We start from the raw sequence: 111,185 nt of genomic DNA on the forward strand, positions 1-111,185 counted from the left end.
TATGACAGGACCATTCCCCTTTCCAAAGAGATGGCATAGAAATCAGTGCCAATGTGTGGGCCCAAGGTAAGTGTGCACATGCTTTTGACAGATGCCACCTCTTTTTCCTCAAAGCCAACTCAAGAGTTGGTAGGAGCAAAGCCAGAGTCAGGCAGATCGCTCATTTGTTAACTTATGTGTTTATTCTTTCTTTCAACAGATACCTGTTGAGTGTCTGCATTGTTCTAGATGATGGAAATACACCAAAACTCCCTTTCATTCTAGTGAGGAGAGCTACAGTGAACAGGATAAATCACTATGCTATTTAGTATACAAGATGGAGAAAAGTGCTCAAGAGAAGAGTGGTGTGTGTGTGTGTGTGTGTGTGTGTGTGTGCACATGCGTGTGCATGAGCACGTGTACATCTTGTAAAGTAGCAAGGTTAAGTTGGAATTGAACTTAAGGAGCCCAGCCTCAAAGTTCCAGACCTTGAGTCACTCAGTATGCTCTGTGGCCATGCTAGCTAAGCAGACATGAAGCGGCTGGAAAGACGTGAGCTCAGAGCTGGGGCTTCATGGGATTTTGTTCTTCCACCAACGCTCCTGACAAAGTGGCGTTGGGAAAGTCATTAGCCTTTTTAAGCTGAAATTCATCTGCAGTAGGATGAGAATTCACTGTCTGTGTCCTAGAGATGAGAGGATGTGAAGTGCCGCCTGGGGACCTCATTCCGAGGACCCTCCACTTGCTCTTTCCTGCCCTACTCAGAACCGCAAGGATGAATGGCACCTGGATAAAATCCAGAATAAATGATGTGTGTTCTGTTTCTCTCTTCTCACACCTTCACAGTGTGAATACCCAGAGAATGGGGGGAGCTGTATTACTAGCTCCCACTCCTTTGTTAGGGTTTCAGCCAGGTCACTTTTCCACTCGGCCACTTTAGGCCTGGATTTATGTAGGGCCAGGAAAACTTAGGCTTGTGACCCATTTTCTCAGTATTTTGCACTCTGGGCTTCACTATATCCAGCATAATGACCCAGCAGCAAAAGGGCCTAGACTTGAGTGCAGTCTGAGCCATGTCCACCAAGCCATCCCCAGCCTTGCGGCAGAGAAACACAATGTTTGTTCATCCCTGAGATTTCATGAATGATGTAGCTGGCGAGTGCAAGCAGTGACTATACAATCCATATGCTTAATGCTCACACTCAACCAGGGAACGAGTGGTCCACTCTGATGACATCCTGCTAACACACAACTTTCAAAACAAAAGTGAGGGTCGGCAAGCTAAAGGGACATGTCCGAGGTCGGGGCTCATAGACAAAAGCATAGATTGAGTGCAGGCTTGCTCATCAGCAAAGCCACGATGTCATGCTCATGTGCTTCCTTGCAGAGTACTGGGGACAGAGCCGGGAGCAGCCCTGTTCCCTGAGCCATGAGTCCCACTATCCCATGAGTGAAGCTATCACTTTAATGCATGACTAAACACATCATGCATTAAGCACATCACAAGGGCTGGGGCACCTGACAAATTATAACTGAGCAGTTCATGTCTGGAAAGCAAAAGGAACAACCTTGAAGAAGTCTATGACAACCTTCTCAGCAAAGGCCGGGAGTCACCTGTGCCTCACCACCGTGCACTGGACACTATGGCCATCGGTTTCCTCTGTAGCCACCTGCTAACTATGTGAAGCCATATGCCTGGACAGATGGTGGCGCTCCCGGAAGTACTCGTGGCAAACGGGGCAAGTGAGAACTTCCTCTCTTCGTTTCTTAGAATGTGGGTCAGGGCCCACGTGCTCCCTTTTGTGATGTGACCGCATGTGGAAGACCAGGTCAGCTGTCAGGCGAAAGGCTAGGTTGCACTTCGCACACCAGTTCTGAGTAGACAAGCCCAAGGAAGAGAGTGTGGGCGGCAAGAGAGCCCGGGAGGCTGTGGAGGAAGATGCTGAGGATGTGGGGGCTTGTACCTGGGTATGCTCCAGCCATGGAGTGGGAGCCCCCTGGAAAGCGTTGCAGAGGAGAATGTTCTGTGACAACGTGTGCAATTTCCAGAAATCACCCATGAACTTGAAAGTTGACAGATGAGCCCAGTATGGGATGTCCACAGTGGTGATGAGTCCTGAGAGCTCCCATGAGCCCTCTGCACTTCCACCAGCCAGAAGCATGGGAGAGCGCTTAGGTTTCTCTGCTGGGCGCTTGGCTGGCTTGCTGAAAGCACTTTTCTGCTCCCTCCGGGGGGCACCTGGCCATGCTGAACACACGGTGCCATCACCTGAGGCTCTGGGGAGAGTCGAGGGCAGCTGCTGAGTGCCAAGCTGGCCTTCTGGGTTCTCCGGCTTCCTCGTCTGGGCCTGGATGTCCCCTGGCCTCTCCTGGAGACATGATAGCTCTATGAAGGTATTCTGCCTCTGCTCTGTGTATGCCTTGCAGGCCAGAGGCCTGTCCAGTTGAGGCTTGTTCAGTGCTGTTGGCAGGTTCAGTTCAGTATAGGCCTCATCTTGGCCACCCTTACCTGCAGCAGTGTCAGAGTCCACAAGGCTCATTTTCTTAAACATCCCTGGCTGGGTCTGCTTGGGGTCCGTGAGCTTCCATCTCTTCTCAACTGAAGGCCTCAGAGGAGCCCCTTTACCCTCAGCCATGTGATCAGCAGGGCCTGACAGGCTAAGCAAGGTGGATGTTCCAGCAGCCATTAGTCTACAGGGCTTTGGGGTTCCCCAGAACTGGTCCCTACCCCCAGGAGGAGCTATGAGATAGGAAAGTTTCCAGTGAAGCCTGGACTGGATGCACTTGCCTTCTGGTCCCTGCAGGAAAGGAAAATAACAGACAGTGAGGCAGGCACTGGTTATTCCGTGTCCCATATAGGGTGACACCAGACAAGCCCACTTTCTCTAGCCTTACTTCGATGTTTGTGAACCAGGAGCAACGTCATCCAAAGAGAAAGAAAGAAAAGCTGAATGAGCTCAAATAGACCCCAGCAGCCAGAAAGACCCCTGGAGCAATGGCACCAGAAGAATATGCCATGGTCTCATTCAGGAAAAGGCAGGGAAGGCACAGAAACAGCTACCGTGATTAACCAGGCCTGGCTCAGAATCACGGAGACTGGAGGAATAGGAAAGGGAGCCTGCTCCGAGACAGGAAACGAGGCATCCTGGACACCTACCAACAAGTTGGCCCTGCAGGGAGGGAGCTGTGCACCCCCAGCTCCAGCTCCAGCATCTCCATCTGGCTCTGGCTCTGGCTCTGGCTCTGGCTCAGTGTCCAGAGACTAAGGAAGACACAGCATCAGGAAGTGATGGTGTGGAAGGTTCATGCATTCATGATCTCAGCTCCTTATGGCATTCTTTCTCTTCCCTGCCTCCTAAACTAGCCTTTCTCCACATTACATCTCCCACTGGCTTCCACTTGTCCCTTTGATCTCTCTGGACCAATCTTCTTAGATTCTTTGTCCTGGCTTTTCCCCCATTCCCTTCCAAGCTGTATATGATCAGGTTGCTTTTCACTAAAAGGACTAAAGAAAGCTCTAGAATCCTAAAGTATCCTACCGCAAGATCCTATGGACGTTCTTCCCACACCGCGGGAGCTAATCACCAAACTGGGATATGGAAGTGATTTTATTCCCAATGGAGATTATCACTCACTGCCATTTCCTTTGAAAGCTGCAGATCTCCCCTAGTGTACAGACCTGAGGACCCCCCAGGAGACTGTCCATCAAGCAAAGGAATGGCCTCTGTCAGCACCTTCCCTCCTCTACCTTAGTCATCATATTGTCCAGCTGTGGCTCTGGGTACAGCCTTCCCTGGGCTGGATGAATGTCACTCCTCCTAGCCTGCCGATCTCTCAGGCCCGGAGAAAGGGACTATGCCAGTGTAGCCCCCAGAAGGCACCCAGGTGGGGCATACAGCAAGCCCTCAGGACCAAAAGTTTCCTAAGCCAGCCAAAAGGAGGGGAAGATTATTGCCTCTTAGGGCAATAGAACAAATGTCTGACAGTCTGCAGTCCAGCATCTTCCCTCCCAGCCAAGTCATTTCCAACTTGCTTCTGTTACTGGGGTTCTATACTGCTACTTAGTTCCCGTCTTTCTCCAGTTCATATCTCCAGCCATCCCCACTGATGGTGGGACCTACCTTGCCCCATAACCTAGTAAGTCCCCTCTCTGCTGTGTTGGCCAAAGCAGATGTTTGCTACTTGTACCCAAAGTACAGTATGGTAACTGTTCAAGAAGTGACAGCCCCACCCAGCTCTGAGAGCTGTGCCTCCAGGGCTCTATCAGGGAGAATGTCAACACAACACACACTCACATGTGCACACGTGTGAGCAAACACACATGCAGAGGCTTCCACCCAGTGGCAGCAGTAGCTCAGCACCACGCCTTCGAGTGTCAGCATTGGGCAGCCACTGCTGTGTGAGCAGTGTCAACAGCGTCACCTGCCAGCTTGACTTCTCTCTGGCAATCCTAATGTGTTTTCACCCTGGCTGAGGACAGTTTTCCCTGCTGGTTGGCATGCTGATTTTAATTCTCATTGTCAGGTATGTTAGGCCACTTCCAGTACAGAGGGACAGGAGCTTCTATAGGCACAAGTGGCCAGAGGGCTGGAGGAACACTTGGCAGGGTGGAGGTGGGTGTCCGGCCCTTATAGCACCACACTGAGGTACAGTCTGCTCTCCACCTGGGCTAGTTTATGTCTAGAGCTCGAGTCTCCCTGGCCTCTACTCAGCAGATCTGCCCACTCTTAACTCATTCCACAACTACCCACTCGTTCTTCCTCTACCCATGTCAACCCCCTGAGCATCTACATGTGAACTGGATTCTGACCATGCCCTGGAGGTACCACGGTCTAGAAGAAACAACATTCTATGAGGGAGGCACATAGAAAACAAAGCTCTCTGAGGTGGGGGGTGCAGGTCTTGAACACTACCCAACCTCCATTGGCCTAGCCATCTTGTTCTAAAACTAAGAATCAGAACCTAGTCCTCTCCTTGTAGAATACTGGCAGTACCACAAGGCTAACTGGACTGGCATTCTACAGTTTTCATCACTGGAAAAGCTACCCTGAGCCGAGTGACCCAGAAGTAGCTAGGCTCCTTACTCCCTGTCACTCCAGGGCTTGTTGGGCAACCACCTCATCTGGCTGCCTTCTGCCTCCCTGTGCAGGGAGCACACAGCACACACACACACACACACACACACACACACACACACACACACACACACACCAGACCCTTTATTTCAGACGTTCCCAGAGAGATTAAACCAGCATCAGCTTTTTGAGGGAGTTCAAACACAAAAGTTGCCCAAAGTGCAGGAAAAGGAAAGCCCAACAAACTATCCTTTGACAAACGCTTTTGCACAGTTGCTGTGACAAAAATAAAGAAAGAAAATGCAAGCACAGTCCCCTCCTGTGTGATTGCGGGTTCCCAAGTCCCTCATCATGCTGGGTGCTGCCAGGACAAACTGGATCACCTCCTTTGACAAACGCTTTTGCACAGTTGCTGCGACAAAAATAAAGAAAATGCAAGCACAGTCCCCTCCTGTGTGATTGCGGATTCCCAAGTCCCTCATCATGCTGGGTGCTGCCAGGACAAACTGGATCACCTCTAGTAACTAAGTAGAGGAAGACATGAAGAGGAGCTTGTGTATATACGTGTAAGACTTCTGTATGTGTGTCCATATGAGAGTGTGCGAGTATTAGCATGTGCATCTGCTGTGTATGATTTGTGTGTAGTGTGGTTGTGTGCACATGGCTATTCATCAGCATTGCTTGGGATTAATCATGCAGGATTCCCTGGGGCAAAGCCCCCCTCAGGCTGTGCTCCCACTTACATCCCCCATGAAAACTGCCCGATGGAAGCCCTAGTGTGAGTCTGATGAAACTTGGTCCTGCAGAAACCTCGCTGCCTCCATGTGCTTACCTCTCCTGAATGGACTCCTGCACCCTTCCTTGGATGCTAGTATCTTACCCAAAGTCACAGTTAGATTTTCTTTTTTAATTTCTGCTCACCTATACCTTTAACTTATTTTATTCTTTCTTTTTGTTTGAGACAGGGTTTCCTATAATCCAGGCTGATTTAAACTTACTGCGTAGGCTGGGATGGTCTTGAATTCCCACTAATCTTGCCTCCATGTCCCAGTTGCTGGCATGGACTACCGTCGCTAGTGACTTACTTCCATCTACCCCACAGGAAAGCTAACTGCCACCCAGGCACAGCAGTATCAGTGCCTAGAGCACTTAGGAGCATATTGGTGAAAGATGTCTGGATCGAAGGGGGGCGGGGAATCACCATTATGAAAGTGATTTTTACACAGTTAGACATCTAAGTGTCATCCGTCACCAGCAGCACCTATATTTCCTCGATCCCTACACCTCTCAGATGGCCACCACACCCATGGGAGTTCATCCCCAAGTCGTTTCACATCCCAGACACAGACATCTGACCTCACACGGTGCTCGGCGCTTCTCCCTTCTCACCTGCACCTCCACCACCCTGCGCACCTGTGGGGCACCCTCTGCCCAGCTGTTATCTGGGCACAGTGGAGCTGCCCCTCCCCCTTTCTCCTCCCACAGACACCAGCTGCCCTAGGCAGTGATGAATCTATGCAGTCCTTGTTCCTTGCTCTGAACCTACTATGAAAAGGCTCTTTGTCATCCTCGGCTGTCCTCAATGGCTTTGGTTCATCCTGGGCTCTCTGTCCTGACCTTCTATGGGCCCTCGTCGCCCCATCATTGTGTGTGTTCCACTAAAGGGCTTTTCTTGTCATCCTTGTTTCTTTTCACTATGGTGTCCACAAGACAGCCTCTGAATTGTACAAACATGGTTCAGAGCCACTCCATGTTCTTCTATCTGGGAAAATAAAAAGATGGAACTCTAACACCCTCCCACTATTCTTCCAGATCTCAGATTCTATGATGATTCTGTGCTCCTGAGTGCTTCCCGACACCAGGATCTCCAAATCAGCAGCCTAGAAGTCTTACCATGGCCAATCTTTTCTGCCACTGGAGCTACCAACCAAGGTGCTGCTATCGATCACCACAGCAAGAGCTGCATTCTGAGACATTTTTCTCCAGTCTGATTACACATTCTTGGGTACAAACCACCTGCTTGTCGTTCCAGTGTCTGGGGCTCTGGCTACGTCACCCATGTAATCTTGCTGCCTGTGCCTTTGCCAGTTGTCCCAGCTTCTGTGGAGTCTCACATTCACGTCATCAAAGTGAAGTGCACCGGCTAGAGGGACAGAAGTCCTGGATTCCAACATTCTCTGCCATTACCCACACTGGGACCTCCATTTTCCCATCTGCAAAAGGGAACATTTGGGTACCCCACCTCACTGGGTTGTCATAAATATGAGTTAGATCGATATCTCTAAAGTGCCAAGGAACTCGACTTGGTACCCCATTTGTAGACAAGTTGTTGTTGTTCTCATCACAAGGGTACAGAGTCACCTCACGGTCCCCTTTCCATTTCTTGAGAACTCTCAGAAAGTAGCACACAGTCTGCTAAATGAATGAGCAAATAGCCAGGGCATTTCTTTCTCTTTTGTTCCATTTACAGACAATAGGATTCTCGGTAAACAAACAGATGCCTCTGGATTCTGAAAGCCCGACACCATACCAACTTTCATGGATCTGAGCTGCAATTCATAAACTAGTTGTGCTCAGATACACCATGGACCCTGATAGATTGTCTTCTGTTTGTCCTTCTTTCCTCAAGTTAAAACAAAACAAAGCATAAACAAACAAACAAATAAACAAAAACTGTGCATCCAGCCTTTCCGTGTCTCTAGTCTCTGGAGTCTTACCAGATTCTTTTGGAAGATCCAGAATATAATCACACACTAGCATTTTTTGTATAAGGATGGTAAGCACCTGTGTTTTCCTGTGGGGTGTGCACATGTTTCCAGGTATCTCCTAGCTCTGGGATATTGGAAACAATGAAAATTGTTTCTCTGAGCTTTCCAGGTTTTCATGGAGAAGCAGAGATGAGGGCTTCCAAGTCACTCCTAGAGGTTTCCACGTCCAGCTAAGGCGTTCTAGAACTTAGTGCTAACCCAGCTTGGCCATGTGGAGCCACATAGAGGTAGATGACATCATCACCCCTCCGTCCCCAGGAATCTGCAGAAACAGAGCCAGTGTCACAGAGGACAAAAAAAAGTGATTCCTAGAGGCTCTCCTGGGTGCATTCAGAGTTAGCCATGGCCACGGGTGCCTGGGACACTAGAGCAAGGAGAAGTACTCTGATAAACATTATCAACTGGCCAACAAGTAGTGCAATCTGGAGTGATGCTTCAGCTAGAATGTGTGAGGTTGACTTAGCTCCAAGGGTTCAGATTCCACGATATAGCTTGAGTTGCAGTCTCAGCCTAGCTACTCGCTACATGACTCAGGACAAGCATTCAGGATGTTAATTCCCTCATAAATAAAACTGGAATAGTGATCTTCACTTAAGGATGTTTCTAATTGGACTAAACAGGGGTCTGTGTACGATCTTAATAAAGGAAACTCTTGCTCCTGGTACTGTTAGAAAGAAAAAGCAGATGCCCTACCCTAGCCAGGGATACAGTCACAGGATAAAATACACGGCTTATCTACCAGGCTGTTCAACAAGACCCTTTTATATTCAGACAGTAACACTGTCTAAAAAGGAATGGCAGTGACACTTTTATGCAGACACACACACTACATAATGAAGGAAAATGAAATTTAAAACATTGAAATTCAAGACTTTTCTTTGTCTCCTTTTTAATGGCTTATCTGTTTTAAATATACTTTGCTAAGTCCTGGATTTCTGAAAAAGAAATCTGCTAAAAAAAAAAAAAAAGCTACCATGTCATTCCAAATCAGCTGAAAAGTGTCCCCTTTGCCATCCCCACTCCCAGTTCTGACTCCCCGGAGTCAGTGATTGGATGACTTACAAGACAATTGAACTCTCCAATGCAGAACACGGTCTCCCAAGTCAAAGCTTCCAGTGCATGCTTATCAATTATCGATAATCCTTCAGTATCGCATCAAAAACTCTTCTACTGACCACACCTCAACCCTCCCCGACCTAATTCCGCTTCTGCTCAGTTTTGTGTGGCTTGCTTAAGGCCAAGCTTCCTTTTCTGCATCAATAAAAAGTTAAACTGGCTGAATTCTCATAAAATGACACAAAAAACTACAAGGTCAATTTAAATTGTTTCTAAAAAGCCAAGGCTGCAAACTTGAATTGGTAATTAACACCCTTGAAAACAAGCAATCTGGTGTATGCTTTGTATGTTCTTTTGAACATAAAGACATATCATAAATATCATTAAACATGGAATTGTATCTTTGACTAAATATTTAACAAAGCATCGAAAATTGCTCCTGTCTACATGTTGACTTGGCTCCCTGGCAATTTAAGCAGACTGGCTTTCCTAGATTTCTTCTCCTTTTAAAAATGTATCTAAGGTGATCTTTGAGAGTGACATGAAATATTTTCACAATTATCCTTCTACATAATAGACAAAAACATACACAATCCTGGGCTCCCATTGTCTTCCTACAACCCAGCCCTGAACACCACCCCCTCTATGCCCCAGAACCTGACAGGCACAGCTTGCCCAGAAGGCACGCATGGTTGGAGCTGTCCCCTAAATGCTGCTGCAAGGACCGGCTCTCCTGGTGTGCTGTCTGTGCCTATTAGGGAAGAAAATGATGTCAAGAAAGGAACACACTATCCTATAAAAACCAGGCGTTTTCTTTCTGCTAACCCCGAAAACTCAGAGATACACAATTTGATCGTTTATGGATTTTCCCATAACAGGCATTGAGTTACATTTCCAGATGTTTGTGAATATCTACTGGAGAACACATCTGAGACTGGGTTGTAGTTCTTATCAGTCAGCACATACCCTGTTGAGAATAATAGAGAATAATAGGATGCATGCATGGAGATATGAAATCAAGAAATACAGTACACACACACACAAAGTCAGCCTAGGAGGGAAAAACAAAACAAACAGAATTGTGTGCTTGTGTGCGGTGTGAGAGGGGGCAACAGGAAGGCAAAAGGAAGGAGATTTTTCTTTAAGGAAAGAAAACAGGACTGCAAGAAGGAGTCGCCCATAAAAATTAAACCTACAAGGAAATAAATGGTGAGAGGAGAGAGACAGAGGAAGAGACAAGATGAAAAAGACAGAAGATGAGTCCCAGATAGTGAACTGGAGAAAATCTATAGGAGCTGGAGACGGGAGGGGGGGGGTGGAATCCGGCCCAGCAAAGCTACAGCGGGACTTGAGAATTCTTTCCCGGGAACAGGCCAAGGGAAGGAGAGGCATTCCGCTGTCCTCTCCCGGTGAGTCTGTCCGGTAGGACCGCGGGGCGCATCTCACCTGGGCTCTCCCGCAGCATCAGCAAGGCAGGTTGAGGGTACCAGCTGCGGGTCCTTCAGCGTGCTTCAGCGTTGTTGAACTTGGCTGCGGAGCCCGCGGGATTCCAGGCCCCGCCTCAGGGGCGGGACCTTCAAGCCCTTAGAGGGTCCCCACCCCTGGCTCCTCAGGGCGGAGGCACCAGAGACCATAGACTGTAGCAATTTGCAGAGATCAGAGCTCACTCCACACACCACCCCTCCCTCCTCGATCCTGGCTTCAGAGCTTGACAACCAGCCAGGAGCTCCAGTCTCAGTCAGTACTGCTGTGTTTAGAGGCGATTCTGTCACTTCTGAGCTGTTGCCCAGTGCATTCCAACCTCTAGGGTCTCGAACCCTCCGGGCCAAAGTGAGAGAAGCGATGTAGGCTTCGTAGCACACGAGAAGTTCCTGCTTGAAATGGCCAAGAACCCCTTGTCTGCTCTCAACTCATTTTCCTCTAACCGCTAGAATAGCCACCTGAGCAGCGGTTTCACAGTGCCCTCTTGGCCTTCACTGAAGCACCCATTGTCTCCCCACCTTTCCAAGTCGTAGGTGGCAGAGAGGCCCTGGGCTGCCAACAATCTCCAAGTGCCTTTTAGGTAACTTTCCTGGAGGAAGGGGTGAAATGAGGCGGGAAGGGTCCCTGTGAATGAGGTGGCTGAGAATGGATATCCATAAAGCCATATCCTGCAGGACCAGGAGTTTCCACTGTTGTGAGTTGCAGGGGTGGAGATCAGGGTGGTGTTTGGTGTAGCTGCAGCACTCTTGTGTGGGCCCTGATGTTTAAACTTGGGTTGCTAAACATCTTGACATGGTTGGCAAAGGAAAACCCACTCAAGTCCCCAGTTCCTTCTCTCAGTCATTCATTTACACAATTATTCCGAGGTCAAGAGGGATTCTGAGGATGCACGGAGATAAACAGAGGACTCTTCGGAGCCTTTACCCAGATTGGGGATCCCTTACCAAAGTGAATGGGTGGTGGGTAATGCTGGACCTGGATATCCCTTGGAATCATGTGTCTTAGTCAGTGTTCTAGTGTTGTGAAGAGACACCATGACTGAAGCAAGTCATAAAACAGTTAATTGAGGGCTTGCTTACAGTATCAGAAGTTTAGTCCATTATCATCATGGCAGCATGCAGGCAGGTGCTGAAGCAGTACTGAGAGCTACATCCTGAGCCATAGGTAGAAAGAGAGATCCTGGGCTTGGGATGGGCTTTTGAAACCTCAGGGCCCTTCCTCAGTAACACATTTCCTCCAACAAGGCCACACTTCCTAAATCCTTCTAATCCTTTCAAACAGTGCTACTCCCTGATGTATGAGCCTATGGGAGGCATTCTTATTCAAACCACACACTGATGTTCCCATGGCAAATGCTTATGTTTGTAGAAAGGAACGTAGAAATTAGGCACCTGACTGGAGCTCCAGGCACATACACAAGCAGTCAGCAAGGAGAGAAACACATCCCCCCCCCCTCCCCAACAGCTAGTATTTTATTCAGATAGCAGTCTCGTTACTCATGGTCCAAGAACATTCAAATAAGAACTCATATCAGAAGTTAAAGACTGGTTTTCAAACATCATAGCCAACAATGTCATGTTTTGCCTATGATCTCACCAAGATGAAACCAAATCCACACCTCAGTGGCCACCAAACCACTCAGCACAGCTTCCTTAACTGCAAAGTGTTTGAAGCTACCAGTTTTAGTACTTTGAATGACTTTTTTCATGCTCTGAATAGCTGTAGGGATTTCACCAGGGGTTGGGGGAAACAGCTCAACCTTGGTGTGGTGTCAACATGTGGCCAATCCAGGCTTCGAGCAAGTCACAGCAGCGCCACCAACAACAGGGCCTTCTCAGAGAAGTTATGGATGAACTTGGCCATGGTCTAAATGTGAGGAGCATATTTTTAAATGCCCCTAAGCTCAAAACATGGATTACCCAGGAAACACTGAGTCAAAAGCCTCCCAGTGCTCATAGATATCAGGTTGTAGGGCCTCTGGGATGAAAAACCAGTGTACATATTCACAGTTAGGTTGTCCACCTGCACTGAGGAGTTAGCTAACTGAGGAGTTAGCACGAAGTGAAGAGATCTGCAGAGGCACAAAGCCAGGGCACACTACCAATGCTGGTGAAAGAACTCAGAAGTGCACAGGAGCAGCAAACATGCTAATCTGAGAGAATGATATATTCTAGAACCAATTTGGAAAGTTCTTTGAAAAGGAAGAAGGGAAGAAAGAAGGACTGGGAAAGAAGAGACAGAGTGTACTGGCTGCAAGAAAGTTTTGGCCAGTGCAGATAGGGAATCTGGACATTCCTAGGAGTGGCCTGCCTCCAAATCACGGGGCCCAGCCATTGGCTAGAAACAGCCTGGTTGGGTAGTGTCTTTGATAGGAATGTGTCACAGAGTGAGGATGGAGCAGATTCTTGTAACACTCCCTCCCAGTTACACACACACACACAAAGGGGGATCTGAATGGTGATGGTGACACTGAATGACCCCACACAGGAATCAACCTGGATGGTTATAGTGACTGATGCACTCATAATTGCAGGGAAAACTTGTTGTCAGCTTGTTAAGAGGAGATATACCCAATAAAAATAAACAAAACTAAAACAAGAAAGGGCCATGAATGATATAAGTGCCAAGATGGTGGGCAGATGGAAAGAAGCAAGAGTCTTCAACACTGGAAACTGTTTTTAGGGTTAGAGAGAACAAGTTCTGAATGGAAGGGCTTCATTCTCCAAGAAAAGAACAAACATTCTGAGCATGAATGCATCAATAAATAAAACAAATTGTGATAGTTTGTATATGCTCGGCACATGGAGGGGCACTATTAAAAAGTGTGGCCTTGTTGGAGTAGGTGTGTCACTGTGGATGTGGGCTTTAAGCCCCTCTCCTAGCTACCTGGAAGTCAGTACTCTGCTAGCAGCCTTCAGAGAACTTTCAGCTCCTCCTGCATCATGCCTGCCTGGATGCTGCCATGTTCCCGACTTGATGATAATGGACTCTGATGATAATGACCTCTGAACCTGTAAGCCAGCCCCAATTAGATATTGTCCTTATAAGAGTTGTCTTGGTCATGGTATCTGTTCACAGCAGTAAAACCCTAACTGAGACACAAATGATACCTGGAAAGGGGCATTTTTCCAAATTCTCTATTACACCTAGAAACTGAACACAACACATGGCAAAACTGAGAAGATTGAAACAGCAAGGTCATTACTAAGCTCTATTAAATGGGGCTCCCCCTAAGCATGTGTTAAGGTAAATTTCCTCTCCCCAAAATACTTAAAAGAAACAGTACTTGTACTGTGCAAGTCAGGTTCTCCAATCACAATGCAATTAATGTGGAAATCAATGCCAAACAGAATGTTAAACACACACACACACACATGTACACATAGACACATGTACACACATATACATACCCAAACACACAGAGAGATACACACATGCACACACACACATATGCATATACATAATTGAAAGCTTTAAGCCACACATATAATTATGTGTCAAAGGAGAAATCACTCAGAACAAAACGCATCACATTTTCAAATATTACATGAAAGGAAAAATGGGAAGGTTTGTAATCCAAAATGTTTACATTAACAGAAAAGAAGGGGGGGGGAAATAAAGGAGCTAGCAGCTATCTAACTGAAAACATTAGAAAATAAATAGCAAAATGAATTTCAAGAAACTGAAAAGGAGGATTGATTTTTAAAAGGAATGTGTATGTTAAATAAGAACAAAAGAACAGTAGATCTACAGCCTGGGGTCCAGAAGTTGCAGAAGCAATCAAGGCAGAACGGACACAAATAAACACAATACAGAGGCCATGTCAGATCACCAAGGCATCCATTTTGTCCTGGACAAGCAAATGCCTGTCCAGTCCTGCCTCCAAGTGGCTCTTGGGGAGCAACCATTGCTGTCCTAGTCAATGTACTACCACAGAAGCTTAATAGACCCCAGTCTCTGCAGGAGGACAGGAAGGGTCATTGTGATCAGACCCCAGCTCACCGCCTTCAGATTTACATCCTAAAGGCAAGGAGGCCACTGTAGAGCTTCTGGGTGCTGTACCAGCATCTTTGGCCCTCAACTGGGTTTTTGATAGCCCTTAGCCCACTGGCTACTAGGGAACACCTTCTCAGCCATCTGGGCAGCCTACACAGGGCCTGTAGGAGATTGCTACTATCACTGTGGTCTCTTAATCAGCTCTGCTGCTCAGGCGGAGCACTCTTTGCTTTGTTGCTATGAATTTGGTTGTGGTCTCTCTCATCAGGAGTACAATCTGTCTTGGTGCAGACCTAGATAGGCTGTGTTGACCCTTGGGCCCTTCCTGACTGTCAAGGGAGAGAATGAGGACTAGATCTGAAAGAGGGGCCTGGATTCCTTCTGCCACTGCAGAGGCACAACCAGCAGAAGGTTAAGAAAGTCCCGGCTGGCCTTCAAGCACCTCCATCAGCATCCTCAAAACATCCTGGGCTCTCAGGTCTGGTTTCTTCTGGTATCCTTGGTTCACTGTGTCTCATCCTTCTCCTTGGAAGCGATGGTTCTAGGCTTGAGCTCTCAAGCCAGGCCAACAATCTGTGCTCTGCAAGAGAATTCCACCCTTTGCTTAGCTTAGTCAGACATCTGAGAGGCCTGAGCAGGTCTTGACTCACTGATGGCTAGCACAGGTTGGGGGGGGGGGGGGCGAGGACAAGCCTTTGGAACTGACAGTGTTATTGGGCCAAATCTTCCAGAGAATGGCTGTGAGCTCCAAGGATGTTCTCAATGGCCACCCTGTTACCTGTGTCTTACCTTCTCCAGTGGAAACTTGCTGAAGGATGGATAGAAGGGCTCTTGGCATAAACAAAGATGTGAAATGTCTTCGAGCTGCATATAGCTGCTCTGGGCACACTTTAGGTGATATGCTGCTAGACAAAGGTGTTCTAAAGCCAGAATGTGCCCACAAGATGTGGCCATAGGTCAATCTGATAGAGTCAATCCTTCCACTTTGATTCTAGTTCGTATCAAGTTGCTCAAAAAAAAAAAAAAATCTAACCAGCAGTTTCTCACGGGCAGTCCAGGAATGAGTCTAAAAACAGAGCCATGTTAAACCTCTGAGTCCCCCTACCCCAAGAGGTGCATTCAGCACTTGGGTGCAGGATCTATAGCATAGCAGCCTGCCAGCCTCTCCTGTCCACCCATGTACTAGCAGCTGGGTAGTCATGTGGACCCAGCCAGGCAGGCTGGATGGCTGAGCACTTCACATGAGGCAAAGCTCTCATGGAGCATAGGATGACAGAGTACACAACAGATATTTATCTCTTCCAGAGAGGTCCAGAGCATCCCCTCCAATCTGCTAGACTTGGAAGTGGCATGATTGGTCTGGAAAGAGAAGTCTTGGTCCTGCGGTGGCCTTATCTCTGTCTGGAATACATATAAGACAGAAGTAGTCTGAAACTAGAGGCCAGGGTCATAGGGTTCAATAGATGAAAAAATCCAAATGCTTTTCTTTATAAAAATCAAAGGAAGGAGACAAAAATAGTCTTTGAAACTCAAAAATTGAGGAAAAAGAGGGTTTTGTAGAAATGTTTTACACATAAACATACACCCTGACCACATACACTCTGCCCCTTTGGAACCGATAAAGATGTGGTTGTCAGAAACACTAGTGGGCCTTGTCTATTCACATGGCTCTAGAGAGCCCTGTTCTGGCAGGTGCAGCAGCAACGCATCTCAAAGAGAGGATCTCATGACATATTTGCTAATGAGCAGCAACAAGTTCCAATCTATTATTCCATTTATTAAAATCCTAACCCCAATGTACAAAATATAGCAGCAAAGACTTCTTAGTCTTCGCTTTGTGCCCCTGAGATGTCCACTATGTAGGAGGGAGTGACTGTGGAACTCTGGGAGCCCAAGGATGAAGAGCAAGCTGCCGTAAGTTGGAGGAATACCTGGAGTGGTTAGCTGAGAGACGGTGGCACTGAGAGCAGGAAGCTAAAGGCAGATGCTCTCGTCCAGCAGGCAGACTGGCCATGGGGATGCAGGGTTCCTTCAGGAGTGCCCAATTGGTAAACCACCCCTACAGGAAAGAGGAGAAAGAGCAATGAGATACCACTGTGACCAGACTCTGATGCTGCAGTTTCTTGGCTGGGTGGTAGGGGAACACTAAAACATCACAGTGCAAGCTTGGGTGGCCCTTCTTCTCCCACTCCCCACTCCCCACACCCGGGTCCTACCCTCCCTCATGTACTCTCCTTCCAGATGTGGTGCAGGTAACAGAAGTCTAAGGGGTGTGGAGACCTGGAAGGTCTGCAAGTTTTGACGTTGAGAAAAATTGTCTCTTGTGGCTTAGCCAACAGAAAGGATTTCTGTGAATGCAACTGAGGATTTGGGGTGGGGAGACATGCTAGAGACAGGAGAAAAGCATATACAAACCCCAGCAGGAGATAATGCCAGGGATGATAGACCTGGGGCTCCTGGAAGGCTCTGCCTCGCTGGCTTTGAAGGTAAAGAAAGAGCCAGGTACTATGGACGGCTGAGACTGCGGTTCTAGAGGTCAGAAAGGGTGAGAAAATAAACTCTTCCCACGACCTCAGCAAGTCTGCCTTCCTGAAAACAACTTGGTCTTAGCTCACTGATGTCATTGGATCCTTTAGTGTGCAAAGTCTCTGACATGTACAGGGGGCTATGCATGCTCTGGGACAGGAAGCAGGGGTGACTATCAGCAGGTAAATTGGACCACAGCCATTCAAAGGGAAGGATGCTGTTCTCTCAAGGAGCAATGCAAGGAGTGTTTTGTGTCAAGACAAAAGAAGCTAGGGAGTGGGGAAACAAGTGGTTCTCAGTAGACTTGCCTCTCAACCCAGAGGTCTCGACTTCACTCTGTGCCCCACCCTCACTCCGCACACAGCAGCCTGGAAGCCTTGAGCCACACAGACTCAATTCACTCCACACTTGCCTATATGAATGCCCCTCTGCTAGCTTCTTGTGCCCAGATAACCAACCATTTGCAGCATCTTTATTGGGCCTTTTATGAAAGCCTTCTATGTCGCTCACTCCAAGCCAGATGAGAGGGGCTGATTCTAAACCTCTCCCTGGTCTGCTGCTATCAATGTAAAGAGGTCCGCAAAATCAAATGCAGCTAAGTAACCCGATCTCCATTTGCCCTCTACATAAGGAGTTTGCTAAAGGATGCAGGATGCTTAGCTATGAAGTCACGTGTCCCGTGGTAGCCATGTGAGTGAGGTCTAGCAAGCGGAATGCAGACAAGAATTTGGGAGGGGTAGTGTTTTTCAAAAGGCCCCCCTTTCATCCTTCTTCCCTCTTCCCCTTGGAGCAGAAGCAGACACTTTGTAAGGTTGGAAATAATTCATAAGTCTGGTAGATTAAAAAATTGTTAGACTTCCCTGTGGCTGCCAGGCTGGAGATGTTACAAGACACTATTTAGACAATAACTTCTTAGAGTCACTAAGTTTTCTCGAGCCACTTTCAAAATAAGGCTTCCCTCATGATTTCCTTCTCTTTGGTATTCTTGATGTATTTTATAACACAGATTGGAGGCAGTGGTGGTTTGAATAGAAATGGGCACCATAATCCCAGAGGGAATAGCACTATTAGAAGGTGTGCCCTTGTTGGAGTAGGTGTGGTTTTGTTGGAGGAAGTATGTCACTGGAGGTCCCACTCACCTGGCCACCATACTGAGGCCATCTCAATGGCAACTGGGGGCAGCATAGGGGATTGAAGTTGCACACAGTCACATTGCCCTGAAGAGTAGAAACATGATCATGTAGAAGAATCAGGGCATGGACTCTGCCCCCCAAAAGCACAAGGTCCTCGTCTCCTAGGACTCTGTGCCCAAAGAATTCTGAGAAAGAGCCCCAGTGGGCTCCTGAAAAAGGATCTTACAACTTTGGCTGCCTGGGATTGTCACTGTGGGAGCCAGGTTCAGATTTAGACAGAATCTGTCGAGGGAGAGAAGCCAGTATCTGGCTTTGGAGAAGTTTAGAGGCTGGAGTCGTGTGTGATGGCAAGCAGAGGTCTTTAGGGGAGCCATGGTGTGGGCTCAGACCTAGAGAGGGCCCTTGGGGACAAAGAAGGCCTGCACTGAGGGCCACACAGGAGAGGCAGGTAAGCAGCCCATCTAACTCAGTGGCAGGTTACACAGACTAAGGCAGAAAGCAGAGAGGACAGAAGAACCTTAGCTCTAGGGGATGGGAAGACCCCAACCTCAGCTCCAAAGTTCACACTCAGTGGGCCTGGTGCAGTAAGAAGGGCCAAGCTAGGATGCCAGCAGTACAGCCCAGCTAGTATGCCAGGCTTGTCTTATGGCCGGTGGTCTCTTTCCCTAGAGAATCTATGTTAACTGTTCTTCATGCCATAGGCAGGACTGGGTTTCAGCTGGCCCGAGAGGCTGCAGAGGAACTGAAAGCTTCCAGAAGGAAGCAGGGTCCATCACAGAGGCAAGACCAAGGAGAAACAGGGCAAAGCCAGGTAGACAGAGCCCTGGCTGCTGGCAAGCCTCTCCCTCCTTTAAGCCTGAACTCCTAGGTGAAAGAAGGAGACTTGGACTGCCTGCCCACCAGAGGTCAACTCTATAGGAATTTTGTGGTGCCTGTTAGGGTCTCCATGCCAACCCTCTCCTTCCTGTAACTTTTTGCCCCGTCTTGGCAGTAGAACCACTGAGCCAGCTCTTTTCTGTCTTCCCAAAGATCTTGGAGCTGGCTGGTTAGGGGCACTGGATTTTGTCCATTTTTCATGGTAGAGAAAAGTGTTTGGAGACTGGTCTTTCTCTCTTTTAATTGTCCCTAGATTTGTAAACCTCTTTGTCATTCAGTATATATTGATTTACCCACCCACATCAGAAACATTGTCGAGGGCTAAGAAGATGGCCCTGGGATACCAGGGACTGGCCAGATAAGGCAGTTGTCACTGTCCCACAACCTAGATGCTGTGGGGACCCTCCTGCATGCTCTCCTTCCCTAGGATAAGGGCGAGTCTACATGTGGTTGTTCTCAGACACAGCAGATTCACAGCCTGGTCCTTGGAGTTGAACCCTCCCACACCCAGGCAGTCTGAAGTCATAGCCCTGAGGAGTCCTCGCACCTTCATGTCTCGGCTCACATACAGGCCACGACAGGTACAACAGCAGATGATCAAGATGGGGGGTGGGTTTACAGGTCTGGTGGGTACCGGGGGAGACACCGGAGGAGGTTGTTTCTTCTCTCTGGGCTGAAAGGAGAGAAAACCCTGTCTGGTCCTTGTCTGTGCCCTGTACAGCACTTGGCACTGTGAGGCCCCAGCTGTTATTTGAGGGGTAGGGGTAAATGAAAGGATGCATCACATACCAAGGGGAGGTTTTCCACAGGAAGAAAAGAAAAGAGCCCCCTCCCAGTTTTCAGATATGGAACTTCACAAAGTACTAACAGCCTCCCTCTGAGCCCTTGGCTCTCCTGCGTCAGCCTTGCTGGCAGAAGTCTGGCCTGGTTGTTGTCCAGTGGGCCAGCACTAGCAGGTAACAGTCCCTTCCATCTGTCTCTGCATAGGTGTCCTCACCCAGGTCACTCTGCAACCAGCACAGTCCAACCAAGGCAGGGAGGCTGCTCCTATCTGAGGCCAAACCCAGGCTCCACCTGGGTTCCCAGCCTTTCTACAACTTCTAGTCCTTACCTGATGAGAGCTGCAGATGCTGACCCACCTTGTCCCTATGTTTCCTTAGGGACATCCCTCACTGCCCAGGGTCATCTGGGACTCTTTCACCCTTCTTATTCCTCAGGTCCCTAGGCTGATCCCAGCCAAACCCTTCTACCCTTCCAGGAGACAGGGTTGAAGACAGAACTAAAGACCTCCAACATAGGAATGGGGACCGGGGTTTAACAGGGAAATCTGTTCTCGGCAGCTCAGCTTCAACCTCAGCATCAGAGTCCTCTGAGGTCTCCTAAAAACTACAGCATCCATAGAAACAGCTGCTTACGCTGATCCCCAGGGTACGGATCGTGCTGCTAAGGGAGGAGTTCCTAAAAATTGGGTAGGACCTTGTCTGTGACTGATGTCACTGTGAGCCCCTTTCTTGACCCTTGAGCTCCTCTGCCCTTCTTCCTTCCTGAGTGCAGGTCTTCTGACGCCTCTCTTGATGGTCATTGTCCTTAGCCATGTGACAGTGTCAGCATCCGAAGCATGACTTACCTGTGGTTGGGGCTTAGGTGGGGGCAGCTCCTTTACAGGCTGGAGGGTAAAACAGACAAAAGAAGCTGGTGTGTGTAGGATGGGCTCTGCCTTAGCTCTGCTGACAGGGGACCCTAGTCTGGAGCAGAGATGCACATATCCGTGATCTATGTGTTTGTCCATGCCTGTGCTGATCTACTCCGCCTGATCTAATGGAGCCCCCATCCTTCTCTGCAGGTAGGGAGTACTGGGCAGGTGAAGGTGCTGATGCAGGTGAATCTCAGCAGCTGAAGCACTGTATACTTTGCCCTAGTCTCACCTGCCTCAGAGCCCACGCCCCTTCCTTTCCCAGGCCCATTCTCCCTGACCTCCAAGCTAGTCTCTGCTTTCTCCAGTGCCTGCTTCTCTGAATAGAGATGGGACCCGGCAGTTCTTTGTGCTTGGTTGTCACGATGCTTCCTTGTGTCCATGCCTCTTAGATGGACAGCACGTTCCTGGGCCCCAGGCTGAGCAGGCAGGGGCACTCACCGGAACACAGCATAGCTGCCAGAAACAACCGATCAGCAACAGCAGCAGCAGCAGGGCCAGGAGGACAGGGGCAAAAATGAATTTATCGATGCTTGGCTTTGGTTCCTTTGTGGTGGTTTCGGTGGTAGGCGTAGTAGATGGAGTTGTGGTGGTAGTTGTAGTTGTTGTGGTTCTCCTAGTGGTTGTGGTACTGCCATATCTAACTGTAGTTAGTGGACTTTTGCCCTATGAGAAGGAAAGGTTATATGCCACCATCTCCCAAAACTGGGGCCCCCATAAAGAACTGCCAGGTCCCATTCCCACAGACACTGAAGGCCCTCCTAGATGTCTGCCATTTGGCTTCCCATCTCTCCTCTCCCCTTATTCCTGGCTTCTCCAGACTGAGAGAACACCAGGAGATCCCACCTCTGGCCCTGCTCCAAGACTTTGGCCAAGGTAAGGATGGCCCAGGATCCTCCACGGTCTGAGGATTGTGGCCTTCACCGTGGCTTCAGTTCACACGGCACTGAGCTATTGGTGACCAAACCTCTGGGAGAGGGTGCAAACCTACAAAGTGCAGGACCAGACTAAGATCTCTCTCCCCCCGCCTCCCAGTGCCATTACCTTTCTTCCTCTGAGCCCCATCTTGTGACTTATGCAGTGCCTCCTCCTTTCATGGACACTTGGTCAGTAAGCTCAGAGCTCACAATCCTGGCTCGGGCTCAGGCCTCAGAATTCAGGGTGGGGACTGCTCTCCCAGCTGTCTCTTAGAGTGGCTGCAGCCTACCCAACCCTACTGAGGCAGTGGCTTGCTCAGAGCAAGGGCTGAAGAAATAACAGACATAAAGCACCAGGGACCCAGCAACTGCTCGACTGCAAACAGAGAGCACTTGGGAAATTCCAGTGATATCACTGCTGAGAGTGGAAGCCAGGGCTCCTCTGCATAGTGCTTATGTCTGGGAATGTAATAGGTGGAGTGTCTAATGGGTAGAAACCCGAGTCCATTCTCCCAGCTCATGTGTGGATATAAGGGAGGAGCCAGGCAAATCCAGGGATGCCACTCAACCCTTTGGAGTTCTTATAAGCTGAGAGAAACTTTCTTTTACCGGACACACTCTCCTGTCACGTTGTACTGGGCTCACCAAACAAGCCCAAAACAAAGGGCTCAGAGTATTTGGGGGCCACATTAGTGGCTGGGGCTCCAATTCTTATCACCTGCACCCTGACTGCAATAGTGACACTTCTGTATTTTGGGACTGGGGACACCAATGTGGAAGGTCCATTTGCCCTAGACATCATGGACAGGCCCTTGCAGACAGCTTGGTACATGCGTCACTGACCCTTCTGGAAACTGGGTTGGATCATTGAAGTTACAAGTGTGTACAAGTCGCCCTTGTGGTCTGCATAGGGCCCCTCTGCTCTTTGACCTCCCAGCTAGACCTGCACAACCCGAGGATCTGCACAGATGGGGTCACAGCCCCATGGGTACTCACACATGTCCTACTGGCAACGTATAAATGGTTATGCAGAAAGTTTTTTCCATTGTCCAGGCTGAGTTGAATATGGATCGCTCTAACACAGAGACAGACACTGAGAAACAGCCTGGTGACAAGGACCTTGGGCTTGACTCAAGGGATAACCCCAGTTCTTCTCACACTTAATACTAAAATTCAGGCACTCTGAAATAGTGGAGAGTGAATCTGTGGGTAACGAGAGCTCATTGCCAAGGAACTAGGAATGAACCTCTGCAATGACCGTGAAGGGCTGCAGATTAGACCATGAGAGGCACATACATCATAGCCTTTGAGACAATGAGCTAAGGCATTGGGGAGGTGTGCATAGTGTCACCATGCTGACTTGCACCAGAGAGATGGTTAGAGATCTGGTCCTCAGCCCCATCTTCTCCTGAATCTTGCCCTCAGTAAAGCCCGGATGCTGGGCACCACTAAGCAAGGACCGAGTCAAATAGGAGGGTACAGGAACCCACCCACAGGCAGATTGGTGCTCTACAGCAGAGGGGACATCTTACATCCCACACACTATACTGTTAAACTCTGACCACTGGTCTCTACCCTTAAGGCCTCCAAAAGGGCTACTTACCTTCCCGCAGAATCTACAATTGGTCCAGGACAAGTAACAGTCGTCTTGGTTATATTGATGGGGGGGGAATCTGGAAGAAAATGGCCAAACTACAAATGGATGTGACTCTGTTGGCTTCTACCAGCAGAGCTGATAGTCTGAGCGATAAGCAGCAATCTCCTCCATACCCTCTTCAATCCAAAGACTACTGCTGAGCCCCAACTCTGCTCAGAGTCCCAGAACCTAAGAGCACCCTGGTGCCCAGCAAGAGCCCCTGAACCTCAGGGCTCACCTACTGGGGCTGAGATCACCGTTCTAATCTTAAAACCTAAGAGCACATGTGAGTGTGCATACACACACACACACACACATACGGGCATACACACGGGCAAACACATACATATATACACAAAGAGAGACATGCACACACATGTGTGAGCACACACACATGGGTTGAGAAGACTGCTTTTAGGAGAAAATATGTGGCATTTGTGTCTTTCTGGTTCTAGCTAATTTTGCTTAATATTGTGATCTATTATCCATTCTCCTGAAAAATGACATTAGTTCATTTTTATGTTTCAGACAGGGAAAGAGGACAAAAGGAGTTTAAATAAGTGAAAAGATAATTAGAGGAGTGGAAAAGAAAGTTAGGGACAATGGAGAAAAAATAACATCAGATTACTAAAAAGGAGAAAGAAAAAAAAAAAAAACAGGAAAAATCCCCCAAAATGAGAAGACTTGAAATCAAAATTACATAAATGTAAGGAGGAAAATAAAATTTAAATCATGAAAAATGTAGGCCATGAGGTTTAAAATAAAACAATGAAGTTAAAATATTACTAACATCACAAAAAATAGAGAGAGAAGCCGGGCGTGGTGGCGCACGCCTTTAATCCCAGCACTTGGGAGGCAGAGGCAGGCGGATTTCTGAGTTCGAGGCCAGCCTGGTCTACAGAGTGAGTTCCAGGACAGCCAGGGCTACACAGAGAAGCCCTGTCTCGAAAAACCAAAAAAAACAAACAAACAAAAAAACAAAAAAAAAAAAGAGAGAGAGAGAGAGAGAAACAAAAACAAAATAAAAAAGACTGTCTACAATGCTGAGACAAAAAGCTATAGGCCACTGGGGAATGCTGGGAGACATGCTCCGCCCCCGTGGGGAGCTCCCTAAGTGATTATCCAGTACAAAAGTACTCAGCCCTGAAGTCATGTACATGCTACACTGGACGGGTTCAGCAGATGTACCCATATACATGTAACAATAACAAAGAAGAGGCTGGGAATTTGAGAGGAAATTATTTAAATGAAATGATTTTAAATTAAGAATAAATTAAAATGTTGTTCAGTAATTAAAATATATATAATTAGATGAATGTAGGGCAGAGACTAAAACTAAAACCAGAATACTGGTAAAAAGTGCCCATGAAGGAGGCGGCATCCCCTTAGCTCAGCCAGGTCTCTCTTTATCATTTGAACACACTACTTCTAACCACAGTGTCCAGTAGGGCAGTTGGTAAGGACAGGGAGACTTGGTTGAGAGAACAGAAACCTTGCTTACCTATTATAGTCTTTTTTGCGCCACCAAAATAGAACCTGCAGATAACGTCTTCTTTACGCCTGGCAAAGTCAAAGCCGTATCCTTCAAGTACCACTGGGTTTGATTCTGTGAGGACAACAGTGAACCCCTGAGGAGAGCTATGCACATCAGTCCTTCTGATCTAACTTTTTGAGACTCTCCATTGGCTAAAATGGCTTGCAACAAGGGAGAGTCTGTGTGTGAACCAACAACCATATTGGTTCCCACCTGCTGACAAGCTCCTCCTACAGCAGTGGGGATGCTCTGCAGCATTGATAGCAGTGTGCAGGAGAGACAGTGTAGGTGGCTAGCTGGCTTTTCCCACAGGAACCACATAGAATTTCCTCAGCTCTTGCCCCTGCACGACCACCCCTGGGCCAGATCCAGCTTGTCCCTGTAGCCTGTGCTCTTCAGATGCCCAGGGCTAGTTGACACCAAGGACTTCCCTCCCTCCTCAAACTCCCTAGAACACAGGTTGACTCCATACTAGGCGTAGGACAACAGCCTCTTCTGCCTCGTTTGGGGTGCCGCCTCCTGCCTGGGCTTCCCTCCAAATAAGAGGCACCTTGTATGTGGCAGGTTTGTATAAGGTAGCCAACAGTTTAACAAGTTTGTGGTTGAACAGATGCTTAGATGCTTAGAGGCGCATGTCTCATCGTAAACAACTCATGTTTCCATCTGCAGTTTGTTACAGATACCCAGACACCAAGGCCTCTTTGTCCACTGCGATAATCAGAAACACACAGCCGTCAGGAAGGCTGCAAGACAGGGTTCCGTTACCCAGAAACAGAAGAAAGCTTGTAAGAAATGAAGGCTTCTTCCCTTCGCTCCTCCACATAGCAGTCTCCTCTCTCTCACACAGAGGGCAGCATAGAGCCAGGAAGCAGAAGAGAATGTCAGGATTGGATTCTGTCTTTAGCACCTACAGCTGCAGCTGTCCATATTCTATGCATTGTCTCTAATTTCACTGACAGCCTGTGTATGCCATTTCTATCCATCAGAGGATACATTATAGACCTTCTGACACACAGCACTTTGACCTGGGCTGAGTTCAAAGAGTTCAGAGTTCAGAACATGGATCACAGAGTTCAGATATGATCATGGTCCTGCCTGCCCAAGCCTAGAGCAGCAGAGCTCCATGAGAGAACAAAAATGTCAGGATCCAACTGTCTAGGCTGAAGGACACAGAACAGCACAGACCTCCCTGTCCTGCCTTCTTTTGCAGCTCACGCATGGCAGCTATGAGGAGACCAAGCCTGAGTGCCCCATGGTCCTGACTAGAGAGGCAGTTCTCTTCCAAGACCATACACTGCATGCTGCACACTGACAGGGGACACTGGAATGCACAGACATTGTCCTTGTCAGCAGAAGTCCTTGGGGTCAGGCATCTACCCATTCGGTGCAGAGTTGAAGTGAACATGTCTGTCTTTGTAGACATTTTGCAATCACAGACATCCCTGGGTGTCTCCAGTGACATAGAGGTTATCCTCTGTTCCCAGTACTTTCTCTTCATCCCTCAACATGATTATCACACTGGTGTCCTCATTTTGTGAATGTTGAATATTTGCCTTTTCTGGAAGGATCTGAGCTTCCCTGGATGATTGGTCTATCTGGGTTTCCTCCAGAGTTTTGCATCCTCTTCCTAGCTTAACAATTACATGTTTGTTATGAGATAAGCAGTACTTTTATACATATTGCTACATACATGTCATACATTATATACATACATGCTATCACAGCATGTACTTTCCAAATGTACATTATATTATACCCAAATTTTAGTCACCTCATGCCTGCGCATCTTCCCCCCCAACACACACACATACACATATCACAGTTACCCATATTCCAACATTTATACAGTCTATGTACACATAATATAGCCAAAATACTTATCATGTATCATATGAATAACACAATATATATAGACACATTATATAATAACAACATAAAAACATCTACACATAGAATATATACCCATATAAGCCACATGCACACAAAACTTTACACACCACCCAGAAGCTGAATCGCATGCATACTCATTGTATGCAAATCACCTGAATAATCAACACAGGCATGCACACACAACACATTTATCTGCCTAAAACATAATGATCCCTGAAACTCTTACCTCTTATACATATAATGCGTGTAATTGCAGTTTTAAGGGATGGACAGGCCTTGGACGATAACTGGAATAGAGAGAGCGGTAAACAAGGCCAGGAGAGTTAGCTTCAGGAATCCTGTGAGGTGTCCTGGCCCTGCCTCGGCCCTTTTCACTCACTGGTATAATGAGGTCACTCAGTTCTTCAGGTTTCTTGTTTGTAAATGCATATTCCTGACTGCCTGCAAGTCCTATTATCTAAAAGAGAGAAGGCATAACTTGAGCGTGCAGCCAGGAGCCATTTGATTTTGCCCATGGCTCAGACATTGGCTTCTGCTCGTAGCCTAGACTTTTGGAAACAAGAAGCTCTCTCCTCATCCTACCTGGGGGAAGAGTCTCAGTCATGTTTGCCTTACTGCTGCAGTGGCCCCCTATTGCTCACCTCCCCAGGGTAGGTGAGATGACTACCTCTGGGAGGGTGTTCTTCAACTAGGACTCAGAGGAATACATGGTCACCTGGACTATTACCTGATTCCTCTCAGACTGGCCAGTACCCACACCACAAACGTATCCTCCCATTCTTCGAGTATCATTAGTCTGAGAGAGAATGATAGAGAGAGAAAGAGATACAGATGAACCGCATACTGCATGGAAGAGATGCAGCTGAAGACGGCAGGGCTCACCTCTGCCAGCGAATACCCATAGGCCTGATTATCCAGAGGGCCATGGAGCAAGAAGATGACCATGCTAGGGTGCTGGGCACCTGCAAGAGAGCAAGAGTGACTTGGTACTTGAGGTTTCAGGAAGTCCAGAAGAACCTCTGAAATCCCCACTGGCTATCTGACTCAGCACTACCCAATGCAGGCCCAGTTGTCTCAACTGCTTAGCCACTTGGGTCAGGAGCCCAGACACAGAACCCACCATAAGGGATCCCCATAGTGAGAAGGGATTTTATTCACTATCTATTCTACAGGAGGTAGGGGTTCAGGAGCAGCCTACGAAGGTAGATTTGTCTGTTCCCGTGGAGAACCCCAGTCACCTATAAGCCTATCGCTGAGCAACTAGAGCATCAGGAAAAAACCCTCCTGCTGACCAGTAAGGCAGGCAGAAGCTGGGGCTAACTCTGGACACAGCCCTAAAGGTGTCCTGTAGGTAACAGCGGACCCAGTACATCAGGACTATGGATCAGAAGGTGTTAGGCAAGGGACTCCACAAAAGAGAAGAAAGAATTGAAAGGGGGAAGATCTGGCAGCCATCAAGTCCTGGTTTCCATGCATGGGTCACAGTACTTCCCCTCTTTCTGTGCACAAGTCCATCTGTAGGTCAAAGATGCTCAGCATGACCAAGACCCACACATAGCCAGCCATATGGGGCTTCTTACCCTTCTCAGAAGCATCACAAACACAGCACTGTGTTCACAGGGACCTTCAGGCTCAGAGAAGGGACCACCAGACCCTTTTTAGCAACTGATAAGAATTAGAAGAGCCCTGCGGATCTGCACACAGGCTTTCCAGGGAAGCCTGACTCTGTGGAGACCCACCCAACTAAAGTGCAGGCAGCTCACCTCTTCTGTTGCCCCTTATTATCTGCTTATTTGCCTGTAAGGAAACAAAGAGAAACGGGGGACATTATGAGATGACCCCACAGTGCTCATTCCACAAATGGTTCTAGCCCTCTGTACCTTCCACAATCCTTGGTAAATGAGTTCATGTCCTGCAGTTATGCTATACTTCATTCTTTCAATACCCTTGAGGATTTCTTCTCTGAAAATAAAATAAAGTAAAATAAAATATGATTATGAAGACTATGGACAGTGATGATACATGGCTGGATATTAGAGTACATGAATATTCTAACATATGGTTGTCAGAGTATGTGAAGCTGAGGTGAAGTCAGTTCTATGGATCCCCTAGGATGTTGGTAATGACTTGTCTACTCCTAGGTTAAAGAGGGTACCTGGCAAGAGGTCATATTACCCTTTCTGCCCTGGGACTTTCTTAGCCTTAGACTCCCTAAGCACAAAGGTAGCTTGAGATGGTGAAGTGGGGTGCAGGAGGACAGGAGAAGTTCTTAGTCACCATCTAAGCCAAGGACTCTCGTGGGTACCCACATTCCTAACTGGAACCTTCTGCCAAGGTTACCCTCCTTCTGATCAGCCTTTTACTCAGTGAGTAGTGCTGAAGGGGGATGTTTCCCTCTGCTTGAGCCACTGACCTGTCACAGACCCCTGGCCTAACTCCCTGTCTGCTAAAGACAGCACACTGTCTGCTTAAATGGGAGCCCATCTGTGGATTCCACAAACTCCCGACAGGGAAGTCTTAAACCTGGGAGTCATGCTCTGAGGGCTGTTCATGAGGCAACTGTGTTGCTCCCTAGGCAAGAGGCAACATGGCCTGTCAGGTGCTGCTAAAAACAACACACTGAGGTGAGCACGGTTGGGTCTGATAGCTGGTCTTGGGTAGGAAGTGGGATATTAGGATAATCTGTACAGACACAGCAAGATGACTCACAACTGACTCTAAAGTGGATTCCTGTTGGGGTCAAAGAAAGCTTACCATGAGCTGCAATCTGAGGGCATTGGGCCTGGCCCAGCCCAGCCTAGGGAGTGTGAGGGAACACCCATTATAACCAGTGGAGTCAAATCACAGCCTGCCAAACCCAGCCCAGTCCCCACCCATCTGCCTGGCCCCTATGCCTCTCTAGGCTTTCCAACCAGAATCTTTCCCATAGATGTTACCTCTGTTGCATCACACCCATCAGGTCCCTGAACAAGTCAGATTTTCCCTGGACTCCTAGAGCCAGAGCTCCTGTTCCTTTTCCCAGTTGAACCACACAGCTGTCATCCCCACAGGCCTGGGATATGTTCTCTTTCACACACTGTTCCTTGCTTTTCTCCTAGGCCCTAGACCTCTGCACATCCCTAATCCTTAATGTCTGTGCCTTTCTCTCTTGTCTTCTCACTCTCTATGAATTTCCAGGCCAGGCACCCAAAGCTCTTCCTCCCAGATAGTCAGAAGCTCCCAATATCCTTTCTCTGATACTCTAGGGACAAATGGGTCACCTCCCTCTATGGATACCTGCTCCACTTATCTGCCTATAGTATAAAGGCCAGCCTTGGAGTCAGTGCTCTTTTCCAGATGCCCTTTTCCCAGAGGGGGCCTCAGCTGCTTTTCCCTGGACCCCAGAACCTCCTGGTTCCCAGCAATCTTCCTGTCCAATGACCTAAACAGAGGATGATCTAGTTCAATAGGCTTCACACAAGCCATGGTTGTGTAAGAGATCCACATCCGCTCCACCACCCTCCTCAGTCTCATGTGTGGTCATAGCCAGGTCCCAGAGAAGATTCAAAAGTGGTAGAAGGAAGGCAGACAAGCAAGAAGGTAGAAATCTTCTGGAATCACAAGGTTATGAGTTCCAGTGGAGTGGGAAGTCAAGAGTTTAAAGACTTGGTAAGCTGTGCTATATATACAGTATACAGGCATGTGGCAACCAGCCACTGTGGACTCCTGAGGGAGCCCTCATGGAGGTCTCTGCAAGCCCTCAGTTCCATGAAAGCCTGGAACACCGGACCTGAGTTAGCTCTCATATGCACACTTACCTGTCTCCAGTGATGGGCAAGATGACGTTGCCCTTACAGGAGTAGGTGATGATAGACACTCGCAGATCCGGGCTGGGAGGAAACAGGTGTTTGAGAAGCCATAGCCACCACCACAACATGACATCATCCAGATATCCAGGAGGGTACTCAAACAAGATTCTCTTTTCCCTAGTCTCCACCCTTCCACTTTGAGGCCTTAACTAGTAGGCATAGGGACTTGGGATAAGTGTCATGAAAATTTCTGTACCCTATGACAATGTGGCCCCTGGGAAAGAGAAGCAGCCAGTTCAACCCCCTACTCCACCCTTGCTCTTGAACACATACATACCTACATATGCTTACAGTCATATATGCACACATGCACTCACACTTACACACACACTGAGCAAGCAAGAAAACTCCTCCATAAGAGCCTCCCTCTTCATCTCTTGTCTACTGCAAATTTCTCAGCAGCTCAGCTCAGCTCTGAGGAGTTGTTGTTCCTCTAGCCTCCCCTTCTCCCCATTCACTGCTCTTTCCCACAGGACCCTCGAAAACCCATGCAGTATCCCACACTGAGCTCACCAGTAACCCATCTCTAGTTCCAAACTCAGCTAGGTCTTAATCTTGATCTGGTTCCTCTAATCTCCCCAAAACTTCCATGCCCTGCCCTCATAGCTCACATTGGAAAATTTAAGACCCTTGGCCCTAAAACCTTGTCCCCAAGCTGACTGGCCCTCCCCTGAGTTACACTCACTTACTAGAGTCAGAGAACACCCATTTTCTTGAAGGCCCTAATGGCTGTGCGGTACCTAGCCTTTCTTTACTGAAGTTATCTCATTTGCACATTCCACTGGAAACTCCCCTGACCCCATCCTTTCTTTCCTGCATCCTTCCGAGGCTTGCTGCTTGTCCTTTTCTTTTGACCCCACGCACTCTGTAACTGTTAGTTCTTAGTTACCGGTCTCCCTACCCTCCAGGCCTTCAAGCCTGGGGGCTCCTAGAAGATGGATTCTGTCTGTACTACACCTAGTTCCCAGGCAGGAGCAACCAATGCTGCAGACATCTCCATGGAACAGGTATGCTGTGTCCTCTCTCCTGCTCAGCACACCAGCCTGAGTCTGTGTTCCCTCTATAAGGAACTCTTGCGCCTACCAAATCCAAGAAATATCTCCTCTTTGTGACAGGACATGGCCCCCTCCATCACAAAGGAGCCTGCAGTATCAAGTCGTACTTTGATAACCTCGTCACCAAGTCCAGCACAAACTTGGGAATGTGTGGCCAGCCGTACAGCATGTGAGCAGACCTGAAGACAAAGGAGATATCCATCAGTAGATATGGGGTTCCAGTAGACCTGCCCACTTTCTACCTTCCCAGCCTTCCATCAGCTTCCTTCACACGCCCCTCTGCATCAATAGTGCTGACCATACTAGAACAGTATGAGAGGTAACTTTCTTCATGGTCAGCAGTGGGGCGAGAAACAGGCCCATTTGCTGAAAATGAACAGATCCCATAAAAAGACATTCAGAAGCTCATTAGGGACCAAGGTAGGGACTATGTAGTCTTGAAATAGGGAAGGATCTCATTTGAAAAAGCCTGAGTGCTTATATGTAGCCTCTCTGGGATCTCCACTTGCCCTTGGTTTTCCATTTCCAGCCCCACGTCTCACTTAATATTACTGTTATAAGAAGTCCTTGGGACCTATAATCCAGACCCAGAAAATGACTCAAGCCTGAGCCATATTATCTTTCTTGTACTCTTGAGTTTTTAAACATCCAATTGGCCCCAACATATGTGGATCCTTTTTCATACCTGTGTGCTCCCTGCATTCATTTATCATGACATTCACCCATTTCCAAATTCCCTCACATATCCTAGCATCCACAAAAGAGGCATTTTCTCTGAGAGATGGGCCTTAGCTGTAGTTGGTGAGCTCAAAGGCTATTTTGGACTATCACCTTCTGACTAGCCTACAGAAGTCAGCCATCTTGAGCCAAGAAGGGTTCCTCCAGCAGATGCTGCTAAAAGAGGACAAAAGAAGGCCCAGCCACTTCTGTCATGACATCGTATCTCCCAATCCACATATGAGCTGTGGGATCTTCCAGCTTTGACTCTCAAATTCTTGATCCCATGTTTCCCCCCCTCTCAGTAGCCCCTGGAGTGAAAGCAAGCAGGGGAAGAAAGTTGGAAACTTCCAACTCATAAAGCAGGATCCATATCTGATCCATATCCCAGAAATAATGACCTTTGCAATCTCACACACCTTTGTTGGTCTTCACATCAAGGAAGAGACAAGAAGCACTTCAGGTGTGGAGGGGGAGGGGGGTTGATTAGCAGTTATCTATACTTTCCGAAATCTGAATGATGGTACAAAGGGAATTTGAAGCCGGCATATCCTCTGGGTTTTGTTGTCTCATGTTCTCAGGAGACAGGTCCTAATGTTTACCTTCAGTGGTGAGCACTGTGCCCATGAATGTGACCTTCCTGGAGGTCATGCTTTTATGTGTAATTGTCATTGAGTCAGTCACTTTTCTTGCTGCTGTGACAAAATATCTGGCAAAAAAAAAAATAATAACTTATAGAAAGAAAAGTGTATTTTGGCTCGCAGCCTGAGAGTTCTGTATAACAGAGGGCAAGTCACAGAAGCAGGGACTTAGACCTATTGCATACATAATCAAATAGAAAAGAGATGGAAGCAGAGGCCAGCTTGCTGTCCAGCCTGAGACTCTAGTCCATGGAATGATGTTGGTGGGTCTTCCCACCTCAGTTAACCCAGCATAGAAACTCTCTCATATATGTGTCCAGAAATGTGCTCCTAAGCAACTCTAGATCCTGTCAAGCTGAAAATGTTAACCATCATAAGTCCACCCCTTGTCACCAAAACACATTACTCTTAACCTGTAACTTCAACCCCTACCCCTTTCCTTGCCAATTCATGGCTATCCCAGAATGCAAAATGTGTTCAGTCTAACTTCAAAACTCCTATAGGTTTTTAATAGTTCCAACACTACTCAAAAGTACAGGTGTGTAATCTTTTCAGAGGCTAAGGCAATGAACTCCAATAACATTCAAAAGCAAATCACATGTTTCTAACATGCACAGAGTATGTAAGGATTTGCTCTTGCATAAAGGAGGAATGGGGACACAAGAAAAAAAATCAGACTAAAGCAAGCTAAAACCAAGCAGGGCAAGCATCTTTTTCAGCTTCTGGGGTCTTAGAGTCTTGGAATCATCTCCCCTGGGTATTCATGCCCTACTAGCTCTGCCCACTGTAACACACATTGCCTCTCTTTGGAGTCTAATCCATGTCTGCAGCTTTTCTCAGCATATGCCCCTTGGTTTGGGCATTACCAGCATCCTAGGGTCTTCACTGAAACATAGACTTTGTCTCCTCAGCTTCGTGTACTCTGATCTAGCCACATACTATCTGGACTCCATGGCTTTCTAGAACCAGGCAGCCATGGCCCCGTGATCCTACTCCCCAAATCTTGTATCTTTTGTGCCTACAAAATGGTACTACACAAATGATGCAACCAAGTTCTGTTGCTTGGGATGAAAGCTTGCTCCTTTAGACCATAGCTCCATCAGTCTTTGTGTGCTGGTCCTAGGTTAGCACTCTACTAAGTGGTTGTTTTCCTGCAGGGAGCTACTTCAGTGGCAATGTCAGTCCAGACTCTCTCTTTTTGATGAATTGGTATTTCCAGAGGACCAGGTTTTGCTGCATAGGGTCTTGCCCTTGGGCATCCTTCCTATTGTTTCAGTACAGAGCAGAAGGTTTTTAATTAAAGATGCTGGTATTTACAATGATTGCTTTCTCAGCACTCATCTTGTGTGCAACTTTGTACTTTCTCCTTTCTCCACAAGCCACATTCCTTTTTTATATCTTGTTGCTTGTTTGTTTGTTTTCTGTCTCTCATTGGAGACCTGGGTAAGAGCATCAAGCAGGGTGATACAGCCCACATGCTACTCTATCTTATCTTAAAAATCTTGAAATTTCTTCCACCAAACAAATTAGTCCTTTCCTTTTTTTTTTTTTTTAAACAGGGTCTCGTGTATCCTAGGCTGTCATACAGCTGAGAATGACCTCAAAAGTGTAATCTTACCCCTATTTCCTACCTGTTGGCATTGTAGGTATGACCACTGTAGTAGTTATTCCTGGTTGTCAACTTGACTATATTTGGAATGAACTACAATCCAGAATTGGAAGGCTCACCAGTGACCCTTATCTGGAGGCTTGAAGATAGAAGTTTCTGATCTGGATCTTGGTATGGAGATCTTGAGCCATAGTGGCTATGGATTCCAGAAGATTAGATCTCCGAGTTCAAGGTCATCTGGGATTAAAGGTGTGGTGGAACACAACTTTAATCTGGGCTACACCTTTCATCTGGAATTAAAGGTGTGGCGGAACACACCTTTAATCTGGGCTACACCTTCTGCTGGAGACAACATAAGGACATTAGAAGAAGGTAGTCTTGCTCCTTCACCTGCTTGCTGTGTGAGACTGAGTAACTGCTAGATCCTTGGACTTCCATTCACAGCTGCGACTGAACCATTGTTGGGAATTGGGCTGCAGACTGTAAGTCATCAATAAATTCCTTTACTATCTAGAGACTATCCATAAGTTCTGTAACTCTAGAGAACCCTGACTAATACAACCACCAAGCCAAGTTCATGCAGTTCTGGGCAAGTCAAGAACTCTACTGAGTGAGCTACATTCCCAGTTCAGCTAAACAATTTTTCTCACTCAAATACTCAGAACAAGCACAATGCAACCATATTCCTTTCCAGAATGTCATGAGCGACATCTAGCCAGATTGCAGAGTCCTCATCCCTTTCTGAAAGCTAAGGAGCAAAGCATTCACTTTCCTGTATTCAGATCAGCATCCCAGTCTTCCCAACAGCCACTGGAATGACCCATGATGCTATCTGCTTACAGAATTGTAGGGATTGTCTGGCCTAAATTTCCAAATTCTTTCACATTTTGATTGCACATCAGTTCTAAAACGCTTTAAAAAAAAAAAAAAAACATATGGTCTAAAACTGCACCCCCTCTTCTGGCCCACAACTACAGCTACTTTTCCAGAGACCACAGCAGTACTAGAGACCCCAGGAAAGACACCAACCACTGCCCCCAACACCTAACATTCCTTAAAGCCTACTCAACAACCCCAAACTGCATGTTCATACACACACACACACATACAACGCACACACACACACAACACACACACACACATACACTATCACCATCAACATCAAAGTATCAGGAATTAACAAACATTGGTCATTAATATTTCTCAACATCAATGGATTCAACTCCCCAATAAAAAGACATAGGCAAACAGAATGGAAGAGAAAGTAGTATCCATTATTCAACTGCATACAAGAAATAAATCACCACAACAAAAATAGACATTACCTCAGAATAAATGACTGGAAAAAGATTTTCTGAACGAAGAAGCAAACTTCTAATAATTAACCAAATAAATCTTTCAACCAAAATTAATGAAAAGAGATAGGGAAGGAGATTTGATACTCATCAAAGGGAAAATCAACTAAGATAATTTCACAATTCTGAACATCTATTCCCCAAATGTAAGGGCACTCACATTTTTAGAAGAAATCTTACTAAAGTTTAAATCAAACATTGAACCCCATACATTAATAGTGGAAGACTTCAACACCCCACTCTCACAAATAGACAGATCATTGAGACAGAAACTAAACAAAGAAATAATGAAACTAGCCAACATTGTGAATCAAATGAACCTAACAGACATCTACAGAACCTTCCAGGTTGGATAGGGGAAGAGAGTAGGCAGGAGAGAGATAGGGGATTTTTGGATGGGCATAATGAGAGGACAAGATGTAGCTTTCACCCAAACCCAAAGGAATATATTATTCTTTCAGCATTTTATGGAACCTTCTCCAAAATTGACCACATACTCAATCACAAAGTAAGTCTCAATAGATACAAGAAAATTGAAATACTCCCCCTGTATACATTATAAGACTACTATAGAATAAAGCTGGACTTCACCAACAACAGAAACAACAGAAAGCCTACAAACTCATAAAAACTGAATAACTCTCTACTGAATGACCACTGGGTCAAAGAAGAAATAAAGGAATTAAAGACTTTCTAGAATTCAATAAAAATGAATACACAGTGTAACCAAACATATGGAACACAGTGAAAGCTGCACTAAGAGGAAAAACTACATAACACTAAGTGCCTTCATAAAGATATTAGAGAGATCTCATACTAGCAACTTAGCACATCTGAAAGCTCTAGAACAAAAAAGAAGCAAACACACCAAAGAGGAATAGGTGGCAGGAAATAACCAAACTCAGGGATGAAATCCATAAAATGGAAACAAAGAGAACAATACAAGAATCAATGGAACAAAGAGTTGGTTCTTTGAGAAAACCAACCAGATAAACAAACCCTTAGCTAGAGGCAGAGAGAGAATATTCAAATTAACAAAATCAAAAATGAAAAGGGGAACATAACAACAGAAACCAAGGAAATTCAAGGAATCATTAAGTCTTACTTCAAAAACCTGTACTCTACAAAATTGGAAAATCTAAAAGAAATGGACAATTTTCCCTGTAGATACCACTTACCAAAGTTGAATCATGATCACATAAACAATTTAAATAGACCTATAACCCCTAAGGAAATAGCAGTCATTAAAAGTCTTCCCGCCCCCTAAAAAAGTCCAGGGACAGTTGATTTTAGTGCAGAATTCTACCAGACTTTCAAGGAAAAACTAATATCCATACTCCTCAAATTATTCCACAAAATAGAGACAGAAGAAACATTGTCAAATTAATTTTATGAGGCCACAGTCCCTGATACCCAACCACAAAAAGACTCAACAAAATAAAGAGAATTACAGACCAATTTTTCTCATGAACACTGATGCAAAACTACTCAACAAAACACTCACAAACTGAATCTAATAAAACACATCAAAAAGATCATCCACCATCATCAAGTGTAAGGTAGAAAATTTAAGTTTGACCCCCTAGACCAAGTTGGAGCCAAGAAAGAAAAGTAGTTGGTCCCTGAAGCAGCCTGTTCCGAGAACTGGCTGACCACAGAACAGCTAATTACACAAACCCGTTCAGTGACCTTGTTCCAGGACCTGGCTGACCACAAAAGTTAGACTAAAATCTTAAGAACAATTTTGAGAAGCAGGGAGTTTCCACTTGTGATTTTTAGTGCCCCCTTATGATTTTTCACTAATATTCTCAGTATTTTCCAATAACGCCCTCCCTACCCACTTGGGTTGTAGTTTTTTCCTTTAATTACCCCCTTTCCCAGCTACTCAGGGTCCACAGTCCTCTACCCCTGCGTGATGTACTACTGTGGGCCCCAGAATGCGCTTGGAATAAAAAGTCCTCTTGCAGTTTGCATCAAGGCCGTTTCTTGTGAGTGATTTGGGGTGTAGCCTCTCCTGAGTCAGAATGTGGGGGAGTCTTCACTTTGTGGGTCTTTCACAAGTAGGCTTAATCCCAGAGATGCAGGGATGGCTCAACATATGAAAATCTGGTAATCATCATCATCATAATATATGTATGTATGTATGTATGTATGTATGTATGTATGTATGTGTATATATACATATACATATACATATACACATACACATACACATACATATATATATATATATATATATATATATATATATATACACATACATATATACTGAAAGAAAAAAATATCATCTCATTAGATTCTGAAAAGCCCTTTGACAAAATCTACCTCCCTTTCATGTTAAAAGTCTGGGAGAGATCAGGGATGCAAGGCTGATATAAACTGGAAAAGAATAAGTCGAAGTATCCCTATTTAAAGATGATATGATAGCATACATAAGTTACCCCAAAATTTCTACCAAGGAACTCCTACAACTGACAAACACCTTCAGTGAAGTGGTGTTGTGGATGGCCCTGGTGTTGTTTGTATTTTGATGTTAATTCTGCTTTCCCAGGAGGGGTTGTCTAGAATGAGGAATGAGTCACATACTCAGATGACTTCTTTTGAACCATCCCCTAATGAATAAAGGAGCCAATCACTGGGCAAGTAGATGGGACTTCTGGGTTGGATAGGGGAAAAGAGTAGGCAGGAGAGAGATGGGGGCTTTTTGGATGGGGATAATGAGGACAAGGTGTAGCTACTAGTGTTCCCCAATTTCAATGGCAGATCTGCCAGGATTCGCCACCAGAGGCTTTAATTTTAGGCTTTAGATTTAATATGGCTTACAAAATTAGGATTCTAGTTGTTGTGCCCATCGTTGAGTTACCATTGTTTCTGAACTAAGTTTGTGTGGTGTTTTCCTTCACTCAGCGGCTCGACTGGGTTCAAGAGAGAAAGGTACAGAGGCAAAGCGTGGTTTTGCCTGATGTGCACTACAAAAGGCCTTGGAGGTTTTGAAGCATGGAGCTGGCATGGTAGCAACCTGCCAATGGGAACTTAGCGAACTGGGTGGAGAGATTTTTGGAGCTCTGAATCCGAGAGTCCCCACAAGATACGAACAGGTTGGCCGTTGCCCGCCAGTGCATGGTCAGCCTGCCCTCTGGGGCAAGCTAGGTATTGGGTGGGATTATGCCACTTTTTAAGTATTTCCTGCAACAAAAATAGCTACAAAAATAACTCCAAAGAAATCAACAACCCTCCTACATACAAATGATAAATGGCAGAGAACGAAATCAGGGGAACCACACCCTTTATAAGCCACAAATAGTATACAATATCTTGGTGTAACTCTAACCAAACAAGTGAAAGACATATATTAGAACTTCAAGGCTTTGAAGGAAGAAATCAGAAAAGATATCAGAAGATGGAAAGATCTTGCATGCTCATGAATTGGTAGGATTAACATAGTAAAAATGGCCATCTTACTGAAAATAACCTGCAGATTCAACATAATTTCCATCAAAATTCCAACACAATTCTTTATAGACCTTGAAAAAAACAATACTCGACTTCATATGGAAAAACAAAACACCCAGGATACCTGAAACTATCCTGTACAATAAAAGAACTTGTGGAGGTATCACCATTCCTGATTTCAAGCTGTATTACAGAGCAATCGTGATTAAAAACAAAAACAAAAACATGGCATTGGCCTAAAAACGGGTTGTTCAATGGAATCAAAGACTCAGAAGTAAATCCACACATCTATGGACACTTGATTTTTGACAAAGAAGCCAAAATTATACAATGAAAAAATAAAGTATCTTCAACAAACTGGATGTCTGCATGTAAAAGGATGTAAATAGTTCCATATCTATCATCCTGCAAAAACCCAAGTCCAAGTAGCTCAAAGACCTCAACATAAAGCCAAATACACTAAATCTGATAGAAGACAAAGTAGAGAGTAGCTTGAATGAATTGGCACAGGAGACAACTTCTTGAAGAGAACACCAACATCTCAGGAACTAAGATCAACAGTTAACAAACAGGACTTCTTGAAACTGAAAACCTTCTGTAAGGCAAAGGACACTGTCAATAGAACAAAACCGCAGGCTATAGAATGGGAAAGTATTTTCACCAACTGCACATTTGATGGAGGGATGATATCCAAAATACATAAAGAACTCAAGAAACTAGATATTAACAAACCAAATAATCTAATTTAAAATGGGAGAATAAACAGAGAACTTTCAATTGAAGAATTCCGAATGGTTGAGAAGCACTTACAGAAATGTTCAACATCCTTAGTCATCAAGGAAATACAAATCAAAACAACTCTGAGATCCCATCTTATACCCTGTCAGAATAACTAAAATGAAAACCACAAAAATTCCAGCTCATGGTGATGAGGATGTGGACCAAGGGGAACACTCCCCCTTTGCTGGTGGGAGTGTAAACTTGTACAGCTTTTTAGAAATCAATATGGCAGTTTCTCAGAAAATTGGGAATAGATCTACCCCACGATCCAGCTCTACCACTCTGTACCCAAAAGAAGTTCCATGATCCCACAAGGACACTTGCTCAACTATGCTCAAAAAAGCTGTATTCATAAAGCCAGCAACCGGAAAAAAACCAAGATGTCCCTCAACCAAAGAATGGATAAAGAAAATCTGTTGCACTACACAATGGAGCATTATGGTTGAAAACATGATCTCATGAAATTTTTCCTTCAAATGGGTAGAACTATAAAAGATAATCCTGAGTGAGGTGACCCAAACCCACAAAGACAAATGTTTTAGGTACTCACTTATAAGTAGATATTAGCCATAAAGGATAACCATGTTACAATCTACAGATCTAGAGAAGCTAAGTAACAAAGGGGACTCAAGGGGGACAACATGAATGTCACTGTGAAGAGAATATGGATCCAGAGTGGATGGGGAGAGAGATCTGGAGGCAGGGTGGGGATGGGAACAACAGAGCAAAGATAAAGCTCCAAAGGGAAGAGCCAGCTTTTACAGTATTCTAACCAAATATGGGTGAATCTGTAACTTTCTCCAAATCCTATGTCCTGCTCATTGCTATTGTATACCCCATCTCAACTGTTTAGTAACTAAGCTTTGATTCTGAAAATAACACAGACTAAAGTGACAGACAGCTCCTTTTCCCTAACAGGAGGTGACAAGGCTTTCTGTTTTTGTCCTTCCATAAAGTGTGCCTTCCCACAAATATTCACAGAGACCCAGAATATCCACCCTACTCTCAAACTCAAAGTTTTCAATTTGAGATTATATTGAAGGAGGATCTGGATTCCAGAACTCAAGACAAAATGAGGGTTAAGGACAAAGGGAAGAAAGACCACAGGGGCCTAGAGTTTCCAAAACATTGCCCCATCTGTGGCATTCTTAAATTCTTAGGGCTGATTCTTAAATGGAACGTGGTCACCAGGCATGTGAAGGTGTCTTTGGTGCTAAAATCTGAGGCCAAAACATTACAGTGATATAACCATGATGGAGGGAAGGGGGTGAGACAATCTTTCAGGAAAAGCAGCAAGCTATGAGAAGGATGAATGTTCTTTCCCCCTAGTTATCAGTTGATAGGTGATCTATAAACCTCAAACAGAAACCGAAGGTACTTAGTGTAGTCCTGTTAGTACAAGCAAGGCCATAATATCAATAGAAAAAACTAGTAGACTGCATGTGACTGCCTTGAGGGAGTGGAATCAGCAGTACAGAATTTGACAGGCACCTTGACTTGTGATACTCTTTATACTGTCAAACATTAAAGATGCTCTCAGTCTCTTGTAAACTAGCAGGTCATGCAAGTGAGCATGGCACATTACTAAGTTGCATAATTAATGATATTTCACACCCCCTACCTGTACAGGCCCACAGCCCTTTCCATCCATCACAAAGAAGAGCTTATTCCATCCTCTACCCCACAGTAGGGTGCTAGGGAAGTAGGTGGGACACAATGCAACAGGAAGGCAGATAAAAGGACCACTCTCTGGAAGAGCTGGCTCAAGAGGCTCTCATCCCCACAGCCCTACCAGGGCCCATCCCCCACCTGGTCTTGATACCCAAGGGGGAATACCAACATCAGCAGTGATAACTGTGACAAGATGTACCAAATTTTCAGAGGTTCCTGGACGGAATGGAGAAAAGGTTTCTCTTTGAATAGCTAGGGAGGCTCCCTAAGTTGCTGGCCTGGTTTAGAAGTTAGGGGCTAGATTCATGTCCCTTCACCTACCAGTGTTCAAGAAAAATGAGAGAAATGAGAAGATCCAAGCTTGAAATAATGAACAGAGCAAGTCTAAGAACCCTGGTCTTGTCACCAGCAAATGCCCTGCTCACCTTGCCAACCTAAGAGTGCCCTCCAACAGAGAAGCACCAGGCAGAAGCCCAAGGTGTTTGAAGATGCAAGCAATTGGGGGAGTCCAGACATGACTTCCCCAACCTTCTGCTCTGGTTGAGTGAGCAGAAAGTCTGGCCCTAGCCTACCAGGAAGTGCAGAGAAAGGAGTCCAGGCTATCTCTCCCAGCCCGATCCACAACATCCTCCTCCCCTTAACAGCCAAGAAGGGCCTCAGAACTAGCCCAGGCTACCCAGAGGCACACTGAAGCAAACTCAGCCTGGGGACTGTCTTTGGACCTTCCTGTAGGAAAAAGAAGTTGACTGACTAGAGTAGCCCAGCTGGGCCACTTGGTAACAGTAATCTTTGCAGAGCCCCTTGAGTGGGCTGCACACATGGCTAAAGACTGAGATCCTAACAGTCAATGGACTGGAGGACAATGAAACCCAGATGCAGGCAAGATACTATGGACAAAGCCATCAAGAAGCCCTGTCGTGGCCTCCTTGACTTCAGGAAGTAAGTCAATCCCAGAGGCTGGGTTTTGACCACCATGGCCCCTACAGAGACTGGGCCTTCAGTGTCCCCTATAAGGAAAAGTGACTCACTTATCCAGAACAAAGTAGATGTCAGGAGTAGCCTGGCATGGTTCTTGAGCCGAATTTCTTTGGTGCCACATATGCTTTGGGTTCTGGTCTTCATAGGAGAAAGTTCTGGGGTCCAAACCAAGTCCGTGGTAGTTTTTCCAGTCGTGGTACTGGTACAAGAAGTTCTCTGTCCTAAGCAGTGATGGAAGTAGCATCAGCAGGAAGATCACAGAGTGAGGAACCTGAGGACAGCAGCTCAGCATTTTCTTGGTAGTCTCTGTGTCCCCTCTTAATGTAAGGTCCCAGGCAGGCTGATCACCGACCACCTCTTTCTCTGGTGCTTCTGCCCACACTTAGCAATAGCCCTTGTGTCCTCTGACTAAAGCCCACTGCTACTTTTCACTTAGAGCATAGGCACTGGGGGTGTAGTTAGCTGCTCTGGGGTATCTCACTGCCTGCATAGCCCTTCCCCCAACACCCTGGGGTTATGATGGACAGGAAGGTTGACATGGTGACTTTATGACCTGCCCCTCTGCTCAATGTCCTGCATGCCAGCAGTGCCAAGTGGCAGTTACAGTACCTTTGGTGTCAGATAAGGCCTTCTTGTCCCTTACCTCGCCACTGAATCCAGAATTTTGTTCACTGAGATGGTGTTTCAAAGTGGCCAAGATCACAGGTCACTTTGAAGTATGTAAGGAAATCCAGGTGGGAAATCAGAAGCTATTTGTGGGTTCTGAAGTCAGCCAAGGCAAAGACAAGTCTAGAAGTGGTGGAGATGACAGGTTCCTGCCACCATCTGTGATCAGTCTAGTCATCCACTGCTGTGTGACAAGCCACTCAATCTTGGTAACTTAACCATTTTACTGTATTTGAAGGGTTAGACTCTCAGGAAAGATACAGTAGGAGAGCTTTCAAGATGGGGCTCTTTGGGAAGGCCTGAACAGAGAGGTGGAACTCAGAATTGCATAGAGGCTTTCTCAGAGGTAACTGGGCTAAAGCTCATCTCTGGCTTGGACCTTGCTGTATTTCTTAGTTTTGAGTCAGAACTGTAATATGCCGGTGTGCAGTACACCAGATTTTAAAGCACCATCCGTTCAACATACTCTGTCATTTCAAATAATTCCTGAAACAGAACAAACAAAAGCCCACCACCAATCCAATGCAGTGTGCTGTAAGGCACTTGTACAGTAAATGAATTAGAAGATCTATTTTAGATTTATTAAGAACAATTTTATCAGATTTGCTTTCGGGCACATAAAACAAAGAAGACAAAACTAATCAGGGTACTTCTAAATCTGTTTGCACTCAGTTGGAAAGCTCTGAACCCCTTTGAAATGCATGTGTCTCCCCACACTACATCCCCTCTAACACCACAAGTGATGTGATATGATGCAGCCAAGTAATTGTGGTCCAAGCGAACACACAATCCTCTGGGAGCTGGGGGCTATGTCCTTGCTTCTCTCTGCTGCAGGATCTCTGACCCACAGGCATGGGTGATGTCATAAAGGGCTCCACATTTTGACCTTCCCCCCCTGTAGATACTCTCAAAGCTCTGAGCCTCCATCAGAAAAGCCAACACATTTTGATGCCACCACACAGTGAGGAGGCCCAAGTCATTAGATATCACAGATGCAAAGGTTCCACAACTAGCCCCAGCTGAGTGTTCGGAGCCCTCCAGTCCAGGCACCACAGGCGACAGTGAAGAAGTTTCCAGATCATTTTGCGGTCTCCACCACATAAGCCCCACCTTGTGTTGATGTCTTTCCAGAAGTCCTGTTGTAGGGGCTCTCTCATGCCATCCTCTCCAAGGGTCTAACCCATGGAATTTGGGAGCATAATAACAGTTCTGTGTTTGAGTCACCAAGATTGGGCAGCTTGTCACATGGCACTGGTGACTGGACTGTTCCCATTCACAGAAGATGCTGTTGGCAGCACAGAACCCCCATCCCTCTCTAGACCCTGCTATTGCCTGGCTAACTTGAGGGCCCACAATTGGCCTTCTACTTCCTACAATGACTTCCTTGTCCTCCATGATCTGGTAATTTTCCTACCTCTGCTACCTTCTTAGAAAAAAATAATGCCTGGGTTCCTTGAGGTGGCCCTTCAGGACCTCTGTAAAGAGCTGTGATGAGGGACAAGGGGGCATTCTCTGAAACCTCTGCAAAGGTCCTATGAGTGCCACCTGGCACTGTCAGCATGCAGGGCACTGAGCAGAGAGGCAGGTCACAAAGTCACCATGTCAACCTTCCTGTCTGTCATAACCCCAGAGTGTTGAGGGAAGGGTTATGCAGGCAGTTAGAGGTAGGATACCCCAGTACAGCCATGTCCCCAGTCCCTATGCTCTGAGGCCACCAAGTGGAAAGCAGCAGTAAGAACTGGTGAGAGGACACAAGGGCTATTGTCCCTAAGTGCAGATAGAGGCACCAGAGAACAAAATGAGGAGTGGCTAGAACAAGCTCCCAAATTGTAGTAGACTCACAGGATCAGCCAAGAAAATGCAGTATTGTGGTCCCCAGGCTTCCTGTTTAGTGTACCTGCTGCTGCTGCTATTGTCTACGCTATTCATTGCAGTCCAGAGTTTTCTGTATCCTCGATCTGGCCAAAATCCCTATCTTGAGGACTCTGCTAGGTTCTTTAGTCATGAAGTCAGAAAGGCAAGACAGACTGGGGTAGATGAGGAAGATCCTCTGCAATATTGTGATGGTGACTTTGACATTTACTTCGTCTTTGACAAGTGAGTGGCCCTTGCTGCCCTGGTCCTAGCATAACCCTTGGGCATTTCTATCTCCTGGCAGAACAAGGCCTGTGGGGTGACAGTTTCTGCCAGGAGAGAAGTAGGAACTGTCTGTGAATGAGACCAGAGAACTGGACCTGATTTCCTATATGCCTAGAAATGGGGGAAAAAATCAGGATGTCCTTTGAGTAGTTTGGTCTGGTTTATACATTAGTCATCTCTCATTCTTTTCTTCAGTGAATTTGAAGAAAAAGAGTGTGCACCTGCTTTCTAGGCCAAGTAGCTTACAAGGGCAGGGATTGGGTGAGAGCCACCTGGACAGACTCTGAGATTCCAATGTCTAAGGATTTTAGTAGGATCCTAGTTTAAGGAAAACATACAGGGAGGAAGATGAGAGGGGGAGGGGAGGTCTGAGGATCAGATCTAACTGGGCATCATGAGGAAAAGAGATTTTTATCAAAGGAAGATGGGCCCTTTGTTTCCTAAGGAGCACTTTGTCTCCCTGGAAGGATGAGGGATGGATCTGGGGCTGTAGTGGAGTGCTCTTCAGAAGCCCACACGGAGTGACTGAGAGACAGTAGATTGCAAGTCCTGCAACATCTATGCATGATTAAGGGAGCAGGGGGATAGAACCCTGGGTAATACCCACAAGCCTGATATGGATGGAGGAAGAAGAGTTGGTGGACAAGAGAGAGGTCGAGCTGGCAGCTGTCTACTCTGAGAGCCGGGCTCAGAGCGGTGCAGCCCCAGTACACTGAAGAGAAGAGATGCTCACTGGTTCTGTGCTGGTTGGGTTTTGTCAGCTTCACACCAACTAAAGTCATTTGGGAAAAAGAGGGAGCCCGAATTGAGATGATACCTCTGTCAGATCGCCTGTGGGTAAGCGTGTAAAACATTTTCCTCAGTAATGACTGATGGTGGAGGGAGCAACCCACTCTAGGCAATGCCACCTCTAGGCAGGTGGTCTTGGGCTGTATAAGAAAGCAGGCTGAGCAAGCCATGGGGAGCAAGCCAGTGAGCAGGATTCCCCCATGGTCTCTGACTCAGACCCTGCCTTGTGGTTCCTGCTTGAGTTCCTCTCCTGACGTCCCTTCAGGGTAGCCTGTAAGCTTCAAGGTGAAATAAACCCTTTCTTCTCCCAAGAGGCTTGTGATTGTGGTGTTTGTCACAGCAATAGAAAGCAAACCAAGACAGACTCCACGCCTGATCACTGACTTCCCCGGCTCTCCCTCTCCGTGTCTAGTGGGTATGGTGAGTGTGGGAACTACTGGATGAAGCACATCAGAGGCACTGAGCTGTAGGATCAGGGGCTCCAGCTACCCACCTCTGCAGCATGTCATCAGAGAGTCTAAGTAAGAGGAGTGTGATCTGCTTTAGATAGTCCTAAAGCAGGAGAGGAAACTCTAGGATGGAATGGGTGGGACCCAGGACATGAGGCTTTCTAGGTCTTTACTCCCTGGCCTCTACTGTCTGCCTCTCCTGTGCAAATGGACCTCCAACCTCAATCCCTGCAGAGTCCATGGGACTTTGCCAGGTTTCTCTCTGCTAAGGCTATGCATTCTGTAACAGCTATGCACAAGGGACGAGGCGCTGGCCTGCCTTTGTGAGGGACCTAGGACCTAGAGCTCTTGCTCCTAGGACCCAGCTGCGTGGAGGATGGGCTCCGGAATTACTCTCTGGTCCTCCACAGAAAGCCTCCTCTGCCCTTGCTCTGTCTGCCTGCTGTTTCCCTCTGTGACTAGCATCCTGTGGGGAGATTTCTACCACTTAAAAGGGCCTCAGCCTCTGAGGGCGTCATACATCTTTGACCCAAGGACAGATGGTTGAGCAGCAACTTAAGAGAAGATGCTGCTTCCTGTGGAAGGACATGACTCCAGTCAGAAGGGGTTGACTCCTCTCAGGGCACCTGTGATCTCTCCTCGGGCTGTGAGGTATCCTTTGTCCTTTCCTTGGACACAGCTGACTGAAGGAGACACAACCCAGGCCTTTCATGTCATATAGTTCCAAGATCTGTCACTCTGGAGTCTGACTAGATCTGGTTCCAGCACTGTGTGGGAAGAGTTGTCCTTTACCCATCAGTCTTGGTTAACTAAGGTATAACTAAGGAATAACTAAGGATAGCCAGACTGACTGTCCCAATGTCCCTCAAGGAATCTACCTGCTCCCTCCCCTACACTTCATCTAGAGGATATGTCCGATATTCAGGCAACAGGCCACAGGGAGGGCAGAGCCAGAGTAGACAGGCTTCTCCTGGTGAACTTGGGACAGAAGTCAGCGGGCAAGATACCACCTATTACCAGGAAATGAGCAAGAATAGCGTTGAGAGTGCTTGTACACAGCCATGTTGACCTCAACTGACTTGTGGGAGTTTGGGAGCTGAGGGTGCTCTCAAGTTTGTCCCTCTTTGACCCATGGTAACTGCCTACCTGTGTTGTGGAATGAGTGAGCACAGCAATTTCGCAGCCATGGGGATCCAGAAGGGAACAAACTGGGAAGGACACCTAGTCTTGGGGGCTTGGAGCCTAACTAGAAGTTCCAGGTTGGGGAAACAAAAGCAGATAGTTTGTTCTCCATTGTTAGGGTTTGTTTTGTTTATTTTGTGTCAGGGTCTCAGAACCTCTCGAATCCCCTCAGCCAGTGGTTTATATACTAGGTAGAAAGATGACTCTGAAGCCTGTGCACAAGGGTCAGAGCTAGAGCCTAGCTCCTGCTGAGTCCTGTCACCTTGTCTCTCATGGCCTCCCACAGTGGCCGCAGGTACTGACTTCTACCCAGAGATTTCTGGAACCTCTCCCCAAGCAATTTAGGCCCAGACTTCACTGGACTCCTCTCGTTGCTTGGTAGCCCCCAGGAGGCTCTCCAGTCCAAACAGAGTTAGTGAGTGCAACGGTGGAAAGATGGGAGTGAGGCTTTGAACTTAAAACAACATTCCTTTGCAGAGACCATGGAAAGAATAGACTCTGTCCTCCCTTTGATGACATCTAAAGTTTTTGTGTGGTGCTTTCTTTTGCTTCTTCGTGGTTGCTGCCTTGTTCCTGCTTCAGCCTGACAGTGGCTTGGCCTCCCTCCACCTGAGACCTCCATGATTACTCCCTATATGCCTCTGAGTTCCGTTTTACTCAGGCACTGCATATAGGATGGATGTCTTACATGACCAGAACTAGGCAGAGGAGGCAAAGGTCTCACAAAGTAGACACACAGTGAACATCCAGCTCTGACATCCAACTCCCCAGTCTGTGAATGACATAACTTTTGGTTTTGATTGTGATTGTTTTTAGAAGAAAATTATACATTTTATATCCACACTCACACATGTGCACACACACACACACACTTGTACACACAGATCTGCAGTTCTTGCGTTTTTCTTCGGTGAGAAGTTTTTCCATACTGTTTTTGTCTTCTTATAACTAAGAAGTCGTTCATAATCTCTCTTCAGCATTTAGTTTGGGAAGCCTGAATTTTTTTAAGCAATTATTCTGTCCCATCTGCGGTTTAGGTTATCCCTGTTGTCCAAGTGTAAGTGCTTATGCTGTTTCTTCTCCTGTTAGGTTTGCAGTCACCTCTTACCTACGTTTGTCATTCAAGGCCTGGTGTTTTTATCAGTCTTGATCGTTCCAAATAAAGGTTGGCCAATCTTGATGATCTTGTCAAAGAGTTACATCACTATTCGCCCACAGTTCTCAGTTTTTCTATTCTCAATTTTATTTCACTCTGCTTTTATTTCTTTCCTCTGACAGCATAACACTCATTTTCCCTTCCAGTTTCTAGTTCGTTGTGATGTAAAAGCCCCGTGTGAGCTGCACATCTCCCCTTTGCTCCCAACTTTAAAAATTATTTTTCTTTATTTTTGAGACTTTCATGCATGGATACAATAAGATATGATGTAAACACCCTCTCTCACCTCCAATCTCCCCACCGTGTCCCCCACAAACACTCCACCCACCCCAACTTTGTCTTTTCATTTTGATAAGCCACTAATCCTATTGCAGTGCTGACCTGTCGAGCAAGATGTGCCTGTACTTGAAAAGAATATTTAAGATGATTGAAAATTTTGCAAACTTTTTTGTGTGTTTAATGTCACCCATCCTGGGAGGAACTTCCTTGGCTCTGAGCCTGGACACTTGTTGATTCACCTGTTTTCTTATTTCTCCAGGTCTACATATTCCGTCCAGCTCTTCCCATGATTTCCATCACACTGATGGCACATCTGCTATGTACCTCTGTCTGTTGTTCCGACATATTCTGCCAGTGGTCGGTTTGATTGTTGGTGCATTTGCTGATAACTTTTTCATCTGCTTGATGACTTGACACTTTTATAGATATGGGATGTCCTCCTTTGACTCTCCTATCAGGTTTTGACTTAAATTCCGTGTTGTCTGATAGAAATGTAAGGTTTCCATATGAAACTCCAGCAAGAGCCGTGAAACCACCGCTGTCCCTTTCTACCTCCCCCCTGGGTCTAAACCCGTTTCCAGACACCATTACAACCTGGCTTTCTTCCCGTTCTTATGTGCTCATTTCTGATACCGGGAAGAGTCCCGATTGCCATCCGCTGTGTGGTTTGTGGATGCTCTGACAACCTCCATTAAAGGCAACAAGAATTTTGTTTCCTCAATTTCTACTCCTCTACATTATCCTGCCCCACCTTCCACTACCCTTCAAACAAGGCAACATTATTCTGATGTTTTGGTGTCAAAATGTTGACACTGGACACACACTCCTGTCCACTGATCACTGTTCTCACACTTGAGTGTGGCTGCATGTGATGAAAGATCAAGTTCTGCTCCATACTGCCTGCTTCCTAGACAACACCTGTCTGTCCCCATGACCCTCTCCTTTGGCTTCAAACCTTCTCTTTCTCTTGTGTTCTAGAATCTAGATCCTCCTTCAGAAGGCGAAAGCTGAAAAGTCCCCTAGTGTGTGTGAATGGGGGGGGGGGTTGGCTACCGAGGAGCCTTTATGGGAAAATATTCTTCACTTGGTGGAGGTAGGGAGACAAAAAGATTATGAGAAAGAAAGCAATGTTGCCATTAGTTGGTAAAAGAACTGTCTTATGCATCAGCCTATAAGCTGGGAAAGTGGGTGTCAGGGATGGCTTTGTAGTCAAAGGCTTATTAACCCAGCAACTGTCAGACACCATCCGTCTTTTGACCAGTTATGTCAAGTTCATTTATTGGGTGTGAGGTTTCCAGAGTGATTTGCTCAGATTCATGCTGTGTTTGAATGGTCTCCAAGAAAAGCTTTTTCTTTGGGAACCTCACTCTGTTCTACTGTTGAGAGAGAATTAGCTGATAGTAACCCAGGTGAAAAGTGTGATACATGTGTCCCATGAGTGATGGTGCTGCCAGCCTATGCTCTTCTAGCACCAAGTTTGAGACACAGCCTGCAGCAACAATGGAGAGGGTGAGGTTGAGATGGCGTGTAAGGGCCATGCATCTGAGCATCACCTCCTGGAAGCTCCCATTCATGATCACAAGGACATAAAAGGTCTAATCTAAGACAATACAAAAGAGAGCCCAAGTCAGGCCCAGCCTCAGTGCACCTCATACTATCACCAGGACCAAGATTTTAAAAATAAGAATAACACAATGTCAAAAATAAATAAAAGGGCAGCTACACAGAGGACCCACCTCAGGTGCAGACTGACCAACTCAGCGGTCACCTGGGTCCACCCCAACATCTACTCCACCTACAAGCTGCTGGAGTGGATGGAGGAGCAGGTGCTGCAGATTCAGATCCAGGAAAAACTCATCACAATTGAGAGTGAAAACCTGAAGTGGGGCTATGATCAAAGCTGGCACCTGCCACTGTGAAGCAGCTCCGAGAAACCTGAGTCCCACAGAGGCTCTGAGGGGAGGCAGGGAGGCAGAGGTGAGAGAGTCTACAGAGCTTGAAGTGGCCCCAGAAAAACTTGAGAAAAGAAACATCATTACGGGAAGATGCTTTTAAAAATTGGGCTCACAAAATTGGAAGAAAAAGATAGCGGAACAGAGCCGGATGCTCGGGAGAGAATGGAGAAACTACAGAAGTGACACTGTAGTCCATACTGTAGCTTGAAACCATGTGGTGGTCCCGGATCTGTGCTGCCACTGACTATAAAGGGCAAGGAAGCTTCTTTTAGCAGTAGTACGGAAGGCTGCAGACAGAGATTTGATAATGAGAGACAGAAGGGTTCTTTAACAACCTCTCTCCCTGACTCCCACCCCTGCCCCACCAAAAAAAAAAAAAAAAAAAAAAAACAAAACCAGAAACAAAAACAAAACAAAACAAAAAACTATCTGGACAGGAAGCCATTGAAGAGAACTCTTTAAAATTGTGAAAAGGATTCTGAAATGTAGTTCTTCAAGGTTGATGTCTTTTGGCAGGGGTTGGGTAGGGGAATAAATCAGATATCTTTAAGATGCTGGCCACTGGTAGTTTGACCATGCTCCAGTGAGTATATGGGCAACACAAATTAGACTCACTATTTTATCTCTCCCCCCCCCCTTTTTTTGTTTTTGGGGAGGTTCTAAGAGGGGGAAGTGGACCTGGGAGGATTGGAAAGTGAGTGGGATCAGGGTGCACTATGTGTATTTTCCCAATGATTACTAAAAAGATTAAGTTAAAAAAATGAATAAAAATAAACAGCTCTAGACCCTCAGACTAACTGGCCCATTCTTGAAATGGCTTTCCTCACCTGGCCAGAGTTTAAACATTCCAAAGAACATGGCCCTAGGGAAGCAGAGCTGTACATCTCACTAAAGAGGCTGTAAAGAGGTCTAGTAGCCAGGGCTGGAAGTGCCTGTGCTCATGTTGCCTGTTGAGAACTGAGATGCCAGGGTATAGCACAGGCCTATGCCCGCCCTCACCTAGAGGTGCCTCAGTGAAGCATCCTTCCCTTCCTGTTTTTTTTTTTTTTTTTTTTTTGGAAACTTTTGGTTGAAAGTTGATTTTATTCAATATTAGAATGACTATTCCAACTTGTTTCTTGGGACAATTTGCTTGGAAAATTGCTTTCCAACCTTTTATTCTGAGGTAGTGTCTGTCTTTGTCACTGAGGTGTGTTATCCAGTCTGTAAGTCTATGTCTTCTTATTGGCGAATTGAGTCCATTGATGTTAAAATATATTAGGAAAAAGTGATTGTTACTTCCTGTTGTTTTTGTTGTTAGAGGTGGAATCATGTTTGTGTGGCTATCTTCTTTTGGGTTTGTTGAAAGATCAATTTTTTGCTTTTTCTACAGTGTAGTTTCCCTCCTTGTGTTGGTGTTTTCCATCTATCATTCTTTGAAGGACTGGATTCATTGAAAGATATTGGGTAAATTTGGTTTTGTCATGGAATATCTTGTTTTCTCCGTCTATAGTGATTGAGAGTTTTGCTGGGTATAGTAACCTGGACTGGCATTTGTTTTCTCTTAAGGTCTGTATGAGATCTGCCCAGGATCTTCTAGCTTTCATAGTCTGTGGTGAAAAGCCTGGTGTAATTCTGATAGGTCTGCCTTTATATGTTACTTGAACTTTTTCCCTTACTGCTTTTTAAATTCTTTGTTTAGTGCATTTGGTGCTTTGATTATTATGTGTCAGGAGGAATTTCTTTTCTGGTCGAGTCTATTTGGAGTTCTGAAGACTTCTTGTATGTTCATGGGCATCTCTTTCTTTAGGTTAGGGAAGTTTTCTTCTATAATTTTGTTGAAGATATTTATTGGCCTTTAAGTTGGGAATCTTCACTCTCTTCTATACCTATTATCCTTAGGTTTCATCTTCTCATTTTGTCCTGGATTTCCTGGATGTTTTGGGTTAGGGGCTTTTTGCTTTTTGCATTTTTTTTGACTGTTGTGTCAATGTTTTCTATGGTATCTTCTGCACTGAGATTCTCTCTTCTCTCTCTCGTATTCTTTTGGTGATACTTGCATCTATGACTCCTGTCCTCTTTCCTAGGTTTTCTAACTCCAGGTTTGTCTCCTTTTGTGATGTCTTTATTATTTCTATTTCTATTTTTAGATCTTTGGTGGTTTTATTCATTTCCTTCACCTGTTTGATTGTGTTTTCCTGTAATTCTTTATGAGATTTTTGTGTTTCCTATTTAAGGGATTCTAGTTGTTTACCTGTGTTCTTCTGTATTTCTTTAAGGGAGTGATTTATGACCGTATTAAAGTCCTCTACTGTCACCATAAAAAGTGATTTTAGATCTGAATCATGCTTTTCCAGTGTAATGGTGTATCCAGGACTTGCTATGGTGGGAGAATTGCGTTGTGATGATGCCAAGTAACCTTGGTTTCTGTTGCTTATGTTCTCATACTTGCCTCCCGCCATCTCTGGTGCTACCTGCCCTCATTATATCTGACTGAGACCTGTCCTTCCTGTGATCCTGGTTGTGTCAGAACTCCTCAGAGTTCAGCTGCCTCTGGGATCCTGTGATTCTGGGATCCTGTGATCCTGAGATCCTAGGTGTGTCATAGCTCCTGGGAGTCAAGCTGTCTCTGAGACCCTGAGATCTTGGTGTGACCAAGCTCCTGGGATCCTGGGAGTGTTAGAGTGCCTGGGAGTGGAGCTCCTTCTGGATGTTGTGGTACTGGCTGTGGAGTTAATGCCCAAGGTCTGCTCAGGGCACCTCTGGTCCTATGATCCTGGGTGTGTTAGAGTGCCTGGGAGTGAGACTTCCTCTGGGTGTTGTGGGACTGGCTGCCAAGTTTGCACCCAAGGTAAAACAGCCTTCCCAATCAGGATGCCTAAGTTCTACAGGCTGCTAAGGAAGCTGGAATACTTAAACATGTGGGAAACCTGTGCGTGTGTGTGTGTGTGTGTGTGTGTGTGTGTGTGTGTGTGTGTATGTGTTGTGCACATGAGTAGTGTGTGTGTGTATGTGTAGTGTACACATGAGTTATGTGTGTGTGTGTGGTATGCACATGAGTAGTGTGTGTGTGTGTATGTGTGTGTGTGTTTGATGTCAAAGGGGACTGTCAAGGAGGAAGAGGAGAAAAAGGAAAAGGTGGAGAAAGAGAACCAGTGGGAAGAGTGAAGACAAGAGAAATTGGTGTGAGGACAGCATGAGAAAAGCAGAATGATGTATGCATATGAAGATGTCATAAACCCATTGTTTTGCACACTTGCTATATAGATAGATAGAGAGAGAGAGAGAGAGAGAGAGAGAGAGAGTAAACTAGTCTCAAACACTTACTTTCCATGGCTGAAGCCCAGCCTCCTGGAGGAAATGTCTCCATTTGCCTTTTGAATACTGGAAAATTTAGAAGAATTTGAGGAATTTGAGGTGTTATAAGAAAAGGTGAACACCAGAAGGATCTCTACCTGGGGGGGGGGGGGGGGCAGGTGAGAGACTCCCAGGGTCAGCACAAGGTAGGAGCAAGCAGCCCTTTTAGAAGTCTGTTGGAAGAAGGGGAGGCAAAGCAATTCTCCCACTTCTCATTGGCATGATCCACTTCCCTCTTATGACTCAAGACTCCTTTCCTTGTAGGTCCAAAGCTGTGAACGAATGGGCTGACTTGTACACGTCCTGGGAAGATATGGTGGAGAAATACGTGAAGTATGCCTGCACACTAAAGTTCCTATCAGCAGTGACCACTGGCAGGCAGACTAGGTTTGGGGTCATGGGAATGCCTTGTGTAGGAAGCAGAGATCAAAGCTAGAATGCTAGACAGACTAGGGAACAGAATATACTGGTCCTATACATCTTTTCAGCATTGGCTAATCCTGCCTCAGAAATGAGGAATACAGATCAGAAAGGGGGAGAGGGGGGATTGATTAAGGGAAGACCATAACAGCAGAAGTGCAAGGTAGAGAGGGCAGACCCCATGGAGGAGTGTCATTGTGGGCTTGCCTGTTCAGCATGGTGCTGGTTAGTTTTAGATGTCAACTACCACCACCTAGAATCACTTGAGAAGAGATCCTCAATTGAGGAATTATCTAGATCAAACTGACCTGTGGTCATGTCTTTGGAGGCTTGGCTTGATCATTAATTGAAAGTGAAGAAGATCTAGATCTTCTTCAAAGTGTCCTGAACTGTTTAGGCAAGAGTATAGTCATATCTCTTTGCTCTTGACTGTGGGTATACTTTGAGCAGCTTTTTCAAGCACATGTCACTATGACTTCCCTGAAATTATTATCTATAACCTGAAGTGTAAGCCAAAGATGCCCCTTTCTGTCCTAAGTTGCCTTTGATCAGGGCATTCTGTCACAGCAACAGAACACAAACTAGGATCCCACATATGTACTTGTATACATGTTTGTATGTGTCTATGTGTATTGGGTTTGCAGCACAAGAAGGGATCAGGTGCTGGCTCCTTGCCAGCAGGTCCAGGTGAGAAAAGAGAGGTCCCATCCCACAGGGTCTCTCCAGGGCTGAGAGAGATGGCAAGTGTCGATGGCCAGAAAGAAACACACTGAGCCGGGAGTCTTGTCAAAGCAGGAACTCAACTTTATGGCATCAGTCTCTCGCTTATATCAGTTTGGAACATAGGGAGGGGAATTTTTGGTGGGGTAAGGTGATGTAGGAGGCGGGGAAGGAGGGTATGGAGTGGCTGACAGGGCTAATGGCAAAGTTCTACATCAACAAAGGTGGGGCAGAAGCAGGGCCAAATAGGTCTTGCTGAGTCACTCCAATACGGAAGTGACTGAGACAGGTCTCAAAACTTGAGCCAGGCTTGGGTTTGTCCTCAAGGCCCAAACCAGGGCCAAAATGGGGCTCAACATTTCCCCCTTTTGTTTTTGTAATGAGCAGGTTACATACCTCCTGTCTTAGATTGTTCCACACATGGGGATCTTACCCATCTCTGGATACCATGTGTCACTCTGGCTGGGGGCAGTCCTCCATGACCTGCCTTAGGTTGTCTCAGCACATCTGAGATCTTACGCATCATTGGTCAGGTAGAGAGCTGAGAAGGGGGGCTCATAGACAGAGGGATATGTAGAGCCTGGCTTGGAAGAGACAAGTCTTTGGTAATGCACCTCAACTTGGTGAAGCCGGACTGCCTCTAGCCTCTGATGGATAAATTGAGTGAACTGATTGAACAGACATGGCCAGACAGTCAAGATAAGGAGAAGGAGAAGGAGAAGGAGAAGGAGAAGGAAGGGTCCAAGGAGAGGGAGGAAATAGGGCAATAGAACATGAAATCCAGTCCACAATGGGTTTTCTTGGCACTCTCTATGCCTCCTTTCTAGGTCTTCCTGAAGCTTCTTTATCTTGTTTTGAATGATCCTGGATCGATTAGCATAGACACAGCATTTTTCCCACTTTTGAGCGGGGACACTATTGGTGCCACTGTAATAATCTGTAGAGTGGTGCCTCCCAGGTCATAGGTGTCTCCTTTACAGTCACAGGTGTTACCTAATTGGTGGTGGTGGTGATGGTGGTTGTTTTAGTTTTTGTTTGTTTTATTTTGTTTTGTTTTGTTTTGTTTTGTTTGAGGATCTCTCCTGCTCCTTGGGGGTCTCCTAATCTTCCCTCCGTCATGATGGGAAGCAGAATCCATGTCAGCAACAGGGTCATTTTCTTGATCATCTTGGCCTCCTGAGGAAGAAGCATAGGGGGGTTTCCTCAGGACAGGTGGACTCCCTGGAAATGTCATTGTCAGCCTCTCCTTGTTGAGATATATACTTTATATCTCTGGCCAGTATCCAGATTGGTCTTTTCTCACTTTGGGGAAGTATTCAGCTGAATCCCCTCCTGGCTGTCAGGAGCAGGGTAACTGGGTCTCACCATCTGTCTTGTATCAAGCTATAGGAGATGGAGGAGGTCCAATGTCTTTGAAATGGGGACAACAGTATTTTCTTTTGAATAATTTAAAATATTTAAAGTGAATAATGCCTTTTTAAGCTGGTCATATGGGGGTAAAGACTCCACCTTTTGTTTTTGTAACTTGAGATTTTAAAGCTTGATTTGTCTTTTTGACAATTACCTGTCCTCTCGGGTTGTAATGAATGCCCATAGTGTGGGAGATCTTCCACATCTGGAGAAACTCTGAAAAAGGTTTGCTTGTAAAACACAGGCTATTATCTGTTTTAGTTTGACCTTGAAGTCTGAGAATGGCAAAACATTGAAGCATATGGCTAATAGTATGTTCAGCTTTTTCCAGGGGGCCGATGCCCAACATGCTTGGGAGAAGGTATCAACAGTCACAAATACATATTTTAGCTTCCCAAATGGGGAATAGTGAATAACATCGAATTGCCAATGATTATTAGGGTGGAGCTCCTGGGGATTACTCCCCATGGGCTGGAGGAATGACTGTAGGAATGACTGACAAGACTTACAGATATGGATGGTCTTTATAAGGTCTTTTATTGGGACCTGGGGGTATTTATGTCCTAGGCCCCTCCAGGTGACATAAGTTAATGAGTGGAACTGAGATGCCTCAGCAATAGTATGGCATTGTAAGCCTGAGGCAAGTTCATCTGTCAGATTGTTTCTGATGGATAGGTACCCTGGGAGATCATGATGACCTCAAAGGTGTTGGAGAAAAATAGGATGTTGTCTTTGTTTTAGTAGAGTACGTGCCTGAATCATGTGGGGAGGGGGTGATGGGGTTAGAATCATGCCTAATATGAGCCTCTACCGAATTAGGCAGTAAGTTTACTACATAGAGACTGTCAAAAAACAAATTAAAGGATTCAGAAATCATATCTAATGCCATAACCACTGCAAACAATTCTTTAAATTGGGTAGAGCCCTCAATTTCTTGGAGGTCTGACTTTATAGGTGATGGACCTTTGTCCATCGGGGGTAAACAACAATGGAGGACCCCAGGTAAAGATGGTGGGATAATTTGAATTGGGGCTAGAAAGAAAGAGCCTGGGGGACGTCCATTCAAGTCTGGAAAAGGAACTCGTCCACTTATATGGTCCTAAGTGGCAATCAATTTCACCTGGAAAGTCCTCTAAAGCCAGAGCAACTCAGCTATTGTTTCTCTATACCAAAGGAAATCTGTGTTTTTAAATAGGGTAATGAGGACAGAAGACTCTGTTCCAAAGAGCCTAACGGAAAGATCTCTCCCCTTAACAATGCAATTGACCAGCTGGTTAGCCGTAGAATAAACTTGAGGGGCCCCTCTCATTGAAAGGTGGATCCAATGGACAGGTTTGCCCTCTTGACCAGGTAGCTCCATGCACAACATTTCTACAGGGAAAATATACAAAATAAGGGGTAGGTTGGGATCATATCGTTTAAGGGTGGCCGAATCAATGGCATGTTGAATCTTATTCAGCAGTTGGATATGGTGAGATGTCAACACTACAGGGGTAGAAAGGTCATTTCCCTTAAGGAGGTCAAATGGTGTTAGATCTTCTGTGGCAATGGAGATCTAAGACCTTATCCAATTAATTTCTCCCAAAAGCTTTTGTAACTGTGGGAGGGTATAGGAATCTTGAATTTGAAGTTGAGGCTTAACAGGGGACACAGCATCCAAGAACAACATGGAGCCCAGGATCTTAACTGTCAGCACCTATTGAACCTTTTCAGAAGCAACGGGAAAGTTATATATCTAAGGATGGAGAGACACTTATCAGTAAGCTCCTGAAGACCCAAAAAGCTAGAGGTATCCAAAATATTATCCATAAAAATGTAAAATAAAATATTGGAATCATTTAAAAAGGATGAAAAAATGTTAAGCATATAATATTGACACATGGGATGGAGGGCTATTGGCCATGACTTGGGATAGAACCATCCACTCGAACCTAGAATCAGGCCCTCCAAAATTAACAGAAGGAATAGAAAAGGCAAACTTCTCACTGTCTTCAGGGTGTAGGGGAATGAAGAAGAAACAATTTTTAATGTCAATAATGGTCAAACGATAGGTGTTAGGGATCACTGGGATCCATGGGAGTACCCTCTGGGGTTCCCAAAGGGAATCATTCTCTTATTAATTTTTCTCAAGTCAAGTAACAACCTCCAGGACCCATTAACTGTCTTAATCACAAAAACGGGAGAATTCCAAGGGCTGGTAGAAGCCCTCAAATGTCCCAAGTTTTTGTTTGTTTGGTTTTGGTTTTTTTGTTTTTTTGGGTTTTTGGGGGGTTTTTTGTTTGTTTGTTTTGTTTTTTGTTTTTGTTTTGTTTTGTTTTTGGGGTTTTTTTGGGTTTTTTTTTCAAGACAGGGTTTCTCTGTATAGCCCTGGCTGTCCTGGAACTCACTCTGTAAACCAGGCTGGCCTCGAACTCAAAAATCTGCCTGCCTCTGCCTCCCAAGTGCTGGGATTAAAGGCATGCACCACCACCGCCCCGCAAAATTCCCAATTTTAATTGCTGTTGTACCAAAAGGTATAATTGTTGTAATTTGGGGACAGGAATAGGACACTGCTCAACCATATGGGGTCTCCCAGTTTCCAGTGGATCTTAGGTACTGGGGGAAGAGCAGTGGCCTTTAGAATTCGGGTGAGGCAAAGGGCATTGTTGGTGCATCTTCTCAATGCACCAATTCACCTCAATGAGGATTGTTTCTATCAGGAAACACTACCTTTCCCTGTTCAAAAGACTGTTCATACTCTTCTGTATCCAAAAGGTCATAGTAAGACTTTTTACGATCAGTAGTAATAAAGGCCTCAGCTTCCCCAAGTATATCTTGGCCCCATTAGCTATCAGGCCAGAAACCATGAGAGGGTGCACTTCATCACAATAGCCATCATGGTCCTCCCAGGCGAGCCAGGAGGCTGTCTCCCATGAGGTCGATTGTTCCCCCCAACCACCACGCCCAGTAAGGGCGGGCCTGGAACGAGCTGCCAAGAGTGGGGGACTTCCTCCTTTCTAATCACCATTTGATTTGCACAGTGTCAATGAGGAACCGGAAAATTTGCTGCCTATGGCAAGGGTCGCAGAGCCCAGGGACAAGAGACACAGTCCAGTTAGCACTAACTGGAGGCTCCCCCTTATTTAATGGAGCTGAGGTCAGCCCCGGTTGGGGGAGAGTTTAAAGACTGACCATTGAGGTTGAACTTAGACTTACGGTCCCTGGCCCAGGGGAAGCCCTTTTTGTATGCAAGGGGTGTGAGGGGTATCAGTAGATGAATTGGGGGCACCAAAATTGGGCCAAATAAGCAGGGAATCATCTTAGCAATCTTTCTTCCCAGGAATCCTGTATCTCCATAGGCTTCAAAAACCTTTCATCAAGTTTGTCTGGAGTCCCAATCTATGAAATGTCCCAAGTGCAGAAGAGGTGGGGTGGGAGCAGAGATTTGGCATATGTCCCCCCTTTATCTGCTTCCTATCAGGCTATCGGGCTGTTACATCAGTTTCTCATGGGCTGTGTTTTTTCCTCAGCCCCAAACAGCGTATGAGCTTCATTCTCTTTGATACCAGAGCTTCAATCAAAATGCCACTCCTCTCAGAAAGGTAGGTACTGTCTAAACTCCTAGGCTTGCCCAGTGGACTGGACACAAGGAGTTTCCAGCTTCTGGAAGACTCCCATGTGGTTCCCATTGTCCCCCATGATAGCTGACTTCAAGCCCCAGATCACCAGTCCCCTTAAGAACCTTCTTCACTAGAACTCATAGACCTAGCAATTGCAGAAATTCTCTACTCTCTTTCCCTCCATCACTTCTGGATCTTCCCTTGGTCCTGGATGTAAAAACACTTAGAAACTAAGGAAATGGCTAGACAGCTATGTGTCCCTTCAAGGTCTTGCCTGTGTGTGTGTCCCATTCTGAGAGTTGTTCACTGTCTGCCTGGGTCAGTAGGGATATATATATATAAATACATATTATTTGTAAGTGTATTTATAGATATATTATATAATGGATGCATTATATGTATATGGCTATGTGTATGTATATGTATATGTATATATGTATGTATAGGCATATGTATGTATAAATGTAGGTGTGTATTAGAGACATATATATGTGTATATGTGTGTATATATATATATGTATATATATATATATATATATATATACATATACTTATACATATACATATGAACCAAACAGCAGTGCAGCTAGTATCCCCTTTGACTCTTCTTAGGATAAAGACCATGAACCCCCAGAGCTGGGTGATATAGGAAGGTATGAGGGACATGCAGCCATTGAGGAAGTTGAGTTGCTCTCTATATACACATCTACATCTATACCTACACATGCACATACCTATCCATACATATAAACATACACATATACATGCATGTAACCATATACATATGTATGCATCTATTTTATATATATACTCACAAATACACACACACACACACACACACACAGAGAGACACCTGCTTACCCTACTGGCTCAGTGAGCAACTCAGGGCTCTTTTGTGCCAATAGTCCCAGAGGCAAGAAACTGTGAGGGTGGCAAGTCTGTCTGTGAGGAAGAATTTTAGATGCCCTGTCTGCAACTCCTACAGAACAAGGGGAGCAGCGAAGGAGGCAGTAATATTTAGTACTAAAGGTGTCTGGAGTTGTGGGGCCCTCTATCCAGGGGCCTGGAGGAAAACTAGAAGTAAAGAGGGAAATGAGACAAGCCCCAGGCTTATGGAGATGGCGCTTCAAAAGGAGCAGTAAGGGCTATCTCCAAGGCCCAAGGAAGGCCAAGCAGGGTACATCCTGGCTTGGGTTTGGAAAGACCTGACTGAGTTTGAGATAGCAGCAAGGACATTTACAGCAGAGTCTTGCAAGAAACCTAGAAAGCCACAAGGGACTGGGCTGGACAGAGAAAAGGGCTAACCTGAATAGAAGGGAGGCAATTGACCTAGGTAGAGGGTAGAAGACTAGGCTGGACAGGGGAAATGGGGCTAGGCTGGACATGAGAGAAGGGCCTGGGATGGATAGGGGAAGAGCTTAAGTAGGATGCACAAACCTCTGGTTTGGTGCTCACTGGGGACTGTGAGCATGGTGTCCTCCACTTCTAGGCAGAGTTTAGCTGGGCCAGCCATGGGACCTTGGGAGCTTAGTCCACAGCAAGTTCTCACTGTCCCAACAGAAAGCCACTCAGTTCATTCTAGGTCACTTGCTGAGCTGCTCAGCCTTGTCATGTCAGATTACTCTAAATCCTTCACACACATATCCTTCCTGTCCTAGAACAGTCACAAGAGCTAGTCCTGCCTACCCCAGTGTGTCCTATCTGCTTTAATAGCACCGGACAGGCCGTGTTCCTTTCCAGCCTTGGGAACACACGCCTCTCAGACAGCCCCTAGGTCTGACTTCCAGAGTCAGGTTTTCTGGACATGAAGTCTGCATCAGGACCCTGGTGTAAGCATATTGACTGCTGCCTTTAGCAGGGGAGAAGAAAGAGAGGCAGTCAGGGGTCTGTGACCGTGAGATAGAAGCTGGGCAGTGACTCAGCAGAGTGGCATCGTCCTCTCAGCCCCATCCACTGAAGAAAAAGCTGCTCAAAAGGAGGATGTCCATGGCATTGGGTCCCCATTAGGAGTGCAGTGCCTCTGAGAGTCCCTGGGTCAGACATACATCCCCAGGATGCCACCATACACCTCAAGGGTGCGCATGCAAAATCTCTATCAAAGTCCCCAAAGTCTGAGGCAGTTAGAACCTCAGAGGAACCCAGACATTCCTATGGGACCCAGTGAACAACACACTATTACCTTCCGAAGTTTCTCAGTGCTAATGGGATCAGGACTAGAGAAAGACCTGGGACAGAATGGGGGTACCAGGACCTGGTGCCCTCCCCACACTCACAGTCTACACAGTGGACAAATCTGTGCAAGTGCTTGAAGCTAGTTTGGCACTGTCAGCCTGCCTCATCTCATGCTTCTTCAACTTCAGATGGAAAATCCGCCAAGCGCTCACCAGCATTGAGACCCTTGTGATAGAAGGATCAGCAAACCTACACAGAGGACTGGAAAAGGTTCGGAGGGCTAGAACCACATATGGGCACTGGCTCAGTGTAGACTACCATGGAGGGTGGGGGTTCATCTTATTCTAGAGTCACCAAGTTTTCTTCATCTCTTGGCAGGCTAATGAACAGATCCAAACGGTCAACTCGGGAGGTGAGCTGACTGCCCCGCCCCTTCAGCAGAGTGGGACCCACAGAGCTGAGCTTCCTGCTGAGCCTGGGTCTCTCTTTGAGTCTCTTAAAGGCAGTGTTACCCCTCCCTGCACAGCAGGCCTCTTTGAGCACAGCACCCAACTCGGGATGCTTCTGAGATGACCGGAAGCTGCATGTGGTCCTATGTAGGCTTTGTTCTCACTGGTCCTTGGCCTGCAAATGTGCTGGTGAATGGAAACAAGAAAACTGGGCTGAGCAAACTGAGAACTCTGTGGGGTGGAAACCAGGGCTTCATTTGCTATCATAGGCTATCAGGCCTCTTCCATCTCTTCCTCATAGGCTCCGGTATCAGCCAGAACAACTGCTATGCAAAGGAAGGACCTATGTCCCTCCAGAGTGTAGGTCTGAGGTACTTGTCCGGAACAGGTTAGACCATGTAGGGAAAGATGCTAAGGGACCGGGGGTCTTTTGTCCAAGACACTGTGATTTGTGATTCTGACTCACTGAGCCCACCATTGGCAGAAGAACAGCCCTGGGAACATGCTTAGAGTTGGCACAAACAAATCTCACTGGGCTTTACTGGCACAAGAGATATCCTTTCCTCCTGCTATCCAGGGACAGGCTGGACTTGTGATGTGTTTTTAGCCTACCCTTGAGGCATAGATTCTGTAGTTCAAGAGCACTGAGAGCCCCAATGACCTGATGGAAGGCCCTAACTCTTTAGGGGTTCTATTTAATAGTGGATTCTCTCTGTGTGTCTGAGCTCCTGTCTCAGGAGGCTGAAGAGTGAGGCTCACCAGATCTACCTATTGTAAACAGCCCTGGGCCTGCAGCCCCATTCAACATGCCACTCTTCATTTCTTTGTCAGCCACTAAGAGGCCTAGTCTGATCATTGCTGTCATTTGGGGGGAAATGACACCACAAGTATTGAAGGAGTCTAAGGACAAGGTGAGTCTGGCCCATCCTCCCAACTACTCTGTATGTTTTGACTCTTTAATCAATACCTCCTTTCTCTTAGGCTGATAAAGCTCGGAGCATGGGGGCATACGTTTACTGTGTCGGTATAAACAACTACGATAGACAAAAGGTAACTTGGCCCAGGTAAGCAGGGGCCCTCTGAAGCCTACTAGTGAAAATTCTCTGGTACAGACCAGACCTCCCTGGGGATGGTCCATACCTATCCCAGGGGATACAAACAACAGGTTCCACTGCAGAAACAGACTTAATGGTTGGGTAAGCTGACCTCTGACCTTAACACTTCCTAGTCATCATGCCCTGAGGGCAAGTAGCTGTGTGTCACATCTAGGGACCCCCTGTGACCTCTGTCTTCTGGCTTGGGTTTCAAGATACCCTCTCTTTTGTAGCTGAATGAGATTGCAGACAATGACGAAAATGTGTTCGTTGTGGGCCATTCTGATGATCTCCATGAGCTTGTAGACACGGTGAGCAGGCTGAACACAAGCAATGTGAGTGACAGCATCTCCCCAGGCCCCCAAAGGCCTCCCTGCCTATGCATTCTTCCCTTTCTCCATCAGATTGGCACAATGACCTGCCTTGAACTCAGAGAGGTGGAGTTTCCGTGCGCAGGAGGTGAGATCTGAGGAGCAGCTGCTTGCTATATGTGGTAGTGATATATGTGTTAGTGTGGGTATGGGTGGAGGTGGTGGAGGTGGTCTGTGTGACATATGGTTGGGTGACAGTATGTATTTGTTTCCTATGTCCCTACTTGTGGTATGAGAATGTGTGTGGGGTGGAGGTGGGGCTACGTGATGTATACTTTTGTGCAACTTGTCTACGTGGTGTGTGTGTCTTAGGAAGCACATTGTGGTCTACATTTGGTGTTTGTGTTATATACATGTGTACACATACACCATGTGTGCTTTGTTTGTAGGATGTGTGCTGTGTTATTCTACGTACATAAGCTTTATGAGGTGCCCATGTCACATGTGGCATGTGTGGGTTTTGTGTAATTTGTGTGTGGTATGTGTGGTGGGTGTATATAGTGAGTATATGGGGTATGTGGTAGATGTTGTATGTATGCTTGTGGTGTGTTTGATATTTACCGTTAAGAAGTATGATATGTGATGTGTTTCTAAACAGTGTTGAAGTAACTACACATAGGACACCCAGTGCATGTGTCTTGTGTACTTATATGAACTGAGGGTGTGGTGGGTTTGTGGTTTAAAGAGGGCAAGCAGATGTGTTATCTCTATGACTGGTTATAATGCAATGTACGTTTGTCAAGGGGTATGTGTCAGTGGTAGCAATGTGAGTGTGTATGCAATTGTCGTCTTTTCTGTCTCAGAACAAATATTTTAGCTGTAAAGTAGGAAAATCACAGTCAGGAAGCCACCACACGCTAAACACCCATATCCACAGCCCTTACTGTTACAATTATTTTAGATGCTGTAGTATTTCCAGTTCTGTAATATTTACACAGACATAATAGGATATCTTGGGGGATGGAACTCAAGTTCCATCATACACTGCGTGCAGACAGCTTAAAGGTGACATCAGGCATTATTTCTGGTGCAACTACATTTCAACTATAACTCACCATGAGGTTAAATGTAAATTTTAAGAGTATTTCCACTTGTGGGAGACCTGTTGAGCCTCAAAAAAAGTTTAAAAGTTTTCGATTGTAGAGCATTTCTGACTCAGAGAAAGGATGTTTAAACTCTATGCCAAGATCAATTTGGCTCCTCCAAGAAACGTCAAGTGCAGCCAAGAGTGGACATGTAAGATTTCTATATCCATATAACATGGACAGCAGCCATGTGACCACATCAACTGATGAAAACAAGAAATCAGGCCCAAGTGGACATCCGCTCTCTTACAGGGAACAGGGAGAAGCCTGCATGCTTGACTGAAATATCCACAAAGACAGCCACACTCATAGAACCTGACAAAGGCACCCTCTCTCCAGCCTAGGGCTCTCCTATCAGTGTGCCAAGAACATGCCTGTGTAGTCTTAGAAGGCCAACTCTCTTTGTCAGGTGCTTTATGTACACAGGCTTGGTCTTCATGTGGACAGCATGTACTTATACTGATAAAAAGGAAGAGAGGAAATCCCAAGTCCCCTCCTGTGGGGACAGCTTAGCTGATGGGCTGCCTCTAGTCCACACAGCTAGGCCCTGACTTGTGTTCTGTGGGATCCATGGTTCCAAGTTTGAGAAGACAGGACTAAGCTCACTATCCATAGTGCCCAGGCTGGGGTAAATGACCACATGTGGGGGAGACCGAAGTGTTTCCCCTCAAAGAATGGGAGCACTGTGCCAGGATTGTTGGGAGACGTGAAACAGTAGATAGTGTGGTGACAGATGAGAATCTAGACTCCAGGTTCTAGAACCTGAACAGACACCAAGGACACTTGAGTCCTTGGCTCTGGATGCCACTAATCTTCCCCATACTGTAGAAGAGTGGGGAGTTTGCTGACTGAGCAATGAAGGAGCAGAGGAGCCTTCTCCTACAAGCGTTCTCCTGCTTCCGGGTAAAGAAGCCCAGCCTTGCAGCCCCGACCAATTGCTGCATGCCTCCCTATTCCTAAACACACAGGGCTTGGTGTCTAGGTAGCTGTGACAAACTCCCAGTGAAAATACAAGTTGACATTCTTCTCGTTGTAGCTCAGTCACAATGACAGGTGCCTCCAGACACCAGCTCAGCCACTGACCTGTTAAACTACTGGTTATCTTGTGCAAAGCTGGTACATTCAGGATACTTGTCAGTTGGGGGTAAATCTCCAGGCCTGTACCCCAAGTGAAGCAGTATGGACTGTTTTCCTAAAGCTGTTTCTGGGTCAACCTGTGTGCCACAAAGACTCAGGAGGGTCAGCTCCATGGAGCATCTGAAGTACATGGGGCTGGGAATGAGCCAGGACTATCCCATGGCATCTGTCCAGATAAATGATAGAGAATTTTTCCTGCCTTCTGTGGGAATAGCTGCCAAGAGACCCTCTCTGTGTCCCTTGCATATTGAACTAAAAGCCAGGGAGCAGAGCCTCTGCTTTTAGAACAAGCTTGCTTATGAGATGTAGTCTTCAATGGGTAAGGAAGATGGAATAGTTGAGAACAGATATGTTGATTTCTGGCTTTGCAGCTGAAACAAAATGTCTCCTATGAGAAAAACTTTTAGAAGGGTCAGGAGCCTCCTCTGCACTTCCTGTTTTAGCCTTATTTCTAGGGTCTCCCACCTGGAACCATGGGAGTTTAGGATTGGTGTCTGTGTGTGCTTGGTGGGTTCTGCAGGCTTATTAAATCAAGACTGGTGGAGAAAGGTGATCAACACATACAAAGCTCAACTAAGATACATTGGCATAGACCATGGGTGACATAGAAAGAATTGGGCTGTAGAACCTACAGATGTTGGCCCAGACATAGCTATTGCCTCTCACGGAGCCTTGGAAATCCTGTCTGGGGCCACTATAAACTATGCAACCAGGGCCGTACCACCTCTACCTCATGTTTCCCTTGCAGAAAATCACCCAGTGCTCTTAAGAGGATATGGCTTTCACAATGCAAAGAATCTCAACGAAGTTATTTGCAGATTCAAGTTCAATGACTCCACCATCATCGGTAAGTAAACCCTCTCAGTGCCTCAGAGATGCATATCTTCCACAGAAATCCTTCCTCTTGGCCAAGCAAGATCCCTACCCTTGCTAACCCATTCCCAGTGGGGTGGGACATGCGGGAAAGCTGGACCTCCTTGCCAGCAGAGATTCCACTCAGCCCTCTCCTCTGGACCAAGCTTGGGAGGCGAGATGAAAATGTTACAATTATTGTGCCCTTCTCAAGTTCCCACAGAAATAGTCATCAACAACCTCTCTGCTAGATTCCCTAGCTTGGCATCCATACAATCTCCCTGGTTATTTATCCCGATGTCATCCTTGACTTCTCTTAATCCAACCTCCAAACCCATAAGCAAGCTCTGTGACCTCTAGGTCCAGTATCTGTGAGGCTCCAAAACGAGTCAGAAAACTTGAAACAAAGCAAGACCTCTTCCCACGGCTCAGCCCACCCATGCTTGCTTGTCCCTTCCTCCTCAACATCCTTGGCAGATCAACTGAAACTCATTTCATTCCCTGGCCTCTCCTCATTGGTCTTACTTTAAACATCAGCTCAGAGAGGATGGCCATGGTCCACAGTATGCAAGAGTGCCAAGAATTGCGGATGACTTTGAAGCACCAACCATCTACTTTCAATCATTACCGAAGTGCTAAGATGTCAGTTCTGATTGTCTTGCATAGTCTGAGGTAACATGGGTACATGAGCAAGACAATTGACATTCCTCTTATGCCACTTTCTTTAGATAAAAATCCAACTGTTAAGAATGCCACTGTCATGTATTGTCCTGCACCAAAGATAGAGCAACCTGAACAGTAAGTGCCCATACTTCTTGGCCCTATAAATCCAGAGACAATGTAGTCCTCATAGTATACAGCATTTGGTTTCCCCTCTGTTGTAGAGCATCTGTTTGTCTGCCGGTGAGCTCTGGATACTCTACCTCCTGGCCTTGTTGGTGATCCCTATGGGATTGACCAGTGCCCAGGCTCAGCTCAGAGCTGGGAGTAAATGATGATAAACAAGAGTATCATCAATACCTGGTGTCCCAAAGCTAAGAAAACAAACCTTTATAAGTCCAGAGAGTTGTACAGGGCATGAAGCAACACTGCCTTGTTTATAGCCTACTGCTATAATGATATCAAAGGCCATGTCCTGAACCATCCACTTTGCCATAATTGCACAAGTTGACTCTTTGTGCTTGGGCAATCATCTCTCATGGCTCAACTGTCCACTCTGAGAGGCCCAAGTGCTAGAAGTTCAGAATTGTTACCCTGAAGAAAGCCCCTGTGCAGGCGCTAATCTCTAGACTGCTTCTTGAGGTCTGCTTTTTTTGTGCATTAGAATCATCTTAGTTGAAGTTAGCCTGAACAATGGACAAGACTTCCTTGCCCACAGAATCCGTGTGAATTCTTCTGACTGTGTGAGTATCCCAGTAGGTTCCATAGCCTTGGGTAGGTAGAGGCCCTGGGAGGATACGGATTCTCCTGGAAAGTCAAAGATGAGGAGGGGGCTAGGCGAGACCCAGGAGTAGCTTATGCTACACAGGCACTTTGGGCGGTCCATCCTAGTTTCTAGAAGGACAGGGATAAGGGGGTGGGCAGGTGCCAGCCCTGGCAGCAGCCGCCACTATCACTGCCAACCCTCCAAGTGTGTTTTCTGCCAAGGTGTTTCTAAGTCACAGGGACCTCACACCAGTGAGTCCTTGCTCTAAGGAAGACTGTGACCCTTTAAAGGAAGGGCCACATAGGCTGAGGCAAGTTCCACACTGTAGAGGTGGTGGGGAGGAGGCAAGAAAGCATCCTATATCTTGGGGGCAAGCATCAGCCTGGCTTTCTCTCAGAGATCTGATCACCTGTAGTCCAGCATATTGTCAGCTGAGACCACAGTGACAGCTGAGATCCAAAGAGTGCCAAGGAGCCTGGGCTATCCTCACCTGGGTTCTGGCCTTGGAGCATAGCCAGAGCTAGCTAGTTTTCTGTGGTACCAGAAAACTTAGGAGAATGGAGAAGAGGCAGAGAGAGGGCAAGCACTGGGCATCCAGGAAGGAGGCTACTTAGTGTTCCACATTAAAGCTAGGGTGTCTGCTAAGGATGGCGATCGTCTTTCCCACAGATACCTCCCCCAGTGACCACTACTCCTGCCCCAGAAACCTCTACAGTTCTGACAACTTCACCAACAAACCTTATCCCCAAACCAACTATTCCAGGCTCCCCTACTATACTCCTCCCTCCTCCAGCTCCTCCCCGTCCTCCTTCACCTGCTCCTCCCCCACTTCCTCCACCTTTAACTCTACCTCCACCTCCATCTCTAACTCTACCTCCACCTCCACCTCCGCCTCCAACTTCACTTGTGCCTCTGCTGCCAGCTGAGCCAAGCAAGGAAGTTTTGCTCAGCACCGTGGTACTGCTCCTAATGCTGATCCCTGTAGTGCTGTGGTGGATCTGGTGGCTGTGCTGCAGACCGGTGAGTGAGTACTCTCTGCCCACCCAAGGACATGGATCTGGGACAGCACCATGACAGTCACAGCCTGCTGAGGCAGATGCTGAGAATTCTCCAGGGGCTTCCTTGGGGTCAGGTGGAGCTCTCCAGCACAGTAGCAGGATGTGTGATGCTTACATGTGTTCCCCAGGGATGATTATCTGGGGGTCATGTGTTGTGACAGCACAGTAACAGAACTGTGTTAGTCACCCTCCTGTACTGCAACAAAAATGCATGAAATAATCAACTTTGAGAAAGATCGATTTCCCACTCACAGATTTTGGAGATTTTATTTCATGGTGCCTCAGCCCTTTGAGCCTGTGGGAAAGCAGTATATATTGTGATGAGATTGTGGGGCAAGGAAGTCCACACCTCATCTCCAGTTCTGAAAGAGGAAGACCTATTCTAAGACACACTGCCAAGGATTAATTTCCTCCAAAGGGTCATCCGATGTCCACTGTAGGCTGCAACACCTCCATAAGTACCATAGGCTGGGATCAAGACTTGAACTCACAAGGCATCTTGGGAACAGTTTCCAAACCATAACAGTACTTCTCATACCTGTCTGTTTCACCCCCTAGCCTGTCAAGGCACTGCCAGCACCTGTACCACAACCAACGGTGAGTCATTCTTTGTATCCTGATAAGGTCATCATGTCAGAGACATGATGACCAACAAATGGCCATCATTGTTCGGCCTGAACCCAGGGCCTCCTCCTACCTCAGCAAGCACAATGAGGTGAAAGGCTCTGCAAAGGCTGGGGGACTCTCGATATCACAAGATAACAAACACTCCCACTGCCTTCTGATCAAGACCTTGGTCAAACTATCAGTATAGCAGCAGCTCTTATTGCTTCAAAGGCTTTCGGGAGACTCCTGTGAGCTCTGGTTGATACTGAGGCTGCAGCCAGGTTGCTGAGAGCAGAGCCTTCTGAAATAAGCCCTGATTCTCATCTCCAGGATAGGGATCTTCTGGCTCCTATGAATGTCTTCATCTCTGTCTCCTGGCAGGGTAGAAGGGTTGTCTGGGACCTGAGGGATAAGGAGGGTGAAAGAATCCCAGATGGCCCTGGGCAGTGAGGGATGTCCCTAAGGAAACATAGGGACAGGGTGGGTCAGCATCTGTAGCTCCCATCAGGTAAGGACCAGATGTTGTAGAGAGGCTGGGGCAGGTGGAGCCTGGGTTTGGCCTCAGATAGGAGCAGCCTCCCTGCCTTGGTTGGACTGTGTTGGTTGCAGAGTGGCCTGGGTGAGGACACCTATGCAGAGACAAATGGAAGGGACAGTTACCTGCTAGTGCTGTCCCGCTGGACAGCAACCAGGCCAGACTTCTGCCAGCAAGACTGACCCAGGAGAGCCAAGGGCTCAGAGGGAGGCTGTTAGTACTTTGTGAAGGTCCATATCTGAAAACTGGGAGGGGGCTCTCTTCTTCCTGTGAAAAACCTCCCCAGGGTATGTGATGCATCCTTCCTTTCACCTCCAAACCAAAAGGCCCCACAGTGACAGGTGTTGTGCAGAGCACACAGTGGCACTCTTCCAGAAGTGGCACACAAAGCTCAGACAGGTTTTCTTCCCCTCTCAGCCCCAAAAGAAAGAAAAGGGCCCTCCTCCAGTGCCTCCTCCAGTGCCTCCCCCAGCTCCACCCCCAGCACCGGTCACTGCGCGCCCCATTGTAATCATCTGCTGCTGTACCTGCTATGATGTGTGTGTGAGAAGAGGAACAGAGGTAAGGGCCCTGTGAGGGCTGGGATCCAGGCTGGGTTCAGGGACCCAAGCGCACTCAGGCCTGACAGCAGAGGTCTGGGTGTAGAAGAGAATATGGCCTCTGGGGACAGGTCTGGATTGATAGGTTCACAAGGTAACAACCAATGCCCGTGGAAGAGATATACAGGCCTCCCCCACATTACCTGAACCCTCCAAATAATTGAGTCTCCCTTTGGCATTATGTGGGTGTTAGGGCAGTAGCCACTGAGTGCTCTAACTGGCCAATCCCCGGTCCTCAGAGCCATTGTTCCAGACAATGTCTTTGTACAATTTTCAGCCATGTGTAGCAGTGCCACAGACATTACCCTTAGAATGTGGGTAAGTCAAGACACACTGAACAAAGAGGCTCATGAAGCCAGAGATGATAAAAAAACAGAAAGGACCAGCCCTGCAAAACCTCTGCCCACTGTGAAAATTGGTAAAAAGCCAGTGGCCCTGCACTCCAGACATCTTCATACACAGGAGGGAAAGAACTGGCCTGCGTGACTCTGCTTTCTGCTGAGATGGGCCAGCTGAAAAGAATGAGAAGGGAGCTGACACATAGATCCTACAAAGGCATTGCAAACTCCTTGTGTGCAGTCAAGCCCTGGAATGCTGTTTGAAGTCCCCTTCTCTTCCCAGATCTAAATCCATCTTAGGGAGGGGAAACCAGTGGAGCAGCAATCCTAGGCCCTGGACAGAGAGGACCCATGAGATCAGCACTTAGGAAGAAAGATCCCCAGTCTCCACCAGGCTTTGTCCTCTCCCCCAATGTTCACTCTCTGCAAGGAACCTCTCATCCTGTTTTGAGAACCCTGGGTTCCCCATAGTTGTCCAGGCCAACCAAGAGCCTGCCTTGTCTTTCCCATGCTTGTGGGTGGCCACAGAAAAGTCAATCCATGCCTTCCAGAGAAGGAGGGTGCTTCTGAAGTTACATGGCCTAGTCTGAAGGGCCTGGCCCCACCCACTCAGGGCCTTTGGCATCTAGCTATAGAAGCTAGGCCATAGGGTGCCCACCATAAGAGCCATGGATGTTCAGGCCTCTCTGCCATCCTCTTCTCTCTGCCCTTCATGAGCTGAGAAAAGCCCAAGACATGAGGCCTGGTGGTGTGGAGCCTCCCAGGTGGCTTTTGGATGCAGTCCTTATGAAAACCATGGTTGATCACTGGCTGGCAGGCATGATTCATGGTGCTGAGTTGCCATCATTGATATGCTTGCCAGATAATAGAAGACCCCAGCTATGGCTTAACCTTGTACTCAACCCCAGTTCCTGTCCCAGAGTACTTATAGCCTGTCCTGAGATTTTGCATTTGGAAGTCTGGAGTACAAATCACTTTGGTTTCTAGAACCGAAGCCTAAGCACCCCACCACCACCCCTTTTTTTGGATATGTAGCTCCTCCTCTTTCTGCAAAGTGAGCAGGACAGAGCCATCCAGCCTGTATCATCACAGGGAAACTCTTAACATTGTCTCCTTGTGCTCCTCCCATGTAGCACCTTGGGTGGCATAGGGTCCCCTTACCCAGTCTCCAACATGTCTTTCTATCCCCAAGTCCTTAACTGAGCTACTGAGTCTCTTCTGCCACGTAAGGAGCAAGAGCCATTGGTTCCACGAACCCACATCAGACAGACTTCAGCTTCTAGCACTGAGTCTAGCATGAGAGTGGAGCCTGGAGACAGCTCCAAGGGAAGAGAAGACCCTTCATTAGGGCCACCTTATGGTGATGCTAGTGCTGACCCCACTCCCTCTGGCAGGCATTGCAGGCTCCTAGTTAGTTCCAACCACACCTTGGTGCCCTTATCTTTGTTCTCTCCCTGCAGGGGCCGTATATCAACCTTGACCTCCTGAAGGACCTCTGTTCTCGAGTTCCCTGCACCTCTAAGACTGGCTTCTTCCCACCTGAGGAGTACCTGTGCCTGGCCTCCTGTTCTCAGTGCCACCATCCTCCACACAGTTGTCCCAGGCCATTTCCTTTGCTCCCTTCCCCTGCCCAGGTGTCTCCCAAAGCCCCCTTGTCACTGCCTCCCAGGCAGCGGACCTCTCAGACACCACAGAGGCAATAGTGAGAGGTCTTTCTTTGCTGCTAATTTGGACCCATGTATCTGTTCTTGGATTCTAATTTTAAAAGAGTTGGAATTTTTTTATTAGGAGGTTTGTCATCCAAAGGTAAACCTCAGATGTGTTTCTGGGGCACTGGGAAGGACAGAACTTCGTGGTGTCGTGTGGCTAGGCGTAGATGAGTTCTACAGCTTTGTCACCAGATCCATGACACACCACAGGCTCTTAAGCTCTATACGAAGAACAATCCCAGATTCATCCCGAGGGTAAACTTGACAGCTGTGTAAGCATGCCTGGAGCTACAGGTGTGTACCACTGCATCTAGCTTTTTAGATTGGCAATGGGGATCCCAAACTGAGGTCCTTGTACTTGCATGCCAAATATTTAACTACCTGAGCCACTTTGTAGCCCAGTGGTTCTCAGCCTGTAGGTCATGGCCCCTTTGGGGGTCCCATACCAGATACCTGGCATATCAGACATCTACATTATGATTCAAAACAGTAGCAAAATTACAGTTATAAAGTAGCAACAAAATAATCTTATGGTTGGGGTTCACCATAACATGAGGAACTGTGTTAAAGTGACACAGCATTAGGAAGGTAGAGAACTACCCTGTTCTAGCCCCTTGGTTAACCTTTTACTTTGTTCTCTATATGGGTTTTGTTTTGCAAAGCAGTTTCAAGTCATGCATATACAGAGATTTTTTAAACAAATGCCAGAGTGTTCCTACTCCACTGTCAGACAAGAAGTGTATTGGATAAAGGCATATGGATCCTGACTGACAGGTGGCAAGGTCCCATGTGTAGTCCCAGGGGGCAGGGTCCAGGGAGAAGGAACACAGATATCCCTAGAGTGTCTTTACCCTGAGCACATCACCCAAAATGACATATAGATGTGTCCAGAGCAGCCACATGCAAGCTTACAAAAGGTTATCACGACACTAGATCTCTGAAAAACCCAGAAAATAAATATTTATAGTACTTAGGCCAAGACAAATGTAGGCATGCAAGAGAAATTTTCATCTATTCCATAGAAGCAGTGTGTATTAAGACTCTCTCTAGCTGGCTTGGTGAATAAGGCTCAGTTCACACTTCTCTGAAGTCTGCCCTGGGCTCTCCATGTGAATATCATATGTAGTCTAATCTGGGACCCTACCTACCATGTGCCAATCCAGCTTGCTAATTCACTGATCGTGAAAGGCTGGTTCATGAGCACAGTAGCAGCCTATGTACTCCACTGCCATGGCTTAGAGTTGCAGCCTGCCTGGAGAAGAGGACTGCTTAGGAGCCATAAGACTTCAGGAGAAAGTTTCCTCCACTCGGGCCATCCACAGGGACCCTCACAGACTCTCTGCGGTGATCAGTGTCAGAGACGCCAAGGGGGAAAGAGTAACATCATCAAGTCCCTCTTGTCGCTCTCACTTCCTGGTGAAGAGGAAGATGGGATATGGCTCTCTCTCACCTGACTTGCAAGGAGAGTGTGTTTTGTTCCACTATCCATTGAGCCTCAACCCCCCACGTCTTAGCACGGGGGATAAGCAGGATATTTTCAGATAAGTCTCACATTGGAGCATCACCAAACTGAAATAGAGAGAGTTGATTCTTATCCTAGACCAGGATGATAGAGAGATCCCATGACTGAATGTCATCCAAGTCCTATGATGACACACCCTTAGAAGAGTCAAAATGAGGCAGGATGAGCAAAGTAAGACATAGACTGCCAGGCACTCTTCCTACAAAAGAAGGCACGGGTGGTGCATGACCGGATGGAGAGTAGGTTCTGCTACCTTCTGTACTGACCCAAGGACAGCTTGCATGCCAAGCAGCATCAAAAACAGCTGATAGGCTGAGCGTTCCAGGGATCCTCTCAATGAATGAGGCCCTTCAGGGATGTTGTGGGAATGGAAGGTTTTCATTGACACCTACTGAGAGCAGCCTGGCTCCTGCAAGTGTCTGAGAGTCTAGCCTTTACTGTGAGCAAAGACAAATGTGCAGCTCCATTCCCAATTATAAGACCCTCAGCTTTCTGTCTGTCTGAGCCCAGCTTCCCCGGTCCCAGGCTACCTCTCTGAGATGGACTGCATGGCCACAGAGGATCCCAGGGGTCCTGCTGTGTATACTTTAAGGAAGGAAATCCCTTCCCTGTCTGACTTCAGTTTCTGATTCCCCTTCTCAGAGGCCAGAAGCGCAACCCTTCTGGGAAAGGTGACTCTGAGCACCGCTCAAACAGGTCTCACACTGACCTCAGCCAAGTCAGTAGAAAAGGAGGATGGATGCTCTGCCCCCTCCAGCAGAGAACATGCCTACCGTACCAGAGATATTCCCAGCAGACATCTCTCCGATGCAGAACTGGGTACCAGGTTGCTCTTTAACGCTGAGGAGAGCAATTTCCCCATTTGTTTTCAGTTTTCTGTCATTTTTCACAAGGGTCACGGGTAAAGCTGACTGGACACTTGGATTGTAGGACCCATAAATCAGTAATAGAACAGTCATCGGTCATGTTCCTGTCTCATCGGTGTCTCTGATATGTCCTTTACATGTCTGGGCTACAGGAAGGAAGGAGTGCATCCTAATGTACAATCATGGATGCAATGCTGACAGTTTTTTCATCTCACTTGAGCATCTTTCCCCATCCTGTTCAAGTTAATTTGAATACATCATAATTTATTTGAGAGTGCTGGAGTGTGTGCCTTTATATACTACTACAGATTTATTTCCTTCCTTTCTGCAGTATGTCTTTTGTTTTATTTGTATTTAGGTTTTGGTTTCGGTTTCGGTTTTGGTTTTTGAGACAGGGTTTCTCTGTACAGCCCTGGCTGTACTAGAACTTGCTCTGTAGACCAGGCTGGCCTCAAACACAGAGATCTGCCTGCCTCTGCCTCCTGAGTGCTAGGATTAAAGGTGTGAGCCACCATTACCTGGGCATTATGTCATTTTAAATAAAATACTTTCCTTAAAAATGTTATAACATTAATTTGTGATGTATTATTTTTTTGTTTTGAGATAAGGTCTCACTTTGTACCTCAGGCTGGTCTCTCAGTTGGAATTATGGGAGAATAATATGAATTTATAATTTTATACATAAGAGTAATTTTTATAACTAACCTGTCTTTGCAGCTTAGGAAATCCTTGCCTACAGCCTCTCAAATCGAAACCCCATACACATACCCAGTGGTGGTGTACACCTTTAATCCCAGCACTCGGGAGGCAGAGGCAGGCAGATTTCTGAGTTTGAGGCCAGCCTGGTATACAAAGTAAGTTCCTGGACATCCAGGGCTATATAGAGAAACCTTGTCTCAAAAAATCAAACAACAACAACAACAACAACAAAAAACGACCCAGCATCCTTTGCTATGACATGGCAAATTATTTCACTAAGCACACTAAGATCCCCTGTCACATTCGGTTGTTGTTTATGGCTCTGTGCATTTTCTGGGCAGCATCAGATGAAAGCCTCGGACGACTGAAAGCCATTAATAAACTATAAAATTGGTTTTAATTGGTCATTAAACAAACAACTTTGGTATTTTGTGTTTCAGCATGTGGGCATATTATATATATTTAAAAAGTAAAGCCATGTCCCTGTGACAAGACTGAATTCTACAAGAAATAAAAGGCCTCACTCTACTATTTCTGCCTTTTCCCTTCCAGAGTTACCCAGACCTACTTTTCTAGACACCTTCACTTGATATGTGTCCTGAAAATCTGATCTTAACATAAAATATTTTCACACTGGCCCTAATACCTAGTTTGAGCACAGAAAAATTAATGCCAGCTACCACAGTTATGGTGTGGTATTTTAAAATGCTCTGTGTCTCACCAAGAAGTTAAAATGTATTATTTGATGTGTGTGAATGTGTCTAAATGTCTCATGTGTGTGTTGTCAGTGGCATTCACAAGCAATTAGTTTAATGCCATTTTTACTTCCAGTCACACCTAAAGGTCTCAAACGCACAGCTCTGGCCTCCTATGTGTCTTCTTTTCATACCCATTCCTGATCCCCATCCCCTTCTGTGTCTCCCATCTTAACACTGCAGACCAGCCTGGAAGACGAGTGTGAATGTTCTATGTCCTAAAGCTGGTGCAAGGGTCATCTTCCTGGTGTGCTGTGGATGCCCTATGTGAGGATGAGAGTCAAACAGGGCCACCTCTCTAAAACCAAGTATTTTCTTTCCACTCATCTTGAAAACTCAGAGGTTTATAATTTGATCATTTCTCATTTCCCCATGATGGCTACTGAATGTGTTACATTTCCAGATGTTTGGAAAGATCTGTGGCTGGTGTGTGGTTCTTACCCTAGCGCCCAGCACATACCCTGGTTGAGATCAGAGCCCTTTCCATCAGAGATGGAGTCATTTATGGTTGGAAATGAAGCCCAGAAAGTCAGAATTCACACGTGCAGCAAAGCAGATGGCTGAGATGGAATAATTGAGAGGGATTCCCCCACCCCATGCCTTCTGGGTTCTGCATAGGGGATATACTGCCAGTGTCAGCACAGGGCACAGCCCAAAAATCTCTGAACTTGGCCCAACCCAGCAGCCATACCCCACCTGCAAGGGAAACTGTTCAGGCACCTGGACTGGAGTCTCTGCAACTCACACTTCCAAAAGTCTATAGTCTGTAGCCCCACATATAAAATGGTGCCAGACTGGGAGGCACTGGAGAGAGACCACCAAAACAGAGTCAAGCCAGGTCCCAAGACTACAGCCTGCAGCTCCTGAGGACTTGTTTTCTGGGACCTGGGCCAGCTGCCTCTAACTGAAGCCAGGCTTGGTGCCTGTTACTGGAGGTTACCTTCTGTCACTCACCACCACCCAGGCTCCCCAACCTCCACTCCACTCCACCCTAACTCCCACTCAATCTCCCAGGACGATCAAGCTACCATCTCCTCCCCTACTGCCGCTCTAGCCTCTGCTTTCCTGGTTCCTGCTGCTCTACCCAAGATTCTCTGAAACCCCTCATTTCAAGATCCTCCAGGATAGATTCAGCTCAGCAGCCGCCAGAGCTGTGTCTTCTTAGGGCCTAGAAACTCTCCTGGGTGTTTGCTAAGGTTTCTCACGGCCTCTCTGCCAGTCTGAGAGCCCCCGCCCCCACCACACTCCCCATTTGTAGAATGGCAGCCTTGTCCCAGGTTAGGATAAATTCTGTGACACTGGAGAATCTGAAGGTGTCCAGGGACACAAATGCCTTGAGAGTAATAAAAGGGTGGGAAATGACAGTTAATCTGTGTGTAAGTTAGCTTTGCGGTGCCATAACAAAATACTTGGAGCAGTTAGCTTTTTTAAAAGATGGGTTTATTTTTTTAGAACATATTTGTTCTGCTGTAAACAAGTAATATACATAAAAGTAAAACATAACTTACATAATTATAATGATTTGAATCACAGTTTTTTTAAAAAAATGATTACTAAAACTAAATATAAAATTTTCAAACCATAATTAAGATTTTTTTCCCTTTATAACCCATTAAGTCTAGTTAGAGCTGCAGGCACGTGCGTGGGTATAGGGCCAGCCCCCCCGAGTGTGAGCAGCTCTCCTCATGAAAGCATGCCTCCCTAGAAGCCCGCAGCTACCAATAGCACTCAATAGAAGAGGGGCTTCATCGTCTGCTCGGTCCAGGGTTTGGCTCACAGTTCTGAAGACTCCTGTCAAAGATCAGGCGGTCCTACTTCTTTGGGACTTTGGAAAGATGGTACTTCAGGTCAGCATCTGGTGTGGCTGGTGTGTGTAGGAGCTAGAAAACAAAATGGAAAAGATGGAGGTCTCACCTTCCTATTGAAAGCTATATCCCCAGGGATTAAAGATTTGCCATTAGGCTATGGTATCCGCTACCTTTCATCTAACCCACAACAATCTGCATAGTATCTAAGAACATGCGCATTGTTTTTTTTTTTCTTTTCTTCAGAATTAAGTGAAAAACCAAGCCACACACTGTCTCATATACTGCCACATCTCATAGAAGCCTGGTGTTGAGAATACAGTGTAAATGAGCAAACGTGACAAGATCAACAGCCGGGTAAAGAAAGAACACATGCACACAGGCTCTTCAGAGGAGGAAACAAATGCCTAGGTCATGTGACCAGATGGCCAGTCCTCTTAGGAATGAATAAAAGGCAGATAAAGGCCACAGTCTAAGTTATCTATTCAATGGGAAAACCCATAAAACTAAGACAATAAGAAGTGTCTTGAAAGATGGGAAAAGGACTCTAATATTGTAAAGCCAGTATCCTAGATTTGATCAATTTCAATTCGTTACCTATTTGAGACTGTCACTGTTTTAAAGACAATAACAGCCGGGCGTGGTGGCACACACCTTTAATCCCAGCACTTGGGAGGCAGAGGCAAGTGGATTTCTGAGTTCGAGGCCAGCCTGGTCTACAAAGTGAGTTCCAGGACAGCCAGGGCTATACAGAGAAACCCTGTCTCAAAAAAAAAAAAAAAAAAAAAAAAAAAAAAAAAAAAAAAAAGAAAGAAAAGAAAAGAAAAGAAAAGAAAAGACAAGAAAAGAAAAGACAAGAAAAGACAAGAAAAGACAAGAAAAGACAAGAAAAGACAAGAAAAAAGAAAAAAGACAATAACAAACAAAAGATTTCTGGAGACTCAGTGCCATCCCTTATAAACATTTATCTTGTAGGTCTATTTTAAAATGAATAGGAGGGAAGGTTATGATTCTTAATGACTTTTTGAGCATACATACAGGCATAAGAAGAAAAGTGATCGTGGCATTCCTAAACGTGATTTTCCTTACTGTCTGAGTGGCCTGGATTCCTTTTGAATGCGGTTGTGTGGCACCATCTCTCCACACCGCCTCCCCCTCTGCCATTCCAGGTACTTTGATGTAGAAGGGTGAAGGCTCTGGGGAGCCCACCCACACTCCTCTCTGAAGCTGGACCACCTGGTGAAGCTCCGGCCAGAGAACAGCACAAATGACACCATGCCAGGGGGTGTGATGTCATAAAGGTCCCCACGGTCTCAAGCTCCTCACTGCAGACACACTGTCTCCTCAAGCTCTGGGCCTCCGCGAAGGAAGTCCATGCCCACTGATGCTGTGAAGAGGCCCAGATCACAGGGAGAGACCACAGGTTAGGGTTTCATGACCATGCCAACTGAGCCACCCTGAAGTTCCTCAGCTCAGGTGCCACAGGGGACAGTGAAGATGCCTCCAGACTATTCCAGTCTTTCCTAGTACTAGGGCTTTCCCAGGTCCCCTTTCCAAGGGACCTCCCCACTCCACCGTAACTGAGGAGCTGATTCACTTAACCTGAGGTCACAATAAAATGGTTGTGTTAAGTCATCAAGGATGGGCAGCCCGTCACATGTCAGTGGACGGATGAACTGCTCACAGTGGGGAACCCTGACAACCATACACAACCTTCATCTCTTTCTGAAGTCAGACAATGCCTGCAGCTTTCAGGACCCACATTTAGCCCCCACCCTCCCCACTTACCACGCACCCACCCCTTGGTGCCTTGACCCCTTCACCCACAGTACCCAGTGAGCTCAGTCACCTTTTCAGTTAACAAAATATATGGGGTTCTTTGAGGTGGCCCCCAAAGGATGCCCTGTGAGGGGCTGCAATGTGGAAAAAGAGTCCTCATCTGAGACTCCTGCAAAGCTCCTGTGACTGTCTCTTGGCACTGTCAGCATGAAGGTGTTGAGCATAGGGGCAGGTCACAAAGTCACCATGTCAACCTTCCTGTCCCATCATAACCCTACAGTGTTTTGTCCCAAGGTGGGGGAAGGATTCCTCAGGTAGTTGGGGGAAGGACACCCCAGAGCAGCTGCCTCCCCAGTCCCTGTGCCCTGAGTATTCCAGGTAGAGTGCTACCTGGTGGTAGGTTAGAGGCAGTGATCCTTACCCCTAAATTCAGGCAGAGGTGGTAGAGAAAGATTCCATGTGACCTTCCACAGCATCCCAGGAGCTAGCAAAGTCCCAGGGACAGTCAACATGATGAGCCACAGTCCCTCCATGCCTTGTTCGGCACTCTTTCTGCTCCTGCTCCTGTTGCTTCCTCCCACTTTTAAAGGTGGGAGCCTACGATACCATGGTCCTGGCTGGAAATTATTCCACCGCCTGAGCAAAGGCTTCAGAAGTTCCCACCAACGCCAGACACAGCAAATGAGGCAAAACGTGCCTCAGGGTCAATCGGGAGATGATTGTCAGGGGATTTTCGACCTCTACCTCATCCTGGACAAGTGAGTTGCCTTCCTGCATTGTCCCTAGATATCCCTTGGGCATCAGTGGTAGGTCATACTCTGCAGACAGGCAAGTTCATTGTGATCAGACCTCAGGAAGTAGGCTTCCCTCAATGACTTAACACTTCCTGAACCCAGGGAGACCAACAGGCCTTCTGGATAGCTCTGTCCCCATTGCCTTGACTCTGATCTTGTCATCATGACCCTCGGGTCTAAAACCTACTAGGAATTACCTTTTCACTCGTGCAAACTATACACAGAGTGACTCTGCAGAGGTCACCCCTGACACTGTGGGCACTATCCCAACCTTGCTGTCCAGAGTAGCCTCTGTTTACAGCCATAAGGGTGCAGTTTCTTCAAGAAGAACCCAAGGAAGATGCTGGTTTTCCTCAGGGTGGTAGGCAAGCTGGACTGGCCTTTAGACCCCTCTTAGCTGTCAAGGGAGGGAATGGGGACTGGACCTGAACCTCAGGGGGCCTTAGAGCTTCTGTCACTGTCCCATCTAAGTATCCAAGTTCTTGGCTTACAGAAGTTTGTAGTGTGCTCTAAATTTCTATAAACTGGAAATCACATTTGCACTGATCTTTGGCCATTTGACTTGTCTGTATTTTTCTCTTTTATTTTCATGTATGTATGACATGTATTTTTTATCATTTCGTTGCTCGTTACCTCCCACCCCTATTAGTCCCCTTCTTAGTTAATCTCCCTTCCCACTTTCACGTCTGTTTGTTTCATAATGACCCAGTGAGTCCTTCTTGGGACTTCACAGTCCCAGTGGATGAAACTGTTTAGCTACCTTCTGTTCACTACTGGCACTGAGGAAAGTCGTCTCTCCTGATGACCCACCATGGTCTGCAGCAGTAACAAGGGGGCAGGTTGCTAAAAATCCTGATAAAAGACTGGAATACTAGGAAGGCTGACACTCCCCTTCCTGCCTGGCAAAGCTGTGTCATACCTTGACATATATCTCCTTTGTCTTCAGATCAGGCAGTGTGGCGGACAACTGGATCCACATTTATTCATTTGCAGAGGGTTTGGTGAAGAAATTCACAAAGTATGGCTTCTTCTGACTGTAGTCTCCTCTGGGTTTTAAGGGAGTATCCCTCTGATAGAGCATAGACCCAGGCTGGTGCACTAACAGAGTAAGGGGACACCATATGGTAATGGACACCTAGAACAGGATGTTCAGGGCCAGAGAAATGGATTGGGGAGCTTGCTAGAGAAAGACAAAAGAAAAGGCAAAAACTCTCAGAGAAAACTTTCAGGGTCTTAGAGAAAGCATGGTGTGAGCTGAGTCCTCAAGGCTAGAAAGTGAACGGGGTCAGGTGTAACATCACTGAGACCATAGTTCTTATCAGACACAACTTAAGAGAGGAATCCGTGGCCCACAGGTGCAGAGGTCCATCCTTCACAGGCACAGCAAGAGAATCATGTGGTCAAGGCTATTCACACCATGGTACACTAAGAAGAAATGGAACAGCAGGGACAGGGACCAGGCTACCACTATTAATGATCCTCACTTGATGATCTTCTTCTAGCAGCTAGATAACCATTTAAATATTCTACAGCCACATAAAAGAATGTCACCAGATGGAGAACAAATACTCAAAGCAGGAGAGTGTGAGCAATGTTTCCAATTCAAACTATAACAGTTAACTTCTGTAAATGGGTGATCCCTTAGACTAGGTAGTAGGAAGGGCTAGGAGAAGAAGACATGGATGAGTTGGGGACAAAGCCATAGTACACCTCATGCTAAGCCAAGAGAATCTGATTTCCTACTCTGAGCCATAGGGAGAGAGGGGAAGGGGAGGTGTGAATATGAAGAGCTTCGGCGGGAGGGACGGAGGGAGGGAGGGAGGGAGGGAGGGAGGGAGGGAGGGAGGGAGGGAGGGAGGGAGAAGGGGGAAGAGGGAAGGGGGAAGGGGGGAAATCTTGAGTTGGAGGGTGAAGAAACGTAGATGTGATGGTTTAAATATGAATATGCTTGGCCCGGGGAGTGGCACTATTAGGAGGTGTGACCTTGCTGGAATAGATGTGTCACTGTGGGTGTAGGCTTGAGACGCTCACCCTAGCTGCCTGGAAGTCAGTCTTCTACTAGCAGCCTTCAGATGAAGACGGAGAACTCTCAGCTCTTCCAGCACCATGCCTGCCTTGCTCCCACCTTGATGATAATGTACTGAACCTCTGAGCCTGTCAGCCAGCCCCAATTAAATGGTGTCTTTTATAAGACTTGCCTTGGTCATGGCATCTATTCACAGTAATAAAACCCCCAACAAAGACAGTGGCTACAGATACAAAGAGTTTAATATTAGGGTCCAGGGATGAGAATGTCCCCACTGGAGAGTGTGGGAGCCTCTTTGCCTATTCAGACGTTTAGTGTGTATACATATAAAGGAGAAAAAGGGTCGAGGGTGGGGAAGATAAGAGAGATGAAGCATGGGATGGATCAGGGTTGTCTTGACACTCTCCTGTGGACCTATGTATCTCCATGGGTTTTAGAATCCTTTGCCAATTTTACCTTAAGTCCTTACCCCTGAATGTCTTCAGTGCAAAAGAGATGGGATGGGAGCAGGTACTTGGTGCTTGTCTACTTCCTGGCAGGTTGATGATCTTGTGTGTTGGCTTCTCAGTGGTTATGCTTTGTCCCCAGCCCTAACCTGCGAATCTCCATCATTACCTACTCAACAGAGGCTGAAGTTATCCTGCCACTCACCTCAGACAGGTAGGAAGATGTTGCTCTGTATCCTGAGGCTAGCCTAGTGGCCAGGATACAGGGGTCTTGAGGAAATGGAGGGCTTGTAGAGACCTCTGGGGTCTCCCAGCATTGCCCTTGTTAAGGGGCTATGTACCAAATTGACCTCCAGCCTTAGTTTATTAGCACCCTTGAGATTGTACTTAAGCAGAATGGACCTGATGCTTCTAGAAGGTCTCCACTCCTGGATCTTACCTACATCCTGTCTATAATAACAGATGGGACCCAGTGAGCTATGTATGCTAGTACCTTTAGAATAATGGCCTGTGTGTGGTCTGCTGTGAACAAGTTGTTCTCTGCTTAGAAAAGTGGAGCAGAGAAACAGCTGGGAAACCCTGAGGGATGTAGTGAAGGATGGGGAGGGCACATTGGGCCCCTGTGATCATAAGTAAGGAAGCCTCACGATGGGTCGTGAGTCACCTGTACTGAGTCACCATACAGGAAGGGAGGGGAACAGGTAGCCACAAAGAGAGGTGTCCCAACTGTGCCCAGAATCCCAGAGATATGAACCTAGGGGTTTTGACTGAGAGGGAGGGAAGGTCAACTTTGTATGCTTTTCCAGAGACTCCATCCAGAGTTAGAGAAATGGAGAGAGGTATGGGACATTTAGGATTGGGGTGTCTGGGTGTGTGAAAAACCCCTGACCTCTATCCTAGAGAAAAAGCAGGATTGAGGAGTGAGGGAGACCAGCCAGCCTCAGAGAGGAGACAAGAGTCTCTAAATTTATGGACCTAGCAGAAACAGGGAGAAGGGGGTGACGACTGGCTCCGTAGTATAAGGCCAATTGGCTTTTTTAGGGTGGGAGGCAGTGAAGGGCTTGCCCTTTTAACAGTATGGTCTCCAAGCTCTCTAGCACCCAGGGTCCATCTGAGAAGTGGGACAGGAAGAGACTGGCTTCCAAAGATCCAGGCAAGACCTGGTGTAGTATACTCTTGTGACTTGGTTTTTGGAAGACTTGATTAGATTTGAATGGCAGAGGGAATTCCTGAGGGTGACTCTGTCAGGGAGTACAGAGTAGCAGCAGGGTACAGGAGAGGCTGGGCAGGGCAAGGGGTTGTCCCAGGCTGAGGGGAGGAATTGAGGCTGAGCCAGGTGGAGGTTGGGATAGACATTGTAGAAGATGGTTGGCTAGGCCAAGCAGAAGGGTAGATTCTAGGATCAGATAGAGGGGTAGGTGCTGAGATGGGAGAAGGCTAGAGGTAGGACAGAAAGAAAGAACTGGCTTAGGCTATACATGGGGTGGGGGGTACTGCACTGGGCTGTGCTGGCAAATGGAGGAGGGCAGAACTGGAGTTGGAAATCCCTGGTTTGACCCTCACTGGGCCTGTTGAACATTATCATCTCATCTTCTAGTGGAGTATACCTGGGCCAGGTATGGGGTTCTCAAAGCTTAACCCTGGTAAGTCCTCTCTATTCCCCAACAGGAAGTCTATTGTGGATCACCTTGCTATGCCTACTTAGCTTTCTCACATCGATTATTCTGAGCCTCATACCCACCTTTCTTGTCCTAGAATGGCCATCAGGTCCCACCCTGCCTGCATCAATGAGTTCTGTCTGTTTTAATAGCACCTGACAGGCCATATTGCTTCTAGCCTAGGGAGCAACACAGATGCCTTATGGATGGCCCTGAAGGCCTGACTCTCTGTGGAATCCACAGTTGGGCTCATAGCTAAGAAATCTAGCTGTTGCCTTTAGCAGACTAGAGGAAAGGAGTCAAGCCAGAGCTCTGTGACAGTGGGGACAGGCACTCAGGTACAGGTACTCAGTAGCTCTGCAGGCTTACACGGCCCCTTCAGCCCTACCCAGTGAATAACTGACTGCCCAGAAGGAAAGTGCCTTTGACATTACTTTGCCCATTTAGAATGTGGATACCCCTCCCCAACCCGGGAATCCCTAGTTTAAATGCATATTCCAGGCTGTTCTCCAAAGAGTTAACACTCAAGGTCTCTGTACAAACCTCCAAGGTCTGGGTTCCCCATAATGTAAATGAACTCAAAGAAAACCAAACCTTCCCCTGGGTCCCATTAGGGACAGAGAAAGACCCAACTCAGAAAGGAAAGACAATGCCTCTTATTATCTGGTGCCCTCTCTCAACCAGGTGGTGTGCACAGTGAGCAAGGCCACGGGATGACTTGGAGATATCTTGTTGCTGTCGATAGCTCCTGTGCCACCTTTCTTCTTCTTCTATTTTTTTATTCTCTCTAGAAAAGAAATCAATAAGAGCCTTCTCGTGCTTAAGAACATAGTGCCTCAAGGACTCACACACATGCAGAAAGGACTTAGAAAGGTACAGACACCTATAGTGGGCTCAGTCTAGAGGACCTCTGGGGTCATTTCACTGTGTCACCATTGGTTTCTTTTGTCATTTTGTTTTTTATGTCTGTTTTTTGTTGTTTGTTGTTTGTTTGTTTGTTTGTTTTTTGCCAGGCAAATGAACAGATCCGAAAATCCACCTTGGGAGGTGAGCTGTCTGTACCTTCAGCGAGGCGGAACCCACAGAGCTGAGCTGGGTCTGTGTGCAGATCTTGGACCTCTTCAAGTCTGATTCTTGAAGCCAGCACTCCTATCCCTGCACAGCAGGCCCCTCTGAACACAGCACCCCACTCGGGATGCTTCGGAGGGGGCTGGGCGCTGCATGTGGTCCTGTGTAGGCTTTGCTCTCACTGGTCCTCTGCCTACAAATGTGCTGATGAATGGAAACAAGAAAGCACAAGGGCCCAGCAGACTGAGAACTCTGTGCATGGAAGCCGGGCTTGGCTTTCCTCTGGCTCTCAAGTCTTCTTTTCTACTTCTTACTTTGTCTGGTCAACTTCCTAAGTCCGTGAATCAACCATGCCCAGTCAAGATCCATATCCCTGAGGACTACAGGCCTTTAGTACATGTCTGGAATAGGTAGAATTCAGTAGGGAAATTTGATGAGACCCCATTGGGTCCCCTGCCTAAGGCTTTCTGACTTGTGGTCTTGCAGTGAGCAACGAGGTGGATATGCATAGTTAATATAACGAAAGTTATATGTTGTTACGCTGAGGGTCACCACATAAGGTCCACACGCTGAATTCCTAACATCGGTCCTACGCCTATCTCCCCAAGGCTGCTCACCTGTAAGGTTATATCTTAGCTGAAGGTCAGGTCCAGTCTCTAACAGAAGTCTCTGATTTGAGGGTTAGGATCCTGGAGGAGACTCTCCAGTCACAGGGCAGATCAAAGAAGCATCTCTCCAAATGTGCAGAGCAAAGCATTGCTCTTGGTCTCTGCTTTTATACTGTCCAGTGGGCATCACAGGATTCTAGGACTGTGTCTGGTTGTCTTGGCTGAGTGATGTCACTGAGTTCTGGTGATCAGGTGCAGCCTTGGGTGTGGTGGGAATCCTGACTAAGTTATTTTTTACATGTCTAAAAGCCATTTTTTTTTTATTATGCTCATTACAGGTCTTGACTTGCTGGGCTTCCTGTTCCCAATAAGTTGTTCCCAAGGGTGTGCCTAAAGCTGGCCCCAGACTCTACCTGTCTCACTGGGGCATCCTCAGCGAGGAAGGCCCTCGTTGCTCCCCTATCTGCCCAGGGAGAGGCTGGGCTTATGACTTAATAACTCGACTGCCCTTAGGACAGAGGTTCCATATCAAGGGGAGGAGAGGAGAAGCCAGGCCTGTTGGTAGAGTTCTAAACCCCTCTGGTTCCTAATCTACAGACTAGCTAGTAAAAAAAAAAAAAAAAGCCTTCTTTTCACTCTGAGACCAAGGACTAAGGAACAACCAACTTTACCACAGAGGACAATGCTGAATCTGCAGCCTCAACCACTAAGCAATCCCTAGAGTCTCTCCTACCCAGTCCATCCACTTGTTGTTTCTTCTGTAGGCCGCATTGTCAACAGCGTGATTATTGCTATGACTGATGGGCTATTACTGCTCAAGCCATATCTTGACACTATGGAAGAGGTGAGTCCAGTCCACAGGAGTCAGCACTTTGCTTCTGGTATTTGGGGATTTATTTCCAGCACCTTCTTTCTTTTTAGGCCAAAAAAGCCCGGAGAATGGGAGCAATCGTTTACACCGTGGGTGTTTTTATGTATAGCAAACAGCAGGTACTTCAGGCCAGGTGACCAAGTGCAGTGCCCCTGAGTAGCCTATTAGAGCAAGATTGTAAAGCCATCTTTACAATACCAAGAGGGTGGGATTTTCACCTCCCCAAGGGTTAAAGTAAGCCAACCCCTTATGCAGAGTGGGCCAGAGAGTTTCCCATTCCTTAAGTCTGGGCTCTAAATGAAAGCCAGTGCATGCCCTAATATCACCATGGCCCCAGGGCAACACTTCCTGTCACAAGTCTGGGAACCTGTTGCATCGCCTTTCTAGTTCCTGGCTCTGAGGTTCAAACCAATTATTTTTCTCCTATCATAGTTGGTGAATATTGCGGGCGACCCAAATCGCTGTTTTGGGGTTGATGAAGGGTTCTCTGCTCTGGAGGGCGTCGTTGACCCAGTGAGTATGTGGGATGTGGAAGACTGTGGAAACACTGTCTGCACTCCCTGAGGCCTAATATCCAGCCCATCTCTCTCTCTCTCTCTCTCTCTCTCTCTCTCTCTCTCTCTCTCTCTCTCTCTCTCTCTCTCTCTCTCTCTCTCTCTCTCTCAGCTTACTTCCAAGTCCTGTACTGAAATACTATCCGTGCAGCCTACCTACGTTTGTGCAAAAGGTAAGGAGAAAAATGAAGAGGTCATGGGCAGATGGAATAACTCAAAAGTATGTATACAACCACACGCATGTGTGAGGGTTACATGGGATGTACAGCATGTGTGTGGTGTTTCCATGATGTGTGAGGCAGATATGACCTGTGTATTTTGACAATTAGTATTGATCATCCACTTGATGAAGTCTAAAATTACCTAGAAAGCAAACCTCTTAGTGTGACCTTGAGCAAGTTTCTAGACTGGCTTCATTGAAGTGGGAAAACCCACTCTAAATAGAGGCAGCCTAAATCAGTGGCCAGAGGTCCCAAGCTGAGGAAATAAAAAGAAAACTCGCTGCACATCAGCGTCCATCTCTCTATTCCTCATGACTACAGAAGAGGATAACCAAACACCTCATTTCCTGCCAACATGACTTCTTCCTGTACATGACGGACTGAACTCTTAAAACTGCAAATAAGCCCTGCCTTTGAGTTTATTTTGTCTGGCAGCAACAAGAAAAATAATACAGAAAACCGGTATCAGGAGTAAGATGGTTGCAAATGTCTGTGTCATTCTTAAGCCTTTGAAAAGAGTTGGCAGGAAAGAAAATGAACAAAGGTTTGGAACTTTGAGACAGAAAAGCTCGACCAAGAACGCTCTAAGCAGACTTTAATAGGTTGTTCTAATGGGAGTATGGAAAACCAGTATGTCAAGGGAAACACTTACAGTGGAGGCCTTTAAGGAGTCCATGGGGAACCTGGGTAGAGCCCACTGGTGTATCCAGGCAGGAACTATGGCCGTGTTGTACTTGTGTCCCAAGACCCTAAGTGAAGCTGTGTTCAAACTTCAAGAACTAATTTATTTGACAGAAGAAATCTCAAGACATAAAATAGCACCCAGGGAAATGACACGGTAATTTCTCACGATTAACCAGGTCTAAGAGAACCGTGGGAGCAAAAAGGACATAAAAAATGTGCTATTTGACAAGAGAAAGGAGGGGGATTTTAAAATGGATAGTATAAAAGCAGGATTTTAAGATTGTAAAAAAAGCTAATACTGAGAAAGGGCTTGTAATTGTTTAACGTCCTTAGCATGTTAAAGAGAAATCCACTCAGAATAAGGACAATAGGAAAGTGGCCCCGAGGGCAAGACCCCACCACCACTACCACCTCCACCACCACCACCACCACCACCACCACCACCAATACATTGTTCCACCTTTTGAAATGCATTTTTTAAAGCCTGAATTCAGAAGGGATTACTAGTTTGCAGGAATATTGCAAAGCTGGCCAAAGAGAGGCTATTGTCACTGCCAACTCCTGACCTCCAGGACCAGAATTGACAAGGATGGCCTCTGTCTATCACAAGGTCCCTGCATCAGTGTGCCAAAGACACACATATTTGTTTCCAAAGGAAGAATGCATTTCTTTGTCAGTACTTGCATGCAGACTTGTCCCATATAGCTAGAACTTGTACCCTGCAGGAGAAGGAGATAGAGGAAGCCCTGAGCCTCGCTCTCCCACTACGAACAGCTAGGTCTTCCTCTGCCTGCCAGCTCAGGCAGCTAAGTCCTGACCTCCATTGTCTTCAATGGGAGCCCAAGGCTCTATGCTTGGGAAGGCAGGACTGTGCTCCCTCTGAGCTGTGCTCCCCTTAGCACCTATGTGAGGCAAAGTGCCACCATGTATGTGGGAGCTGCAGCGTGTTCTCAGTGGACAGAAATAAGCAGGGGCAGTGTGGTAGCAGATGTGGCATCTAGAGGCTAGTAGACCTTACAGGCAGAAGCTGACCCTGATATTTGCATCGTAGTCACTGACTCTAGGCTGTTCCTGCCTCTCCCTATGTTGTGGAAGAGTCAGAAGCCTGCTGTGCTGAGGGGTGAAGGGAGGAGTGCTTATGGGTTAAAAACAAAAGCAAAACCCACCCAGCTGTGCAGCCCGCCTAATCTTAAGCACACAGGCCTTGGTGTCTGGACAACTGTGACAAAGCCCAGGTGAAAACATGAGTTGTCACTCTTCCCTTGCTGCGGCTGAACCAAGGTGACAGGTGCCTCCAGACATCAGCTTAGCCACTGACCTGTTAAACTGTAGGCCGTCTTGTGCAAAGCTGCCGCATAAGAATGCCTGTCACCTGTCCAAGTACTTACCAGGCCTGTCATCCACAAGAAAACCTGTAGAATCCTAACCTGGGCCCATAGGGGCTCACAGAGACTGAACCGCCAACCAGGGAGCATGCACGGGACAAATCGAGGCCTCGCGCACATATGTTACAGTTGGGCAGCTGGATCTTTATATAGGACTCCTAAGGTCAGAGCAGGGGCTGTGGGTGACTCTGCTGCCTGCCTTTGGGTCCCTTTCCTCTAATTGGACTGCCTTGTCTAGCTACAGTGGGAGAAGGTGAGCCAGGTCTTGCTGCAACTTGATATGCCAAGGCTGGTTGATATTCAGGGAGGCCTTCCCTTTTCTTAAGAGAAATGAAGAAAGAATAGATGGGCAGGGAAAGGACTGGGAGGAAAAGAGGGATAAGAAAAGGTAGTTGGGGAACTGGAGAGATGGCTCAGAGGTTAAGAGCACTGACTGCTCTTCCAGAGGTCCTGAGTTCAATTTCCAGCAACCACATGGTGGTTCACAACCATCGGTAATAGGATCCAATGCCCTCTTCTGGTGTGTCTGAAGAGAGTGGCAGTGTACTTATAAATAGATAGATAGATAGATAGATAGATAGATAGATAGATAGATAGATAGATAGATAGATAGATAGATAGATGATAGATAGATAGATACTCTTTAAAAAAGAAAGAGCAGTTGGGAAGTTAATTAATTAGTTAATTAATCAAAAATAATCACAAAATCAAATTTTTAAATTGCACCTACTATGGACTCAGGCAATTTCATTAAAGCAGTTTTTCATAGAAGAAGAAGAAGAAGAAGAAGAAGAAGAAGAAGAAGAAGAAGAAGAAGAAGAAGAAGAAGAAGAAGAAGAAGAGGGGGAGCAGGAGGAGGAGGAGGAAGAGGAGGAGGAGGATGAAGAGGAGGAAGAAGAGGAGGAGGAGGAGGAGGAGGAAGAGGAGCACCTGTCACCTCCAGGGAAACCCAAGGCTTCCTGTACCCTCAAGTGAAGCAGAATTAGCTGTTTGCTTGGAATCGCACCAAAGTCAACCTGTGTGCTATGGAGCCTGAGGAGGAACCTTGTAAAGAGAGTCCTTAGTCAATTACCCTGAAGCATCTGAGATGTGTGGGGGACAGGAATGAGCGAGACCTGGGCCTTTAGGAAACTACGCAAGCAAGTGAGGAAATGGAGGAGGAATCCTGCCTATAGAACCACCTGCCAGCTGTCTTCTCTGTGTCCTTTCTACATTGGTATCAGTGTCAGGGAACTGCTCCTCTGCTGTTAGGAGACCTTGCTAAACCCCAGAGTGATGGGGAAGATGAGTGGGGATGAAGAAGGAGGTGCTGGCCTTTGGCCTCGTATCTGAGACAGTCCAACTCTCATGAGGGACTCTCTGAGGTGGACCAGGGGCTGGACCTATTCTCTATGTCCCAGTCCTTGCTCCGGAGGTCTGAATTTCCACACCATAGAATCACAAGAAAACAAGGATATTCTTCATTCAATGATACCACAGGTATCAAGTAGGGAGCTAGCCTCTCACTTGTGCAAAGAAGTTGTGCTAGAGTGCCCATGCTGATTAAGGAATGCATAAGGTCTAAGAGCAGGAAGGTTTCAGCTAAGTTGGTCTAGCTTAGAATAGGCTGGGACTCTGGTGGACTTTGGACTTGTTGGATCACAGTAAGACTATGCAAGCCCCCTCCTGGCTATGTTAGCCTGGAATCTAAGTGACACCAGATGAGGATTTGACTCCCCTTCATGTCCCACAGATAATGGTTCAGACACTAATGCTGTTATGTAAGGGCACCTGAGAATTCCATCTTTAGGGTAGCCCTCTGTGAAAGGTGAGACCAGAAGGGAACACGGAACCCTGCTTTTCCTCACTCCAACAAGTGTATATATTGTTCTTGCAGACTTCTATCAAGTAAACATTAGTGGACATGGGCTTAATAATACAAGCAATATGAAGCAAGTCATTTGTAGATTCAAGTTCAGTGACTCCAAAGTCGTTGGTAAGTAGCCCCTTGGTACTTCTGGGGTACACAATTACCACACAGCACCATTTCCCTAAGTCAGCTGACCTTGTCCCACAGGCACTGAGGAGCTAAAGGCCAATGGAAAGGGACTAAGTGGCATGCCTAGCCATCTCTCCCTTTATACAAGCATGGGGAAAGAATAAACCCTTCAGCTCCCAAAGGCCTCTAGAGGCTGGCATGACACTGGCCTCCCCCCACACACACACACACACACACACAGCATCCATTTAGCTTGTCTTCCTGAGAGCTGAATACCAGAGCCTAGAGTCTACAGATGGAAAAGAGCAGCAGCCCCCAGACTAGTCTAGAAGATGCCAAGAAAAGCCTTTCTAAGGAAGGTCAGAATTACATCGCAGAGAGACCAGGGCCTGGGAAATTGGAAGCCTAGCCAGTGGGTAGCCAGCTCAGCTTTTGGCTTTTGCCCCAGTGGATCAGGAAGATAATGTCTGTCAAGGAGTGAGTGTCTTCTTCTGTCAGTTACTGAACGCGTCTCAGGCTCCCAAAGCAGGGAAAGAAAGATCTCCATTCCCTTTTGAGCCTTCTCCAGCTCTGTAATCAAGCATCCACCCATTTCCTGGGTCTAACCCTGCATGCCATTCTTAAGGCTTTCATCCTATCCCTGTACCCAGCCCACCAGCAGGTCATGCTGCCTTCACATCCCAGCTGTATCCGGAGCCGTTCTAGCCCCCAATAGATCCATCACACTAGCAGTAAAGCCCAGGCTTCTCCCCAGGGCTCACAATTCCTCACTCACTCTCTCCCTCAGCAACCCAGCAGACTCTGCCTTGGCACCTTGCCACTCACCTTTCACTTCTCCCCGAGCCCCCAACCCTCACATCATTCCCTGGCCACTCCTAGCCCAAACAGCAGTGACTCATCCAGAATCAATTTCAGTGGACGTGGCACACCGAACACAAGTACCAAGAGGTATAACCTGGTGTTGAAGCACCCACGGCCTACTCTCAGTAATTCAGAGTCTAGCTCCCTAACACTCTCATCACTGGACATCTTGAATTAAATTCCAGGCAAGGCATCATTGCATGTGTAAATACTTCTGTTTCTTTAAATAAGACTTCATCCATATAAAAGAAGGGGCAAGTCGCCTGAGCATCTGTCTTTCCTGCAGCATGCCCCACCGCTCTCTGCTCAAAGGACTCTGCACTCTTGACTTTTATGTCCTGTGTTTCTAGATTTGCTCTCATCCCCTCAATCCCCGACAAATGAGGCCTGGGATGCAAGCGCCCTTGCCACATGAGCCTGCTGAGTGCTGTTCAGTGCTGGGCAGAGTTAGGACTCAGCAGGTGTCCTTGAACAAAAGAAGAGGCAGGGGGGAGTAGACAGCCCTCAACCAGGGTGAGCTCTCAGTCAGAGCTGACAGTGGAGATAGGACATCCATGTGGATAATCTTGTGTCATTTTCTTTTAGATGAAAGTCCCAGTGATATGAATGAGCACAGTATAACCTGTCCTGGACCAAAGATAAAACACACTGGCGAGTAAGTCCTCCTTGCTAGAGGTCTGAATGGGGAGTTTAGTGGTTTGTGTTTGCCAGTTTGGAGAATCTGGGGCATCCCCTCTGCTGTAGAGCACCCGTCTTCCATATATGGGTTCTATTTCCCTTCCATATGCCCTGGTTCGTGACCCTGGTGGCATTCAGGAATACACAGTGCCCAGGCTCTGCTGAGGGCAGGATGCAGAAGACAACGGGTTCGAGGGTTCAAACCTGCATTTGAATACCTCCATGGTTCTTTAGCTCCTGGCCACTATGGCCAAATGACATGCAGGCCTCTTATGACGGTCTAGTACACAACTGTGACCATCACTGCAGAGGTTAACTCTTTATGCTCTGGGAGTAGTTTCTCTGCCTCCTGGTCCACTCTCAGGGAGTCCCTGAGATAGAATTTCAGCATCATTATACTGAGGTGCAATGGGTTTGAGCAAACTGAATCTCCGGGGCTCTTCCCATCATCATCCAATCTCTTTTCTGTGTATTAGGGACGTTTCTCTTCAAGTCAGTCTCAACAATGGCATCTCCTTCATTGGGAACAAACTCATTATAACCAGTACCAACTGCTGGAGTCCTAGGGTAAGTTTCCAAAGATGAAGCATAGCCACATAGAGATCAAAAGATAACCCCAAGGGGGTGGTGTGGGGGAAATCCAAAAGTAGCAGTGAACACTGTGTTAAGTAGTCTGCAGCAGTTTCTTAGAAGAGCCACCTGGAACAAGTACGCGTCTCTCTGCCAGAGATTGTCTAGGACATGGAGGGTACACAGTACCTCCACAAGGATGTCCCAGGCCCAGGAATCCAGTGTTTCCACCAGCAGTAGCCAAAGATGTGTGCCAGTGAATCAGATCCCCAGCAGCTGATATGGACCCAAATGTACTCAGGCCTCACTCCCTACCAACCTTCTTGATGACCCCTGTCATTTACAGTGTCCTCAGCCTCCATCTGTGTCCCCTCTCCCTGGCTGCCCCTCTGTGGGCTTACTATCACCAGCAGGGCACCCTCTCCCACTGTTGTAGGGGGAAGCTGTCAGGCATGTGGACTGCTCAGCTCAGCCAGGGCCCCTGAGGAGGAAAGTACTGTTCTTCAAGTACTTCTTCTGCAGTTCCACATCTGTCTTCCAAGCGCCTGAAGTTTAGTGTGGGAGGAGGGAGGAGGGAGGAGTATGCCCAGGAGAAGGAGCCTTGTGTCCACTTGTGACAATTCTTGAGTTCCTCTCAAGTTTCAGAGGGAGGAGACGTGAGCTTCTTGTGCAGAGCTGGGAGACACAGAGATCTCGATGCCTTAGAAGGTGGACCCACATTTCATGGCCCTACCTCCTTAGTAGCTCAGCTGCCTGGTCCTTTCCCAGAGATCTGATCACCTATAGCCTAGTATACTGTGTCCAAGGCCACAGTGAGAACTGCCATCCTCGGAGCATAGAAGATCTTGGGTTCAGATCTCTTAGATTCCAAGCTAGGAACAGAGGAAAAGTTGGCTGCCCTCTGAGGACCAGCCTGGGCCACTAACCCCACTGTAGCTCCTTGTGTCGAGGCAAGCTGGGTAAAGGGAGTGTGTATACAAATAGGAAGCAAGGGGTGGGCATAGGGAAAGAAGCCACTGGTGATATCAGCCACAGGGAAGTACAGCCACAGATACAACCAGCCAGAGTACAGCCACAGATACAACCAGCCAGAGTACAGCCACAGATACAACCAGCCAGAGTACAGCCACAGATACAACCAGCCAGAGTACAGCCACAGATACAACCAGCCAGCCACAGAAAAAAGACCCAGACAAAGTCAGCGCTACTCCCAACCAGGCATCACAAGGCATCGTGTTCAAGAGGACCTGGCTAATGTTCCTGCCAGTCTTGCTGGTGACTCTACTCTTGCTGTGCTGCACCTGGAAGCTTTGCATAAAGGTAAATCCTTGCAGCCCATACCTACCCCCTTGCCTTGGCACCCACACGCATGCCCTTCCTCCAAGTGATCAGTGTCACATGCCAGCACTATAATCCAGACTGCTGACAAGTTCCCATCCGTTCCAAGGTCCCCATCATCCAGGGGAGGCACAAACTCTTAGAATGAAATACCCAAACTCTAGACAAGCCTGGGTTATAGGGAGCCTCCAGCCTAGCTGACACAGAAACTCAGTCTGGGATGCTTGGCCTGTAAGCTAAGGTTGGCTCCAAAAAGAGACCATCCCAGCACCCTTAGACCAGGGCAATTGTAGATCCACAGAGTTCATGTGGACCAAACCTCATAGGTGTCTGTGTCAGTCAGGACAGGGCCAGTGGCCCCATATGCAGGGCAATGCCTATCAGGCAAGATTAGGAAATCCTAGGGCAGACTTACCCTTCCATTCATGATATATGAGGTCATATCATGTACAGCTCCATACTGGACTGCAAAGGCAGGGAGACAAAGCAGAGACATCTTCCCCCACCAGGGACTTGTTATTGTTTGGGATTGACGGTGAACGGCCAGTCATCGAGAGATGGAACCAGGGCTTGGCTAAAACAGAGCAGGACCCAAGAATGACACTGGCTGTCATCCTGGGGGAACTAGGGTGGAAGGAACCCTCTAGAGAGCCAGATAAGGAACAGAATAGTGGCCCTGGAGACAGCGTGCAGCAGAGCTGTCAGGACCCATTTCCTCCCAGGGCACAGTGAACAGAGAAACCTGGGGACTAAACTAGAGAGAAGGTAAGGAGATCGCAGGAGGTATGGGGAAGCTGAAGGACTAAGCTTTCACTCAGCGAAAGGATGAGTGTGAGCCCCCCTCAGGTGGGGCTGGGACAGCTGTGCAGCACTTCAGCCATGGGCCTCTCCAGGGACCGGCACCTTGGTTCAGATCATTCTATCAGACAGGGATGTGGCTGCCTTGGGCCAGGTAGAGCCTAAAGGACACAGCACCACAGGCATTGGGCACCCACCCATGCACACACTCCCAGCCCATGTCCCTGCCCCAAGCCAGGGTCCTCTCTGTCTGCAGTGCCCACCCTACCCACTCTAGCCCACCTCTGTCTGTTTCATGTTCCAGCCTAAGAAGCTGCAGCCACCTCCCCCAAAGCCAGAGAAGGTAAGTTTGGGAGGTCGGGAATGGGGGGAGGGTGACACTGTACACACTGACTTTTAAGAGGTGTCATGAAGGCTGAGCCCAGAGTATCTCACTACTTTGGCGGTGAATGGGTAGGGATGCAGATCAAAGATGATATAGGAAAGCTATGGGATTCAAAATAATGTTACCCAGACAACATCATTGCCAGACTCGCAATGTTCCCCAGTCAGGGCTTTGGTAACACAGTCAGCCCCTTGCTCCAGCATATGCAGCTGTCCATTGCTGAATTGGTATCTTTCCGTGGATCCTGTAGTACTCTCTGTAGAATGCAGAGGTTAAAAGTGGGTTCTTAGTCTAGGGATGGCATGTGTCAGATCCAGGTCTCCACCTCCAGCTCAGAGGCTTCTTTATACTTGTCTCCATCATCTGCTGGAAGGGCCAAGGGCTTCACTAAGAGCAGCCTAGAGAACTCAAGGCTGGGGAAGATGGGGATAGCCTAACTGACTCTGAACTCTGAGGGATGCCCCCAGCTGAGCACAGGGACCAGATGAGGAAATGACTGTGCCTTCTTTAGGGTGGGGACCAGAAGAGGTAATGAAAGGCTGGGGCAGACAGAACCTACATCTGGGCCTGGGCTGAGGCAGGAACAGCTTCCCTGTCTATGTGGGACAGTGTTGGCTGCAGACTAGCCTGGGAGGCTACCTTTGTGAAGGCCAGAGCCGGGTGGAGGAGACGGTCACCGGACATCACCTACCCTCTGCACAACCTCCAGGCTGGGCTTTTGTCAGTAAGAGGAGTGGCCTCAGGAGAACCAAAAACACTGAAGTGGATGTTGGCACTTCGGGAAGCTCAATGTCTACAAACCAGAAGGGCTTTGATTACTCTTCTCATGATTGACCTCCCCAGTAGGGAGGCCTTGCATCCGCTTCATGACCTTAGCTGACTGACCCCACACTGCAGATGTTCTGTGGGGGATGCTGTGCCCTGTTCACGCAGCTGCGACAAGACACAGACCAGGTCATTTCACTCCTAGGAGCCAGAGGAAGAGAGCCCTCCTCCTGCATCACCACCAGCTCCTGCTCCTGCTCCTGCTCCTGGTCCTGGTGCTGGTGCTGGTCCTGGTCCTAGTCCTAGTCCTGGTTCTGGTCCTGCTCGTTCTCCTGTTCCTGCTCGTCCTCCTCCAGCTCCATTGCCTGCCAACACAAACCCTACTGTGATCGTTGCCTGCTGTGGCTGTGGCAACAGAGGCATGCAGGTGACTGGGGGATGGGCAGGCTGTGACCTCTAGGCTTAGCTGGGGAGGGCAGGCATAGCCAACCATCACAACAGAGGTCTGAATGTGGGAGGACTTGTATTGCTTTATGTCTGAGGACACCTGGATCCCCAACTCCCCCCAGTGGCTAGAGGAGAGCGTGCACAGAGGGCCCTCCTCTTTTGCAGTATTCGGTTCTGGACATGGCCACTGTGCCCCATCTTGCTAGTCTCTAGTTCCCATGTCACTGACTCAGCCTCAACAATGTCTTTGATGCCACCCTTAGTCTGAGAATGAATGAATCAAGATGTATTGGGTGTGTCATGCAAGGTCAGATACAATAAAAACAGAAAAGACCAGTCCTGGGCTACGTTCTGTCCATGAAAACTGGTCAAATGCCAGTGGCCCTGGTCAGCCTACATCAAGGCTTCTTATATACAAGTAAAAGAACTTATCTAGTGGTCCTGATGTCCAATGAGTTATAGCAAAGAGTTACAGGATGAAGGGAGTGTACATGGAGCCTCACAAGCTTCTTGTATGGAGTTGAGCCCCAGGAGGCAATCAGCCATTTATCTGAAGCCTCCCTCCTAGGACGTCCAGGCCACACCAAGAAAAAGGGAAGACACATAGCAGTCCCAGGCCCCAATATGTAGCTCCTACAAGGGCAGAGCAAAGGGAAAAAGAGTCTGTTTCCCCTCCTGGCTTTGTAGTCTTCTTCACTGCTCTGTCTCTGTGGTGAGCCCATGGCTTCCTCCTGAGAGCCCTGTCTGCCCGTTCCCTGCCTGTAAGCTACAAAGAAACCAACTCAGGTCTCCTGAAAGGGAAATGGCCACTGCCGACAGCTTGCCCTACCCTCTCCATAGGGCTCAAGGAATCTACAAGGCTGAAACCATGAGGTTCTCTACAGTTAGGCCTGACTTCTTCTGGCCTCTTCACCTTCCTCTACTTTATTTAGCCTGGCCCATGGTTCCTGACCCTTATTGGGCCTCTGGCCTACTTAACTAATATGGCCCAAGTTCTGGCTTGTTTCCTCTCCCCAGGCCTTCTACCCAGACAGAGCCTTCACAAAACACATAGCTCCCCTGGAAGCCTCTGCTTGCCACCATACAGCCCCCAGAGCCTCCCAACTTCTCCAAAGCCAGCACCTGACACATCTTCCCACTGTTTTGTCCCCAGTTGTCCTGAATTCTCTGTTCAACAATGACCACTCCAGACACCCAAGTCTTTAGACTGGTCTCTCTAGGGAGAGGATGTGTTTTGTGGTCTTGTGTCTGTGTTGACAGAGTTCTAAGTAATTGGACTCAGTGTCCCTGGGGGCCAGCTCCCATGACATCCTGCTTACTCATGGTCACACCTGCTTTTCAGGGAAACCTGGACACATGCTGCGACTACTTTCACCCAAGCTGCCACCCGATGCCATTGGTTTGGTGTCATCCCAAGGCGCAGGTGAGCCAGACAGAGGGAAGCCCCAAGGCACTTTTAAGCTTTATGGTTTGCAATTTAAAGTGAGCCACGTATTGAATGTTAGCTGGGACTTCTCGATTCCTTCAGGGAAGCAGTGTGACATAAATTAAATAGAACCTGAAGTCCCCTGAAGAGTACAAAGCTAAGTGTCAGCTGGGACCTGTGGTTCTTCAAGGCACAAAGTAAGCTGTCAACTGCTACACCCACTACGGGGACAAATAAAGGTGTTTAGGGCAGGAACTCAGCAGGGCTTCAGGGCCTAAAGCTTTCTGCAGGACAGGTCTAGAGCAAACCCTTGCCCAGCTCATTTGGGAAGGTCAACCAGCTTCCTGCATGAAGGCAGTCTGGGATGTTTCATCTGACTGGTTTTCTGCCTGAGGAAGGGGGAACCGCCTAAGTGGGACCTAACTGGGGCCTAGAGCCCAGTCTAGCAGGAAGGAGTTGGGTCAGCACTTAGGGTTCCCACTCACACCATCTCCCACTACAGAGCATGTCACTCTTCCTGAAGGCCCCTTCAGGCAGAGCCTCACCCAGACCCTCTTTCTGGCAGACAACAAAAGCAATAGGGATAAGTCCACAGTGGAGCAGAGGGTGCCTCTCCTTCCCTCTTAGAAACAGGGGAAAGCTGTTTCTAAGCTCCTCTCCCTTGCTGGGAATGGCGCACGCGCGCACGCACACACACACACACACACACACACACACACACACACACACACACGACTTGAAGCGGATCTCAGAAAGTTAATAAATCCACACGGTGATGGCCTGGCCTTGAGTTTAGAGAGACTGCTTCCTAGAACCTCACCTAGCTGCTTGCTTGTTCCAGTTAATTCCCATGATTTGTGCCTCAACAAATCATAACCCAGGAAACTCTTTAGAGGTTTTAGGTTGGACGCAAACCTGGGCATTTGTGTAGTAGACGTAAGTCATTTTGCTCACCCCTGCTGGAGCTACTTGGAGCCTGGCCCTTATTTTATCCTTACAAATGCCTCAGAGAAACTACAACTTCCATTTAAATAGACCTGATCTAAGGACTTCCCATAAGCTAATGATTAACCAAACCAACAATTCTATTGTTGGAAGGAAACTAGAGACCCTGCAAAGTCAAGAAATCTTTCAACAGCCACGGTCAGGAGCCGACCACACCAGCACCCTTCTCCCTGGCTCCAGGATTCTTATGGTGTGTGTGCCTCCTTCTCTGTCCTGCTGTCTTCACAGTTGGGGAAACTGAGGCACTGGCATTTAGTTTGGGGCTCAGCATGGCAAGGTCGATGAGTGGTACAGCAGTTGAGACCCTGTCCCAGGTCTCATGGTGTCAGAGCGATGGATAGAAACATTTGGATGCTACATCTTATAGTATAAAGTGTTGATATATATGAAATGTTTATTAATACTCATATTGTGTGGGTCTTAAAGAAACCACTTAATGCCCAACATTTAGAATGTTATTTGTTCTTGAAGTTCAGAAATAAACAAGATAGGAAAGAGTCCAACTATTTACCGACATATGTAAACAAATCAAATGGAAATAAGAATTTCTTAACTATCCAGAGGAAGCAAAATAATTAGGCCTGGAGAGCCAAGAGTGAATCCACCACAAACAAACAATCATGAGATCCTTTGAGGTCTTTGCAAACACATTAAGTTCACAGAAACCAGAAAGACGGTTTTGATAATACTAAAAATAGCTTGTAGAAAAATCTTTCATGGCCCGATGGCAGATGCCAGGTTATTTAAGGCAACTTATTTAAAACAGTCAAGTCAAAGGTGACTTTACTGATTCCAACTTAATCAACAATCAGAATTTTTCTGAAAATAATAATTTACGCGTGAGTCTCGGGGCCCTGCAATGATGATCCCACATCCTGTAGCAAGCTGTGTACATAAAAAAGAGACAGAATAAAGGGAAACTTAGACAAAATTAGAAGGTTCACACAAGTTACTTTGGGGCAGTAACCTTTGTCCACAAGGAACCATAAAAGAATATTAAAGGGCCAAGAACAAAGTTAACCACAGCACCAGTTCACCTTTGAACAGACGATTATAGACCTGTATAAGGGGTTTAAAAAGCAATGTATCTTTAGGCATCTGGGTTATGGGTTGCTATGGAGTTGCTGTGTATAGGCAGCCATTGATGGTGTCTTTATGGTTGTTCCATTGATGGTGTTTGTGGTCCTAGCAGTGTTTTGTGGTAGTTTGTCTACATAAATGAAATTTCCTCCTTCATAAATACTCAGCTTTCCCTATTGTGATTTGGATTATATTAAGACTTGACATAAGCAACTCCATGTTGATTATGATTTGATTTGATTCAAAGGAGCATCAACAAGGCTGGCACTGTCAGTTAAGTCCTGATGTGTCCTGACTTCACTGCCTTAAGTCAGACAACTTCAGCCTTCTGGCCCAATTCCAGTGACATCTCTGTGACCTTTATTATTATTTTTTTTTTTGTCCTTCCTCCAGGGAGGATATCCCGGCTTCACTGTCATGAAACCCAGCTGCTCACAGGCCTCCTACCGCCAAAAGCACTGCCTTTGTCCCAGTCGGGATTGTTTTCACCTTGCAGAACCACCATACCCCACAAGGATTGTCTTTCAACCCAATGAGAAGTATTTCAACATCACACAGTCACACTACAGCCCAAAGATCCGCTTTCAAACCAACCAAGAAAGTCTCCAAGTTGCACAGACTCTGTGCTCAAAGATGTGTTCACCACCCAATCAGGAGTGCTACACTTTCAAACCCCCACAGTCCCCATACCAAGCCAGGTATACCAAATCTCCCGCCAGGATGCTGCCTCTGCTCCCTCCCCGTACCCGGCAATCTTTAGAATCCCTTTGTCACACCTATCCTTTCCCCCCAATCTCTAAAGGACCAAAGTTCTAAGTTTAAGAGGTTTTTGTTTATTGCATTGGACACACGTAGCAGGTCTTAGACTGTGGAGAGAAAGTTCTGGTTTGCTGCTGATCAGCAAGCCCCCACACCTAGGGAGATGCTCACAGTCTGAGGTAAGATCATGTTGTATGTACCAGGACCAAGGTCCCACTTCCTACCAGTCTGTCTTCGTCTATCTGCAAAGGCTGGGACAAATAGGATCTTCCACAAAGGTCTCTGTGGGATAATCTTTAAATACTCTCCTAAATCCCTTTCCCTAAGTTTTTTTTCAAAGACAAATGTATTTGAATTTTTCTCATCTGGATTGCACATTCCAGGTTTCCATTTCTTAGATTCTTGAATTTTGAATGCGTTCTGGGAGGAAATAAAACCCCCTTCTGGAAGCAAGACTTCTCTTTCCAGATATGTCGGGGGCTTCCCATGCCCAGGAGAGCCTCTGAACTTTACTGGATCAGGCAAACTTCACCTGTGTGCCCTCTAAATCAGACTTCAACAGGGCAGAGTGTTCAGGCACCCAGAACATGCACTGTGGCTGTGTGATCCCACAGGGACCAGGTACACCAGAATGAGGACCTAACAAGGGGCCCCAGGGTCTTCTGAAGACTCTCCAGAAAGGTCATGACATAGGTTATCAGTTGTACCAAATCTTGATAGTTAATTAAATGGCAGCCTTCTATACTCCCCATTATACCCAGGCATTGGACTTGACTTTCTCTAAGGAGAATACAGGTGGAAATATGCCACACCTTGACTTGTAAATAGTATTGATGGAATCCATGGGTAATAATGGATATGCTCCCCCTCCATGCTTCCAAAATGAAAGCTACACTGGAATGCCTGACGTTGTGTGAATGGTTTTATGTAGGCTTTTTCTCTTCGTTGTAAAACTTTGACCTTCAAAGCACTCACTCAAGGGGTTTCTGCTCCTTATCTCGCCCCCAACTTCCCTGTCTTGTCCTGCCCTTAACTGCCTCGGCTCTAGCTGCATAGCTTTTACCTGGATAGGATATAAGCCTCTCTCACCTTCCAGTCCTCTCCCATTTCTGGCAGCTGTTCTCTACTGTCCATCAAACACCACCTATGAAAGGAGTAAGGGCGAATTGGAACAGAGGTTCCTGATGGCAAGGTGTGAACTCAGATGCCCCTACCCCTCTCCTCTTGCCAAAGACATGTGCTGCAGCAAGACTGTGACAGGTACAGTTAGTTGGAACGCATCAGTCTGGCTTGGGCCTTAGTGACCAGAACTTCCACCTGCAATCCAGGACTGTCACTACCCTGTGGGCCCCCACCCTTAGCAACAGAGGCTGGTTACTTTTTTAAAAAATTGATTGACTGATTGATTGATTGATTGATTGATTATGTATAAAGTGTTCTGCCTGCATTCCAGAAGAGGGCATCAGATCTCATTATAGATGGCTATGAGCCACCATGTGGTTGGTGAGAACTGAACAGCGGAAGAGCAGTCAGAGCTCTTAACCTCTCAGTCATCTCTTTAGCCTGAGGCTGGTCACTTCTGGCGAGACAGCTAGACCATCCAGAGGGAAGAGGTGGCCTTGATTTATCGGATGCCCTTCCTCAAGGCTTGTCCTTGTCCCCAGGGTAGAGGATTCTTCCTGGGCTGTATCATTCAGAACTTCCTTCCCATTGCTTTTCATAATCTCTCATCCTGGACCCCATTTGGGCTCCTTGAAGCCAGGAGAGACCCTCACACCTTTAGCAGTGACTGTGTGATGTCCTGCTACAAGCTCAGGCACTGCCACACACACCCCCACAGTCAGCGGGAGCTCCTGCTCACACAAAACAGAGGTCCTGGTGCCCTTGCTCCATCTCTTTGTCTCTGCACCAGGACTGGCCCAGGGTGTAGAAGTCTGGATGGTAAATAAAGTAATCCATTGAAAGCCTCCCCCTCTCTCCCCCTCCCTCCCTCTTCTCCTCTCTGCTCTTTTCTCTGCCTCCTCCTCCCTTTTTTCCCCCATTCCTTTTCCCCCGTCCCTTTTCCTTTTTCCCATCCCTTCATTCTGTTCTGTACTTCACATTCTAAACCTAGGAGAAGTGAGCAGCTGTCGGCCATGTTTATTGGATGGGATTCCCCAGAGAAGCAGAAATGGATCCGCTTAGGGTATAGAAGAAAGTGCTAACACTAATATGCCTGGCTCATAGAGTTAGAAAGAGGGAGACATTCTAATGTCTGTCCTGGGGAGGAGAGAGGGAACAACAAACCTAGCCAGTTTCCTGTGTCCTATCCCCTAGAATACCTGTGTGTAAATCCCTATCCTCAAGTGTGGCGTGAGGCCACAGGGAGCCACTGGGTTGTGAAAGCAGAACCTTATTAGTGGAATTTGTGGCTTAAGTCTCCATCTGCCCTATGAGAACACAACTGGAGGCACTGCAGAGCTACAGGACTGTGGCAGACATTTGTCCAGCTTGACCTTGGACTTCCCCCTCCAGAGCTGTGAACAGTACACGCCTATTGCTTGTAAGCCACACAGTCTATGGTAGTTTGTTAAAGTGCCAAGTTGATCAGACCCAGTGAAAGCAATGGACCTGGAGTGACCTCCCTCCATCTTTCAGCACTGGAGCTCCTAAAAGGTGGCAGTGTCTCTGAATAGTGGTAAAATAGTGGTAAAATAGTGGTAAAAGGAGAAGCAGGCAGAAGTCGAGTATTATAAAGAAGTCACCTACATTTTAACCAATATCATGGAGTCGCTAAATCTGACCAGGCCCAGACACCCAGTCCACTATACTACCTGAACTGAAATATCCATGCAGGCTGGACACTGGGTGACATACGGCCGGCAGCCATGGGACAGCTGGCTGGTGCCTCCTTACCCATAAGACTTTTCCACAACCCTCTGGAGGAGGAGGGTCCCCAGAAGAAAAATTCTTTCCTGAATCTCTTAGGTAGAACTGCAAGCTTGCTAACACTCCCCAGGCCACATCAGAATGCACCCCCAGCCTGCAGGGGCGTACCCGCCTTGTCAGCTGGTGAATGCCCACGGGAACGGAGGTTAGTCTTGAGGCCACAGACTAAGCAGGTGTCCCCAAAGCGCTCTTCACCACGGTGAGGAACCAGACCCAACAGACTCCCCATGAGTGGCTGTCACACCACATACTTCTTTCCTGTTCTCTCCCACCCACCTTTCACAACATCCCTGGGAAGCTGTGAGCTGTGCTGGCGGAAGAGAACCCATCACCATGTCCCCACCCAAGCATGGCCTCCCCAACAGAGTCCCACACCTGCCTTATGCCTCCAGCCTACAAACGGGGTCTTGTGTGCATCCTAGGGCCAGGCCCAGGCAGCAGGAAGACGTTCCATTCCTTATGTTCAAGAACCAGGGGCTTGTGTGTGAGCTCACCTCACAGAGCCTGTAGTAGCATGCACAGCGCCTGCACACGTTCAGCCAGATGGGGGAAGTGGACACAGGCTCCCACCTCTAAGACACAATCTGTGATGGATACCCTCTGTCAACAGAAAACGGAAAAATCACTTTTCTCCAATGGAGTCTCACTAGGTGTATTAACACGTTTTGGTGCAAGCCACACACGGGGGGTTACTTGGCAAATACAAGACAAACTCAATGATATTTTTGTAGACATGTTGTCTCGTTTTGCTTTGTTTGTTTGTTTTTTTTTTATCTTATTGACCTTTGGCTTGTTTATTTTTATTTCTGGGGTGTGTGTGTGTGTGTGTGTGTGTGTGTGTGTGTGTGTGTGTGTTGGCGTTTTGTTTTGTTTGTTTGCTTGTCTGTTTAAAGGGAAAGAGAAAAGCATATGATGTTGGGTAGGTGGGGAAGAGGGTCTAGTAAGAACTGGGGGGGGGGAAACATGATAAAATGTATCATGTGACTTTTTTCAATTAAAAAAAATAAAGGTGGGTCTGAGTTCTCAACAGCGTTATTGCTGCACTGGTTTTCCTGAGCCGCCTTGACCGAGCACCTCAGACCAACACCAAGCATCTCAGGCCAGGTTGCAAGGTTGTCAAGGAGACATATCGTCTCCTTGGACAAAGGAGGGAGTAGTGACTCTGGGCTCAGCATCCCGGTGGTAGTTTGGGCATGACAGGCACCAAGGGTAGAAGACCAAGCAAGGTTCGGCTCAGGAGCCTGGATTTAACTCAGGGGTCCCAAATCCAGAGAAGTAATTCCTTGTGACTAAAATTCCTGCTTCTTCCCTGTTTTCCCATTGTCTGGGGGTGAGTTGAGCCTCTCAGGAATGGAACCCAGAGAGCTATGGATCTAGTGGGACTTGATCTAGTGGGACTTGCCAGGTACGAAGGAGACCAGGGCTCACAGGCCACGTCTGTAGAACATCTGTAGAAGTTATGACCATGGGATAGAGGGGACTGAGAGTATCTCCTGTATACACCACACCCCTGCTTAGGGTCATTCTGCCTTGGTGACCTCCCACATTCTGCTTTCTGTGCCTAGGTCGTCATCCTGAGGTCTGGGGAATGAGGGTGAAGGAGCTGGTGCTAGTACTACACTATTCCACAAGGTGGCGCCCAACGCTTACATTTGTTCACTAAACCACTCTCCAAGTTCCGCTGGGTAGGCCAGACACAACGCAGGCCTTTGCCTCATCATTTAGTGGACGTTGTCCATTTCTCATGGTTAGAACTACATTTCTCTTTCTGCAGATGTTTCTTGAAAGCGCCAAGAGTCTGACAGCACGCCTAGAAGCAGCACCCTGCATCACCCTAAGTCCCCAAACCACACAGCCCCCAACCAAAGAGCAACTTCCTGTCCTGAACATCAGAGAGGCGCTGGGGCCCATCAGCCCTGAGCCAGCTCCACTGTAAAGGGCTGACTAATTGGAGTTCTGGATTCTCCGCAATAAGTGCCCATCATGAAGCCTGGCCCTCCCTTTCCCCCAGTATCTTTTTACTCATTCCCGGAGACATCACAGGGTGGTAGTCAGGGTACCACAACACCTACGGTACTCCAGCAGGCGTGGTGGTTTTGAAGCATCCCTTGTGTTATCTTCCTCCCCCTCCCTCAGCCAGAGCTTGAACCTGGCCATCTGCTAAATATACAGCTCAGATATCCTTTTATCCGCTCCATGAAACCTTCCAATTTGTACAAATAGATACTCCCATCCCATAATTCTATTTTAACCTTCAATTCAATCACACCTTCATTTTCTTTCCAGTAGCACCCCTGAGCCAGGCTCATGGCCTACTCTTATTCCAACAAGCTAAATGTCTCTAGTTTCACACACACACACACATACACACACACACACAAGATACCTACCCCATCTTATTTTAAAACAGTCTCATTCTATAGCCTAGGTTAACCTGGACTCACTATATAACCCAAGCTACCCCAATCCCATGATAACCTTAGTGGCCCAAGAGATGAGCTTATTATAGGTCTGAGCCACCACACCTATCTTTGGCTCCTTTTCTTGTGTTCATGATCAGGTTAGAGCTGCAGATGCAGGTGGATGGAGGCAATTGTTTGCCTTTTCTGTGCCTGTCCTGGGCTACTTGAAGGCTACCAGTGGAAAGCAAACACCACAGATGCCTGTCTACCAACTGCTCACATGGGCTGACGTTTGCCAACTTAGCCAAAGCCCCAATGCTTAGCACAACTCACCAATGCAGAATTCAGCTAAAAGCAAGAGATCAATTTCCCAAGTGTCAGAAAATTTGTAAGGGATATTATAATCAAAGAAACTTGAAGCCAAATTATTGGATGATTGCTTAGAGAACTAGGGCCAGGCCATGAGTGGTGGTGCACACCTTTGATTCCAGCACTCAGGAGGCGGGGGCAGCAGGATCTCTGTGAGTTCCTGGCCAGCCTAGTCTACAGACTGAGTTCCGGGCCAATCAGGTTGTAGAGAGACCCTGTCTTACAAACTAAAAATACAAAAGAACAGGGATTTTGCATAAAAAGGATGAAATGCCAGACTTTAACATTAGAATCTTCATCCCTACAAGCCAGAGCTAGGGAAGGCTGACCCTACCCCAATCCCAACTTCCTAAAACAACACCAAAAACCTCATCTGTACCCAGAACACACCTCAGAAGGCCTCCTGTCCTATAAACTATGGGACTTCACTGCTCTGAACCTGAAGTGAGATTTATAAAAACAAATTGCAGCCCATTGCAGCTGATAGAGTTTGACAGGTTTCAGCAAAGCCACCTCTAGAGTCCCCTTACCCACCCATAGTGCTAGGGCCTATGGGAAATTTTTCTTGCAGAAGAGGATCCAGGAGAGAGAAAATCTTCAGTATCTAAACAAGGAGAGTCAAGAAACAAGATACAGCCGGGAGTGGTGACGCACCCCTTTAATCCCAGCACTTGGGAGGCAGAGGCAGGCAGATTTCTGAGTTCAAGGCCAGCCTGGTCTACAGAGTGAGTTCCAGGACAGCCAGGGCTACACAGAGAAACCCTGTCTCATAAAACCAAAACAAAGAAACAAGATACAAGAAAGAAGATTAAAATCTAGTGCCAGTCTAATGTGAGTATGGTGTTCATATTTTTTCCTTCTTACAGCTATGTATGCTGCTGATTACAGAATTATGCTTGCTCCAATAAACAATATCTAAGATGTGTTTTAAAATAATGAGATGAGAAGCCAAGAATGGAGAGAAAAATAGAACAGTCTGGAAAAAGCAGCGTTTGAAAAAGGGTGAAAGTAACACTTTTGAAAGCAAATGGACTTGGAAACTTAACGTGGCTGGGATGGAGCTGAAAAGAGTGTTGACTCTCCAGGGTGAGGCCCCGAAAATTGACTTTGGCTGTAGGAGACAGTGGCATCTGAGGACCAGATGAGAAGCAGCAGTGTGTGGCAGCTCTCCACCCTCAGTGGTCAAAGGTGACAGGAAGATGCTGGGGCAGAACACACAAACCCACAAGCTGGGTGTACTGCCTTTCTGGGCAGAGCAAACAGGGGAAAAATCCATGGCACAGCCTGCTATGATGGGGAGACCCAGAGGGTTTAGACCCCAGAAGGCCTGCGGTGGGTGGATGCTAAAAGGCAAACTGGGCAGAGGCAGAGAATCAGCTGCGGATGCCGTTGCTGGGCCTCTGTATGGGACTACATAGGTGTTCCCTCAAATCTAATATGCTGGGTCACTTACACT

General features: G+C 47.0%; 4 protein-coding genes and 1 pseudogene across 9 annotated transcripts; 2 read left to right on the plus strand and 3 right to left on the minus strand.

The window, feature by feature from the left end:
- Positions 1-1,533: 1,533 nt before the first annotated feature.
- Znf488 (zinc finger protein 488) lies at positions 1,534-10,389 on the minus strand. Its single transcript, XM_021181262.2, has 2 exons — positions 10,325-10,389; positions 1,534-2,777 (listed from the first exon to the last, which is right to left on the minus strand). Exon 2 carries the CDS (start codon positions 2,664-2,666, stop codon positions 1,653-1,655), a length of 1,014 nt encoding a protein of 337 aa, XP_021036921.1. The 5' UTR covers positions 2,667-2,777; positions 10,325-10,389; the 3' UTR covers positions 1,534-1,652.
- Positions 10,390-11,911: 1,522 nt separating this feature from the next.
- Positions 11,912-12,223, minus strand: LOC110308842 (ATP synthase F(0) complex subunit g, mitochondrial pseudogene; annotated as a pseudogene).
- Positions 12,224-16,161: 3,938 nt separating this feature from the next.
- On the minus strand, positions 16,162-43,049 carry LOC110309776 (anthrax toxin receptor-like). Its single transcript, XM_021182513.1, has 17 exons — positions 42,719-43,049; positions 31,572-31,643; positions 30,359-30,430; positions 28,442-28,523; positions 28,325-28,358; positions 27,444-27,523; positions 27,289-27,357; positions 26,941-27,018; positions 26,788-26,848; positions 24,639-24,743; positions 23,105-23,174; positions 22,498-22,576; positions 21,026-21,250; positions 20,519-20,557; positions 19,439-19,564; positions 18,022-18,099; positions 16,162-16,415 (listed from the first exon to the last, which is right to left on the minus strand). The coding sequence occupies exons 1-17, from the start codon at positions 42,958-42,960 to the stop codon at positions 16,212-16,214; spliced, it is 1,716 nt and encodes a 571-aa protein (XP_021038172.1). The 5' UTR covers positions 42,961-43,049; the 3' UTR covers positions 16,162-16,211.
- A 1,964-nt stretch (positions 43,050-45,013) lies between these two features.
- Positions 45,014-74,207, plus strand: LOC110309582 (anthrax toxin receptor-like). Of its 3 annotated transcripts, none has more exons than XM_021182322.2 (16): positions 45,014-45,431; positions 54,884-54,952; positions 60,679-60,750; positions 63,129-63,210; positions 63,319-63,352; positions 64,221-64,300; positions 64,371-64,439; positions 64,717-64,794; positions 64,888-64,942; positions 67,825-67,923; positions 68,657-68,726; positions 69,253-69,331; positions 70,024-70,374; positions 70,971-71,009; positions 71,971-72,114; positions 73,951-74,207. In XM_021182322.2, the coding sequence occupies exons 1-16, from the start codon at positions 45,193-45,195 to the stop codon at positions 74,191-74,193; spliced, it is 1,803 nt and encodes a 600-aa protein (XP_021037981.1). In that variant the 5' UTR covers positions 45,014-45,192; the 3' UTR covers positions 74,194-74,207. The 3 variants fall into 3 exon arrangements, with proteins under 3 accessions (XP_021037981.1, XP_021037984.1, XP_021037982.1); XM_021182325.2 differs by having other exon boundaries at positions 45,017-45,075; XM_021182323.2 differs by lacking the exon at positions 45,014-45,431 and adding an exon at positions 45,979-46,310.
- Positions 74,208-81,148: 6,941 nt separating this feature from the next.
- Positions 81,149-104,332, plus strand: Antxrl (ANTXR like). Of its 4 annotated transcripts, none has more exons than XM_085828923.1 (18): positions 81,149-81,269; positions 82,099-82,383; positions 83,366-83,437; positions 85,034-85,105; positions 87,341-87,422; positions 87,563-87,596; positions 88,990-89,069; positions 89,147-89,215; positions 89,529-89,609; positions 89,763-89,823; positions 93,817-93,915; positions 95,365-95,434; positions 95,934-96,024; positions 97,057-97,347; positions 98,468-98,506; positions 99,519-99,740; positions 101,103-101,183; positions 103,665-104,332. In XM_085828923.1, the coding sequence occupies exons 2-18, from the start codon at positions 82,136-82,138 to the stop codon at positions 104,085-104,087; spliced, it is 2,115 nt and encodes a 704-aa protein (XP_085685049.1). In that variant the 5' UTR covers positions 81,149-81,269; positions 82,099-82,135; the 3' UTR covers positions 104,088-104,332. The 4 variants fall into 4 exon arrangements, with proteins under 4 accessions (XP_085685049.1, XP_085685050.1, XP_085685048.1 ...); XM_085828924.1 differs by having other exon boundaries at positions 82,215-82,383; XM_085828922.1 differs by lacking the exon at positions 81,149-81,269 and having other exon boundaries at positions 81,277-82,383.
- The last annotated feature ends 6,853 nt before the right edge of the window (positions 104,333-111,185 follow it).

This window comes from Mus caroli, unplaced genomic scaffold (assembly GCF_978045245.1).
Source record: "Mus caroli unplaced genomic scaffold, Mus_caroli_1 scaffold_12, whole genome shotgun sequence".
Lineage (NCBI taxonomy): Eukaryota > Metazoa > Chordata > Mammalia > Rodentia > Muridae > Mus > Mus caroli.

Bases quoted from the DNA above. Each gene is read 5' to 3' on its own strand.
- Znf488 (XM_021181262.2), bottom strand. From the start codon at position 2,666: ATGGCTGCTGGAACATCCACCTTGCTTAGCCTGTCAGGCCCTGCTGAT.
- LOC110309776 (XM_021182513.1), bottom strand. From the start codon at position 42,960: ATGCTGAGCTGCTGTCCTCAGGTTCCTCACTCTGTGATCTTCCTGCTG. The intron at 28,524-30,358 runs GTAAGTGTGCAT...TTTTATTTTCAG, and splicing joins TTGCCCATCACTGGAGACAG to AGAAGAAATCCTCAAGGGTA. The intron at 27,358-27,443 runs GTGAGCCCTGCC...ATTCTCTCTCAG, and splicing joins ATGGGTATTCGCTGGCAGAG to ACTAATGATACTCGAAGAAT.
- LOC110309582 (XM_021182322.2), top strand. From the start codon at position 45,193: ATGCAGTATTGTGGTCCCCAGGCTTCCTGTTTAGTGTACCTGCTGCTG. The intron at 63,211-63,318 runs GTTCGGAGGGCT...ATCTCTTGGCAG, and splicing joins TACACAGAGGACTGGAAAAG to GCTAATGAACAGATCCAAAC. The intron at 64,440-64,716 runs GTAACTTGGCCC...TCTCTTTTGTAG, and splicing joins ACAACTACGATAGACAAAAG to CTGAATGAGATTGCAGACAA.
- Antxrl (XM_085828923.1), top strand. From the start codon at position 82,136: ATGATGAGCCACAGTCCCTCCATGCCTTGTTCGGCACTCTTTCTGCTC. The intron at 89,070-89,146 runs GTGAGTCCAGTC...CTTTCTTTTTAG, and splicing joins ATCTTGACACTATGGAAGAG to GCCAAAAAAGCCCGGAGAAT. The intron at 89,216-89,528 runs GTACTTCAGGCC...CTCCTATCATAG, and splicing joins TTATGTATAGCAAACAGCAG to TTGGTGAATATTGCGGGCGA.